General features: G+C 40.0%; 4 protein-coding genes across 5 annotated transcripts; 3 read left to right on the top strand and 1 right to left on the bottom strand.

Moving 5' to 3' along the window:
- Positions 1–1106: 1106 nt before the first annotated feature.
- On the top strand, positions 1107–14600 carry LOC122882403 (putative helicase mov-10-B.1). Its single transcript, XM_044209733.1, has 22 exons — positions 1107–1257; positions 4069–4280; positions 5248–5341; positions 5773–5920; positions 6581–6803; positions 7144–7230; positions 8575–8737; positions 8872–9023; positions 9741–9908; positions 10111–10217; positions 10313–10512; positions 10992–11095; positions 11872–11969; positions 12056–12154; positions 12426–12531; positions 12691–12808; positions 12886–13077; positions 13522–13590; positions 13688–13813; positions 14048–14136; positions 14247–14351; positions 14477–14600. The coding sequence occupies exons 2-22, from the start codon at positions 4120–4122 to the stop codon at positions 14484–14486; spliced, it is 2619 nt and encodes an 872-aa protein (XP_044065668.1). The 5' UTR covers positions 1107–1257; positions 4069–4119; the 3' UTR covers positions 14487–14600.
- A 1757-nt stretch (positions 14601–16357) lies between these two features.
- LOC122882400 (putative helicase mov-10-B.2) lies at positions 16358–27581 on the top strand. The gene is made up of 23 exons (XM_044209729.1): positions 16358–17397; positions 17508–17610; positions 18680–18849; positions 19400–19493; positions 19843–19984; positions 20092–20344; positions 20450–20563; positions 21182–21362; positions 21683–21825; positions 21935–22111; positions 22675–22787; positions 22882–23078; positions 23373–23470; positions 23694–23791; positions 23882–23980; positions 24134–24236; positions 24339–24456; positions 25393–25584; positions 25705–25776; positions 25860–25985; positions 26062–26150; positions 26271–26383; positions 26490–27581. The coding sequence occupies exons 1-23, from the start codon at positions 17264–17266 to the stop codon at positions 26549–26551; spliced, it is 2991 nt and encodes a 996-aa protein (XP_044065664.1). The 5' UTR covers positions 16358–17263; the 3' UTR covers positions 26552–27581.
- Positions 27582–27673: 92 nt separating this feature from the next.
- On the bottom strand, positions 27674–50465 carry LOC122882438 (rho-related GTP-binding protein RhoA-D). Of its 2 annotated transcripts, none has more exons than XM_044209794.1 (5): positions 50310–50465; positions 34248–34403; positions 31100–31220; positions 29929–30059; positions 27674–29818 (listed from the first exon to the last, which is right to left on the bottom strand). In XM_044209794.1, exons 2-5 carry the CDS (start codon positions 34401–34403, stop codon positions 29645–29647), a joined length of 582 nt encoding a protein of 193 aa, XP_044065729.1. In that variant the 5' UTR covers positions 50310–50465; the 3' UTR covers positions 27674–29644. The 2 variants fall into 2 exon arrangements, with proteins under 2 accessions (XP_044065729.1, XP_044065730.1); XM_044209795.1 differs by lacking the exon at positions 50310–50465 and adding an exon at positions 38734–38766.
- A 13094-nt stretch (positions 50466–63559) lies between these two features.
- On the top strand, positions 63560–137474 carry LOC122883445 (chemokine-like protein TAFA-2). Its single transcript, XM_044212158.1, has 5 exons — positions 63560–64076; positions 100414–100514; positions 129419–129568; positions 132697–132821; positions 136554–137474. The coding sequence occupies exons 2-5, from the start codon at positions 100415–100417 to the stop codon at positions 136563–136565; spliced, it is 387 nt and encodes a 128-aa protein (XP_044068093.1). The 5' UTR covers positions 63560–64076; position 100414; the 3' UTR covers positions 136566–137474.
- Positions 137475–144179: the final 6705 nt, after the last annotated feature.

Genomic DNA, 144179 nt, shown 5'->3' with positions numbered 1-144179 from the left:
TTACAGTTAGTCCAAAACTGCAGTTAGATTACTCACCAAGACCTCATATCGCTTTCACATCACCCCGGTTCTGATGTCACTACACTGGCTTCCGATTAAATTTAGGATTCAGTTCAAGATCTTCCTCCTCATTTATAAGGCTTTGAATAATCTTGCTCCAGAATATATCAGTGAGCTACTAATGCCTTATGCCCGTGCAATGACTCTCAGGTCCTCTGAAGGCCTGCTAGTTGTACCTCGTTCACGACTGAAAACACGAGGGGACTGTGCGTTCGCTGTCCTGGGTCCCAGGCTGTGGAACAGCCTCCCCCTGGGAGTCAGGTTAGCAAACTCCTTTGGATGTTTTAAGTCACAGCTGAAGACCCATCTCTGTGAGAAAGTGTTTTTGTGCTTGAGTCATGTACCTTATTCTGGTTTATGTGTTCTTTTAACTTTTTATCCTGTTGTAAAGCACATTGTAACCTAGGTTTTGAAAGGTGCTATATAAATAAAATTTCCAAAATATCCAGGTTCCCTTTCTTTAAAAGAGGTTTTACTAAACCAGTTTTAAAATCAGTGGGGAAGACACCAAGCTGTAGGGAGTGATTTACTATGGCAAGGTTGTCTTCAGATACAGAATTTAAAAAAGTTTTAAAAGGGAGGTAGGAATCAGTTCTGTTACTATTTTCCTGAGAGTTTCAGCATCAACCAGGTCAAAACGTTGCAACTTGACATCACTCTACACGTTATAGGTAAAAGTGCAGTGTGCTTGTTCTGCTGGCAGATACCAGATCTAATGTTGATTATTTTCTCTCTGAAGTAGCCAGTAACCTCTTCACATTTAGAACCTGGAAGCTTGACACTGTAGTTAGTTGACGTTGGTAAACTCTCCCACGCATGCGCGGGACAATTTGGCCACCCACTACGACAATTGGCACAAAACTCCAGTTGTTGTGTTGAAGAACGTTACCCTATCGATTTGTGTTTCTCCTCACCAAACTAATCTCAACCTTACCCCAACCAGTCGGCTCTGCGACTCCTAACCATAAACTAATTTCAATCCTAACCCCAAACCATAGACTGTATATGGAAATGCTACGGGGTATACTACGTGAAGAGAAGTACATTAAACATTAATCGTAGGACACGCGTCACTTTCTGTTGCTAGGATACACTTGACTGAGAATGTGTTTATCTTCAAATCAAACCTTAACGCCAACTTTAAATTCACTTTGTCAAGATAGTTTCGCATGCTGCTACATGTTGTCCGCCTATAAAGTAAGTTACGCTATATGTTTGCCAAATAGATGTATTTGCTGTGGTCGAGATCAAGGTTACCTAGGGCTGCTTCAGGGTTAACGTTAGTTAGCAAAGTTAACATGCTATCTATTTACAAATATTAACTATGTTAAATGTTACACTTAAACTGTTAAAAATAAAACACAGATTAATCTGGGCAGTTAGCGTTATACTTACCGATACACCCAATTAATTAAATTGACGCAAAATTTAACTGCTGCCTGATTTGTAACATGCTCAAATGCCGCTTTATAAACTAGCGCTAGCTTTCTTTCTGTTCTTTCACTGCCACATAGCGGATACATGTAGCAACAACTAGCGAGCTAGCTAAGTTAACTATAACGTTAAAGGGACACTTCACCCCAAAATCAAAAATACATATTTTTCCTTTTGCCTGTAGTGCTAATTATCCGTCTAGACTGTGTTGGTGTGAGTTGCCGAGTTCTGGAGATATCGGCAGTAGTGATGTCTGCATTTTTTGAATATAATGGGACTATATAGAACTCAGCTTGTGGTGCTCAAAGTGGCAAAAAAAAAAAAATTTGAAAAAATCAACAACAATGTCTTTTTCCAGAAATCATGACCCAGTTACTCAAGATAATCCACAGATTTGTTGTGAGCCGTTTCATGTGGGAACTTTTTTCTTTCTAATGATAGTTCCTACATGAAACTGCTTACAAGATCTGTGGATTGACTAACCTGGCTGCCAAGTTTTCAGTTTTGTTTGGAGTGAGATTTGGTATCAGTGAAGTCGGTGCATTTTATGAGTAGGCCTTTTGTGACATTACCCTCTGCAGGGGTCGCCATCACTCCTCAAGCCTCAGGAATTTTGTTAAAAAAGTTCAGCAGCCAACTTTAATAGCATATATAGATGAAAAGCTAAGTCAATAATCATGGTCACTGATGAATGAATATGGTTGATCAGCATTCTTTCCAACCTCCAGATATCATAGCCTAAATCAGGAGACCAAACCTAACCAGGGTATCTGGGGATCTTCCTCCAGAAAACTGTTAATTTCGAGTCATTTTGTTGCAGAAATTTGTAGTCTGGAGGACAGGGTTCCCTCCTGATTTAGGCTATGATATCTGGAGGTTGACACTTTGGAGAATCTGGAGGGTTGCATCTACATCTATAAACATTGCATATAAAGTAAATGAAGGAGAAAAACACATTGTTCAAAGTCAGTGGATCCAGAAAACAAACAAACTAGATGTTATCAAACTAGAAATAGAAGGGAAGGAAAGAGTTCTTAGCTGAACTGTTATGTTTGGATTTGTCATATTATTGTCAGAGGTGCTTTCACACATAACCTCTTCACAAACAGCTGTTTTCCCTCTCTGAACTCCTCCCTCTAGCCCCCTCCTCACATACTACTTCATGCATTACCATGCACCTACTGTATGGTTATATGTACTATGTTTCTGTGATCAGAATCAGAATCAGAAATACTTTATTGATCCCCGAATTGCTCCCCACACAGGAGTAATACACAGAATATTGCACAATTATTCAAGTATGGCAGAGATGTAATGATCAATGTCCAGTTTAGTGACCTAGGGTCATACAGACTAACCCTTAGAGGGAGGAGTTAAAGAGTTTGATGGCCACAGGCAGGAATGACTTCCTGTGGCGCTCTGTGGTGCTTTTTGGTGGGATGAGTCTTCCGCTGAAGGTACTCCTTTGCTTGACCAGCACGTCATGGAGTGGGTGGAAGACACTGTCCAAGATGGCATGTAGTTTGGCCAGCATTGTCCTCTCTGACACCACCGACAGAGAGTCCAGCTCCACCCCCCACAATGTCACTGGCCTTACGGATCAGTTTGTCGAGTCTGTTGGCTTCCGCTACCTTCAACCTGCTGCCCCAGCATGCAACTGCATACAGGATAGCACTGGCCACCACAGACTCAATGATGATATGTTGACTGTATTTGTGTATTGTGTCGTTATAATATGTATGATTGTCTGCTGTCCATTTATGTGCTGCAGAGTAGCCTATAACATACTGTTGGTCATGTTCCTAATAATCTATCTATCTATCTATCTATCTATCTATCTATCTATCTATCTATCTATCTATCTATCTATCTATCTATCTATCTATCTATCTATCTATCTATCTATCTATCTCCGACACCTTGGCAGTTAAATTAAGCTATTACCCAATGGTAAGAGCTAGGATAAGAGGTGAACTGTCCCTTTAAGCTACTTGACATTGATTGTTGATAGTGAAATATCTTATCACTGTATTTATGTCAGCCATGTCCATAATATTAATACAACAAGATATTATGTTTAGGCTTATTTATATGTACTATATATTATATACTATGTTACTGATACCACAACTTGCAATAATTCCATAACTCTTCTGGCATATATAGCTAATGCTAATGCTTTAACCTATTTCATTATATTATGTTCAGTAATGTTGTATTACCTGTTCATGGGATTAAGTGTAAGTTACTGATAGCAGGGTCAGAGAAACCTATGCAATAATTGGACAAAATGTATTTTTGGAAGGAGTTACTGCTTGTTGCTTGCAGTAGTTAATTAGTGAGCTCAGGCCTTATTTTTTGGGGTGCTCTAGGTTAGAAGTTCTAGGTGTTTAGATGGAAGGTTTGAAATCACATTAATCTATCCAAAACATCCATGAAAACCAAAACATAGGGGATCACATGACTGATGAAATGCTAATGCATAGGACTTAGGGATTTTGCTATAATCATAACTCATAGTATACTCATACTGTAGACAGTGGGTTTATGATCCTTTCTGGTTCTTTTGTTCAGTACCATCAGGACCAAATGAGCTTATTCCACCAGCAGTGACAGCAGCCACAGATGTTGTCTGCAGTACGGTCTGTCCAGAATACAGGACCAAGAAAATCTGGTTACCTGATTGGTCCACAAAATATATCAGATGTTGAAGCACAGATGGCTCAGCAGGCCCGCCAAAAGATTGAAGCCCGTCTGAAAATGGCAAAGTTATTTCAGAAATACAGGTAAGAAAACCTTCAATTCTAAAGCTCAGACAGATTCAAAAGTGAAATTACTCATATTCACAGGTACCGTACTATTCAAGTGTCATGACCTTTTAAAAATATTCTATGACTAAAGTTAAAAATAATTTAAAAAAATGTATTGAATGATCTTTTTTTCTAAATGTATTTCAAGTTCTCACAGGCAGAGCATCAAAATGCTGGAACCTGATTGGTGTGACATGAATTTTTAAAAATGTTCCTAACCCTATCCTAAACTTTTAAGCCCTAATGAAGGATAGTGTTGGTTACAAGAAAAATATCACTAATAGAAATAACACGATCTTTAGTTCTGCAGTATCAAGTAAAAATTACATCAAAAAGTTAAAAATCATCTAGACAAGTGGCCTGTTGGCCCATTTCAATCAGGAGAGAGTGAACAATATTTATTGACATGTGCACAGTAAAGATGAGAAATGTGAAGAGTCTGATGGAAATCGTGGCGAAATCTGTTGAGTAGCATAGTCTTCCTGATTGAACTCAGGCTAAGCTTTATTTTCCCCTTCTTTTCTTTATAACTTCTCCACTGTCTGAAAGCACCTTTATTGCTTGTTATAAAGCAGAGATGAGTTTTTTCCACATAAATTAGGAATTTTTAAAACATTATTTTGTTCAGATTCCAGTGTCCAGTAAAAACTTAGTAACTGCTCTAAGTAACTGCTCCCAAACTGGGATTTTTATAACAACCGTGACACACATAAAGCACAAATACTGCAAAGCCCTTAAACCTAACCGACCTTCCTCTGATGTGGTTATGGGCTGTGAAAACAGGTGCCGTCCTGAATTGTTGCCTTTTTCAACCTTCATTGTGCATCTGCTCATCTTCTATGCTTGCTGATTCTAAAGTACTGTACTGTGTTTGGCAGCCCACTTTATGTATGATATAACTTCAAACAAGCCTTCTTGTATTACTTGTCGTCTACCATAACAGGGCTCAGCTAATCTCCAATAAATATGATGTCACCATAACCTCAGACCCTGTGTCAAAGGAAGAGAAGATCTGCCTTACTGTGTATGAAAACAAGGTGAGACTGTGAGGACTAGTAAGCTGTGCTTTTTAATGACCAAGCTGAGGAAACTGTGAGATTATTAATTAATAATTCTAATAATGCCATCATTTTAAACATTTGCGTTAAACCTAAAATAGTGTAGATTAATAAAAAAATATCGCTCAACATTTAGGCCGTATCATTGCAAACACAAGAGCTTACTGACTTAATATCATTACATATTGTATTGTATGAGCTCATACACCTTTTATGGTCTTAATTCTTATCTAGGTAAATTTCTCAAAGCAGGGTCTTTTAATGACATCCAAGAAAATGCGTGCAATGGTGATTGTGGGTAGTAAGGGCACTTTTTGTGTGAGTTTTGTGTGTGTGTGTGGATATGCGTTTGCTTATGGCTACAGTGATAATACTGACAGTTTACATATAACATGTTTCCTACCCAACAGAAAGTTGTGCAGCTCACTGTGAAGAACTCTGGTGTCAAAACGGTTTATTTAACTTTTTGGGCTTCTGACCTCGTAAAGAACATTTTCACTGTGAGAGACTGTCATGGAAACATGATCAAGACTATCAAGCAACACGCTCTTCGACCAGGTATGAAGAAGACACACACAATCATTTGCGCCACCTGCAGAAGGGTCTATATGGTTTTCAGTGGTTGTTGGATATTGATATGCATAACAAATGAGAAATTTCCAGTAATAGCCCATATCACGTACACCATTCTTAATTGTGGATTCACAAGGAAAAGGAACACACGACACAAACAGTGCAGGTAGTGACTGTGCATAGTCTACCTTGACTTGAGGAATTAGTGAAACCAAAAAGGGAATTCAGCAACTGTTACAGAATGAGAGACAACAAACTTTGAGCTATAGTCATAACAAACAGGAAGCTTCACTGACTGGTCATAGTGAAGTACTTTTTGCCATTTTGAATATTTAATGCATGTGTCATTTTCTATCCACAAGTTACCGATAATACTTTTGGAAATTCTTCCAGACAGTCATGTGTTAGGTTGACTCAGCACAGGCAACTGTTACAACACATTAAGTGACTGATACTGAAAATACTGAATCCAACATGTTAGTCAGAAAAAGTGATGTTATTGTGATTCCATGTGGTGTATAATAAATGTATTATTTTTTAATAAATGAAATTTTTAGAATGTCTCCAACACGTTTCACAAAGTAACATTACTGCATATATGAATACCTCATTTCTTCACTTCTTTTTCTCCCATGCTGTTTCTAGGAGAGGCATATACAATCAAGGTCCATTTCTACTCTGTCCAGCCAGGCTTCTATGAACAGTTACTGGTCTTTAGGTTTGAAACGCACCAGCAGTCCTCAGATAAATTTGAGATTATGCGCCTCTTGGAAGTCATTCATCAGACATCTTTTAGTGAAGAGCTCCTCCCCACAGCCACAAACTCATTGTGGGAACGCCAAACTGTGAAGTCTACACCTACTGAAAGGTATAACAAGTTAATAACATGTAATTCATGTTATCTATGTTAGTGTGTTGATTATGCTGTACAGCATTACTCATGAAGTCATCCAATATAGTACTTTTTGTGATTTATTACAGATTTGAGAATCTGTTGGTTAATACCTTCTCTGATGCCATTTTTCAGACAGAAATTAAATTTACAGAAATTATTCTGAAAGGTTGAATGTGTTTCCAAATGACATTCTCCATTCACACAAAACACTGTGTTACCCATTGCAATTTACATACTGCAGATTGCAACATGTATTGGTCACTGGTATTATTAGTCATCTAAGTTATTACTGTCCTGTGTTTTTCCACTCCAGTGTTAAATTGATGTTGCTTAAGTCTGTAGTGCCTTTGAAGTATTATGCGATGCCCAACGGTATAGAAGACCTCAGGAAATCCAACACGTATGTATATTCACGTGCACACACACACATACAGAATGAGAAGGTGAACATAATTTGTATTTAATTTATTATATTAAGGTAAACCACTTCAAGTGTTTACCCAGCATCATGACATATATTGTAAATATTGAGCTTCATTAATAACCAAAAACATCAGGTCAATATATTACTTAAAAATGTGTTTATCTTTCAAATAAAGGAATCATTGAATAATGACTCATCTGTGAAATAGTCTCACTCCACCTTGAGCAGAGAGCTGTTAACATTACATAAGCAGTGGGTGAAAATACTTTGTCTCAAGCTAACTAGCATGGCACACTACTGCTGTGATTGGAAAAAGAAAATCAAGTTCTCTAAATGACTCACTGAAGTGATTCACTATATGAGCATTTTTATTCTACACAACTATTTTTATTGTGAGAGGTCAGTATCTTAAGGCATTCTTTCTCAACTACTGGGCCGGGGCCCATGAGGGGCCATAAGCGCCCTCTAGTGACTCATGTCATCAATTTGAGACGCTTAATTTGTTGACAGATAAGCTAACCTGTAGGCCATGGTGTGGCGAATTTCAGTACCTGATCCATACCGTCTGCCCGATCCGTTCTGCCCATGTGCCAAATAGTTCCTGGCAGTCAAAGAAGGTTTCTGCAAATGTGCCTGTTCAAAATTACTCGTGATGTGAATGACTGATCATAAAACAATCCTACTTACACTCAAGATAACGAAATGGTTTTAATCATTGGAAATGTAATTGTTCGGTCCGTGTATCATTGGATAATCTGTACTTCATTTGTAATTATAAACAAAAAAAAGGTAATTCAAATTTTAGTTTTGATTCTGTGTTCATTCAATACAATTCATTCAATATATAAAAAATACATGTTAGTATGTTATTATGAACGTTGTTTTAAAAGATTTAGTTTTAATATTTTGAACAGGCACATTTGCGGCAACCTTCTTTGACTGCCAGGACCTATATTTTATTTATTAGATTATTAGAATAGAATAGATTAGCCAAAATAATTTGTATTATTATTATTATTATTATCATTTATGTTTTAATGGCCCCTTGCCCATTACAAGTATGAATAGGTGGGCCTTTAAGTAGAAAAGGTTGAGAACCCCTGTCTTAAGGGTACTAGTTTGTAGCCTATGTGAAAGATTATAAACTGTATGGAAAAAGTTTCAGATTCAAGGTGCCTAGGCTGATCTGTAGTAAGTAAAATGCAAAAGAAAATGCCTCAAGGAGCCATATGCTTTTAGGGTAGGAAATACGGTGCCCTCATGTTCACACGTCTGCTATACCTGAAAAAGTGATCCAGTTTGTCACTGGGATCTCTTTAGGGACCTGCAGAAGAGACCTCTGGACTGGAAGAACTACTCCCGGAGGTTCCACTTGCTGCTTCATCTCGAGGAGCTCCATCTGACGAAAGAGACTGAAAAATACATCCAGAATGCTGTACCCATGTTCAGACACAAAAGCAACACAGACCTTGTCATTTTGCAGGTGATGTGCCTCACACACACAATAAGACATAAAGACTGACAGCTGCCGGTGCTTTGGCTAGAACTTTCACCTCAACAATTCAGAATGTTACACATAAGCTTTTTTTTGTTTAACACAAGATTTGGTGTCCTCAGATTGCAGGTGTCTCAAAGAACTCATTGAGACTGTCCAGTAACCAGGTGCTAGTGACTCCTTTAGACCATTCAAGAGTTCTTGAACATAAAATTTACAAAGGCTGGGTCCATCATGTGGATGCGGAGCAGGTCTACCTGCAATTCAGCGAAAAGTAAGAACAGCCAATTGTCTGAAAACAAGGAGGGGTCAAATGGGAATACAGTAAATTATGAATTCCCTAAAACTCTGAAACAGAGATTATTTTGTTGTTGGTGTATTTGTCCATTTCATTTAAATTTATATGCACACCTCTTCTTTGTATTGCTGCAGAATAAAAGCAACCAAATAAATGAGATAGATCTGTATAACAGTATGCTGCTCTAAGTGCTTAACTGGCCAAATGTATACAGTATGACATAATGTATTTTCAACACAGCCACAATAGAGTTTAATTTTCAACTATATAAAATATAGTACGATGATAAACTTCAGATTGTTTCCGTCCCAGGGGTTGCACCACTGTTCAATAATTAAGCAGGGAGAAATCCAGCATAAAAGAGGCTAACCTGAGACAAGTTTAAGGCTTGACTGAAATAAGTTCACCCCTTTTCTCTGGGTTTTTGACTCTGGGAGATGTAGGGAAAAGGAAGGTACGGATACCAACGACACCAATGATCACTACGTCTCTTCAAAGGCATCATAGGAAAGGGGGGGAAGTATTTGTCTTATTATTTCTAGCACTATAGGCAGGGCACTAAAAATGCTTCTTGGTTTCAGTGTTGTTTTAAGTTCTCTCTCTTTTCTTTTCTTACACAATGCTCACCAATTGAATTTGTTAAGTTGTTCAGTCCATCATACCACACACGACATCTTGTGAATTTGAATGCAGGTTCCTGAGTCATTTCAAGGAGGGCATGAGGTTCAGTGTTAACTTCACTATCAACCGTATTCCCCTGCGTATCCAGCATAGAGCAGCAGCGCTGGTGTACAAGCACAGACTGAAGGAGGTGCTGTTTCCCACTGGACAACTTTCTTCCCACCATTCACGTCTACACAGGTCAGACTACCTCAAGGTCAAGAATCCAGGAAAAACATTCAAAACATGTGATACAGACAAGGTCATACCTCAGTACTGTCTTACAGAGTGTGTGTGCCTTTTGTCCCATCTGTGCTTAGAATTCAGTTTCCCTGTGCATGTAAACACTGACTCCCTTAACTGTGACTCAGCTCTGATTTCATCCGTGTCTCTCTGTCATTAGGTTGTTAGAGCTTGAGAGCAACCCAGAGCAGCTTATGGCCATTCAACACATTGTAGCTGGCACTGCAAAACCTGCTCCTTACCTGGTATTTGGTCCACCTGGCACAGGTACTTTACATGTATGTGTGTGTGAATGTCCCCAGATGCTTAAGTATTCATTTTATTTACATTTAGAATAATGTATTTTTACATGTATTGGTCAGGCAAAACAGTGACTTTGGTGGAAGCCATCAAGCAGATAATGAAAACGCAGGCCTCATGCAACATCCTGGCTTGCGCTCCTTCCAATAGTGCGACTGATCTTCTCTGTGAGAAGATTCTGCAAGGAAAGATGAACAAGCGCAAGGTGTATCGCTTGTACGCCCTAAGCTGGCCTGTGAGAAATATTCCCAAAAATAGAAAGGTCTGGATTCTTTTTTCTTTCTTTTCTTGACTCAATTCCTCAAAAATAAACAAACCTAGACATTAGCACAAAGACAACACAAATATTTGGCAAGAAGTCACATGTACCACAGTTTCAAACAGTGATTGCTCATGAAGATCCACGAAGACATACCATAGATACTGTACATAATAGATTCATGAAGAGTTCTGCTGCTTCAACTCCATCAAATAACATCTTTCACTCTCTGATATCCTATTGTTTTAACTTTTTAAGTAAATCCTGACTATGTTATGTCCTGCCCCAACATCTATGTCTCAGCAGGGAATCAATCAAATTAGGGGAGCAAGATGTTTAATTGTGAATTTGATATTATTTAGTCTAATTTTAGTGCTATCAATCGTAATTCTGGCCTCTGCATATCTATGTGTACTACTGTAATACTGTATGTGTGTTTGTGTGTATATGTACATATGTATGTGCTCTGTGTGTTTCTATAGTTTTCCTGTAACCTGAACTGCGACACAAACACGCTTATGATTCCCCCTAAAGAGGAGCTGATGAAGTATAAGATCATGGTCACCAGCCTGCTAACTGCGGGAAGGTACAGTAGCTAATGCAATGAATTACTATTTGAATTTGAATTTCCATAATACTGTTCAATTTACAACTAAAATACTTTTTTACATTTGTTATAATTCTATTTAAATAGCCAATAAGGATTTTTCTATATTGACATGTCACAGCAGGAAAAGCACAGTAACTGTAACTGATAATTAATAATGAATTAATTAAATAATTAATGGCTACATTTCATTTAGGTGTGCCAGTTGTGGTCATGTGCATGCTGGCTTAATAGTGTGCCTTAGTGTTCCTTGTATCATCCTCCTGGCTAACACAAGGAGACACTGAGCTATAGCCAACATAATGGCAGAAAGGTTTAATTTTAGCATTGTGTTGAGTGTAATTTTTATACATTAAATGTTTTCTAAATTACATCTTCAGATCAACTTGAAGTAAAATGATTAAGTTAATGCAACTGTCTTTGAGTATGTGAAGTAAATGTTTACTGTGCAAACCTGTTTCATGTGAACATGTGATTCCCTATTTTACACTCAGTTATAAATACCAACGTCTGGGAGATTCACAGCAACATGGACACTCAAAATCTCCTCTAGTGCAATTACTTTACTAGTGCAAGTACTTTGGATTTTTTATGCTAACAGACACCCTTACATTACATTAATTCAATTTGTGACAATAAGTAAGTACAAGTTCCAACTGTCTTCAATGCAAGAAAGTTACTGAACCTTCATGTCAAAAAGCAATTGTTGTTGTCTAAATATTAAGCTCTCTGTCTCTCTCTCTCTCTCTCTTCAGGCTAGTAACAGGAGGGATTCCTCCTGATCATTACACTTACATCTTTGTGGATGAGGCAGGTCAGGCTGCAGAAACAGAGTGTCTCATCCCTATAGCAGGTGATAAACAAGTTTGCTTGTTTAACATACAGTATTTGATATTCTGTATAGTGTGTGGCCTTAATGTTTCTGTGTTTGCTCCACAGGTTTACTGAAACCGCAGAGATGCCAGGTAGTGCTGGCTGGAGACCCTAAACAGTTAGGCCCCATCATCACATCCACAATGGCAAAGAAACATGGCATGGGTGAGCACTTTGTATACCTTTTAAACATATAGGTAATCACTATTAGGATGTGTGAAGTTTCTAAACAATTAGTAACAGTTTCTAGTTTCAGTAATATGTTGAGTGTTTGATGTATCAAAAGTTTATTTAATGCAAAATCTGAAAATAGTGAAAGTTGAAGATCTGTTGAGCTACTAACTCAACAGATCTTCAACTTTCACTTAAGTTCTGTCTGAATGCTGTTTATGATTGCCTGTACCTAAGGAAGTTTGAAGACATTTACTCTGTGCAGGTGTGTCCCTGTTGGAGCGTCTGATGAGGGACATCAACCTTTACAAGTCACATGAGACATATGGGTTCAACAACCGCTTTGTCACCAAATTACTGAGGAACTACAGGTGTGGTAGTGGTGATGCTTACATTTGTTGCATTGTCTTCTCACAATGTTACTTTTAAACCACTCTTTGATATCTCCATCCACTTGGCCATGCTTTGTCTAAACTTGTCCCTGGTTCACATGTTTTCAATGGTCTTCTTTTCCTCTTTATTCTCATTAGGTCCCACCCTGCAATTCTTAAAATTCCCAATGAGCTCTTTTATAAAGGAGAACTTCAGCCATTTGCTCATAAAGAGAAATGCAGTTCATACTGCAAATGGGAATGCCTGCCCAAGAAAGTAATGTAGACACACACACACGCACATTCTCTCTCTTTCTCTCCACCCCTATTCTCATTTCTTTTTTGGTGTCTCAGGGTTTCCCTTTGATCTTCCATGGAGTGGCCGGTACTGATGAACGTGATGCCAACAGTCCCTCTATTTACAACATGGCAGAGGTGGAAGTGTTGAAGGAATACCTAAAATCCCTTGTTGACCATCTTCACAAAAAGGGTGTGACCAAAATTGAACCAAGAGAAATTGGCATCATTGCCCCATACAGAAAACAAGTGAGTATGTTATTATAGTAATCCATTCCATGGATATATTAATAGACCTGGATATGGCACTGCATATTAGTTTTGCTGCCATTTATTCCCAGAGGCCGAGCACCATAAAACAAAATAACAATACCCTGATGCCCCAAATACATTTTACCTATAGACGGCCATTATAAAAACACATTTGTAAAACCAGTGACAGGACATCTCAAATGGCAAACAAGATCAATTATTACTCTTTGTATTATAAAACATATAGTGTAATATTTGTAAGACTTTACCAGAGCCTAAAAAAACAGGAAGGGACCAGGGAAAGAGATGCTAATGAGACACTCATTTGATTGAATGGGTGTCATCTTGGAGCCCAGTATTCAGGTCACATAAAAAAATATCCATGCAATCTAAGGATAAGGGTAACCCTGTTAACATCGTCCTATTTTTGTATGACGACAGGTGGAGAAAATCCAGAATGCCCTTCAGATGGACAAAGATCTCAGGAAGGAAAACTTGAAAAACGTTTTGGTATGGAGATAGAACATGATTGTATGTTTGTTGCAAAACATGTTTGTGAGAGATTTGGGAGCTGCATTAACAGTCCTCGCATTTATATTTTTCATAGGTTGGATCAGTGGAGCAGTTTCAGGGTAAAGAGTTCAATGTGATTCTGGTGTCTACAGTGCGCAGCAATCCCAAACTGACTGCGCACAAGCAACAATTCACTCTAGGCTTTGTTGATAATGAGAAGGTGAGAAACATTATACAAATACACAATAACTTAAGAACAACATATAATATTTGTGCAAGATCGCCACAATAAATTACATGGTCCTTTTAGAATTTTGAGCACCTTGCAGCAAAAACATCTCCACATTAATGAGAAGAAATGGATTTCCATGAAACTACTAATAATGGTAACACTGGTAGACCAATTCACAGACAGTCATTAATAGATGCACACTAACTAAAACTATCTCCTCAGAGGTTCAACGTGGCAATGACTCGAGCACGAGCCTTACTGATTGTGGTTGGAGACCCGAGAGTTTTGAAAACTGACCACGTCTGGAACAAGTAAGGCGATAAGTCCTCATCAGTCTAATTCTCTTTCAGTGGAGAAGGATGTGTTGGACAAATACATATGTACCTACCTAAATGCCTCATACACTGACCTTTCTTTTTAGATTTATCCATTACTGCTCCAAAGAAGGGGGTTACCGTGGCATTACAGTCTCTGATGCAGAGGAAGAGGAAGATACACTGACTAATGGACACTCACCGAGCCTCTAGTAATATGCACATTCACACATACTGACACACACTTCGAACTGTATGTCTTTCCTTTGTCTGAAAATTGTCTTGACGACTAAGGGATGTTTGGGTTCTTTTTCCACCTTTGATTTACACCCCACAGTGGAGAGTGATCAGCAACAGCTGAACCCCTGTTGATGGAACCAACAGACCTCGCACACTCATCTTTGGCTCCAGTATTTAACATAAAAAAAGCAAGAATAAAGAACTGGATGAGAAACTGAGAACTAAGTGTGCAGTCAAAAACGTCTTTATCACTCAGGACAAAGTAGAACTGCCTGTCTAAAAGCATTTAATTTGTTATACAATTGTATTTTACTTAAATTCTATAAACATTTAGAATGGTACATAAATAGAATTAGAGTGATAAGTTTCCTATTAGACTGACTTTGTGAGTATCTCATATCTATCATTCGTGAGTTATTTTAAACTGGGCTGTAGAAGTCTTTAATTTTGTTCAGACTAACCTAAAGGGAACAAGATTCAACAAGAAATACAGACTCATTTTAAGCCTATTAACAGCCCATAGCCTGTTTTAGTCCTCTGAAAATCTTCCTCTGAAGATTTTTTCAGAAATTCAAATTAATAATGCATATCAGTCTGATTATCAGGTTTCCCGAGACAATTTCAAAGAGAAGAGCTATGTTTTTATGGAAACAAGCAGTGACACCTGCTGAAAACTGACAGAGTAAAACATTAACTCACTGTATGGTTTGCTAAGAAATGTCATGGAGCAAGAAATGAGAGGGGAAGAAGCTTCTAAATGCTGTAGGAATCCAAGTCAACTACTGTCTAATGGATAGTTTCATTTTCAGTTGCCATTTTACTCCCTGAAACAATGAGATGACTCTACAAACTGTAGTTGAGTCAATAGATATTTGTATAACAAATTCTCATCTTTTTATCAGCTCCATGCAGGGATATGGTATTTCCCACTTTTATCTGTTTTATACCCAAATAATTGCTGGAATAATCACGATGAGCAGTATGAGCTTAAGTCTGCTGATGACCCTGTAATTATGAGCCTACTAAGAAACGGGGGCTTGCCTGTCAGATAATAAATCTGCAAGTATTAGTCTTCTCTGTAACTCTCTTGGTGCAAACCCTAAGAATAAATCATTTTCCTGGGAAATGGGAGGACGAGTGATAGCCAGAGCCCAGTGCCCTGAGATTTGCGACACTACTGGCTGGCCTGCATTACCATCCAGTCAGAGCGCCTCATCAACCCCTGTGCTCAGTAGGACACAGCCATGAAAAGGGGAAATAGCAACAAACAACCCGACAACCAAGTGTACAACTTGAAAAGAGATTTGCACCGCTGCTGCTGGACCCTGGTCCTCCATCAGGTGACCTGGATAACCTCTCATCCTCACACAGCAGTGTAAGGACTGAGAAATGTTTTTACAGAAAAAAAGCTAATGACTGGGCCTTAAAACTCTGATTGTGGGTGATTTTGCTCTTAAAGATGTAAAAGCCATGAGCATTAAGAACACCAGAAATACAGATTTCCAAAGGATATGGTCTGTGACATGACAGAAAGAATCCCACATATTCGGTTTGTTAGTATGTCTGTGTCTTTCTCTCTTTCTCAAACAAGAGCAAACTTTTCAAATCCCCCCTAGTTTTTCTTTGTAGTAGGCTACTTTGTTTACAATATAAACAACACATCTGGTGTCCTTGGTTCAACTGGCTGAAGCCCTGAATATTTTTATTTTAAAATAGGCTATATCCACATGTTTTGTTTTTGGCCTGCAGCTGTTTTTAATAGATTCCTTAAATCGTTCATGGTAGCAATACTACTTTGCTTGCTTTCACCTACACAGTCTTTTTTTTTTTTACTCCAGCGCTCTTGAAAAAGAGGACTTGATTATCATAAATGGAATGCACCAAGCGCCGATTTTTCCACGGGCCTATATAGTAGTATAGTATATAGTATAGTAGCCAATCAGGACATGAACACACGTTGGTTTTTGTAGAGTGCAAAAACTTTTATTATTTATTTTAATTGATTTTGTTGTTGTTGAAATGTGCCCAGCATTGCAAGGCTGTGGGAATCAGTAACCAAGGACTTTTTTCAAATTTTTGTAGAGTGCAAAAACTTTGATATTAATTGGGCTATTTTAATTTAATTTCTTATGTTGTCGTTGAAAACACAGCATTCCAAGACTGCACATTGTCAGTTTTTTTGGAAGACTCTGCTATAGTTGTTGATTTTTAAAAATGTGTGTTGAATAAATGGCTTGGCTATTTAAACAACACATTACGTAGTCATATTTTCAAATCTCCAGTCAGCTTTTAGCACTGACTTAATGTAGGGCCCTATGCAATCTGAATTATAGCTTTATATATTTAAATTATCAATTCCGTGATTCTGTTCTCACAGAAACTATAGGGCCCTACCTTAACGCCTGGGCTCCGGGTCCCCCAGTTCCCATCAAAAGATACGTGTCTCCGAGGCTAACAACTTTGCTGGGGGAAACCCCGTAGGCCTACAGGCTGAAAAAACTAGAAGTTGTTATTGCTGATCTGTTCACTGACTGACTCATCCAAATGAAATATATTGATAGCTCTGTTTTATCTAATTTGTTTGCAGTTTCGTTTTGCTCTGTCGGCCACACGGTTCCAACTCGTTAAGTTTCGTTTCTGCGGACAGGCAGGCTGTGTGGGTGCACTTGCTTTAAATACCCGAGCTCGATCTACTCCTATTGCAGCTCCGTATCGTGAGAAACAGAGAGACGCCGCCCGTGTGGACTGTCCGGGAAGGGAAACGGAACCGCAGTCCCCGGGATTTCCTCTGAGCTACAAATATAACCCGTCTGTTGTTGATATATCCGTATTCGACCCGGACATTTTCTTGTTTGGATAAATTCGATCACATCAATCTTTGATCATGGTTAATATGAAGTTATCTTTACGATGCCAGATTGGACTCGAGTTCTTTGAGTTTCTGAAGGAGACTGATCGAGCATCCATCACAGACAGAATTGAATTAAGAGACATTTACAACACTGAGTTTAGGAGCAGGTGAGTTGTTCTTCATTATGGGGATATTATAGGAGATCTGTATGTATGCAGCCTATGTATGACAGTTTCATAAATGTTTCCGAAATTAAATGTTTTTGTGTTCATTTTAGAAATGCAGTTACCAAAGATCCTAACTTCGGTTCAGTCCTTTATGCCCTGAAAGTGTCCAACAAAATAACAAGACGAAGAGACAAAATTCGCTTCAACTCCACGGTATGCACTTCCATGTTATATTTTAGGCACCTAAGCCTAGTATTCAATTTTATGCAACAGTAACCGCATTTAGAGTATAGGCTAGCTTTTGAAAAGTGATAATGCAGAGTTAGTGTTTCATCAACTGTTTTATCGAGATCAGTGTCACCGTAATGGTACACTGTAGTTTCCCCTTGATGACATGTCTTTTTTCACAACAATTATGGCTAATAATAATTATGAATATTAGTTTTCTCCCTTTTATTTAAAGTCACTACTCCAGCAATACTAGTTTTCTAGCTAAGTGGATATTAAAAACTCATCTTTTTATTTTCTGGCTTTTTTGCTTGTTTGACATAACTTGGTTCTTTAGGGGTACAATCGTCAGATACAGCATATATGCAATATTTCAATGGGATTTAAAAAAAACTTAAGTACAAGTTAAATTACCTGTTGTGAATCAGAGGCAAACAATTACTGTAGGCCACCCCGACTATTTAAAACTGTCATTTACAAATTTAATCTTGGAGTCTATTTGCTCAGAATTATGGGTCAAAGTCTATTAAACATCTGACCACTATAAATAACTGGAAGGTGTGGTGAGGAGCCTGCTGGACTGGTAATCACAACAGTGATGTCACTTTGCACCACAGGATGCTACAATGTAAAGCACAAATCTATCTCTTTTTAAAAAAAAATCTGCGTTCCAAAACAACATTATTCTGGTGGATCGGTTATTTATTTAATAATTATTTAATGTTATGGAAAAATGTTAAAGATTTGGAGCCGAGTTTTCAGGGGCTTTAAACATTTTCAGAGATTTAATGTTTTAAACCGACAACCGCAATGTGTCAATTCAAAAGCAAAATCACTGTTTGGGTAAGGACAGGTTGGTGTCACTTTCTCAGAAACAAAACTTCCAGTCAGAGAAAAAGCCCTTTTGAATGTCTTAAGACAAAGCTTGCAGTTATATTTATATGCAGATTAGATACCTTTAAATAATACCATTATGTCCAGCTACTACTCAGCTACTTGATAGTGGAATTTTCCATCCCAAGACAAAATTGACATGAAGTGATCCTCTGCACAGGTAACAGCTCTTTTTCTGGACCAGTGGCATTCACACAGGAGCTGTCTCCAGAGTGGAGCGGCCAGTCCCGGGACAGCGCAGACCTTCACCTCCGGAGATGAAGCAGAGACGGGAGTTCGAGCCCGGAGGAAACTGGCCAGTCTTCTGATGAAGAGACTGAACACAGACAGGTGACAGAGTCCTTTTTTGATTATCATGCTCCCAAAATTCTTTTCTATGAGAATGTTTGTTTTTACCTCTGCTTGTCACTACATGAGTAGTGACGAGGGTCATCTTTGGAGTCCAGGGCCACATGGCTACATGAAACTGCTCACAACAAGGTCTGTTTATCTTGAGTAACCGGGTCATGATTTCTGGAAATGTACTCGTGTGGTGTGGCAAAAGGCAGACGAGACAGGAAATAGTGTGAGTAGGGTTGTAAGCATAAACTACAGAAGCTAGTATGGTTAGCGCAATAACAACAGCAGTTCACAAAGTTGTGAATTATACAGCTTCTCATCAAAAGCTCTACTGTCATTAACTTCTGTCACTGGCCTTGCATTCACTACAGCCCTCCTTCTCTTCTGCCCATATTATTTTTCCATGCAGCTACAAAACAAGAATATACATATTTGTACATTTGAAATCTGGCTCTGAGATTTAATAGTGATCTTAATAGTCACACACCACTTGGCTGCCTTTGATACAGTATCATAACCTTTGCTCTTTTTGCACCCACAGGGCTCAGTTCATCTCTGACAAACATGGTATCAGCATCACCTCCGACCGTCCGTTTGAGAACGGGAAACTTTGCTTGCGAGTGGAAGAGTGTGAGGTAATAATCTTATGAAACTGCAGCGTTCTCTGATGATCACCTGCTGAATTACATTAACCCATTGTTGGTTAGTTAGTTAGTTTAGTTTATTGTCATTCCTCTCCTTACAGCTTCTGCAAAAAGCAAGAACGAAATATATATTGCCATTTATATATAGGGCCATACTGCAATACATGAAAACAGGGAGAAAAAAAACAAAACAATAAAAACAATAATAGGACAAAAGGGTTAAGGGTTTAGACATAAAAACAATAAATTAAAACAAAGCAATAAAAACGTAAAGTATTGAACCATTGTTGGCTGTGGTACAAATGTGAAGCTATGTTTTTCCTTTTTCTTTTTGAAACAGTGCGTGGTAAATCTGAAAGTGGAAAACACCTCAACAGAGCCTGTGTATTTCACCTACTACACCCCACTGCACTGGCTCAGGTACTTCACTCTGATAGATGAGCACAAAGTGACCAAGACAAACCCTTTGTATCTACAACCAGGTAATGTAAATATCATCATCATATTTTGCTCACCTGACTGAGAATTTATTGACACACTAAACCACTAGGAATACAATAAAACATGATTACCTGTTATCTGTTCTCAGGTGACAGCTATGAAATCCAGGTTCACTTCTGCTGCAGTTTGGTTGGTTTCTATCCAGCTACACTGGCCTTTGAATTCAAACCAGACCTGGAGACCTCCTCCACTGCGTTCCACATTGTGCGCTTCATTGAGGCTCAGTGTATAACTGCCTTAGGACTGGAGCTGGCACCTATAGCGCCCTACAAACCTCGCTCCCTCCCTGCCTGGACCCCTGAAGTTGATTACACGATTGTGGATGGACAGCGACCTGAAGGGTATCACCATTCACTCAACACACTGTTAAATATACAGAAAATGTATATGTATGTATGTCTTCTAGTGATGTATCCAAACTTTTCCATTTTGTCTACTCTTACCAGGCTGTCAGTGCTGCAGCTAAAAAATGTGGTCGAGCTAAAACAGTATCGAATACCAGCATATATGAACCAGCTCATCAAGTCACTGAAGCAGTTTACTTTCTTCTCCGATACAAGGTAAAGTCAGTTCTGTTTTTGACGTAATTTCCAGCCATTGATCAGTAGTTAAAGGATAACACTGGTGTAATGACTATGGAAAGCCTAACCTCACCGATGTGTTTTGCATGTCACAGTGTAGCCAGTAGAAATTATGTTTATATACAACTAATTTGCAACAGCAAATACATTTTTAGGGAAATGTAATGCCGGCAGGATTACGTTTTCTATTAACATAATGAGGAAATAATGTTAACGTATCTGGCAAGTTACAAAAATGTTACTGAACGTATAAATAAAATGTTCATTGACGACATATTTGCTTTCTGCCAAAATATCTGATCTTGCAATACAATATCCGCTTGTAGTGACAACAGCTTTATTAAACATTTTGTGGTAAACAAATGTAGTGCTTCATTCACAAAAAAAAGTTGCCCCTCAACATAATCCAGGCAGTGATTACTTTTGACAGCACAACATAATTGGGAAAACAATTTAGCAATATATAAATTTAATTTCTTGGAGAAAGGGTTGATGTGAACACAGGCCAAAAATATTAATGATATAAAACAACCCAGCTTCTCTTATACAAAATATACACCGCCATACAATTAGTTTCTTTTCCTTTGGTCTGTTTAGAAGAGCCTTGCTGGAAAGTCCCCTGAGCTGGGAGAACTACTCCGAGAAGTTTCAGCTGCTGCTGTATCTGGAGGAGCAACAGATGGAGGTGGACATCAAGAGATACAACATCCCCAACAATGACAGAGAACAGGCCGTCATGCTCAGAGACAAAGTCAACAACAAACTTCTCGTTCTGGAGGTTAATACGTGCTCGTTCATTCACTCACAAAATCACTCATTCCTGCACTTCCCTCGCTCACTTAGATTTTTTTTGGAGTAATTTAGCTCTACTGGCTCGGGTCTCCTTTACGTAGTTTCAGGGATGTGCATCAGACATAAATCTGAAAAAAGATTATTTTTAGCATACCAGTACACTGGCTCAAGTGTAATCATGCATTCCGGACACCAGGTTGTGATGGAAAAATTATAGGAAAGCAAAAAGACAATGTCTAATATACATATATATGTATGTATATTTTAAGTTATTTTAATTAACACTGCAACATATTCACCTGCCAGGTACCTGGTGTGTCTGAGAATCGCCCGTCTGTGCTACGAGGGGATGCGCTGCTGGCGTACCCTGCAGGAGAAACAGGGGTGAAGTACCGCGGCTACGTCCACAGTGTGCAGCTGGACAGAGTCAAACTCGGCTTCGGCTCAGAGTAAGATCAAGACATATTAAGAAATAAAAATATTGATTTCTTTGACTCATATTTAACACGTTTGCTTGTTTGCTTGACTCACACAGTTTGTCTGTGAATTTGTTTGCAGATTGCTGGATCGCTTTGTAGATAACATGAAGTTCAATATTGAGTTCACTGTCAACCGCCTGACTATACGCGTTCAGCACAGAGCAGCAGAGCTGGCAGCCACATACAGACTGGGAGAGGTGTTGTTCCCTGCTGCACCCGCCTTCCCCTCTCAGCAAACTGAGCTTCCCAAACTCAGGTTAGACATACTAGTATGTAGACTATATATATCATTGTATAAAGTGCAATGTGTTAGCTGGCTATAGTGTCCCTCCCTTTACAAATGTATGAATTATATAAACGACTGAGCTGCACATATGATCACACTAGTCAACTAAGGCTGGAATTATGGTTCTCCGAAAATACATGTAAACGTCTTCTGCAGGTCTATGCAGAGAAGGTTGATCCAACTCATGTTGGGAGGCGGATTTGAAATGGGAAAGAAAAAATGCAGAAACGTCCCTCAAAATCCCAATATTGATAGCAGAAAATACTGTTCGCTTCCTAGTTATCTGGTTTATGTTCAATCAAAACTAAAGAATGCCATTAAATATCGTATTAATGGAGATGTTTTTTCATAGTCTCATTTCAAGATAAACCATGTTATTCTAACAGCGCTGGCCCAAAACCAGCGTGGGCTGGTGTTGTGTTACCTGACGAGAGTATGTGATTCGCTGTGCATGTAAACAGAACTGCTGACTCTCTCTACCTGTTACTCAGCTCTGACATCATGCTTCTGTTCCTTTATCTTCCTGTCGATAGGCTGTTGGACTCAAAGCTGGAGAAAAACCCAGAGCAATATCAGGCTGTACAACACATTGTAGCTGGCTCATCCAAACCTGCCCCCTACCTGGTGTTTGGCCCACCTGGAACAGGTACGGCAAGTACCAGCATATTACTTCGTCTTCGCTCACAAAACCAGAAATTCAACATACTTGACTTTATTCTGATGGTTCTTTGTCTGTTTAGGCAAAACTGTGACTCTGGTGGAGGCCATCAAGCAGATAGAGAAGACCCAGGCCTTCTGCCACATTTTGGCCTGCGCTCCATCCAACAGTGCTGCTGATCTGCTCTGCAGGAAGATTCTGGACCACGTGGATGAGCATAAAGTGTACCGCATGTACGCCAGCAGCCGGGACCCAAAATATGTCCCTGAACAATTAAAGGTCAGTGCCGGTGCTTTTGATGCATGATGTTTGTTTTAGATGTGAAGCTTTTCTTTGATGCAGAAAGTAACTGGCATTCATTCATACACTCATTCAGTTGGTCACAGTCAGATCATCTACCCCCTAGTGGACTTTATGATGCATAGCAATGTCTGTAGATGACACAATGAATCAGGACCATTCACTCGCTTTCTTACTGCAATACTGCTGCTTTACTTGTTTTATACTGTTGTATTCAGTGTTTTTCTAGCCTCACTGAGGTTTGTGTACATGGACAATGTGGAACCTTCACAGGCATGCTCTAACCTGGTAGGGGAGTGTTACGTTTTTCCAGCTAAAGAGAAGCTGATGGAGTATAGGATCATGGTCACCACCCTGTTAACCGCTGGAAGGTAGTGAATAACTCTTGACAGTACAGTTTGCTCACCTGCATGACACTATAAAAAAAGTTGCATTTCACTGTTGCATACCACATTATTCACATCCTGTTTATATTCTATATTCTGTGTATATATTCTATATCGAAAATATTCAACAGTCAAACAAACATTCACAGTCAACTCTACAGATGAACTTCTTCTTTGCTATCCTGTATGTACTCTCTGATCTCTGCAGGCTGGTCACAGGAAACATCCCTGCGGGTCATTTCACTCACGTGTTTGTGGACGAGGCAGGACACGCCGTGGAGACAGAATGTTTAGTCCCACTGGCAGGTAAAAGAAAACAAACAGCACTGTGTTTTCTGTAATTGTATTGAACTTGTTTTATGTGTTGGTTGATTTTTGTTATCCGTGGAAACAAAGGGCTGCTCCAGGCAGAGTCTGGTCAGGTTATTCTGGCTGGAGACCCCAAGCAGCTCGGACCCATTCTCAGATCCCCTTTTGCGCTGAAATACGGCATGGGTAAATACAGACATACTCACACATACACTGTTCGGATAAATGAGGATACATAGTTCTGCAATACACACAGACTTTAACTTGACAGCATAGTCTTGCTCTACTTGTGTGTGTATTTCTTGAGTGTCTGGAGTTAAAAGGCTCTGCTATCTGCAGGAGTGTCCCTCTTGGAGCGCATGATGAATGATTTCTCTCTGTACCAGAAGGACGAGGGCGTGTTCGACAATCGCTTTGTCACCAAACTGCTGCACAACTACAGGTGTGGTAGTAGAGATGGTTATAGGTCACTCCTTGACAGAAATGATGTGTTTGATTTCCCACATCTTGTAATCTATTTTTATTTTTGTTTGTCCCTTTTCAGGTCCCATCCCGCCATTCTGAAGATTCCCAACGAGCTCTTCTATGACGGAGAGCTGCAGGTTAGCGCGGATGAAATTTTACGCAACTCCTACTGCAGATGGGAATACCTCCCGAAGAAGGTAATGATTTTTCTTTAGAACACACATACTGTACAGTAAATGTGCAAACTGATCATTTAGAAGTCAAAGCATGAAAAGTTACAAATACGCCTGCACCTCAAGACTTAAACGTATATATCTTACATAAGTCCTATCTTTGTTATTCAAAATATAATGTAGTCATTTCATTCTCATTCTAGAGCTGAAACAATAAGTAGTCTATTAGTTGATTGACATGAAAATGAATTGCCAGCTATTTTGATAATCAATTAATCGTTTCAGTCATTTTTTAAGCAAATATGCCAAACATTTGCTGATTCCAGCATCTCCAAAGTGAGTTGTATGTCATTATAAATTGAATATCTTTGGGTTTTAGACTGTCAGTTGGAAAAAACAAGCAATTTGAAGACGACAACTTGTGTTCCGAGAAATTATGATGGGCATTTTTTCTACTATTTTTTGTCATGTCATAGACAAAACGATTAATGGTGAAAACAATTGGCAGACTAATTGATAAGGAAAATATTTATTCTAAATAATACTAACAAAACTCTTTCAGGTGCACTTTTCTCCTTTTCGATAGAGGATTTTCATCCTCTATCAATACGATACAATACATTTAACATCTTAATTAATTTAATGGATTTTACTAATGAATATCAAAATTAACATTTTCTAACTATGAAATACTGTGTTCATTGTGAATGACACAGAAACGTCTGATTGAGTTGCATTTCATCATTGAGGATGGCAAGTGACATGTCAAGTGTAATTTCTGCAAAACAGGAAATAATTTCATACTCACTTGCCGGCACTTCTACAAACATACAAAGAAGAAGAAAACAGCTCTATAACTGACTCTGTATCTATCCACGCTAATCAATACCCATGCAGCATTTTTTACATTTTCTTTAATATTTATATTATAAGATATAACATGTCTCACATATCTCTCAGGACTTCCCGGTGATCTTCCATGGCGTGACCGGTATTGACGACCGCGAGGCCAGCAGTCCTTCATTCTTCAACATAACAGAGGTGGAGGTGCTGATGGATTACGTGAAGAAACTGTTGCAAACACATGGCAAGAAGGGCCTGTCCACCATCTCACCCAGAGACATAGGCATCATCGCCCCCTACAGGAAACAGGTCTGAATAAATTAAATTCAACACACTCATAACACAACAGTGTAGCTTATTGTTGTTGCAGATTACTTTGGTCCAAGTACAATTACTTATGTTATGCTGTTTTTTCTGGGTGTCACACAGGTGCAGAAAATCCGTAAGGCCCTGAATACAGTTGAGAAAGACCTTAAATTTAAGGACATGAACGCCCTCAAGGTAACAAAATATTTCACATTTAAGGAATGTGAAACACACAGCAGAGGCAATGCCTTAAGTGTATATATACATCTGTGTATCAGGTTGGTTCGGTGGAGGAGTTCCAAGGTCAGGAGAGAAAAGTGATCATGGTGTCTACAGTTCGGAGCAGCCCCAGTTACGTAGAGATAGACAAACAGTTCAACCTCGGCTTTGTCAAGAATGAGAAGGTATGCAACACAAGCACGTGCGCGTACACTGCGTATGTACCCACAAAATCATTCTGACACACTCTTTTTCATCCAGAGGTTCAACGTGGCTGTGACTCGAGCTAAAGCCCTGCTGATTGTGGTGGGAAACCCCAGAGTGCTGAACACAGATCCTACCTGGGCCCGGTACGTGTCACATGGTTACTCCTGGTCTCTGCTGTCAGCATACACATATTAACATTTAAATTGAAGCGATCAGTTCGTGTTAACTTTGTTGTTATTCTCTCCCTCCTTGCTCGCCTGCAGGTTCATCCAGTACTGTCGAGATGAAGGAGGCTACACTGGTTTTGTCCAGGCAGAGGAAGACGAGGACGTGGTGATGAGACTCTCTGCCCTCTACATCAACATTGAGGCTCAAGGTGACAGACACGTATCTTTGTTTTCATTAGTATCCCCCTCAAAATGAACATTTTGAATTGATGTTAAAATTGTCCACCTTGCTTTCTGTGAATCTTGTCTTTCCAGTGGAAACCGCAGAGAGTGTCGTTCAGCAGCAACTGGACCCTGAGTGGAGGAACGACCTGTGAGGGGAACGGAGACGCCAATCGTCCATCCTGAGCACTTAAATTAATTTCAGTCAGTTACATCTCTTCACCAGATGCTTGAATCAACATGTTAATAACAAGGTTTCTTAATTTCTACTCAAATTCACCAAAAAGGGCTTAATGGCACCTTTTCACATTAAAGGTACGCCACACAGCCAGTATTCACAAGACAAAAACATTCCAAAATATCTCTGTAATGTCAGCTATATGAACTTGACCAAAGACCAAAGGACGGGGAGCAGAATTATGTTTAGAGCAGACTGACTGTCTTCGGCTACCTCAGTGGACTGCACTAACACCACTTTCAAACAGTTTCAATTGAAACAGCTGCAAACACTTATTTTACCCAGTAAAATTAAAAGCAAATGCTTTGGAGACTTGAATCTTGAATTTTAAATTAATTTATATTGTTCTTTTAAAATGAATTTTACCAACCAAAAATGTGAGTTTCAGGTTTCTTATTTAATTGACAGTTTTCTACTTTGCTCAATCATCACTGCTCTTTTAGAATCAAGTAGTTTTAGGACGATTTGTCAATTCATTGAACCAACTGTACGGCAGGGATTCGCCCATGTGTGAAGTGTCCAATCTATTTTTAAATCACTATTATTCATTACAGAAATTTTTATTGATATTAACCAAATTAAATATGTTTATGGTCTATTTTGAACTGTCTTAAAAAATGAAAGTGCACTGTCCAAACTTGTATTATATCATCCAAACCAAAGTTGGAAATAGTTTGGATAATTTGTTTGGTTTTATTTGATTTGTGGGCTTGGGATTTACTGTTGAATGGCAAAATAATAGTTAGTTTTTCATGCCATATGGAAATCTATGTAATATAATTGCTGACTCACTGGAAAAATATAAATCCAAGACACCATTGTATACTTTTAAAATGACAGTCATTGCATGTGATTTGTATAATTAATAGTCATTTTGCTAATGGGAAAGTTATACAAACCACAGAATGTAAATGCATTTATAAAAAAAATTAAAGGCATTTGCAAGACTTTGTGTTTTGGTTTTGCAAAAAAAGTCACTGTCAGTTTGGAAAAAAAAAAAAATTTAATGCAAGCAAAACCAAATCAGTTAAGTATTACATAGTATTTCAAAAATACTTTATTAACATGTCTCATCCAGACATTCAACACATCCCACTCCTGTTTGTAAAACGTCGTCACAATCAACATTTTCTCTTGAACTATGGCGTTTGATGTTACATACATAGAGGCACTGTCCAGGAATTAGCCCAAGCCCACAACATTCTGACGTCTATGGATCTGAATGTACCGGATAAAAGAAAGATCACCACAGTTGTAGCTTATAATGGTGGTAAGATCAATATAGGGACCATTAAATACACTTATTGTGTTCAGGGCTCTTCCATGACAGGACCTGTTATGTGATATTTACCGCATCTCTTTTCTCCAGCCATGATACAGAAACATACACTAACTGCATCAGAGGGCTGCATGCAAGAAGATGAGGTGGTTTGATGATTCTGTCACTTAGTGATGAGAATACACATCTAGAGAAAATTACTTAAGTTTGAATTGTGGTTGCGGCCACTGACAAAGTTGCTCTCTGGCTTTTCATCTCAATTCTGTTGCAATTTCTTGTTAAAATCTATGAAAAAGCACCTTTATGAAGCATTGGTGTGGAAAAAAAAAAGTCAAATTTACCATTTAAGTTTTGAGCCCAAACACACCACAATTGTTCCCAGACATACACATCCTCTGTTTATCAGTTGGCCCCATTTGAATGATCTTTAAGGGATACCTAGATAAACATTTTGACCGGACACTGGCTACCACTCCGATATCCTTGTTCTTCCAATCACATTTCAAGGAATGTCCCTTGTGTGTTATATAAAGGCCTATTACGCACCAACAAAGCACCAATTTCAAATAGTCAAGAGAGCTACTGGTGGTGAGCCAAACTGAGGCACATTTGTAATAAAGTCTGAGCTGTCAATCAAGTTGTCAGTTAGAAATTTTATTAAAAATGTATACACAGAATGGGTCTGTAATCTGTCTCAATATCAATACGGCTGTATGCATCCATTATCAAAATCAGTATGCACTTTTATCAAAATCAGTATACAGTGATGCATAATGACTGTACACTGGATCTGAATCAACAGTACAGAGTTCAGACAGGAGGCTTGTTTGGGGAAGGCGTTGGTGATGTCTTGGTACAGGCAGATCTTTCAGAGCCAGTGTGAGCGTGACTCAGAGTATTGTGTCCATGACAATAGACCACTGTCTCCAGTGCCAGTTTAAGCTATCGCCATGGGAGAGAGACACAGCAAGGTGCAGTCCAAAACCTCTCCACACAAATAGTCGCTGCTGCTTCAGTTTATGTAGGTTTCTGTGGATTAATGCCATGTGAACAAACTCTAAATTTAGTCCTTTATATCAGAATATAAATCTGGGGGAAACAGAGATCTGCTGACTCAGCAGTTGGTGAAACAGGACTTTAAGGGTGTAAAATTAATAGTGCTATGAGAAATAGGTAGATTGTGACTGAAGCTGATGTATAAAAAAGGAGACTGAGTGGTACATGCAGGTTCAAGAGAAGCAGGGGTTCCATACTAATTAAAGCAACTCTAAAACTGTCTGCAACTTGTAGCCGTGAGCTGAGAACAAGATAGTCAGTGAGCATGTGAGCTACAAGACCCTTCTCTGTAAACAATCTTAACACAGAGCCAGACGCATGATATATTTGTAAAGTATACGCACATATAAATACAAACATACATTCATATAGGAGGAAGGGACAGGTCCTTCACACAAACAGGCTGGTATTCTGGTGGAGGAAAACAAAACAGCAAACAAACAGAAAACAAAACAGTGTGTGAGTAGCAGAGGAAATAGAGTTAAAAGAAAAAGCTGATTTGTTTTGATTTAAACAGGTGTGTCAGTCTTTCATATTCTCCTGTGGCATTTCTGCATCTGTGAAGTAAGTATAGTCCACGGAAGCCATTGATTTAAGGTTTCTCTTAAGTTTGCTCTGCGTGTGTGTGTGGGGGGTCTTCCCTCAGGTGCTGATTGGCCAACAAACTCCGTCCCTTCACAGTAGCTGGCAGCCACCCCTCTTCTTGCGCTTGCGGACCTGCAGCGCTGCTCTGGTGGCCATCTCAAACACCTCCCGCACACCATCTTTGGTCTTGGCGGAGCACTCCAGGTAGCCAAAGGCACTGATGCGGTTGGCCATGTCTCTGCCCTCCTCAGGCTTAACCGGCTCCTGGAGGTTTAATGTACAGACAGTGGGTTAAAAGGAAGCTGCAGGTTTAGACATTAGACAGGGAGATGAGTTTTGGGATAAGTAACACAAATGCATACAGAAACACACACCTGTTTCATCTTGGCCAGCTCCCTGCGTGTGTGTTCATCATTCCTAAGGTCCTTCTTGTTACCCACGAGAATGATCGGGACGTTGGGACAAAAGTGTTTCACTTCAGGTGTCCATTTCTCGGGAATGTTCTCTGGGAATGGGGAAAAAAAAAAACAACTCAAGTCACTGTACAGTAAGTTCCAGACTTTTCTCCCTACAAGGACAGTTGGGAGAGGCGTTGTCATTTCCCTTGGGACTGTACAGACATAAACATTGAGAGGTCACTGACTCCTCCCTGATACATGGCTGTGTCTGCTAGCCAAAATCTGTGCTGTCTAGAAGGAGATGCCAAGCAGCGATAGAGTGGGCATGCCATCTGTGGCATTGCCCATATCAACACACTGTGGGAGAAAGCCCAAGGGCTGAAGTCTTTGTAAACAAGACATTTTCTTTATGTTTGATCTGGTTTTTGAGGGCCAAGAACACCCAGATCCTAGCCTGAAATACATGTGTCATATTCTGTGTATGCTTCCAGAGAATGCCATCATATTCTTGAGCCCCACATGACAATAGCAGCTAGGTTATAGTCTGGAAATGTGTTCATCTTGTTCTCATTTAATGTGGAAACAACTGTATTAAAACCCTTAAGAGTCTCTATTAAGGATACACTAATCAGAGTCAATCAAGTGTAGGTCAATCTTGGATACTCTAATGACTCTATTGTTCAATCAACTTCTAATTGAAAATTAAAATTTACTTTTTACTGTATTTAAGTTGTAACTTCCCAATTTAAATTGCTGTATGAAACAGTCATGTGTGGAATTTCTTAATTTACTGACTTGTGTTACTAAACCAGAACAGGAAAGCAGACTAACCTGTATTAATTTAATCATGCTCATGTCTAGCTTCTTCTCAATTGTTGAAAAACAAATTAAATTCTGCCCAAACTGAAGGAACATAACCAGTACCCTAACTACACAAGGTCAAAAATAAATAGTTTTTTATTTTTTAATCAATATTTTAAATCAGGTTTACACTCTTCTTTCTATGTCAAGTCTAATGAAACCCTGGTATGATGTCAAGAGTTTTGCTTTTTAATTCCAGAAAAATTACTTTACTGGGACACAACAATTTTCTAAAATGTTACTTACAGTTTTACTAAATGGGTAAGCAATTTGTATCCAGCCTTACCTAAACTGTCGGGGCTGTCTATGGAGAAGCACATGAGGATAACATCTGTGTCGGGGTAGGAGAGAGGCCTCAGTCTGTCATAGTCTTCTTGACCTGCTGTATCCCACAATGCTAACTCCACCTGAGAAAGAAAGAACAAAATAAGTTATGCAAGTGGTCGCTAGCACAGAGCACAATTTCATTTACATTATTAAAATAAGGTAGGATATTCCCACTTCATTGACAGCAGGATGAAGAGGGGGAAAGTGAACAGAGACAAGGAGAATATGGGCAACAAGAATAGAGACAGAAAAACTGGAAGGAGAAAGGAAAAAGAGGATTTAAAACAATTCATTCCTCCACTGTCAGGCCTAAAAAGCAACTCCCCAGAGGTGGAGATAGCTCCCACAGGCTTTTCTCAGGCTGTTAATCAAACTGTTAGCAGTCCCAGAGTGCCTGACCTGCTCTAGATAAAACAAATTCCCAGCAAATAATCATTTGTTTGAGCTCAAAAAGAGCTGTAGCACATGCACTGCAACCCCAAAGCACCATATAGGAGCGTCTTATACACAGTAGCCTAGAAGTGTCATACCATGCATACATCATGTAGCTTTTGACTGTAAAAGTCTCCTAAATGACTGTTTAGCTTTAACTGTAATCTTGACCTAGCCTATCCTGCATCCTGCTGTTTTAATTCTAAAGTAACCTCACCCGCATTACAATCACAGCTGGAAATCTTCGCCCACTACAGCTGAGAATTGGGTCAGTCGTAATTGTCCCCCGGAAAGCAACTACAGAATGTTAGCTGTTCATCTGGACTTTTCTGACGTCTCCCTACACTCATGTCTTGCCAAGTCTTTCTAGTTGGCTGACAAACTACTGACCTTGGCAGGACTGGCTAGCCACACTGCCTTCTGACTTATAGTCCAGCATAGACGGGGGCATTTTCCAGTATGAGAGACAGTGGACTGAGCTGTACCACATCTTCTGTCTGGGAAAGTGTGCAACACCACACCATGACAAAGCTGTGTCCATTTCTGCTGCTTTTAAATTCTTTTACCACTAGGTGTCTCTCAGGATCCTCATCTGTAGTTTATTTTACCACCATGCTGCCTGCCTGAACTCAGCCTTCTTTTTTCTTAGTTGTTGTAACCACAACTAATTATAATCAGAGAATGATAAGTAGGGACCAGCTGTGAGTTCAACAGTGACACATATTCACTACACCAAATACAGTTTAAAAAACCACACTTGAGAGGCTTGGAGTACAGTCAACTTTGTATTATACAGCACAGGAAACGCTGGCCAGGAAGGTGGGACGGATCCATTTCCTGTTTTTGGCTGGAGGTCTGCTGCTTTGTAACAATGCAAAGACCCAAGGACTTGCTTACAATACGCACTTATCCCCATCGGCCTTGATGGCACGTGGTTCTCAACCCCCAGGGCCAACAGGGTCACATTTTTAACACTACAGCAGTTTATGCAGTAGTAGTAGTAATAGCAGCAGTTTAATGTGTCACATAAACCTGCCTGATCTGAGGAATGTCTCTAATTATCAGTGGTGGGAAGATCTACTTGAGTAAAGGATGTGAGTATGAGAGTCAATAAAACAATGTAAAAGGTACTCCATTACAAGTAAAGGTCCTACATTCGAAATCCTATTTAAGAAGTACAGAAGTATTATCAGCAAAATTTCCTTACAGTATCAAAAGTAAAAGTATCCATAAAATGCCCCCTATGACTGATACATTATTATATATGACATTATTAGATTGTTAATAATGATGGAACAATGTGTAAGCAGCATTTTACTGTTGTAGCTGGCTGAGGTGCAGCTAGTTTTAACTACTTTATACTACAACAAGGTAGTTATATCCAGTGGTTTCTAGCCTAGGGGTCGCGCCCCTCCAAAGGGTCACAAGACAACTGAAATATTTTGTGAAATATTAGATAATATGACATTTTTTGGCCTTAAACAGTTATTTAAATGAAACATTTTGAGAAGTTTAGAGGGGAAATGTCTCTTCTGGAAGACAGACATCTAAAATGTGACAAGGAGTCCCAACCAGACTTTTTTTTTTTTTAAAGGGGTCACAAGCCAAATGGTTGGGAACCACTGGTTTAATCTTACCAATGTGTTATATTTTAATATATAAGCTTATCATATGTGTTTTAATCTTATTCTGTTAAGTAACTAGTAACTATAGCTATTAGATAAATGTAGTAGAGTAGAAGTATAAAGTAGCATAAAATGGATATACTCAAGTATACTCAAAATTATACTTAAGTACTGTACTTTAGTCGGGGTGTCACAATTCTCCAAATCCATGATTCGATTTGATTTTCGGTTGTACATTCACAATTCGATTTAAACATTTTTTTCCAGCACTGACGGCTTTGCCATTGTTAGACTATCAAGTCTTGAATTGTAACGATCTTCTTTAAAAAGATAGGCTACATAGCATCAAGTGTGATATAATTATTATTATTTTTTGGGGGGAATGTACCACACTAAAGGCCATATGGTCAAATTTATAATATAACAATATATATGCAAAATGTAATAATAACTTATTTCACCAGTCAGTTGGGAACAAACTGTTAAACACAAAAACAAACAGAAGAGTCACTAGATGGCAGAAGGGTACTTTACAACAACAGTTTGAGTTTCCTCACCTGCAAAAAGCCACCAAGACTGAAATTTCTAATCCTGTCAATGATGTCCTTTTCCCAGTCAAATCTATTTGTTTATGATTCCTAAGAAGATGTCCTGCCATATTTGTCGTGTTGCTTGAGGTGGCGTATGGTACCCACGTGTAACATTGTCTACAAACTGTAGTTTTTTTTAATCTGTCATCAGGAGGATTTTCCAGATCTGTTGTTTCTCTGACATCTCCGACTCGGCAGTGGCCATGGTATCTCGAAAAGTGCAGCTGCAGGCTACCGGTAAGCTACGCGGTGTCGTCTTTGAAGTGTTGCTTTCTTTTTCTTCGGACACGCGCCGGATGTGCGTGGGTGTGGAGAAAGAAAAACAAATTCTGAGAATCGCCGATCCTCATTTCGATTTAGAATCTAAATCGTGACACCCCAATACTTGAGTACTTGTACTTTCCACCACTGCTAATTATTCATAATCATCTAACCAAAAGGAATAAAAATGATATAGTACCTGTTTGCCATCAACTTCAATGTCAGCAATGTAGTTCTCAAACACAGTGGGGACATAGACCTCTGGGAACTGGTCCTTACTGAAGACGATGAGCAGACAGGTCTTCCCACACGCACCATCCCCAACTATCACCAACTTCTTCCTGATAGCAGCCATCTACAAACAGAATACACTTGGGTTAGTTTATATATTAAGGACTGAGATGCATAAGAATGACCAAACAATCAGTAAACTGATGAGAAGCAAGTCTCTTCAAAACAGAGGACGGAGGTGAAACAATCAAACCAGAAATAGTAAGAGTGAGAGCAAGGAAAAAAAAAAAAGAGATGATGAAGTCTGTTTTAGAGCCGCACCCTCTTCCCTTTCCTGGGCTGCGTCCTGTGTGTGAGGTGAAAAACAGTCGGGCTGAGGGCGCAGCACTGGTCTGGAAAATCAGTGGGAGGGAAGAGAACAGGAGGAGAGGCACAGTGTTGGGAATGCTGCAGCCTCAGTGCTCTACACACTGCTGCACATCGCTTCTGACACAATCACATTAAAAACGATCCTTAATGTGTCACTTCTACATCCCTATGGCCACATGATCTACAGCTCTTATTGGTTTTTGTTGACACCTCTGTATTGCGCACAAATTCTCTCCCATTCTCTTTGCTTGTATCCCTGAAAGGTGTGTATATGAGTGAATTGCCAGAGAAGGATTATGGCTGCGCACACACAAACACACAGATCAATAGCCATCTCCCACAAGCTGACAATAATGGAGAGAAGGCAGTAGGTGATGAGAAAACATACTGGTTGCCTGCCAGCAGCATCAGCTTTCAGCAATCTAAGACTACCGGGACCAAAACAAAGATCTACACCTCTGCCATCACACACACACAGCATCCAAATCCAAATGGTGGCAAAATACACCCTAATTATTTAAAGCAGCTATAATCAACAGTTTTATATTAACAGTGGATCACATGATTACTTGTATGTGAAAGTTGTCGCTTGCAGTGATGAACCCACAGACAATTATCACCTGACAGCAGTTCTCAGCTCTGGGGAGCTTTAGGGTCTTTCAGCTCATTATCTTATCTTTTTGGCCACAGCAGACAGCTGTTTTCAGTGAAAAACCTATAAAAACCCACTGTACACTACCTGCTCAGCACAAAGCATCAGACCGACAGAGTTAGTGACTAGCTGGTCAACATAGTGGAGCATTTAGCAGCTAAAGAGCCAGATATTTCCCTCAGGAGTTGGTAGAGACCAAAAACAGAGCTAAAAAAGTGAATATTGGACTCACATTGGAAACACGACCCCAAATTAATGATAATGTTGCACTGTATCTACTGGATGTGTAAATAGGCAACTGCTGGCTCACAAGATCGCCTATGTGTTGGGCTTGTCTGTGTTGTGTTCATAGCTCGTTTCACCTACCAAATGACCAAAAGTCAGTTATTGCAGTTTTTGTTTAACGAGCCATTAAGTAAAACAACTTTTCATGTAGAGTAAAACACAAGACGTGACCCAAGACAGCAAAAAAATCTAAGCACTTGTAAAAATACTTTTTTCAGTCCAGATCAACAAACCAACAGATATACTAGTAACTGTAATAACCCTAACAGTAACTTTGCAGCAAAACTGTGTTTACCGTCCCGTAGCACATTCATGCTTAACAGTTGGTTCCTCTGAAATGGTCTGTGGGTGGGCTGGAAAGGTCCTGTTGATACAAAATTTCCATAGAAACTAAAGCCAATTAAATTCTTACAGGTAGCATGGTGGCCCCTCTATACAGAGTGACCAAAACAATTTATTCTGTCATTTAAGAAAAACCCTGCAGGATACATTATATTTTCTTCAACTTTGTTAAAAAAGAAAATGATCCCTAAAGACAACCAAGAAGACCCAGGTGTTTGTGTATGTTCAAGAGTGAAATGGGCAAACTTCATTTGATCCCCTTAGGTTGTATTGGCCTCAATCATTTCTACCTTCACCAACTGTAACAACAGCAACCATTTTCACCATAAGACACATTAAATCAGGCCAGTGTGTCTCTGGAGAGAGCCACCTGTTCTCTGTAATAGCAGGCTGCTGCTGCTCCATACATCATACTGTCATTGCCAGAGGGAAGATGCAAACACAAACACAAACACACACACACACACACACGTCATTGACAGCTACCGTGCAGCCCCAGAACGCTTCAGAAAAGGGTCTAGTCCGACAGATCTTGTGCTGTGACAAAATAATGCAGCTTACTGACGACGATAGCCCTCGCAGCATGCTGCCTACTGTTACAGTGGCAGCACACGGCGCTTAGTGGGGGATAATGGCCCCTTCCCTTTGCATTAATGTGTGTGCACACTGTGCCAGTACAAGGACAGGGACTCCAAGGACTTCTTCCCTAAATAAGATCTGATTATAAAAAGGTGTGTTCTGCAGTGCTACCCTTCAAATGTGACATGAATCTACTCACTTTAACATTTATATGATATATGGTTATTTAATATTCACACAAAATATAACTAATGTCATCAGCATTTTTAGTGAATTTACTGTACAATATCAAAATCAAACCACTGCACTAGAAACATAAAACAAAAGTAACATTTTTTTCTGTTACAGTGACTATGCCTTGTTTACATCTTGACCAACGGTGCTCCTCAAATCTTTTAAAAAGCCAGCCAGATGAGATACGTAGTCACAGATGTTTAAGGAAGAAAGACAAATAGACCTGAAACATTAAGTCAATTAATCTATAAATTGATCAACAGAAGATTCATCTGTAACAATTCTGATAATCAATTAATCATTTTTCAAGTAAAAATGGCAAACAAGACCTAGTTCCAGCTTCTCAAATGTGAGGATTTGTTGATTTTCTTTGTCCTATGTGACTGTACATGGTATATCTTTAGGTTTTCGACTGTTGGTCTGACAAAACAAGACATTTGAAAATGAAACGAGTTAATCGAGAGGGACAAGGAAGTATGTTTTTTTTTTAAACTATTAAGATCTTAAATATGAGATTAGGAAAGCCACACTAACTAGCTAGCTATATTAATAATTCTTTTTAGTACTGAATTCAAACCCAAACATAAGAATAGTCCTACTCAAAAACATACACGTTGGGTACATTGAAGAAGTAGGTGGTGATGTAAGAATTTCGCAATATACATCTAATTGAAAATAAATCAAAGAGTAGAAAAAACTTGAACTCATTACATCAATTAATCATTAACCTTGTCGGACTTTAACCCACACTCAGTGACATTTAGGTTTAAGAAAAAATGTGCCAGACAACATAGATGTGAGTAGCCAGCTGTTAAGCTGTGGAGCATCAGAAATTATTTTCTTTAAGAGTGTGTTATGGTTTCATTGCATTTACTATTAACTCATGAACTATCCATATGTATGCTCTTAATGCAGAGTTAACACTTCCTGTTGGTGGCTCACAGTAAAAGCTTTTCAGCTAAGAGAACAGCGCAAGACTTTTCTTATACAAAGCTGCAGGAAGTCCTCAGTTCACCTCAGGGTCACCTAACAGAGAATTTGTTGGGTGCAGGTGCTTAATGTGTTTTGTGGATTTTCCCATGCCATTTCTGTCCACATTTGCCTTCCTCACTTCCTTACTTTGCTTCCTTTAAGTGACTTCCTGGTAAGACATAAACAGTAGTAAGGGAGGAGAGAAAATGAGTAACAGGAAAGACAACTGGAATTCACCCATTTTGTCATTTTCTCTCATTCTCCCTCCTTGAGTTTCTCCCCTCAGGTCACTTCAAATAAGCTTTATTAGCACAAGGAATCCAACACAACCAGTCCCTGCTCTTCTTTTCCCCCCAAGTCAGACAGCTCGGGCTCACTGTGGGATTTCCATGTTCCTTTTAACAAGAGTCTGCTGAAGGATAGTTACAGTGTGTGTGAGGATTTATGGAGAGCAGACACCCATATAACAGAGTGGAGGTTGTGCGATTTTATGCGAATATTATGGATATAAAAACAATACTACCTAAGAAACTTTTCATCCATGGCCTTCAAGTGAGTTTAACTGCATCTTAAAATTATACTTAAATGTTATTAATTATATTACAATGGCTACATTAACCTCATTAAAAGCAAGTGAAATGCACCTAAGAATATCATCTTACAGTGCCTGCAGCTATTCATTGTTTTGCCATTTACTTTTCTATTACGACACTCTAATTTGTGTTATATTCAACAATCAATAATTAAGTCTGCCCTGGATTTTATGTTGTGGTAAGTAGGACTCTGTCAGTGTTATGGGGGAAATCATTTTAAGAGAAAAAAACCCCAGTCCAATTACACATAAATAATTTAAATGAAGATCTGTGTGGTATTGAAATCACTCAAAAGCAGCAATGAATTGGAGACAGATCAAGCCAGTCACATACAGCTGCGTAAATCTCAGTGTTACAAAAGAATAATGGGAACCCAAAAATGCACTGAAACCATATTCTGAGTCATAGTGTAGAGAGACATACAGTACCTGCACGCACACACCAACCTTGAAGAGACAGGTCGTATAACTGTGCAGGAGACTGCGTGTTCACACGTGTATTAGAATGAATGATCCTGTCTTGCATAATGTTTGTCCCTGTGTGGAGTAGGAAAGGACAAAGTTCTCATTCCTAGCACATGCAGCGCAGACGCTTATTTCTCCCTAATTTGACTCACCCCTGCACTAGTAACACATTAGGCAGTTTTGTTTGTTAGAAGTGGTAGGGTGTAAAAATAGCATAAAAAAAAGCACTCAGTGAGCTCCAAGAGGGACAGTAAGATAGAAACTCTCTTCTTGAAGTATCAACCAGTTTCTAATCACATGGATCAGCAAACACAAAGTATTTACACCAACCCTGCACTGTATTTAATTATAAGCAATAAAACTCATATTATTAAATGTCATGTAGGCTTGTACCAGTCCAACTCAAGCAGCATCATTGTACAAAGTACATTGCTGAGAATTTGCGTGTTTTCCCGTCAGTAACTGGGCAAAACTTCCCAGCTGATAAAATGCCTTTAACATAAGATCCAAGAATATTAGACGTATGTAAATGCTTAAGGCAAGAGCTCAAAAGATCAAAACCAACAGGCACCCACATTGTTACTGTACATGTTTTACTCATTACACTGTGATTAAGTGTGGCAAAAACCACAACAAGGGATGTCCTGAGACAATCCACTGGATAAGAGCTGATCCAGGCATTTATTGATGGATCCATGCATATTATTTAAAAAGGTCCAATGGATTTCCATCTTTTCTTGGTTTGTTTTGGATATGCCAGCTGTTGAAAAATGTCCCGCTGTGCTTCGTTAAAAAAGTGGAACCGCACAGTGATGTAAGTAGATGATCTATGTGTGGAGAACAGCTGTTTCAATTAATGATATGTGCTGGAGCAAGCAATGCAATCAGAGCTGCTTTGGGTAAAAAAATAAAAAACAAATTAAAAAAGTGCCTCTGTTTCAATGGCATTTAAAATGCTGCTGATTGTTGACTGCTGCATTTAAACTTCAATATTTTTGTTCTTGTGTGGGAAGCTGTCCAACCTTCCTGCCACCAACAATAAGAGATACTTCTCTCTTCAAGGCCAGTCCCATTATACAAAAAACTACAGGACATTATACAAAATATTATAAATTGCTTTTTGACCTGAATGTGGTCATAACCACATAAGTGGAACCCTACTCAACTTTTGCTGCAACGCAATGTGCTGTCATCCAGCAAGGCGCTGCTGTGTGAATTAAATACATGCAAGCGCACATTCCTGGTGAATTACTTTGTAACATGAACAGCATATTTCTACTGTTTACCTCATGATCGTGGTGACAAAAGATAAACTAGTTGCCGCCGTGATAATTTTCGCTGTAAAATCCTGTCCCAGAGTACTATAAACCGCTGTGCAGTGTTTTGTCTGAGAAAACTTGGAACTCATGGATCTGTTAACTAGACTTCGTAGATCGTATTTCATGTCTCTCCAGTACCTGAAACAAATGGTACCTGAAATGGAGGGCTATTTTCGATCTGAAGGCATTGGCATGATACGTAGATGACTCTTTGCCACATGAACTTGACTTGAGTGGCCAAGTCAAGCTTGGACTTTAACTCAGATGGAAATCTACACAGACCTGAAGGTATCACTTCACCTTCCCATCCAGTTTGACAGAGCAGCAAGGAAAATATGGAGAAACTGCTCGAATCTTGGCGTGCAAAGAGTCAAAACTGCGATCACTGCAAGTGATGCTAGATAGGGTCTAGATACATACATGGGTAAAGGAGATTTCAGTTTCATAAATTCACCAAGTTAAGTCCTTTTCCCCTATTTGGCCAAATGCTAAGGGCAGTAGATACAACATCTCTGACCTTGACAAAACATGTTGCCAGAAGTTACTGAATAAGGACAGAAAAGGGTAAATATAGAATTTCAAGAAGAAAATAACAGGATTTCAGCTGCTCAGCAGACCTGCATCTGACCACAAATTAATAAATATGTCCTTCCCGTTTTTATTTTCCTTGGAAAGTCACACAAGCAGCTCTGCCAGGATCATCCCGTCAAACAGAAACTAGCTGCACACTTGCAGGTGACGTATGAGCAAAAATGTTAACTGTTAGCAGTTCAGGTATTGACACACTGATTGGTCAAAGCAGCAAAATGCATTCCACATGATGATTAATAACAGGCCACTGAATGCTCACACACAACCCTGTCTGACTGTGACGTAAGCTATAAGGAATGTCTCACCCACTTTCAACACCCCTCACCCTTTTTCTTCTAAACACACAACGTCCCTCCCCCCACCAGTATCTCTCGCTCTCTTTCTCCTGGTTGAAACGTTGAGGTCGGGGTTTATACATGACGCCCACTCTACCATGAAGATACAGTACACGTGTGTTCATATTTATGTTTAAGCTTATATACACCTTACTGTTCCCAAATGCCCAAAAGTTGTTGCTGTTCTGTTGATGGTGGTACATTACAAATAAGCCTAATTCTTGCTCTAGTTCACACAGTGCCGATTCAAAGGCTAGCAGGTTAAAATGTATTTTGGAGAGGTGAGTCCAAATTAAAAAACTGCAGCCAACTGCTGTTGGTTGAAAACTGCATTTCAGCTTCAGTGTTTTGGTCATGCATGAAGGCTTGAGGCTGTCTAAATCCTGTCCAAACCTTCCTGCCACGACGGATACACACAGACACTCCTCCCCAGACTTCATACAAAATACTATAGAAATATATTCAAAACATTAGCTGAAACGATTAATCGATCAACAGAATACTACTCTACAACTATTTTATTAATCGATTCATTGCAGGAAAGTAGGAATTCCACAAATTGCGCTGATTCCAGCTATTTTCTGATTTTATTTACACTGTCAAAGTCACAATGTGTTGTTTAAAAACAAACATTTATGCATCAGATATCATTTTTATTCCACAACTTCTTCTTCCTCATCATAACATTATACCCACAATGCAACTCTTACTGCAAACAGTGAGTCACATATTTGGGTCTGTTATACTTCACAAGGCTTGTAAATTCAGTGTGACATGAGAGAAGAAGCAATTCCCAAGAACTTGCTACAACCATAACACAACTGGTGTTATGAAATGTAACAGCGACCTCACTAATGGTTACAACTATAAACCAGCCCAAAACCACCATTTCTGTTTTAGTGGCGTTAAAGCGGTGTGTTCGCGGTAAGTTGCTAACTAGTTTGTGAAATACTTTGCTGGAAAGTTAATAAACAATGAACCCATCATTTTCCCTTTCAATATAACTGTAATATAACCCTGTCCCTGACAACCGTCACATCACTAATGCTTATCACAACTGTTTGCAGTGTTAGCGAGTTAGCTAGCCAGCTATAGTTTGTCAGTGAGTAGCAGATTGAAAGGTAAGCGTCAAAGCATCTCTTTATCATTCTGCAGCTCAGCAGACGACGGTGCGGTGGTGGTTTGAGTCTGTTGAGCGTTGACTTCACGCTACATTGTTACCTAGTTGGTGAGATGCAATGCTGGAAAGTAAATAAATAACATCCCAATATGGGAGTCACAGGAGCCTGCTTTTTCACCGGATACATTGAACATTTCCCCTCAACGTTTATAACCTGTTTACTTTATTTTTATTTATTCTTTATTTACTCAATGTGTACATGTATTTGTTTAAGAAAGCAACCTTCTCCTTCAACCTCCTTTGCATAGGCATATCAGTGCAAAATAGGTGCACAATCCACATAGAAAAGGTCTACTTTCATCCCAGCTCAAAAATTCAATATATCGGCTGCCGTATCTGTGAATGTTTCCCCTCTACAATCAGTATCAGTTTCAAAAATCCCATATTGGTCGGGCTCTACTAACAAGTGACCTCACTTGGCAATTATCAGACTGGAGCCATGAAAGGCTTTATACAACTTTTTTCACATATGCAGTAGTATTCCCCAAGACCTGTAAACAGACTTTGATGTGTAAAATCGGTGAAGATCCCCTTTAAAAAGGAAAACATTTAGGGAGACGCAGGCTGTACTCTCTTAACGCAGAGCTATTTAGTTGACAAGTACTGCTTTATTAATTTTCGTTTAGACCTACTTAAGGCTAAGTGTGCACTGTGGAGCTGCATTATGTAGGGAGAAACAAATTAAATATATCATTAAAATATATACATACTGGATCAAACTGATTGGAAACGGGGGCGCAAAAAAAACTTGATTAGGATGTAGATAGAAAATACTACTACTACTGTAGTACTACTGTTCGATCAGATTTTTTCTTTCTCTCCTTACAAAACATAACAACCTTTTGACTGAGGCTGGATTAGAGAAATAAATGTTTGTAGAGAAGTTGAAGCCAAGCTCAAATTTTCAAGGTTGAATCAAACTTGAGACCTGAAGTGGCTGCTCAGGATCCAGGCCAGGGAAGCAGCTAAAGTCAGAGAACCTAGTTGGAGCCCAAAATAGGACAGAGCCATTGAGATTCCACCAGCCCAGTTTATCACAGTGCACACAGCTCAGCTCAGAGCAGAGGACGAAAGAGGGAAATATCACACAGAATTATCCTTTCATCCGCCCCTGAGCCCCTGAGGTGTGGTGGTCAAAACTAGAACATGAGCGTGCTGTAGCACAAGCAACAGATACAGAGAAACTTAAAACATACCAATGTGTATTAGGTAAGCCTTTGATTAATATTCCATGAGTATGAAATATAATAAACGGATGAATTAGTCATGGAGTGGATTGGGAACTGAGCTAATCAGGATTTGGTTAGAAATCATGAATGTATTTCTGCTTTCCAAGACTTTCGCACAGGCTGCTGTTACAAGCTTATAAAGTGTGCATATTTACGGACACACGCCGTCTTAGCAGGACTTGATTGTACCCTGTTTCTTATTATTTGTTCCTTTCGCTCCCTCTCTTCTACCCATCCTCCTCCAGTCTCTTGTTCTCAATCTGTCCTTGTCTCATCCTTTCCCTCTCTCTCTCTCTCTCTCTCTCTCTCTCTCTCTCTGTGTTGCAGTGTGATGTCACCATCAAGGAGCTAATGTTGCGTATCCTTAGGGTGCTGCATTCCTCCTTTCCGGCTCACGCAGCACAAATGAAAGCTGAAATACATGTACGCAGCCTGGATATGGTCACCACCCCCAACACCTCGACAGTTTTTCTCATCTGTCCAGTCCATCTGTACCTTACAGCTATGTTAAGTGTCAGGGCGCTTAGGGATGGGGCTCAGTAGCATTTGATCAAATCGAAAATCAGAACAGTCGCCACTCTGTTGATCCCTCCTGAACTACAAAAATGCATAGTCCACTCACAGTCGTACAGTGGCGTTAACAGAGAGATGTGTCCTTTCACAAACAATCTTTGGCTGAATACAGACGGCAGAGAGCACATTAACCAGAGAACAGCCAAACTTTTCATTGTAGCCGTTACAGAATTAACTAATGATTAGCTACAGCCGATTTTATTTGCCGCAGGTGGTGTTTTAACCAGCGACAGTCAGCTAAAAATGAGAAGTCTGCTACCTATATGTTTTCCATTGCTCTTTGCTAATAAGAGATAAAAGGTTTGATAAGAGCTTTGTTAGTGTCTGAGCATAATAAATCTGGGTATTTTGCCAAACGGGAACTGGGTCCAAAATAGAAATCAGAACCCATCTACTAATGTAACTCAGAAGAAATGTTTAGCTTTCTGAATTGTCCTTTTAGGGACTTCCTGAAACTGCAAGCACCAAGATCCAAACAGGAAACTCTCCCAGAGACTAACCCCCCCCCCAAGAGGATTTTATCGTCAGCATGCTGTCTATGTGTGATACACACCTACAGTCTACAGACACAATTTTCCCTGCAGACATGTTTGTCACCCTCTGTCAGATAACTAGGAAATAGAAACAGTTAGAAAGCCTAAACTCAGCGTTTTCCTGTGTTCTCTGTGTAAAAGAAACTGAAGTCAAATTAGTTTTCATTGACACTGGCCTCTTTGGAAACCACCGTTGATGGAAAGTTGTCCAGACTAATCTAAGACAGGATACTGTGGAGCATTGTGTTTGAACACCTCAGCTGATAAGCACCTACAGATTAGCAACGCACATACCAGCAGCTTGCCATAGTATGAGTGTGAGCTGTAGGGATGGAAAAACTGCCATCTGAGCAATCCCCTTCTGTCCATACACTTCCTCCTAACTCTTTGCTTGGGAGAACTACTTTAAGCGTACTTCCTATGTTCACCATCTCTGGAGCTCGGGCTGGCACATACAATAGGCGATAAATAAAACACTTATAGCAGGTCAGCAGTAGAGAGCATGCCAAGGGGAACAAAATGAGGCGCAGCACCAGGGTGAAATGGCCTCTAGCGATCCTGGAATATATGGAGCTTTTGAGTTGGGCTGAAGGCTGTTGTACTGACCTACTGAACTATTCAGCTGTTTTTTGTGATGACCTCAATACGGCAAGAAGAAACGATTAAGAGCTCATATGCTAGAGATGGAAGATACACTATCACAATGTGAATTTAGTCAATAAGAGACAACATGTCTTCTTATTTTAATTAGAAAATTAGGATATTTGCGGGGATGTCCCAATCACGTTCTTTTTGGCCCAGATCCGAGTCCTTTAATACTGGGTATCAGCTGACACCAAGCCTGATACTTATATTTACCTAAATGTTGATTAAATATGTATCTGGCATGCTGAAATAACAGTTGGTAGCCTTCTAAATTCGGCCCACCTTATTTTTCACGAGCTATTCGATCCAAATACTGAGGGTCCCGATTCAAAACTATAAAGTTAATCAGCTTAAATTATTGACATAATATAGATTGTTCTTTTTCCCTAAAAGGATGATACCATGTTTAAGAAAAGTGTACTCATTTGGTGGCCCACCTCCAGTATAAAACACTGCAGAAAATCATGATGTTATGATGTTGCTATTTTATTAAACTACTAGTGAAATGACCTATGGTTTGGAGCTGAAACGATGAGTTGATTAATCAATCAACTGAAAACCAATTGGTAACTACTTTGTTAATTGATTTGATTGATTAACGTTTAAGTCATCTTTGAAGCTAAGACACCAATCACTCTCAGGTTCCAGCTTCTGCAATGTGAGGATTTCCTGCTTTTATTTGTTCCATATCATTGTAAACTGAATATATTTGGCTTTTGGACAGTTGTCACTATTTTCTGACATTATATAGACCAAACTATTAATCGAGGAAATAATTGTCAGATTTATCAACAATGATAGCCCTACTATGGTTGTTTTGACTTGGTTGGTCATCATATTTACATTACTACGTTTTTTCTGCATATTTTGTTGTGTAGTCCGGTGTAGCAGTAGTCCTACAATATTGTTCCATAACTGAGAAATATATTTAATTTGGGCTTTGTTTATACACTACGTGCTCAGAAAACCTTGCAAAACATTTAATTAGTCAATGTTTTGATCAGAGATATTCAACTTCATCATTTCTCTAATTAATTTCTCTAATTACATTTTTGCAAGGATTCCTCTGTGTGTGTGTGTGGTCTTTTTCTTTTCTGCATAGGAATATATCCCACCATCTACAGTATTTGTATGTGCTAGCCCACTTCACACAGAGGGGCTCTGGATTACATCACCTATTAGCAGCAGACATTATGACTTCGGCTTTTATGTTAATGTAGTCTAGACGGTGATGGTGTGCAAGATGGCACCACGGATGGCTGCCTCTGTGTTTTGGTGCCCATTGTTTTGTCTGCTTGTAAATTCACTTTTCTGCTGTGATACCCGGCGCTCTTTCACCAGAGAAGAGCTCATGAACATCACGGGAACTACACCAGCAGACTTATTTCTGCTTCCATCAGTGGAATTATTAGACATTCTGGTCAAAGGTGCTCTCACCCTTGCTCATGCAGTGAAACGATGAAGGAGAGGAGGCGTGCCGGTGCGCTTGTGCGCCCCAACTTAACAAACCCTTCTACTCCCCCTGTGAGTTTGTTTCATTCATTCTGGTCAGTGTTTACATTCCACCGCAGCACGCAGGACGCACAGCGCTCCACGTCATGGTCCTCCTGATTCCTGCATACAGGCAGGCAAAGCTCTGTAAACCTGTTGTGAGGACATCAAAGCAGTGGACCAGTGAAGCTACGGAGGACCTTCGGGCGTGCTTGGACTACTTGATTGGGATGTTTTCAGGACTGCTACCAACAGTCTGGATGAGTTCACGGAGGCTGTGACATCATACATCAGCTTCTGTGAGGACTGCTGTGTACCATCACGCACCAGGGTGAGTTACAACAACAACAAACCCTGGTTCACAGCTAAACTCAGACAGCTAAGGTTGGAAAAGGAAATGGGGGTGGAGCTGGACTCTCTGGCGGTGGTGTCAGAGAGGACGATGCTGGCCAAACTACATGCCATCTTGGACAGTGTCTCCAACCCACTCCATGACGTGCTGGTCAAGCAAAGGAGTACCTTCAGCGGAAGACTCATCCCCCCAAAAAGCACCACAGAGCGCCACAGGAAGTCATTCCTGCCTGTGGCCATCAAACTCTTTAACTCCTCCCTCTAAGTGTCAGTCTGTATGAAGTCATTAAACTGGACATTGATCATTACATCTCTGCAATACTTGACATAATTGTGCAATATTCTGTGTAATACTCCTGTGCAATATTTTAGTTTAAAAATTCCCTATTTATTGATATTGATATTGCTCATACCGCTATTAATGCTGTGCAATATCCTCCGTCTCATTATAACCTTAATAAGCTACACTTAACTTGACAGTTCATGCACTATTACCTTATACCGTATTATTATCATCAACCGGTAAACCCACTTGGTACTTCACACTTATTTTATTTTATACTTATACCCACTTGATACTTAATTTATTTTTTGACCTGTATTATAGTGTATTATATTTTTTGCTAGTACTTCTATTTCTGTGTGCACTGACGTAAAGGCGAGCTGCTGTAACAAAAGAGTTTCCCCTCAATAAAGTATTTCTGATTCTGAAAAGGCGTTCAGGAGTGGAGACAGGGACAGGTTTAAGGAGTGCTTAACCCACGACTGTGCTTCTGTCTGGAGGGGGCTCAGACAGAACAACAACTACATTCCTAAGCCCCTCCACTCCATTAACGACTTACGCCAGGCCAACCAACTGAATGAGTTCTACTGTCAATTTGAAAGACAATGGGACAGTCCTGACACCATCCCCCGCAACCCCATCCACCAGCTTCAGCCCACTACCTCCCCCAATTCAGCAGAGGTCTGGGCCTCTCCACAACTAACCACCCCAGAGGCCCACCCCCCTCCCCTACTGCAACAACGACTCTCTCCATCCTGGAGAGGGACATTAACAGACTGTTTAGGAGGCAGAACCCTGCAAAACAGCTGGACCAGTCTCTCCATCCACCCTGAAGCACAATGCCGATCAGCTGTCATGCCATGTGCCAGTCTGCTTCAAATCCTCCACGATCATCCCCGTTCCCAAAAAACCAAGGACCACAGAACTTACTGACTACAAACCCATCCCCCTGACCTCTGTAGTAATGAAGTCTTTTGAGTGCCTTGTGTTGTCCCACCTCAAGGCCATCACATACCCACTTCTGGGCCCCCTGCAGTCCGCCTACAGAGCCAACAGTCTGTAGACAATGCAGTAAACATGGCCCTCTACTTCATCATCCAGCACCTGGAGTCTTTAGGAACCTACACCAGAATTAGTGGATTCCAGCTCTGTTACAGGACAAGCTCTCCCAGCTGAATGTGCCTGACTCCATCTGCAGGTGGATAACAGACTTCCTGTCCGACAGGAAGCACAACTTGAGGCTGGGGAAACATGTCTCAGACTCCTGGACCATCAGCACCGGTTGCCCCCAAAGGCTGCGTTCTTTCCCCTCTGCTCTTCTCCCTGTACACCAACAGCTGCACCTCCAATCACCAGTCCGTCAAGCTCCTGAAGTTTGCGGACGACACCACCCTCACTGGGTCATCTCTGATGGGGATGAGTCCGCCTACAGGTGGGAGATTGACCACCTGGTGACCTGGTGCAGTCAGAACAACCTGGAGCTTAATGCCCTTAAGACAGTGGAGATGGTTGTGGATTTCAGAAACAGCCAAGCCCCACCATCCCCCCCCGTGTGACTCCCATGTTGACACTGTGGAGTCCGTGGCGCCCCCCGTTATACATTAATACTGCAAACTTTTGCACACACATGTAAATGCGTATAGTGTATTGCACACACTATAATTTAAATAACAGTCATATTGTACATATTCTTTATTATTATTTTCTCATAATATTTCTTTTAATATTCTTTAATATCATATTGTCACTTTTATAGTTATTTTTGACCTGCAGTACTTGCTTTATGTTTCTTCATACTTTATATATACTATGTATGTCAGGCACCAAAATACCAAAGCAAATTCCTCCTATGTGTAAACCTACTTGGCAATGAAGCTGATTCTGACTGGAGAGTTCCACAACATTTCCTGCCACTGCATTGTCACTGATTTGTGTTGTGTGTACCAGTGGGTAACACTTCCACTTCTGGCCACTACCTGCAAACAGCTTGGTCAGCAATCAGCTGTTCAGCTACAATGACATCATACTTTCTCCTTTAGTAGCCACACAAACACTTCAAGAATTCACACATACAGGCTATGAAGAAATATTTTATGTATTCTTCTCCTGGATATGTGTCTGCCCTTTAACATCCTGTGTGTGTGTGCGTGTGACAGTGCAGAAACACAAATGGGGGTAGTCCAGTTGATGCATGACAGGTTTCGCTTTGGTTCACGCCAAATACCGGTAGTGCATTTTTGCTATGGGGAACAACCCAAGACAAGGGAACAAGCCTGTGAGAGATATATGAAGGTCTGCGCTACAGGAGCAGAGCAGCACAACAAGGGTGTGGTGACTCGGAGAGAGGAATTTCCTCGGGGCAGACTAATGTTTTGACAGTTATTCAGAACAGGGGAAGAGGATAGACTTTTTGAGCACATAACCAAAAGAAAAAAGGTCACGCACTCGGTTAGCCTTAAAGTGTTTTGATATGTTTTGCTTTCCAAGAATCCCTGTCCAGAGGAAAAACATCCGATACCACCAGCTCCCGTTTACTGGCCAAACAGGTTTCCGAGGAGAAAGAGGCGATCAACTTTTTTACAGCGAGTAAAGATCGGCTCTGCCTGCCTACACAGCTTAAGTCCATATAATTAAATTACGCAATCAAGTATATTATGTGTAGAGAAAGGGCTGGGTTTGTGTGGTAAGAAGGCTGATATGATCCATATCTCCGTCAGGATGTGGCTGGATAGAACAAAACGGGAGTGTCCCCAGTTTATGATACTTTTCCTTTACGTTTCTATCACCCACACGTCGAAACACTTCTGCCATTCCGCCGGAAAACTTCTAAACAAGTAACAGGTTTCAACTCGCCGAGCTGCTGCTGGTATCTCGCCTCATTAACGTGTCTTCTGAGAGCGGTGGTCGTTAAACTAGCCTACTTTTCCTTCAAACCTCAAACTCGCTTTACTATCTCTTCGGCGCTTGTAAAATGAAATGAAAGTAACAAAAGGCCACTTTGTTCTCTTACCTTTCCCACAGTGTGCTTTTAAATGCCAAAGACCTCCGTGTTCCCCTCCTGCTGTCGCCCTTCCCTTGAAGCAGCAGTAATCAGGGTGAGCGGCCAAGGAAGCGACCAAACTGATACTCACAAGACCCTCCCATAATGTTGCATTCAAGGTCCCCCTCGGAAACTTACCATTTCCTCGGACGCTCAGTAGTAATAGGGCTGCAACTAACGATTATTTTCTCGATTAATTGATTACTTGCTTTGTATATATAATATAGGAAAAAGTGAAAAATGCCCATTATAATTTCCCAGAGCTCATCATAACCTATTCACATACCTTTTTTTTATCTGACCAACTGCCCAAACCCCATATATATTCAATTTGCTAATATTTATGATAATCCTCACATTTGAGAACAGGGAACCAGAAAATGTTTGATATTTTTGCTTGAGAAATGACTGAAACGATTAATCGATTGTCAAAATAGTTGCTGATTAATTTCCTGTTGGTTGATCAATCGATTACTCATTTCAGCTCCTGTAGTAACCATGATAGTACTAATTTCTTGAAGAAATAATGCAACATCTTTTCATCTTTGTGCTGCCTTGGCATTATTATAAAGAAAAAAGCCCATTTTAAGAATTTACAAGCCAAACAGTTTTGTGCAGTATCTTAATGTTGTCAACATTTTGGACATGGCTTGCATGCTCTCTGCCAGTTTCCCTCTCAAACACGTCATACTGAATATCACACCAGATGTCTATTGACAAATGACTAATATTTACATACAGTAAGTTTATGTACGTTGTGTTGTTTTTCTATGTTTTGCTCTCATAATTCTTAAATTTCCTTAAAATGTATGATAGGATTACTATATTTTCCAAAAAGGGATCCCTAGTATCAAACAAACCCATTCTACTTTGTGTCCCAATTCCATACTAAATGTCTACTTTGTAATACCATGAAGTATAATAAACAATAAACAATATGGATGTCAGTCAAATTGCTACTCTGGCACTGCCAATTTAAAATGTGAAAACATTAAACGTAGTACAACATTTTGAGGTCAAAATTGAACATTTTGACATCTCAGGTGATACTTCTGTACCTGCTGGACTCAGCACTGAGACAAAAAAAAAGTGTAAGTATGTGTGTGTTTAGCACAGTGAGAGAGTCTTTCTGAGAATTAATTAAGTTATTTCTTATTTTTGTGAGCTGTTACCAGACCCAGCACACCACCGTCAACACTTTTTGCACTTTTTTTCCCATCTGTGAAAGGCTCCTGCATTCCTGTTGTGTGTAGCACCCTGGGACAAAAATGGTCCATCAACATCACACTCATAAATTGAAGGACTTTCTATTTGTCATTTTACAAGTGCCATACCTATTGAAAAACACAGAATTGCTAAAGAGTATACTTTTGGGACAGAAGGACAGATGCATACCCAGTTCTTCCTTTAGAGCACTATATTTGTGAATTAGAAAATTCCCGACTGCAAATGAATGCACCACGGTGTCTTCGCCGTTTGAGATTCCGGCGCCTGCACGCTATTGGCTGAGAGGATTTAACCGTTACAAGGTCCCCTCCCCTTTACCGTTAGAGAATAATGACATCATTTATATACGACTGTGGTCTGTCGTTTAAATTGTCAGCATTAGTTGGTTTTACAAGCAATGTCTCAATGTTGTCTAGTGTTTTGTAAAATCTGAGATGAATACCTTCTTCTTCTTCTTCTTCTTCTTCTTCTTCTTCTTCTTCTTCTTCTTCTCATTATTATTATGTTATCATTATTATTATTTTTATTATTATTCCTTGATATGTAAGGAATCGGACTTTGACCCAAGTGTTTTTCTCCCACAGTGCAACAGGAAATCACACAACAGGGATTTGAGCTTTTTAACATGCTGTTCTCTCAGTAAGGTCATAAGTTCATTCAGCCTAAAGTGCACTGTAAAAATATCAGCAGCTCTCAGGTCAGAAGAACATTTCATGAACTACAGTAGGCATATTATTAATCCACAGTAGCCTATTATAAGTACTCGCAACACTTATTAAAACACAGTTCTTTTAAAGTCAAATCAGGAAATTTTATTGTACCCAAAGAAAAACACCAAGTGGCAAATTTCTAGTGCACTGGCTTTGCTTTGAGAGAAAAAGAGTCAAAACAAATACTTAGTTGTTGAGAGGCTGGAACCACAAGCTCCCACAACAAACTGAATGTATTCTACTTCTCTGTATCCTGGCTCTTTGACAGTAATTTGGACAGTTCCCTGCAGTTTCCATGGTAATACCCACATACTGTAGTTTCAGATGAAACGGTGCACAGTGGCACCTCCCAGTCCCATAGATTACTGATGCTATTTCTGTAAACTGTCTGGGAGGGGGAGCTGCTGGCTGATGTGTGTTGACTGGAGAGAGATGAGTGTTTGATGTGCAGCTACAGTTCAGAGAGAACACAACCCTGCATAAGGATTCGCAACACCCCTATACTCTCCATCATTCTCTGTTCCCTCTACAAACTGCTATTTCGACACTATGCTGCGTGGTGCATCAGCTGATTCTGTAAATGTAGATGGTTGGATTGTTTGGAGGTATCTACAGTGTTGGGAACTTAAAATATTTACTTAAATCTGTGCAAACAGTGTCAGTTTTAAGTCTAAATGAATCAAATTGTTGAGTTTCTCAGGTTTTTGAGTCTAGCGGCCTGGGTACACCAACATTATTTCAGACTGGCAACAATTCATTTCAGTGGAACTGCAGCAATCAGTGGATTTGCATGTGGAGGTGAAATAAATTTGTGCTTTTGTGTATGGTTAAACTTGAAAATTCATGTTGTTTACAAAGGGAAGTGCGGCGAGACCTTGTCCAATATAGAGAGAAAGCTATCATATTAGCTGTGTCGCACCATCCAATTTAAAATACCCTGCCCTGCCGGAGTGTAAACTGCTCTACAAAAGGGACATGGCATGGTATGAGACACGAGTGGATGGTACAAATACATTCCCTTGAATGAACTGTTAGCAAGAGACAGCCAAAGTAACCTACATCACCAAGCTTCCAGCACCACCTATTTCACAGGAGGGCATGGTTGAATTTCAGTGTGCTACTTTTTGAATCTAGAAAACACTACTGTGTTTTTTGTCATTAGAGTAGCAGAAATACAACGATTAGGATAATTAAAGTAATATTTTCACCAATATACAAAGCATGTTAACATTAACAACAAAACCTGCTTCAACAAACTCTGCTGGCAGTATCTGCAGGCTGTCATGAGACAAGTATTGAGTATGGGTGGCAGTACCTGAACTCAGTTACGAGACCTTCTCATGTGAGATGAAAAATTTCCAAATGTCTAAGTGTTATCAACGCAAATTCAAGAACTTAACTTTTTCACTTCTGTTTTAACCCAGTATCACTTTGAGAGGAATTCTTGTGCATCAAAAGTTACACATACAATGACCTAAGTCTTTCATTGATTTACCAAAGCTTATGTAATTCAGTATTGGGGTTGTACAGTGCCTTCACTCTCAGGACACAACATCAAAATATCAATAATATCTCTGTGCAACCCAGGCTTGGAATTTCTCATCTTTTTCCTACACTGGTCATTATGGATCAGTGAACACAGAAAACAAGAAGCTGCTGTGAACTACTGAGTCACCCATCATGTCCCCGGGGGAAGTTTACTCATGAGAGTAGAAGTGGACTAGATGTCCTCACTTCACCCTTACTTCACTAACTCAGCTCAAATGTGAGGACACAGTGACACTTAGTGGTGTTATATACATAGTACAACCTGCATGCATATCACTGTTTGCACAAGGTAATCTTGTAGGAATAGGGAGGAAAGCTGATGACAAGGAACAGAAGGAAATCCACCTCATCAATCTGTTTGATGTTGCTCTCACTCTTTTGTTTGGCTGTTAATTAAATCATTCATTAGACAACCATTTGACATGGTCTGGTTAAAAGAATGGAGATGGCATCTGGACTCGTTTTCACAAGAGATACTTTGAAAGAAAAGGCTGTGCAAACTGTTTGCACTGAAATTATTAGAGACGCAATGTTTTGGCCATGGACTTTCATCATGCATCAAATTCACAATGTGAACCAAAACATCTATATACTAAAGTCACAGGCTGTAACAACAAACACCTGACACCTGAATTAACCCACCGGTTGATTACAAAAACAGCTTTAAAATGAGACAAACAATATATGTCAAAATCTGTAGAATACAAATGAAAATAGGAAAAAAAAGAAAAAAGATTAGATGGACAGTGCAAAATAATTTATAATTATACTAATTTATCGAGATTGTCAATCTATAGACAATGAATTGGCAAATATTTTGATCATCGATGTATTGTTTGAACATTTTTCTAAAGACTCACTGTGAATGTGAATATTATCTGGTTTTCTTTGTCGTTTATGATAATAAACTGATATCTTTGGGTTTTGGACAGTTGATCAAAACCCAAAGACAAAACAAGGTATTTGAAAACATCACCATGGGCTTTGGGAACTTGGATGGGCATTTTTCACAGTTTGCTGACATTTTACAGACCAAACGATTAATCAGTTAATCAAAATATGAAATATGAATGTAAAGCATCGTTAGCTGCAGCCCTAATCAACAAGAAATCAGTCAATATTTCAAGTAAAAACTTTGAAGTAAATAGTCTAATCTACACAATATATGGCCAATATTTTAATGCACTAATGAAGAAGACATATGTAAAAAGTAGTGGAAATGTTTATTTCTGAAAATATTAAAGCAACTACAAGTTTTTAACTGGTTATGAAACAGTCTCAATTTATTACTGATGCCTCTATGTAACCTACATAAGCAAATGAAACCATCAGTGAGACAAGTGGCTATTTCTATATAGGTATTCTTTATGCCTGTCACTGGGTCCGATTCCCTGCAAAATCAGATGAAACGATTTACTGCCGACCACCACGCAGACCGGAAGAGACTATGTTTCCATTTTCCCAGGCAAAGTTTCGCAGTGGGATTTGAAAGGATTTTATAACTGATGGAAGAAAAATAGTATTAAAAATAAGTTGTGTCTTTCTTTCGCTCGCTTCCAAAACAAATGCACGCACTAGCCAGATTGAGATCTTTACGACACGAGGTGGTGGAAACACTACCGCTTTTGTCCACAGGGACCGCCAAAATCAACACAAAATGAAAATTCCTTGTAGTTGCATTAAATAAAGAGCCTAACAAAACAACATATGAAGCCAAGATTTTATCAGTAGGTACCAAACAAAAAAAAATCAATTATTGATATGTTAATTGTCTCAGGTGTTTGAGGGGAGATTTAGATTAAAAATGTGTTGTTTCACATTGTGAATGTGATGCCTGCCAAAGGACTTCGACCGAAAAACATGATTTTATTTGTTTACCAGATGTGCTTTAGATAACACTTATCATAACAAATACTTTAAAATGACCATACTATTTATCTGTGAGAATTTAAATTACCCAGCTTTTTAGGAGAGAAACCTTTTCATTACATGCAACCCTTGGTAAAAGTAAAAGTGCATGCAGACCTGACCACTGGAGGGCCCTAAAATCACACACATTTAACACCACTCTGTCAGCTTTTCTTTCTTTGATTGCATAATTCATTTTCTTTATATAAGGTGTTTAAAAGACTAAATTTACCAGAATTGACATCCCATGAACCGCTCCTGCCTACTGTTCATGCTCATTCACCCCTTCAGAAGATAAGTTTAGGATTTTCAAACTAGGCCAAAACCAAATAAAAAGAATCATATTTCTCCACAAGATGACATTTATAACCACCAATCTCGTCTGCCTCCTCCTACTCATGCTTGGAGCTGATTTTTCTTCAAAATAGCGCTATTAGTAGCAGGGAATGTGGGCTCACTGGTTTTCTCCTCTCCAAAGTGTCTTTTATCTTGGCTCCCTCTGGTGTCCTTTTCTTCAGTAAGCTGGAGTCAGTTGTGTAAAAGACACTACTGGGAACAGGGAAAGAGTTCCCCCTGCTGCCTCTCATATAAAATGCTCCCAAATAGCAGCCAATGGCCAACATGGATTATCATTAATCATGTGTAGGTGTTGTCATCAGGGGAAAATGAGGAGGTCGGAGGAAAAAAGTGGGGGAAAGGGGGAAGCAGGTGGGAAAGGGAAGGCTAGGGAGGGGTGAGACGGATGAATGAATGCAGTGTAGTCCCACTGGCAGCGTATACAAACAGACTGAATTGCTTTCAGTGGCCGTGCTTTGCACAGTGATGCCTCTATTGGGTTATACACACACACATCTGTATGGATGGGATGTTGTCTGACTTTCAGGCAATTTAAACCTGTATGAATGTTTGTTTAGCAGACCATGCTCACAAGGAAACAATTGCCTCCTTCTTGTAAGGCTTTACAGGGATGAGCAACCCACGCAAACATAAAAACCAGGAATTGAGGAGACAGTAAAAGTTTAATCCCATTTCACTTGGGTCAAATATCCAGCAGTACTGCACAAATATGTAACGCTAAAGGCGTGCATCTGTGCATGTGTTTGTGTCAGACACTCTAACCCATTTTATGTACACAGGGCCACACTGTGGCAGGGTGTTGGATGCAGGGATGGGTTAAGGGCACAATATCTGCTAATACTTTTCAATGCAAGAGGAAGAACAGTCTCTAAACCCTAAGAAACTACATGCTCTCTGCCTCTCTCTCTCTCTCTCTCTCTCTCTATGGGTCCCTGCTCTTTCTTTCTCCTAACTGTAGTACAGTATAAACATGACAAATGCATTTGCAGAAAACTTTTCTCTTCAGCTTCCAAATAGAGCTTTTTTTCTGTCTGATCCAATCCTGATAAGAACTAAAGCTGTTTACGAGATTTAGAGAAGATGAGAGAGAGAGAGAGAGAGAGAGAGAGAGAGAGAGAGAGAGAGAGAGAGAGAAAGGCTGTAAGAGAGAAAGGCAGAAAAACTGAGAGTGAGAGAGGATTAAAAAAAGAAAGACAGAAGGAGCAACAAATATTCCTGTCCCTGAACCGGTAGCGTGGAACAACATAATCCCGGATTTTTATGGCCGTTGTTTTTGCTGAAAAGCTTTTGGATTATGAGTGGCTGTTGCATTATAACGCCTGTATCTCATTGTGCTCAGGGGATTATAAACATGACCCTATGGCCCTGCTTCTCAGATGAGTGGAGCTGAGAGGTCAAGATGCAAGGCAAGGAGAGAGATCGGGAGACAGAATGAGAGGAGAGGGGAAAGTGACTTTTGAGTTTTTCTAAGGAAAAAAAAATCTCTGTATTTTTCTCCAACATTTTCCAACACTCTCTCTCTTTATTGGTCCCCAGTAACTGTAACAACCATTAAGAAATAAAGCATTTATTTGCACTGTCCAAGCCAGAATGCGTCATGAACCTGTGCCATCATTTTCAACACTTCACCATTGAATGTTTTAAAAAGCCATGGAAACACGTCTCATGCACCCTCTCTTGTTGCACTCAGAGAGCTTTCCAGCTGGTGTGCATATCCTCCTGACTGACTCCCATCACACATGGATATCTGATAAGTTAAAGGATCATCACTCTGGGTCCTCCACCTGTTCCAGAGAGACCCAGGTGTGAAAAAATAGGTGTCACTGCATTCCTAAACAACACATATGACATTCAACACATTCTATTCTACTTACCTCTGTGGTTAATGAATGTTTAATTTGGTCAAATGAGATTGCCATCATGGTTAAAGGAAACCACTGAGTTTATAATTGAAAAGAAGATTTGTGGAGTTGTTGCCACTTAGCCCTTTGACATCATTAGTGTGGATAATAGGGGAAGATAAGGAAAGTAGTTACATCATCATATGAATTGTAAAGTATTGGACTTTTATTGGACTAACTCGAGGGCCACAGCAGAGACATAAAGTAGTGATCCAGGGTGTGTTTAAAGCCGAAATGTATTATTATATTTTTATTGTAACAAATTGACTATTTGTGAGAGGGGTCACTCGTAGAAATATCACCCGAGCCTGCAACCTTATTGTTTTGGTTCACATTCACCACTGTCATCAACCTTGTTCCTAGCCACAGCAGGCACATGTTTTGAGTGAAAAAAGCTCTAAAAAAATCACTGTACACTAACTGCCCAGCACCAAATAACAGACAGACACAGTTAGAGACTACTAGACTAGCTGGTGAACATAGTGGAGCATTTAGCAGCTAAAGAGCTGGAGGCCAAAACAGAGCTAAAAGGAGAGTGAATATTCGACACAAGAAACAAGGTTCCTGAATGCTAATATTGCTCTGTACCTGCTGGATGTGTAAACACAAGTGTTTGCTAACCTGTTTGCCATAACCTTATATATTCATCATATGACAATGTTATGTTTACAGCTTGTTCCGCCATTCCCCAAGTGGCAAAAAATATATTAATGTTGCTTTAAAAGAAAGTTATTATACTAAAACTAATAAATGCAACTTCCCCTACATTCATTCATCCAACCATTTTCTAGCAGCATCTCCAGGTTAAGGGTGCAGTGGCAACAGGACAAGCACAGCACCATAGATGTTCTTTTCTGAAGCAGCGTCCTCCAGCACTCCCTGGAGGATCTTCACGTGCTGCCATACCAGCTGGGAAATGTTGTCAGTCACTCTGTCATGTTGCTCTTGAGTCTGAGGTTCAACAACTGCCTATGGTCACATGCAAGCATCTACTGGCTTTCCCAGGGGAAAGACTCAATCTGAAAAAGAAGCATGTTCTTGTGGTTTGACCAGTCACAAGGAAAGGTGGGGCTTGATACAAATGCCTGCATTTACAAAGTGTGGAAGAGAGCTAGAGGAGATAATAAAGTTTGATTACGTCATAGTTATTTCACACTAGTTACCATTTTTTGTTTTTAACACTACTTCATGATCAGAGCAGATTTCTATGAATAACAGTGGGGGTATCCTTCCTCTTTTAGCTCACTTCCACGTACTGTAAGTGACATTTAAAGTGAAGGAATTAGACTGAAAGGAGATCAGTATAAGGTGTGTCTAGTAATTTTAATGGAGCAAACTGTAGTGTAGTTAACGCTAATGAGAGTCTCATGCAACGCTCATCTAGCTTTCATGCTGCTATGCAAGGCCATCAATTAGCAATGAGGGCGGAGACTGGTCTTTCATGCTCATCATAGCTTTGAAGGAATTAGTCTGTTTGAACATTTACATCTTTGAGTGAGAGAGAGAGAGAAACAGACAAAAGAAGAGAGAGTTGAGTTAGTAGGTTGCACCCTGCTGCTATCTGAGATAAAGTATTCTTTGCCGAAGGCAGCTCTGTCTTTCAACTCAACTTACAGCCTATGATAAGTGATCTACTGTAGCTTTTTTTTTTTTTACACCATAACACGTATTATTCTGAGTTCTAAGAAGCACAGCTTGAGTAGAAAAAATGACTTTTATAAATGAATGCAGATATTTCTAGATTTGGGGAACTTTTTTGGAAATACTTTTACAATTTCCTGAAAGTTAGCATATGTTTAAATTTTGACCAAGAAAATGACACAAAATATGATAAACAATGCATGTTTACACCATTTTTGTCAGAGCTGTCTGTAATGAGTGTCCACTCTTCATACATACATGTACTGTATGTCCCTTATATCCCCTGAGGGATGTGATTAGTCATACATGGCATCTCATTGGAAAAAAAAAAGGAGCATGACTGACAGACAGAAGGAGACACAGAAAGACAGGAGGGAGTGCAACAGCGAACATTAGTAAGGCGAGGGTTAGCAAGAACAGAGGAGCTGCCATCCAAATGGATAACACAACAAGCAACAAGCAACAAGCAACAACAACAGTGACAGCTACACGTTCCAGCTGCTGTCTTTCATATGCTAATGCTGGTATTACTGCCTGCCAACGCAACACAGAAGACAATGTGGGTGTTTTTGTGCATACATGTGTGTTTGTGTGTGTTTATTCCAAATGAAGCGATACACTCAGCACTCTGTGCCACATGGTATTGGTAATAAGAGTCATATGGCAAGACTTTGAAACACAGCACGCATAATAACTGTGTAAAAAGCTTTCATCTTTACTTTGATGTTTTTACATGAAAATTAAATGTTACACAGCATTGTGCTGGGCAAGTTTTGTGATGCAAGTTAGAATATATTGTAACAGGTGGCGGCAAAGGGAAGTGACATTTTTCTTAACGGATAAGTCTGATGATATTCTGTATTTTTCTTGCTGTCAACAAATCCAAAAAGACCAAAACCAATAATAAACTGATCCTACTAACAAGTATTGCCTGTGGAGCCAAAGCCTGATATACTGTAGATTATTTCTTTGTATCTTAAACCTCCAAAAACTATTTAAAAAAAACTTAAATGAGCCACAACATTGCACTGGGTGACATGTTCCTTCATTTCAATTAACATGGGTACTATAGTTTATTTTGAGTCAATCCCACATACACCGTCCTGCTGTTGTAAATACCACCAAAATCAAAGAAGAAAATTGTCCCTCACAAATGCACTATTCACTCCTGTTTCAGTGACGTTTGCAAAATGTTACAGTGCCCAGCTGTTTTAGAAAACTGGTAGAAAGAAAATAGTTCCTACACGAAACTGCTCACAACAAATCTGTGGATTATCTTGAGTAACCGGGTCATGATTTTTGGAAAGACACATTGCTGTTGAGTTTTTCAAATGCATTTTTTCGCACTTTGAGCACCACAAGCTGAGTTCCATGTAGTCCCATTAAAAAATGCAGACATCTCTATGGCTGATATCTCCAAAACTTTGCAACTCACACCAAAACAGGAGGAAACATATGTATTTTTGATTTTTTGGGGTGAACTGTCCCTTTAATATGGCAACATTGTTATTGTTGTTAGCAAACACCAAATCCAGCAGTTATGGAGCAAAATTATCATTCATTAAGGTCTGCCTCTGACCGGGCAGATAGCTAATCATAGTTTAGGATAATGGGGTGGCCACGCCCTGGACACGCCCCTGCACCTGGCAAATGTAAGTCCAATATTCACTCTCTTTAAGCTCTGGTCTCTACCAACTCCTGAGTCTTTTTTGTTGCTAAATGCTCCACACAACAAACGCATTGCTGGTTTTGGTCTTTTCATGGGATTTGTGGACAAAAATATAGAATACTGGAAATCTCATCCTTCAAAAAAAAAAGTTTTTCTCTATTAGGTTTTGCATGTGACAGCTGCCCCATGGTACACTGTCCTCACTCATTAATAGCTCTGATTATTATGAGTATATACAGGGCCATGGGAAAAACTCCTCATTAGCTCATAGTCCAGAAGCATTTGTCTCCATTTCAGCTGTTTTGTTGAGCTGATTTACCATTCACTTCAGTGACTGAAGGAAATGTGTGACAAATGGATGCGATTAGACTATTTTGAGCTGCTCTATTATGTCCACGTGGCCAGGTTTGTGTGTGTGCTAGCATGTGCTACTCCATGTACACACAACATGCCTCTCCAAGGCTGTCATGTGGTCTGTAAAGCTTCTCTCTATGGGAATTGACTATCTCTTCTGTGACAGAAATGCACCAAGGTCTCTGATTGGCACATGTTAAATCCCCCTCTGTGTCACTGGGAGGCCACCAACTGGAGTGTGTGTGTGTATGTGTGTGTGGGTGAGGATGTATGTGTGCAAATGCCACAGTTCCCAAAGGAATTAGGTTGATTTTTGAGGGCTTCCAAGCAGCCCTGGGATCTTGCGCTAACTGTGTGTCTCTATTTGTTATCTTGCAGTCCACATGCTGAGTTTAACTGTGCTGCCAGAGAACGATGCAGAAGACAAATCCCATGGCTAGGTTATCCATGATTCACCCGTGTTACTTGAGAGAGAGAGAGAGAGAGAGAGAGAGAGAGAGAGAGAGAGAGCAATGGAGAGACAGAAAGAGGGAGAAGGAAAATGCTTTGGTATATTAAGAAGATAATATGGAGGGATCGAAAAAATAAGAAATGAAAACACAGAGGATGGCAGAAGGTGAAAAACGAGAAGAAATGTGTAAAAGAGGAGAGGAGCGTGTTGAAAGCTCGAGAAGGAGGATGGAAAGTAGAGGAGAGATCAGTAATCTGAACTCTCTGTCAGAGTAACAGATTAGCTCACTAGGTGAAATGATATATGACTGGCACTGGGCCTCCTCACATGTGCATGCGCACAATCACACCCCCACTATGGATCAATTACCCTGTCATCCATGTGTGCAACCATACATCATCACCTCGATTACATCTCTCACACACACACACAAACTCTGGCACTCGCATGCTGACTCCTATATATACTATATACACACTGCTCGAACTTCAGATGTACTTTGTTTCATGAGTAGGCTGTGTGTGTGTGTCTAGTGTTTTATAACCAAGTTTCTCTACTGCCTGACTTCTGTGGCCTTAATACCTATTACTGTCTATCTGTTTCTCTTGCAGCCAGAGGAAAAACTGCACATACACATGGATGCACACACACACACACACACACACACACACACACACACACACACACACACGCACACAGTAACACCCCAGAGCCTGTGGGGCTGCTTCCTCAAATGAACTGCACTGGTCAGAGTGACTGAGCCTGGACAAAGTCATTTGTTGTGAGTAAACTTCTTTGGGCAGCTCAGGTCATTTCAGGCAGTGGAAGAGACTGAGAACACACACACACACACGCAGGTCAGTTTGGTGTTGATCACCCCTCCGCTCCTGTTGGTGTAGTCTACTGGGAAATGCCCATAGCTCAGCTAAAGTGAGTTCAATTTAATTTGAACTTCACACAGCTGAGAGAGAGAGAGAGAGAGAGAGAGAGAGAGAGACAGAGACAGAGAGACAGAGAGAGAAAGAGAGACATGAGGAGGGAGGGAGTGTGAGAGCCAATATTGTTGTGTCCTTCTTGAAGTGCCACAAACATTTCAAACTTTCCCCGTGTTCAGCATCCAGCCCCCTGAGAGGCACTGCTGACGCATCTGGAGTTGCATGACTGTGTGGGCCTGTGTGTGTGTGTGTGTGTGTCTACTTGTGTGTTTGTGCAGATACATTAGTTCTTGCCTCTTTTTGTTGGTCTGTCAGTCCATGCTGACAAGAGACTACTAATATCATATATCCAACAGGACTTGGCACAGCCCATCTGGCCTTCTTCACATTACTGTACAGTATCATTTACGTTTATTGCATGCAACTCTCAGCTGTTCCCTCCTCAGGCCGCTAGAGAGCGCTGCTCCACTTCATAGCTGACATTCAGGCAGCGCTCTCCATCTTCCAGGCGGACAGAGAGGAGCGCAACAACAGTCTGCCTGACTCCCCGACCACATCGCACCTCTGTCCCGCCACACTGGGCTACTTTCTCATCGCTTCCTTTAAAGAGGATAAAGAGGGGATTATCGGTGCAACACAAAAGCCTGATTGGGGAGGTTTAAGTTGGATGTTTCCTCCATGTTGGTATGGCTTAATAACTAAGTTTCCTGTCTCATCCGCTGCGCACAAAGAGAGGAGCGGAACTTTCTGGGGACCTTTTCTTGCACCGGAGTAGCCGCGGGGGCAGCGCGCTGGTTTTAACCCAGGAGGTCACATCTGCCATCGGCTCCGTTTCTCTCTAGCCCGGCTGCGGAAGTGGATGGTATGGTATAACTTTTCCGCTCCAGTCGAACCTGAGCGGCCGGTGAGAGAGAGGAGCCGTTTTATGGTACTGGAGAGGGGATGCGAGCCTCTCCTCCGTCTCGGATAGCGGAGCGGCAAGAGGAGAGAGGTTCACCTGCTGGGCTAACAGAAAACGACCACACTGCACCAACAGGTATGGATCACTGGATAGCCTTCACACCTGCACAGAACTGCCTGCTGCATCCCATGGTTTTAATGCGCTTTTTGTCAACTGTCTGAAAAGTGTGCGTGATAAAAAGTAAATTAGTAGCACACCTGCCACGCAATGAAGGTGATTGTAACAGTCTACTGGTTATCTCGTTTTTGAAAACCTTTTACGCACAGAATTAATTACACTTCATCTGTTCCACTTTAGGGAATAGACAAGGATTTGATTTTATGAAGGCATGAGAGTTATGCAAAAAATATTGCTCACTGTAATAGCCCATCAGCCTGCTCTGGTATGGCATCAGTTTTATTATCACGGTTGTGATTTTATAGCGAAGACAAATGATTGCGGTTGTTTCAGGTGTTGCACAGCCTACATAGGCTTGCCTCTTTCTCTCTCTTCCTCTCGCTCTCTCAGACACACACACACACACCCACGCGCGCGCGTGTGCGCACACACACACACCGGGGCACGAAGGTCTTAGCTGTGCGTAGGCTATAAGGGCATATGGCGCCGAGTTCAGTGCGCTATTTTAGGCAGAGCTGGTGCTTAGTGGTGGCAAACAGCGGTCTTACTTATTGTTGATTGATTTCTATGAGCTGTGATATCTCCAGAGGTGCTAAATGATAAGTATGTTGTCGCCTTATTTCGCGGGGAGAAAGAATGGAAAGTAATCTTAACGTGTCCCTTTGCACTAGCCCACTATTTGTCATCCATTTAAAAATAGTCGCACTCAACAGTGGTTTGTATTGTTTTTACATGACAGGAACATAATGCGCACTGCTTTTACACATTAAAAATGTGAAGATGTGTGTGGAGCATGCAGGGAAACTCATCACCCTGAAACCAGTGGTGGGTATCTTCTGCCAGGGCCCCATGAATCACCTGATGTTACTGTAGATGTTGATTCATAAGATGACCTTTATTGGTGACAGTGGCAACTTAGTATATTTGTTTGGTAGCAGAGTAGAGGCTGTGAGGTTTTGATGGTGTTATAGTGGCTACTTCTCTGGATATGTTAACATACACTGTTAGAAGGTAACATTTGTGTCTCCTTATGTTATTTTATGGCTGTTTCTGGCCTTTTCATGTTGTTTATAAATCCTTGTGTGCGCACACAAGCTGGTTTGATTTAAACAAACATGGTCATCCCAACTGTGAATATATTTTTGACATGCTCCTGCTCCATCTGTCTCTGTCTCTTATACTCTCCCTATGTTTTCATGAGCCTCTGTGAAGAACATAGAGGAGACAAGGCAGAGAAGTGGAGTGAAGGAGTTACAAAAAAAAGGGAGGAAGAGAACTGACAGCGAGACATGATTGACAGGCGAGAAAGATGCAGAGAGATGGCGAGTAGAGCAGGGAGGAAGAGTGGATGTTCGGGTTTATGGGGAGATACAGGAATACATTAAACATGGTTCTCAAATGTATTTTTAATATGGCCACCGGCTGATGAATACCATCATGAAATGTGGAAATAACAATACCGGTTTATTCAATAAACACTTTTGGTTTTCTGCTCACATCACTAATCACAGATACATCGATGTGACAAAGAGAGGAGATGGAAGGTATACATGGAGAGGATGAAAGGAAAGACAATTGAGGACAGAGGAAGGAAGAATAGGAATCAAGTTCAAGTGAGCAGGAGATTACAGTGTATAGATTTTCCTTTTTTAATAAAGTTTAAAAATGTTGTATGCATCTATGTAAGTATATCATTACAAATCTACTTTTGTGCCATGTCATTTAGGAAACATTTAGTAATTGCAGCCTCCCTCCTGCGACAGGCTGCACACCCGCTCCAGTAAATAAAACACAACAGTATAGTACTTCTCCTCATGTGTTATTACTTAAATATGAGTTTCCATATTGGCTGAGTCACATTATATCTCCTCCAAAATGAGGCAAACAATTTAAGTGAAATAACATGAGGGATAGAGAGGATGACTTGGTAAAGAAGACAGATGTGTGTGTGTGTGTGTGTGTGTGTGTGTGTGTGTGTGTGTGTTTGTGAACTGGTACTTCCATGTTTGTGAGGTTTTAGACTTTTAAATAGAGGACATTTTTGGAGTTTGAGGGTTGGGTTTAGGTTTCAGATTGGATTTTGTCAAAGAGGGTATTCACAAGTGTAAAAGTACAAAGGTGTGTGTGTACTTGATTAATCATGTTGTAGGGACTCAACTCCCATCAGGGGACAAAAAGCTGGTCCCTACAAGGATAACTATTTATTTTATTATTATTTATTCATTTTAGGTGTGTGTATGTATGTATGTATGTGATGATAACTGTGTATCTTTGCTTTTAAAACTATTTTCTTTTGGCGTTTTATGCCTCTATTGCATAGGGATGAGTGGAAAGATGACAGAAAACGAGGGAAAAATGCAATAAAGTTCATGGTCGGCATCTTAATCCCTATGCCACAGGGACTCCCCAGCGTATGTTTGCTTTTGGAAAATTCATGGCTATACAGTATATGAAGAGCAATGTAGAGCATAACTGCTTTGCAAACCAGTAAAGTACTCAACCAAGAGTACTCAAATTATATTTTTACAATTTTAATACCATTTTTTTAAAATTACAATTCAAATTAATTGTTTTACAATTGTTATTACTTACATTGTGTCCATCAAAATTTGATTGTTGTTATCTCTCACTCACACACACACACACACACACACACACACACACAGTCTACAATAGCTATGCTCCTGTCTCAGGCATACTGGACAAGGTTGTAGGCCACAGGACTTGTTCAAACTGGACCATTTTACCCTGCCTCCCTATAGCAGCATGACCACACACACACACACACACACGCACACACACACAGAGTCACACTCAACAATACAGTAAGCCTTCATGTGTCCATATCCCACAACTTCTTTATGTCTCCTTGTGCACCTTTAACACACACACTCCCATTTCCTGCACTTCCTTCATCCTTCTCTTCTACCAACAAGCCCTCATGGCCATGGGAATAATGTCAAAGCTCCTGTCCAGAGAGACAGAGAGAGAGACAGAGAGAGAGACAGAAAAAAGATACAGGAGAGAGAAAGAGAGAGATAAAGACAAAGAGAGCAACCACGAAGAAATAAAAAGTACAGCATGTGTCCTATAAAAGGTGATCTCTTTTTCATTTGCCACCTCCTGTAGCTGTGCATGATGAGAAGAGGAGAGAATGAAAAAAGAAAGAATGAGAAGCAGGAACAAGAGAGACAGAGACCTAGACATAGAGTGAGAGAGAGAGAGAGAGAGAGAGAGAGAGAGAGAGGAAAGAAATTAAGAAAGCAAGCTACAGGGGATAAATAAAAATAAATAAAAAGCATGTGTCCTATAAAAGGTGTTCTGTATTTCACTGGCCATCTCCAGTAGCTTTGTGTGGTGTGCCGAAGCCCAGAGGGGATGAGTAGCCACTCTAAATGTGTGTAACCCACATAAAGAAATTGTTTCTGGGAGATCGGGCCCCGTAAATTCATTCCTAGCCGCCAGCCCTGTTCTTATCCCACCTCCCAAAGGTGAGCTATAACATCCAAACACATATATTTTTTAGATTCTTTCTCTCACACACACACACACACACACACACACACACACACACACACACACACACACACACACACACAGACCCAGACTTTTCCACCAAACATGCACACATCCTGTTACCTTTCCTCCCCCACTTTCAGTAGAACCTCACTTTATCTGTATACAATTTTTGCTCAGGATGCACACAAACATACACACACATTTTTTGTTATTTTTGCAGGAAATACACATTCACGCAAACACATACACACATTGCTTTGCTTCCCAAATGGCTTGTGTGGGACAGTAACGGTGACAGCTACAACAACATCAGTACCTGCTGTGGAACAGAACAGCGTCAGAGAGAAACAGCAGCAGATGCTGCGCTCACAGCTCCAGGATTACCTTAGCCTGAACAAACTCCATTACTGCCTCTATTACCCAGGTATACACAGCCTGGGAAAAAGCACTTTGCAGAACCACTGTTTACCCAGCACCTCTGTGCCCCACACACTGTGTCCCTTGACTACAGAGCAAGGAAGGGGTGAAGACCAGAGGGAGGAGAGAGAAGTTGGGGGGGGATGAAGCTTATCTTTCGGAAACTGTCTGTCACAGTCAGGGCAGTGCGTAGTGCTGATACAATTAGTCAGATGAGAGAAAAATGTATTATTACTCAATTAGTCATTCGATCATCAGAAAATTAATACCAACAATTTTGATAACAGAGTGATCATTTAGACTCAAGAAAAACAAAACAAGTGCAAAACATCAAGACATTTTGTAGACTAAATGATTAAACAATAATAAAAAATAATCTGTAGTTGCAGCCCTAAATATTTTTTTTATGTTACTCGTCAAGTAGAAATAACATACTTCTGCCGGTTACTGCCAAATTGTATTAATTTTAATGTGTATGGGATTTTTTGTTTTGACTGCTGGTCAGACAAAATAAGCAATTTTAAGACATCATGTTGAACTCTGTTACAGTAATTTCAACAATTTTGATAACCGAGTAATCGGTTAGGTCATTTATCAAGCAAAAATGCAAAAACAAATCTGGTTACAGCTTCTCAAATACGAGGATTTGCTGCTTTTACTGTTTTATATCATTATAAATTGAGTATCTTTGGGTTTTGGACAATCTGTAGGACAAAACAAGACATTTTATATACTAAATGATAAACGAATTCATCTAAAAATAAGGAAGGATGCTGCAATTACTAAAATAATCAAAAGATTAATCAACAATAAAATAGCCAGAAATTGCAGCCCTATATGAATTATTATTTATCAAGTAAACATACCAAACTTTTGCCAGTTACAGCCATATTGTATTCATTTGAACATGTTTGGGATTTTTTTTGACTGTTGGTCAGATAAAAATAAACAATTTTAAGACATCATGTTGAACTCTGTTATTCTGTGATTGCTATTTGTCATCATTTTGGACATTTTGTATGCAAAAAGATTAATCAATTTACTGAAAATAAGTAAGTGATGGATAATGATAATCTTTTGTGGCAAACAGACAGACAGAGAAGATAGGGGAATACTGTATGGCAGATCTCCTTCTTTGACTAATGAGGGTATGTGATAGGGCAACGTTAAGTGATGCTGTGTCTGTGTATACATGAGTGTTTTCCAAGGCTATATATGTGATTGCAGTACCAGGAATTCAATGCTGAATAGCATGTGCAAAACAGCGTAAGTGGATGTGCACAAGGTTAATAAGGGAGAGAATGAGAGAGAGCATGAGTGAGTGTGTGATTCTGGGTGTGAAAATGCACTGCAAGAACGTGTGTGTGTCTGTGTTTATGTCTGAGGTGAGTGATGAACTGCCATGTATTTGAGTTGAAAGCCATCCATCACCCTCATCAGTGACTCTGGGGTCCTGTCATTACATGTTTCCCTTCATTTACACTGTTAATGGCCATCTCTCTTGACCACACTCTCTGCTGTGCCGTCTCACTGTCGGTCTCTCACTCTCAAATTCAAACTTTCATTTTAAAATAAAGATGGACATTACAAATTAATTTGCTGATTTGATTCGTAGAGTTCAGTTCAAAGATTTTTGGCACCGACTTTGTAGTTTGCTCACTTTTCCCCCTAAGCTAAGCAAGCAAATGCACTTCAATATGTACATCAGTAAGTGAATGCATCACCGTTCGTAACGGTGTGATGTTCGTCACTGATTCTGACTGTCTTCATTTCAGTAGTACGTTTGGTCTGTTGCTAGTTAAAGCTGTTACATTCAATGCAGTACAAAACTAGGCCCACTCAAGCATTGTTTATAAGGTTAGTAGCTCAGCAGCCACTTATTTATTTTATGTGCTTTTGCATTCTTTTAATATGTTTTTAACTAGAAGGTAAGGTACTGAATTTCAGATTTGTTTGCACATGCACTGAACACCTCTGTAAGCAGTTGTTTGATTGATGTCAGTTTTTTGTTGCAGAACTGTAAAACCTGCAGGCTTATTGAGGTATAATTAACAATATTTCAGAAACATTAGATTGTGGTGGATGCTGCAGTACCATGGTAGCTAAATTCATGTTGTGCAGGTTAACTATGGTTAACAAACTATGTTTGCTATTGTAGCAGCCAACTTGCGGTGACACGATGCAACTTATTAAGAAAGCAGTTTGATTTGTTGATCTTGGCGTGGCTATAGCTTCTGCTAATGAGTCTGCAGTGACAGGACTGTCCACCAGTGTGTGGGCTGGGATGTGGTATCACTTTCAGCAGCGGTTATAAACGGACCAGCGAAGACACTGTAGCTTTGGCGGTGTCAGGGCTGACTCATTATGGCTGACGGCAAAGAAGAGCTGTTAGCCAGAAGTCCGAGCTACACCACATACAACCCTCCGGCTCCGGCAGCTTTCTTCATCAACAACCACTTGACAGCAATCACTGTGGTCATTAGGCCAGCATAATTAGGCTTGGCCTTGTGTGTCCTATCTCTGCTCTCCTGAGGCATGTTTGTGAGAGTCTTGTCTTGGTCATGCCTTTGGGGATGGTGAAGAGTAAGGAAAGGTAGGGAGCAATGACGTCCCAAAGGTTGTGACATGGGAACCACAGACACTCACTGTCACTGATGAACTGAGCCACTGTCGACAAAGTATAATGAGAGTAGTAAACTCACTCACTCTTGTCTTTCCTTTCCTTTATATACACACACACACGCTTCCTAATAATTTCTACTCTTTTTTGCATGTGTGTAGCTCTGGGCCTATCCTACTGGCTGCCTGTGTTTATCTGTGTATGCCCTTTTATCTTGTAGTCTTTGATTATGTTCTTCTAAGTGGAACCACTAGCTATTTTATGACTGCCTCATTAGGTTGTCAGGCAAGCCCACAGCACATGCTATTATATCTAATTATGCAATTATGAATTCAGTATTAAGCTTCATATACTGTAGACTGGTATGGAGCACATACACTAATTAGTGCAGTTGTGCGGGTGGTTGTGGTGTGTATGAGCACACGCTCAGTTACAGCAATTTCAATATGCAATAGTGCATATTTAAAGAAGTGGCAACAGTCTACAGCTTAGCCTACCATGCTATCATGCCATTGACAGCTTCTTTGGTGTTGCATTGCCCCCATCTGACTGGACCAGTGGAGCTGGAAACAGCTAATGTTGTGGTAATAGCTACATGTACTGTAGGTAGGTCCTATGGAAGCTACTGTACTACGGCTAGATGTAAACTGGAATTAGCTGAATAAAGTTGTAGCTCCAAGAACTGCAATGTGTCCCCCTGGTAATATTAGAAATAATGTATTCCATTAGTCTAAGAGTGTAATGCAGTGGCTAAAAGTCTCTACTTCTCTAACAATAAGCTACAATTATTGAATTACAAAACAGGGACAGCCTTCCTTGTGTGAGGTCTTGATTGGCTGAGTAGCCACTCACTCATGAATACCATTGTTTTAAAAAGGGCACTGTCCTCAGTGGCTTTTTTGGAATTTTTTATTTTTTTTTAAACGCCCATTTACTTTTATTAGATGGAGGCAGGATCAGGAAGATAGTGTTGAATTAGTGTGCATGACTGGGATGGCGTCCATTAAAAAAAAAAAAAAAAAAAAGGCAGAATAAGTCAGTTGCTGTTTGTAAACACGATTCAAAGTGTTGGCCCCCGCTCCCCAGCTCAGCACGCGCGCGAGAGAGAGCTAGAGAATGAATGATGAGAGGGAGTGGCATTAGCGAGCACAAAGCAGTGAATTAGAGAAATAAAACGCTATTTTCTGATTGCTTTGCGGTGGTTACATTCTAAAGCACAAATGAAATCGCCCACACAACACTGCGGGAAGGAACCAGATGAACAGGATGAAGCTGTTTGCTGCTCTCCGCATGTGTGTGTAGCTCAGACCAGACCCATCTCCGCACTGTGCCAGCATTACAGGAGATACATTGACAGCAATGTAACCAGCTCAGTACGTCCCAACCTCACAGCCTGCACGCTGTTATTAGCTGGGAACTACGCACCACTGCCCAAAGGTTGACACCCAGAAACACAGCAAACTAATAAGAAATTAAGAAAATACAGGCAGATGGCAGCGTCTCAACAGATACAGACAGTACCACACACTGTACGTCATAAGTGTGCTATGGTGAGTGTCAAACAGGGTAGCAGGAGAAACAAGGGATTGGACCCAAGCGCAGATTCTGAGATAGAGCAGGTACAGTTCAATTATTTAATGAAACAAAAAGGCTTACACAGTTTTCAGGCGGGCAGTGGGCAAAAATCAGGGAATTAGTTCAACAAAGGCAAACAAATCCAACAGGGAGCAAGGTCCAACGGAAACAGAAGATCATTCCAACAGAACACACAGCTAACCAAGGCTAGGACGCTTAACAAACGACAAAGAGGCAACGGAGGCACACAGACTAAATACACTCAGGTGAAGGGAGATAAGAGACACATGTGTAACTAATCATCAACAAACAATCAAAACTGGTGGGAAAAGCAAACAAAGACAGGAAGTAAAAGTACCAGACACATGAGGGGAAAAGAGCACTTCAAAATAAAAAAGGAAATACTACACATAAACCTGCAAACCATGACAAAGTGATGATTGAGATTGATCCTACTTATTCTGCCTTTAAGAAAGAGAATACAAAATAGACTAATCTTTGCAGTTAATTTCATACTGTATAACTTCACTTGTGTGAAGTGATGTCAAAATGCTTACACTGAATTAAACTTTGTGGTTGGCATGTGCACCCTCCACTGGCCGGCCGCCACTGCTATCAACACTGCATTTTCAAAAACATAATGTAAGTCATGCACTTTAGTCACTGAGAAGTTTGTCACTTTGGCTTCAATCATAAATGACACAGTATGCCCAGTAACAGGGAACACCTTGTTAAGAAGCTCAAGAGCGTAGGACTGGTTCTCCTAATCCGTACGCTTCAACCTTCCAACACAGCCGGAGCATTTCTCTTTTTCTACGAGACATGTTTCACACCAGCACTTCAGTAGATGAGATAAAAAAAACACAGTGGAAGAGGGGAATGAGCTACAGTAGGTGGTGCGCTTCAGTGTGTCATGTTTCTCTACAGATCCTATTGAGGAAAGCAGGCGAGGCTGCTAGGCTCCCAGTGTGTGTGCGAGACAGGGCTGACAGTAATACAAGCAGTATCTGGCACCCCCTCCCAGGGATCACATCCGCAAGATGGTTTCTATTACTAATCCCCTCCTAATATGACTAATATTATGACACTGCCATTAGCCACAGCACTCGGAGGGCACACACAGGGAGAAAACTATAGCCATGCACATGTGCATGCCCACAAACAGAGTAACAGTGGTGTTTGGGTAGGTTTTAGTATTAAACTGCTATGTTTTCATGCAAATACTGCAAACAGCTGTTTTAATGCTCTGTTTACGACTGAACACAACATCAATCTAGCTTCTAGATTTGTCATCATAAGCAGCCTGTGCTGGTGTGGTCATTTCTGGAGAAAACCATTTGGTAGACAGATAACGATGCCCTTTATATATCTGCCAGCAGCCACAGTTGTTTATTACACGAATGTGTTGCTTAGCTGGACTTAGTGATAGCCCCCAAGGCCGAGGAGACAAAGATATATGTCAGTGCCTACAGAAAACAAGGCATAATCAACAAATGGCTTGAGGAAAAAGCAACAGTGACTGCAAAAAGATGATATCTACTGTAGGAAATGTAAATATCAGCAGCGTCTATTTAGCACCAAACATTATGTTACAATAAGAAAAGAGGAATTCACTCGTAAGCACTTTAAGGTAATTAAGAATCATAGTATTTTTAAGTGTTTACGTTTTGGTTAAAGTAAAATAAAAAAATAAAAAGCCTCACATGTCTTTCTTGTCAGTAGATAACACAACATTCTCTCAGTTTGAGCCAGGATAAGACTCGGCCTGTGTGGGAGAGACAAAGAGAGGCTCTGAATGCAGAACAAGAATTCTAATTTTAAAGCCATGAATTACCAAAAGACTGCTTTCAATTTGATTGAATCCAACTTTATTAGCATTCCGCCTGCCTTTATGTGATGGGGCTGAACCGGGCTTGTGTCCTCTCCCAGGCTGCAGCTGTGGCAGAGAAGGGCACAAAGAGGAGCTTAATTTGTGATGCTGATGGTTTTAGGGCTTTCGGTCACAAGGAATTACATTGTCAATAGTTTTTTCAGTATATTTTCTACACATTTTTGCTCTTATCTCACATAGAAATTCTTTGGCTTTGACCCATTAAGCATGTCAATACTATTATGTGAAAATAAGACAGATGCAAAGCCATGGTTCTGTAGATGGCAAAATTGGTCTGTTGGTCCACCACTTTGGTCCAAACTGGAATATCTCAACAAGTATTAGATGGATTGCTACGACATTTTTGTACAGACATCCATGGTCCCCAGAGAATGAATCCTACTGACTTTGGTGATCCCCTGACTTTTCCTCTAGTACCACCAAGAGGTTAATATTTTTGGTTTTGAGTGTTGGACAGATTGCCATGAAATTTGGCACATACATTAATGTCCCTCTCAGGATGAATTGTAATAACTTGATTCCGACTTTTCATCTAGCGCCATCATCAGGTAAAAATGTTAATTTATCCAATACTTTAGTTTATGACTTATAAAACTAATGGCATTCCCATCAGTCAACTAATATGGTAAACATTATGCCTGGTAAACATCAGCATGTTAGCATTGTCATTGTTAGCATAATGGCGTTGACATTTAGCTGAAAGCATTACTGTGCCTAAGTACATCCTCACAGAGCTGCTAGCGTGGCTGCAGAGTTTTAGTCTTAAACAATCACCCTTTTCATGTTAAAGATCCCTGATTTGATTCTGAATATGCATGTTTTTTTGAACATGGCATGGAATGACTATACTTGTTATGTACTTTAATCCTGTTAGACAGACTGTCATTAATCTTGAATTTTCTTAGAAGTGGAAAGGTGGTAATGGAGGAGGTGATAGTTTCTTTAAAAGGTGAGACATCAGGTAAGATTTCACCATCCCTGTTGTACGCTGTAGGAATTAGTCTCAGACTGAACTGTGAGTATTCCTTATAGTGTCTGCTTAGAGGTGGAAATACTCTGTACAATCAGCATACTCCTGACTACATTAATGAGGCCCCTAAAAGCCCTCGGACCCCTTTTTGAGAATTGTTGTCCTGTGTCACCCAGACTGCACCTTATGCGGTAGGGAGCTATCTGTAGTGCTGACCAGTGCAGCAGGATTCAGCGAGGGAGCTGTCCATGGTGCTGCAGGAATGATGTGCAGCTAGGAACAAACACCAGGAAACAAAGATGTTTACAGTGGTCTTGATATGCATGACATGAATTTATCAGCTCAAAAATTTCTCACTGTGAATGTGTCACTCTACGAAATTCTGGCCACACACATGATGTTGACAGTGGTGCCCTCTGGTTGCCTGTCCAAGGCAAAGGTGGTGGGGTGGGGGGTGGTTGTGGTGGTGTGGGGGGAGACAGATTTGTTCACAGTTGAGACTTCCCAGCATGGAAAGATGGTGATCTTAAGAATATCCTTGACATAGCCTGGTCCTTCTCACCCCCAAAGGTGTTTGGAAAAGAGGAGATAATGCAATGAGGCATGGTGTAGAGAAAATCCGTCTGACGTGGAGTTGTTTGTTCATGGGTAGAAAGAGGAGAGGGGAGGGCAACGGGTCACTGCAAAGGAAGAACAGCTGCTGAAAAAACAAAAAAGAATGCTTGAAAGTGAGCACATAGAGGATAAACAAAAGATGGAGATTTGTGAAGGAAGCATTGTGTTCTTTCCCTTTGAGTTTCATGCAGTATAATTACCTGCAGAATGCATGAGATTTGAAAAAAATTTTTTAGGGGAACTCAGTGTCTCCTTATACCAGTCTAATTCAATTTCAACTTTAAAGCATCCTGTTTAAATATTAAATGACCCCTCTCCAACTCTCTCTCTCTGTGAATGTGTGTGCTTGCTCTTGCAAGTGAGTGCAAATGTGCATGTATGTGCATGCATGCGTGAACTTGCACCTCATTAATAGATGATAACCCCGGCTGGACAGAGCTGTGCTAATGCACTTGTTGTCCACCCCTCTTTTTCTTGTCTCTGCATGTCCATCTCTCTCTGAAGCACAACTGCTATGGACTTTGGATAACTGTGAAGACTGAAATGGGAGTAGGGGATAGGGTTGATATGAGGATCCTGCGTGTGTGCTTGTGTGTGCGTGCAGGGTAAGCCTAGGGGTAAGCTTTTAGAGGTCTGAGCAGAAGGGTGTGAGTGAGAAGGAGAGGACAGATTTGAGCAGTTATCTCTCCCAGCAGACCTCCTGTCCTGCCTGCCCACATATCCACAAACACACACACACATACCCACACACACACACACACACACACACACACACACACGCACAGACACGCACACACACGCTCACACACACACACACACACACACACACACACACACACACACACACCATTCCCATCTGTAATCACGTTTAGCATGGCTCTCTCGCGCACATACACAGTCCAGTCTGAATGGACTGTCACATCCAGCTCAAACAGAATGCCTATGCGGACTGCTCTGTATTTGTTGTGCAGCAACAGCAAAATCTCTCCACTGTACCTCCTATTGCTCACCAGAAACAAGCCCTGAGCTGCAAGCAGACAGAACATTGCCCGGTATTGTGGGGTTGATGCTATTTTTACAGCCAATGTGATGAGGGATGTGCTGAAAGAAAGCTCAGTTCTCTTTCCCTCCCAGATACTTTAATTAGAATGCTTGCAGTTCTTGTTGTCTCACCTGTCTCTTTGTTACCGCAAATGAATACATGTTAGGGAGATACAAGATACAGGTAAATGGATAAATGGATAGATAAATTGACTGAGAATACAATTTGCACTTGCATTGTTTCTTGCGAAGGCAGATTTGCAAAGAAAAGGCACTTCCAATGAGCCAACGACTGGGTATGCATGGGTGTACTGTACGTGTGTGTGCACACGTGCATGGCACAGAGCGTTGCAGTCAGAGTAGAAATCAATGCAGAATATAGTGGCAATTACTACAGCAGCCTGCAAGTGAACCTAGTGGAACAAACTAACTAATACATGAATAAATAAGCACAGTGAAATGGAGATGTGTATATGTGTGTGCAGACTGGTCTGTAGATCTTGGACAGTCCTTTGCTGTGCCAGCCAATTAACGAAGTGTGTAAACCGAGCTCATTAAAGAAACACAGCATTGGTCACACACTAACAAACACACACACACAGTCTCAGTATCAAGCCAGACTCTCTCCTATTTCAAACATACCATGCATCGGAAGTGAAAACCTTTTTTTTTCTTCTCACAACACAGGTCTACTACAAAGTGTCTGGTATTGTCTGCTTGTTTGTGGTTGCTACTGTGTGTATGTCCTTTTTCGGGTCCATGTGTATTTGTCTGTTTGACTCTGTTTGGACAAGCTGTAAAAGATTGATTTAGAGTTTGTTGCTTTGAACCAACTGCCAAGTGCTGCCTCACTAACCCTCCATGTTCAGAGAACAAAAGCTCTTCAAGGTCCCCACCTACTAACCATTCCTCTCTCTTTCTCTGTCTGTCTTCCTCTCTCCATGACTCTGCGCCTCTTGGCTTCTTTTCTTGTCTTACACTCATCTATTTCAGTCTGGGTTCTCCATTAATCTGACTCTGCCCTTCTTTTTTTCAAGTGGTAGATGAGTGCAGTGAATATATAAGCTCTTCATTTGCTTAACTGTGTTATAATGGTTGAGTCATGGAGATGCTGTTTTGTTGGTATCATGAGCGAGTACTTGGTGTCTGTGTCTCATAATTTTCTATGCTCAATGAGACTGTGAAAAATAAGCAGCCAGGAGACTTAGGTGAAACTATTTTCTCTTACTGCAATTAATGACAATGATTCATGGAACTATGTGGACTATTATTAGTCACCCAAATGAGGGAAACAGAATAGAGTGGGCAAACAGAAGTGTGACTGGATCAGACAGTGCGGTTTGTGTTAGTCCTTCAGGGTCTAGGTGCTAAAAAGACATGCCTCTCTCTCCTGTTTCTACACCACACGTGTCTTAATTTAGAGCAACTCAATTTAGTTTAACATTGAACCATAGACATTTTTGATAATCTTTTGAGTCAGTTGCAAAGTAAAAATAAAAAAATATTTGCCAGTTATGGCTTCTGAAAAGTGAATATTTACTTGCATTGTAAATTGAATACCTTTGGGGTATTGTTTGTTGGTAAGATTTTTTAAGAGCTCAGTTTTGGCTCTAGTAACTTGTAATACTTGCATTTGTCTTTATTTTTTAAAGTGTTTTACTGTGAAATAATATTTGATTAATCAAAAAAAGATTAATCAATAATGAAAATAGTAATTTAGTTGCAGCCCTAATTTAACTGCTTTTACCCTTTTGTGCATGTGTGTGTGTCAGTGTGTTGACAGTGGATGACCTGAGTTTAATTTGATTTCTCTTTGTTCTCGCAGCAACCCAAACAGAAATGTAAAGGGTTTACATACATACATGCATATACACAGGAACTGTAAGTTAATACAGAAGACAGATGCATCCTTTAGTTAAACCTCTTGCAAAGCGATGTGTGTGTGTGAGTGGGTGTTGGGGAATGGGGGCATAGTGTGGGTCTGTGTGCATATCTTTGTTTTTTTTGTGTGTGTACAAAGGCTGATAATGTGCTGAGCGAAGGATTTGGAGGATAGGGAAATGAAGCTGCTGTGTCCAAATTTTGTCACAGCTTCTGGTTGGTTATGCAATCCAGTGCAGCCAGTTATACCTTTGATACAAAATCTGATCCTCTTTATTATTCTACAAAACTAAGAAAAGCATTTCTTTTCATCAGCCTCCTTTTTGAGATAAGCCATACATGGTTGACCTCATTCTACATTCAGAGACATAAAACAATTCTGCAGCACACATTTACAACAAAGAAGTGGACAGCCAAGCCAAAATGCTAAGTCCTCATCCAACAGATGGGAGATTTAACTACAGGCCACATGCTATATTGCTGAAGGGGAATCTAAGAATTGTGTCATTTTGAAAAAGCCTGACTGCAAATTGGTAATCAAAGACCCAAGAGAAAATTCTCCCCTGAGGCAAACATTGATGTATTCACATACACTTATACAGCAGTATAGCCTGTGGGCCACCCATGGCTGTATACCGCACACAGCAGGACTGATCAGGGGAATACAGAAGATGATGTGTTCAAACTGTTTTCTTTAAGAGATGAAGGCTCAAAAATAGGCTGCATGCCCTACCTGCACTTATGTGCTCCATCCATCCATTTCCAGTTGAGTTCCTGTTGAACCCTCTGCAACATGGCAGTAGGGGTTGCCAGATTGGAGTCCTGCGGGGCTTGGTGCGATGCCAATAGAGCCAGGTGGTGGGAATCTGTTGAAGATTAAACTGCTTGGTGACCAGCTACCCGGCTCACCCTGGCCCTAACAGACGTGGCACCCCTGACTGATTGACCCGTTTGACAGGTGTCTTGGGTACGGGTGGCAGGTCAAAGCCTGCCCTTATCTTCTCCTGGCTGGGGAGAGCTGTGGATGTGGGAGGTTGTTTGGTGTTGCTGCCTGATGATTAATGCTTGTCATAATGCCATGCCACGTCAAAGCAACTTTCCCAGACTAAAGTCTCATTGCAATCCTATTTCTAGACAGGAAGAATTTGGACAATTTGGCATAATCCTGGATTACATTGAGTCAGTCAAGTTTTTGACACTCAATGTCAACTTTTTAAATTTTTAAAAATTTCCATGCAACCTCTGTTAACAAAATCTGCCATCACTAATTCACGTAATATCGAGCTTGTTTAATCTGTACAAAAACTGAAGTGTAAAAATGAGAAGTTGTGGTTTTACGGGGCGTTATGTGCTGGACTATTTCATGGCCAAATTTCACATTCAAAGGACATCTATGAGAGGCTTCTTCTGGTATCCATTGTCATCTCTCGGCAAGAAAGCAAATAAGCCATATTTCCCAAAATGTTGAACTATTCCTTTACTGTTGGCATTGGACATAATAACACTACAAAATAATGAGCACATTTGTTCATTGCTGTATATTACTTCAATGTTATTATTATTATTATTATTATTAATAGATGCTTCAATGTAGTAGGCCACTTTTTCTGAGTAGCTTGTAGTGTAGCTTTCAACCAAAGTGTAGTGTTTCTGTAGCTTAACTACTTCTTATGAAGAGTAGCTTGTAGCTTCACTAGCTACAGTTTCAAAGTACTGTAGCTTCACCAACACTGGACGTAAATCGCATGTGCTGCACTGCAGAATTTTCCAATATGAATATAATCCATAGGGATATTGGGCTGCTTATTTTTTACAATGATGTGTTGTGAATGTCTTTTAAATGGGGCCTAGAGTAAGGCAACCTATTCAGCCCATTGAGGACCCTATTCTGTGTTTATGAATGTAAATTCAAACCACAGATAAACAGAATAGTCTAGTGAATATGCTGATACTCAGAGTGTCATACCATTTCAAGCTTTTGCTAATATCATCTCATGGGCACAAAGCTCTATTGAGAAAAACAAGAATCTGAATGATTGATCTTGAAAAGAAAGAGGAAGGAACCTACTTTTCTTTGTAGCTAATAGGTTTTTATTCAAGTACTCTTCATTTGTCCCAGTGCTCTATCTCTTTCCTCTCTCTCTCTCTCTTGCGTTTGCTCTTGTGTGCAGTATCAAATCTATGCAAGTCACTGGGGAGCTGTAGACCTTTACCTGCTCTGGTCTGGCTGTGTTAAAGGTCAGATATGAGAGGATCCCATACACTGGTCTCAGATGTCAACACGGCCCGCCTCCCACAGCTTGGATTAAGAGGCAAGGAGACCATTGCTGCCAGGAAATCACTTGTCCTCCAGCCTGTCAGTAACAGTCTGTATCTCTGTCAGGGGTGGAGAGTATGTGTGTGTGTGTGTGTGAGAGAGAGAGAGAGAGAGAGAGAAAGAGAGAGAGAGAGCAGAGAGCAGGTGTATGCATGTGTCTTTGTAATATCAATATCCCACTGATCCTCTTCTCCCTGCTGTGTGTGTTTCTGCACATCTCTGATTGCCAGTTGTGTTTATAGAGTGTGTGTGTGTGTGTGTGTGTGTGTGTGTGTGTGTGTGTGTGTACTGATTTATGCTTGTGTAGGTGTGTGTGACTACCAGGTGTATGTCTGAGTCTCTTGCTCGCAGTGAGAGATCTCTGTGTTGACAGGACTGATGCTGTTTATTTTGGCAATATGCTGTCAGGGGCGATGGGACACTGGCTGTGTGTGTGTGTGTGTGTGTGTGTGTGTACAGAAGGGGTTGTGCTGCTGGTGGGATGGTGTGTGTGCTGAGCTTTACATCTGAATTGCTGTCACACCCAGAAGACAGCAGTCTGTAATCAGGCATAATCAAGTGGTGTGAATGTGCATGTGTGTTATTCTGGAAAAGCCCAACAAGAATCAGGTTTAATTATGAACCCACCCACATACACACACCCACACACTAATACAAGACCACACACTCTCTCCAAACTGTATCCAAACATTTTTTGTTAGCTGAAAACAGACTGCTCTTGTAATTCTTATCTCTCTGTGATCACTTAATTGTTTGTCTGCTGGTGTTTTTGATGTAGCCTTGTCTGTGAGATAGCACCCTACAGCTAACTACAGCTGCTAGATAGTAAAACCAGTGAGGGGGCAAATGGAACACTATCATTTATTGGCACCACAGGGAATTCCTTTAGGTGTCTGGTGTCTAACTTGGGTCCTTCGGCACAAACACAACACATATGGTGTTAAAAAAACAAACAAGATTTCTCTCTTTAAACTTTTAATAACCATCCCCTTTTGTGGAAGGGTCAGCCTAAATTAAAACAAATTTGCTATTTTTTATAGTCAGATCGTTGTAATAATAGTGGCAAAAAGTGAACTGACATATCTTTTCCACTGATACTTTTTAGAGCTCTGTATGTAAAGAGTCTGCACCGGTACCTACTGTACTTCCTTCTCAGTGAATATACACTGATGTGGCTGTGGCTTTCCCAACTGACTGTGTTCAGTGAGTGGAGGAGAGCAGCAGCACGTTCAGTTGACCAATCATCAGTCACACAGAAAACGTGAATGAGCTGTGAATGATGCCCATTGTTTGTCCGGGGGAACTCCTTGACTATTTAAGTTTTATTTTTTTCTCAAAATAGACAGAGTTCACAAAAGTGAGTTTATTCCAGTGCCTGGATCCTCTCTATTCATGACACTTCAGTTCCACAGTCTGCACGACAGCCTTCATAAAATGTTTTTGAAATTAGAGGTAGAATTAGATGCATATTGATGAGAGCATAGAATCTTGGAAAATAGCTGATGATAAACCTAGTTAGAGTCAGTTATACTTTTTTTGACTTTTGTATTTTGTATGTAATCTAGTGACATCTTGCAGCTTTTCAAGCAGGCTTTGGCTACTTTCCATTGAAAATAGTGGCAACACTGTCCAGGAAATAGCCACAGAGTCCAACATTGACAAAAGCTCTCATCTTCTTTTGCCTATTGGACTTTTATTATTAAAAGTATTATAATTTTGCCAGTGATTGAAATGGAAGTTTTACAACCTTAAACAGTGTTACAAACTCACTCGAGTACCAAGTGTTAGATTTTTATTTACTGAAAAAATAATACAATCAAGACAACTGCCACACTAAGTAATGTAAAACACTCCATGATTTCATACACAAATTATCATATCCATGTAGCCAACAACTTGGAAGGACAATGAAGCATACATTTCTTTACGTCATTCAATGCCTGCACATCCTGTTAGCGTGTCCTGCACTCTTGTAGCTGAAAAGTGAACAACGCCTAACACTTGAAAACCAAAAAAAACTTGTTTGATACATTTAGAGGTATGGACCCTTTAAATACAGAGGCAACATCACAATGAACTTTCTGGCAATACTTTGCATGATTTACGGACATAAAGTTTTCTAGGATTTATAACATTGTTGGACTGCTACACTGCTTTGAAGGTTGGTAGACACCATATTTTTAAAGGTGCTATTGATAACATTGATTCATTACTCTATCGTGAGTAATGAATTCATTTTGCAACATACATTAGCTAGAGATTTAGGTAAGATATGGCTAGCTAGCTTTAGGTAACCCTTTACCCCCATCATTTAATAATTATAGGTGCAATATTGCAACACTTACCTTAAAAATGACATTTCAATCATCCTTACACAATTAGGTAAATATTTTTATTTTAATCCAATCAAAGAGTACAGTACAGTACATTGTAGGAATGCTATTAAACCCACAATGCTCACCATTAGACAGACAGCTACAGTAAAAATTGACGTTAGCTAGCGCGTAATGTTGACCTAACATCCGTCGAAGTGTTTTCTTGCTGAAAACAAATCTCATAGCGGGTTATAAAAAACAGCTGAGCGCCACACAGCAACAATGGCTACAGGGAGAAAGGATGACTATATGATCATGTCAGTATTTTCAGATTTTGATATTAACGTGAGTACCGTAGATGTTGAGCTCAACGCAGCTGGCTACATGACTAGCTAGCCATAAGTACCTTAGCAAAGTGTCTCATAATAGGGCTAATGGACTGCTACTGCTAATTAGTTGACACCCTCAATAACAATCCTGTTTTGGGTCTAAACAGTATAATGAGCAGATTTACAGTAGTTCGGAACCTTCATTTTATTTGACATGCCACACTGGTAATATATTGGGATCCCATGTCCACTCCGTTCTTAAAGAAGATCGACTGTCTTTTCATAAGCGGACCAGTCTGCCACAATCAAGTTGCCCTGCATAAACTTGTACTGGCCCCGGGCCATCAGTTATGTCAAACCCTGGCCCACATCTAAATCTCCTCTGATACCGACGTCAGTGATGATGATCCATTCTCTCTTTCTATGTCCCTTTCTCTCTATTCTCTATTTCTGTAACATACGTCTGCATGCACAAGATAATTTTCAAAGGTTTTCAACCTGGCTTGAACAACGCCTCCGAGTAAAACAGCTTATATGATTGACTAAAAATGAACTGTTTGAAGTCTGCCTCAAAATGTAGGGCTGTTTGACACTGAGGCTCACAACTGTAAAGTCTTTAATGAAACATAACTGTGACCTTCAACAAAAGCTGAGAAATAACTAGTTGCTTCAATTACCACACATATCACACAATACAATGTTAAACCAGTGCAATGTTAACTGTATCTTTCAGTCCTCAAGAGAGATGAATCTTTTGCGATAGAGTAATGAATTAATTTTTTGGATCATGTAACTATACCTTAGCTATAGATTTAGGTAATCTTAGGATATGGCTAGCTAGCTTTAGGTAACCCTTTTCCCCCCATCATTTAATAATTATAGGGGCCCTACATTGCAACACTTACTGTAAAAATGTATCTTTCAGTCTTCAAACGGATTTCCGAGCTATCTATAGGCAAGAGACTCAATGCATTCAACATTCTGAAAATCAGCCCATGCAAATTTGATTAAAAGGATGTGAAAACAAATATTTGAATTAGAGGGGTTGTGTATCTCAAGCGTGAAGATGAATAACATGAATACATTACGGATCCGAGGATTAACGCATTTCAAATAGCCTGTGATGTTTGAGAATTATAGATTTATTTGTTCATCCAATTTGCAGATGCAGAGGTGACAGTGCAATCACTTACAAGAGGTGTCATACTGTCTTGTGCTAATGTATGTAAGACTACCTCAGATCACAGGTGTGTGTGTGTGTGTGCGTGTGAGAGAGAGAGCACAAAGTGTGTTTCATTACATTTGATTTGGCTTGTTTTGGGGAAAGGTGCTTTGTCATTTTGCGTATTATTTGCATACAAGTGTGTGTGTTTGGGTTGGGTATGTATGAGTGACACACGTCAAATGTCTAAACTCTGGAGAGGAGAAGCTGTCATGAGAATGCAGAAGGAAGGGGAGGAGGGACAGAGGGAAGTAGTGAAGGTAGAGTGAAAGAAACACATAGGGAGAGAAATCCCAAGAGAGTAAGACGCCTGTTCATTAGCGGCATAGGAATGTGTGTGTATGTTTGAGCGTGCATGCTGCCGTGTGCTTGTGTGTGTGTGTGTGTGTGTGTATACACTGAGCAGCAGGATGCTAACTAGGACACATTTCCCTGAATGAAGCAAAGCCAGATTTTGAACAAGATTCTTCTTATCGCAGTATTTTTTTGTCACTTTTTTACCTCTGCATGAACTACTCTGTGTGATGCAGCATCCTCAGCATATTAGCATGCAGATCTACCTCACTGCTACTGAAGTGCTGTGTTGCTTTAATGTAGCATGAGTACACAGCTTATGTACTTTGAGTTACTATACTATAACACTGGCTTGTTAATTAGACCATTTCCTGAGTGTTTCAATCTCAGGAAATAAACTGCAGTGGGAAAGATGCTAACTCAAGTACAGCCTGGCAGCCATTTGCTTTTTTTCACCCCCCTTCCCCTCACCAATCCTCAAAATGTCGACCTCTCTACCCACTGAATATTACATGTCTTCTTCTACCTGATACTTTATATTTACAGAGGCATTTTTTTCCTTTGTTTTCAATTTTTCTAAGCCAGCAATTGTTTTATCCGTTTTCAGGCTGAATGCCTCTGCTGGTTCTGAGCAGGACTTCCAAAGGAAAAACTCTTATATATTCATAAGACAGACACACTCACCTCAGATTGTTCCAAATTGCATTCATGTTCTTGGCTGCGCATGTTTCGGCAGCAGGTTATAAGTTGAAGATTGAATTAGACTCAAGAAAAGGAATCGCGAACAGAGAAACATAGGGATGACTGTGTGTCTGTGTGTGTGTGTGCATCCCTGATAGTGCGAGGGAGGGATGTGTTCCATTTGAGGAGACCAGTTTTCTGTGATCACAACTCTGATAAGAATTGTGGGAAACCACACTCACAACAAGCCACCCTGGAATACCAACTAGACACACACACTCTCTTTTTTTCTGACACAAACACATACAGATGCATATACACCCAGACACACACTCAAAGGCACACACACACACACACACACACACACACACACACACACACACACACACACACACACACACACGTGACAGGAATGTGTATCCATGTTTCCTCTTTCTCTAGATGCAGCTCTGATTTTGATTAGGTGCCTTGCCTTGGCAATGTAAATGTTTTCTTGTTGTGCATATAACGCATCCATGGAAACAGAGGCATGCATGCGGACGTGTGTGTGTGTTTTGCAGGCACATGGGTGCATGAGGCCAAGCAGTACAAATGTTTTACTCAATTTACAGTGACAGTGCAGGAAAATGTCTGCCCAGATTAACAGGATGTAGAAAACCAAATCACTCTCAAACCCAGATGCAGAAATAGTCGAACTCTCTCTATCCCATCTTATTTCTGCTTCTAATGGACAGATATTGGCAGAGAGCAGAGTTTAAAGCAGCTATAATTGATATTTTTATAATAACAATGTGTGTATGTGAAAACAATGTGTAAGGGGTTGCTTTACATTGAGTTTTTCACTGTTTAGCTGTCTGCTGGTTCACTCTCACTGCTCTGATAGTGTCAGCCGCAGCAGGCAGTTGCATTCAGTTAAAAGCTCTAAAAACCCACTGTACACTACCTGCTCAGCACCAAACAGGAGACACAGACACACAGACACAGTTAGCGACTGGCTGGTGAACATAATGGAGCATTTAGCAGCTAAAGAGCCAGATATTTCCCTCAGGAGTTGATAGATACCAAAAACAGAGCTAAAAGATGAGTGAATATTGGACTCACATTGGACACCAGGTGTCCATAAACAAGACTCCAATGGAATGATAATGTTGCTCTATAACTGCTGGCTGTGTAAATAGGCAACTGTTTGCTAACAAGTTTGCCATATCAACTTAAAAAGTGATGATATGTCAACGTTGTATTTCCACTGCCCCAAAGTGGCCCAAAAAAAAAATCAGTTATCGTAGGTTTATGAAAGGCCCTCTACAGATGGATAAAAGCCTTACATTAGTCTAAGACCTAAACTTTGACTTATGTAAATAAATTCTAATTTGACAATACTTGAGAGCTTCTAGTTTGACTGTTTTCTTTCTTTCTTCTCTTCATAAGTGAGACAAAAACAAAAACAGACATAATTTCACCCAGTAGGAAAACTAAACTCTCTGTTTGTCCGTCTGTCTGCCTCTGATTCTTGCCAACCCAGCTGCTGATCTGCCTGCCCCAGTGGCTTCAGGCTCTCCATTATCATGTCTGTTGGAGGGATGTGTGTAGAAGTCAATCGCTCACCCTGATCTGTTGGCAATAACTTGTGATGGGAGTTTTGGTGTGTGTGTGTGTGTGTGTGTGTGTGTGTGTGTGTATGATCGTGTGTGCCAAAACTCCACATCTGCCAGACTAACTGGCACTGCAAAGAGGGTCCTGCTGAGTCGAATTTGCTGTGACAGGATGTATTGTGGTTAAATGTTAGATATTAACCTGCCTGTACAGAAATGGTAAGATTGGAATGAAGACAAAAGCACCATGCGCCCCATTCACGCACAAAAACACACATGCAATTATAAATATTATAAGTGGATGTGCTACTTTTATTTATTTATTTTTACTTCAGACTATGATAAATGATACGTGAGACAGTGGTTTTGCATGTCTTTGTGTGGATTTGTATGTGTGTGTGTGTGTGTGTGTGTGTAACTGGAGCCCATCTGTTGTTGTGTATGCTGATATGGCAACTGCATCTGTGGGGAGCTGACTAGCACATTAGGAAAGAACACACACACACACACACACACACACACACACACACACACACACACACTGAACCTGCACATACTGGACAGCTAACAGTTCATTTGACACTGTAATTACAGCCAGTGATCATGGATCTATTCATCAGCCCTCTTCCTCAGGGCGTCAACTGACCTCCAACAATATCACCATGAGAAGATGGAGGCAGGGAGGGAGGGAGGAGAAGAGGAGGGAGGAAGGGTGGAGGGAAGAAAAAGTACAGGAGAAAAAATAATGGGCTGCAAGCAAATACGGGAGAAAGTGGATGGGGAGTGATAAAAAGATTGTCAGCGTACATGTTTATGTACCTGGAGGTGTGTTTTTTGGGGATTGATTCATTAATGAGTCTGTCCGTGTGTGTGATGTGTCCAGGCAGTTCACCTTCCACCAGTCTCTTGTGTTGACCTTACCTGCTGCTTCACTGTTGCGTCATTAGAATGAGTTATACACCATTACTGCTCTGCTTCTATCTATGGCTGCTGGTTGCAAACATAACACACACGTACACCCACACCCACACACACACAATGAACACACACGCAAGCACACACCAAATCATGGCAACCTTTATGAAAACAGCATGCTTAAGTTATGTGCACCAGGCTGTGAGGTGAAATAGGAAAGCAACGAGGAGTGATCTGGGGAGGAGAGACCAAGAAACCTCTCTGCTTTATTGTCTTTGTTGCTTTTTGTTATCAAGAAATGTAGTGAACATCTCTGTATGACTTAATTATAATCCATTAGTAAGCCTAAATAGATGCATATGCACACACAAACACCCACGCTAACAAGCATCTAACACCCTGAATTACTGATATTATTGCTTAGTTGTGAAGCTACATAGCGACAACTGTTGCATTGTTATCTTTTCATTTTGACACATAGTATGAAATTGAATAGTTTAAGAGTGCATAGTGTTGACAATAAAACAGACCTGCATTCACTGTGCTTTTTACTGCCCCAGAAGCAGTTTTGTATTGATATGTTTTCAATGTAATTTTCAGTTGTTATTAAATAAAATTTCTCTTACACCAAGAGTTATGTTACTATAGAGACATTGACCTCATGGTAACGGTGATTTTGTACAGATAAGTATTGACAGCTACTTTTTTGCTTTTCTCAGTAGTATTTCCAGCTTATTATTTGTCTGAAAGCTTCCAGTGAGATATTTATCTGTATGGCTCCAGTACCAGACTTGCACAGAACAAATCACACAGCAACCCATCTTTTTAGTCTCATGATTCATCGCCTCTGCAGTAATCAGCATCTGTTATCACATTTTATCTAACATTCTTTGAAAATATCCCACTGCTTCTTAATATTTCTTCAAAAACATTTAACAAAGTTGTACATATGGAAACATTAACATATGAAGTTGTATACATTTAAAAACATAGTTGTCATTTCCCGCAAAGATACTTCCTAGGTTCTACTGTACATATTTTTGGGGGGACTGTTAGCAAAACTATTTTTAAATTATTGTGTGTGTGGCTTCATGTGTGTGTGTCAGCCTCAGCATGGGCCTACTGGGACCACCCAAGCAGATGCTTCATTTACAAAATTATGCATTTAGGGCAGAGAAATAGGTCTGAACCAAGGGAGTTTAGGAGAGTTACAGAATGAGACCAGAGAGGACTGAAGCCATCAGTGAGACGCCCTGTTGTGATCGCTACCTTGTTCTTTAGAAACTTCTGCCCAGTGTGTTAATCTATCAGAGAAGGAGATACAAAGAAAGGAAAAAAGAATGGCAGGGAGAGAAGATGCAGAATTTCACAGGCTGTTTTTCTCTTCTTGAAGTATTCATTAATCTGAGGCAGAAATTTCTAAGGGCAGCTTGGACACTAATTGTTACCTCCTGCCTCTCATCTACTCACAAAACTGATCATCTCTTTCTTTCTCCCCCCTGCCCACACTTCTGCTCTAAAATGGAAAAAAAACAACAACAGGGAAAGTGGATTGTTCACTCCCCTAATATACTTTTACCCTGCTCCATCGCCTTCTCTCTCTCAACCACATTTCTTTCTACATAAACTATATAACCAGCAGCGTTGGCAGTCCACTGACACACATGGATGAATCCAGTTCTGGATGAAGTTTTTCACACTCAGATTGAACATTCTTGAGGTTCCCAACTGGCAGCAGCTTGTTTTTTACCCAACATGACTGATTTTAAACAGAATATTGTGTGTGAGTGTGCCGCACTGAGTGCTCACTATTGCTTTTAAGTGGGTGTGTGTTTTCCTCAGTGGCAGGTATTGGTTTCAGAGTGTCTGAGAGTGTTGTCATGTAGGGACGACCTCTTGGTGTGTGCGCGTGTGCGTTTGTGCACGTGTGTGTGCTCCTTACAGGCCACTTCAATTCGTAATTTCCAGTGAGTAACATGAGAGGTTTCAAGGTCATTTCATTCAGTTTACTTCAAAGATTTTTTTATCACTTATTATGCAGTTAGCTCACTTTTTTTCCTAAACTAAGCTGTCGCATCACTTGCAACAAATGCACTTCAGTATGTACGATACTAAGTGAACGCATCACCGTCCATACTGCCATGACTTTCATTGCCGATTCTGACGGTTCAGTAGTACGTTCAGTCTGTTGCTGGTCCAAGCTGTCACATTCAGTTCAGTACAAAACTAGCCTATACAAGCTCTGTACATAAGGTTAATAGCTAAGCAGCCTATTATTTACGACTGAGTTAGTAACATACTGTGTATCACAGTTCTCAAACACCAGTGATTACTGATTGATTCAGTAACAATGATGGTTCTGTGTAGTCAGTTCAGTTTAAAGATTTGTTCAAACATGTACTAAACACTTGTAATCACAATTTTCTAGAGCCCAAGGTAATGTCCAACCATGAGTTCAAAATCTAAAGATATTAAATGCAAAATGATATAAAACAGAGAAAAACAGCAAATCCTTATATCTGAGACATTGGAACCAGAGAATGCTTGGTGTTTTTGTGCTTAAAAAATGACTTATAAATATGAATTCTAAAAATTGTTGTCGATTAATTTTCTGTTTTTTTTCTAAAATCAATTCAGCGCCTAATAGTTCCAACTCTAATATAAACATACATGTTGGGGAAGTGACCAGAAAAGCATTCATGTCAGTGATAAAGAAATTAATCAGTGGAAGGGAAGCAGAAAAGAGAGAGACAGAAATGGAAGGGGAGGAGAGACACAATCTAAATATACCAGCTGAGGGCGGTGGAGAGGAGAAAAGTGCCGGTCCTCTGAAAACCACAGTGTGATGAAAAATTAAGTTGGGAGGCACAGGAGAGAGGAGAGCACAGAAAGAAAGCGAGAGGAGTGGGAAGGAGAGAGAGAAAGTGCTTTTACTGCTGGTCACTTTCATCTGTCTGTCTGGGAGATGGACGGATGAAATCAGACTCCTATTAAAGTGAGCTGGAAAAGTAGAACCTGCATTCTTCCTCTATCAGTGTGTCCAGAAAGAAGAAACAAGGGGATAGCCGCACCTTTTTTCAGCCTCCAGTCCCTTCACAGTCCAGGTAGTTATCCTTAAGAGGCCCAGTAGTTCCTTATTGTTTTATACTCTTTGATGAGACTCTTACTGAACTAATGTTGCTTGTTCAGCAACATCGTCAGTTCTTTTGAGTAAAACTGTGTTTTACTTTTAACTGTTTTTCTTACTCTGCAGTACAACCACTACATTTGTCAACAAAGGCTTATAGTATTGGATGGATTTCCACTTTGCTCGTCTTGCACTTGAATAATCCCAGCCAAGAGGCTACAAAAGTAAAAAAACAAAAAACAAAAACCTGGATTGAAATTGAATTAAAGAAGCCATTTCTTCCCCCCTGGATTATTTTTTCGTGCGTGCTCTCCCATGCCTTATACTATCCTCTCTCCCCGCATCAGGGACCACACAGTGGAGGCCATTTGCATTTTGCTTTAATATATTTCCTAAATTCCAGAGCTTCAAGAGATCCCTACTTTGCATTTGTTTATTTAGTTCAAAGTGTTTTTTTCTGTTATAGCCCAAGAACCTTGCAGAAAATTGAAGTGTAGTTAAAATGTGATAGATAAATATGAAAGTGGTGTGCTGTGTATTCTATGGAGAGAGGGACTTTGATGTTATTTTTGCAGTGTTAAGCCAGTTTATAGCTATGGTGTAGCTCGCGCCTGTAGGAGAAGGCTGGCAATTCCCTTATTCTTTTATTGTCTGATGCTGTTGGACTTGTGGGTGATAGAAAGGCTCAGACAACATAACTGCGTTTACCACCTGGATCTGCACTGTCAGCAGACACACTCTGCGGCGGTGTGTTGTTTCTGTATGTGTGTGTCCGTGTCTTTGTTTGTGTTTGACCTGGGGATGTTTTAGGGGTGGCTGTGTCGTGTGTGGACGATGGATTTGTAGTGACATCAGGATCGTACCTCGCGGTGCAACGAATTCTCCAGGTTAGCACAGCGAGTGGCAGACAAAGACAGAGCAAAAGAGAAAGTGAGGGGAGGGAGATGGATGAAGTGTGACACCCTTGGGTCGAATCAAGCTTTAGGGATGTGACACACATGTAACAGCAGCAGGCAAAAGCTGATTTGAAAGATGGGAATGTCAAGTCTGTGATGTGCACTCTGCTGAAGTCATAGAAAATAGTTAACTAGTGAAAGAGTGATATGAGGCTGAGGAATGGATGAGAAAAGGGCCAAAAGCTTCCTAATTTCCTCTGCCTTTTCGTTCCATCTTCCTCTCTATTTCCCCCTGACACACACACACACACACAGTGTTGAGTTTCTAAAATCCTTGTTAAATTGGAGACTTAATTTGAAGCCGCTGGCTTTCTCTACAGGTCACATGGAGTGAATTTATCCACAAAGGCCGAACTTTTTATTAATGAAACATACATGAAACACACACTCATCTACATACACATACACACCCACACATGCTCCTGGCAGGATCAGGCAGGCCTAATCAAGCTGAAATCTCCCGAGGTTGCAATTAGGTTTGGAGAGCCACAGTCCTAACTCTGGCTACAAAGCAAACCCTTCCATTAAGTCACAAGAATACACAGATTTCCTCATCATACTATTGTGTTCCATCCCTTCACATTCATCTTCTGCTGTGTGCTAACTTAGCCACTAAGAAATGAAGTACAGGTGACAGACACACACACACACACACACACACACTTGCAACTTTTCATGGCTTATTTTCTTCTAGTATAGCTATAGTTTCTTCTTATTCAAGTTACTCGAGGTTTTGACCTTAAAAACCTTTTGCTATTTGGCACAATTAGTCATGTATGTACTATGTGTGTCTGCAAGTGTTTGTCTCACCCAGTGTGAACTGATATAAGCTCTAGTCACCTGCAACCTTGGAAAGGATGCCATGATTGGTCAGCTGTACAGAGGTGAGAAAGATGCCAAGGTTTGAACTTCTCTCACAAGCTCTCTTTTTTCATTCTTGACACTATTTCTGAGTACAACACAATGAGTGCTTTCCAGGAGAGACTGTCTGAAGATGTGCACGTTATCGCCATATTTAAAGGATATCATGTCTCCCCCTTCTCTACGAAGGCCAGCTTTTTACTTTGCCTTCCAGTGTGGCCGTTTGTAACAGCTAAAAACACTTTTGATTCCTGACATGACAAGACAATACGTTATAAGAACTAGTTCTGTTCGAGCATAACCCGTCCCTTAGACACAGCGGTGCTTTGAGCTAAATGCTAATGTCAGCATGCTAACATGCTCACAATGAAAATGCTAACATGCTGATGTTTAGCAAGTATGATGTTTACCACGTTTACCATCTTAGTTTAGCGTGTCAGCATGCTAACATTTGCTAATAAGAACTAAACACAAAGCACAGCTGAGGCTGACAGGAAATGTTGTCAATGTTGCAAATAGTATATTAACCAAAGTATTTGACATTGTACCAAATTTAATGGCATGCCATCCAATATTTGTCTGGGCATTTCACTCAAAACTGCAACCTCATGGTGGCGCTAGAGGAAAATTCAGGGGGTGTCAGTAGGATACATCGTCTGGGAAACATCAATGTATTTTCATGGGAATCAAAATGGCATGAATGTCTTTTCAAATTTCATGGTAATCCATCCAATATATGTTGAGATATTTCAATCTGAATCAAAGTGGTGGACTGACTGACCATCTCTAGAGCCATGCCGCTATAGTGTAGCTAAAAACAAATCAGCATAAGTCAGTAGAGTATTTTTCCTTGGTTCAGACTAGCCAGCTGGTAGCCAGCTCTCCTACATTCACATAAAATAATTTATTAATTGATGAGGAAAAAGTAACAGTAACAAACTGTTTAGAGGGTAAGCAATTTTATCATTGAAAAAGTTTTGTGTTACTCCAAAAACTAATTTTACTGTCAAAATATTTAATACAATTACCAACCAATGTGCAGCAATTAATTCCTGTACTCATGATACCAACTGACATGTCATCCAAATACTCCCTTCATGGCCTTATTAGGAACCTTTGTTTCCTTCCCTCTACTTCATCTTTGTACCGTTCTCTTTTGTTCTTCACTTCCCTTCTATGCACTCGTCTCCATACCTTTCATCTTTCCTTTCATCATCATCTGTGTCCTTTCCGTTCCTCTTTGCTGCCTCTTGACAATATCAGACAATATCTTCCATTTTCTTTTGATACTGTGACTTTGAATAGCACAGCAAGCTACTGTGAGTATCCTGATGACCTTAGCCATGGTACCACTCCACAGGAGACTGAGATGGTCATCTCTCTGCTAAATTCTCAGGATGAATAGGATCCATATCTATTGTGCCAAATCCTAGTCATACAAATGCTACTTATTTGGGGGCAAATAAGGTAGACAAATAAGGTAACAGCTTGTAGGGATCACAGATTTCACCACTAATTGGTGTAGAAGTCTTTTCTCACATTTAATAGTTCTGTACATTTGGTCTAGACCGAAGGAGAAATAATACATTGTTGTCAAGTCAGTTTTATTTATACAGCCCAATATCACAAATCACAAATTTGCCTCAAGGAGCTTTACAATCTGTACAGCATATGACACCCTCAGCCCCTTGATTCGGATAAGGAAAAACGTCCCTAAAAACCCTCCTTTTAATGGGGGAAAAATAGAAGAAACCTCAGGAAGAGCAACAGAGGAGGGATCGCTCTCCCAGGACGGACAGACTTGCAATAGAAGTATTGAGTAAATAATAGAACAACATAGTAAACTTATCGTATGGACAATTAGGATGACAAAATTATAGATTGATTGTTGTCTTTTAGTTCTGGTCCAGTTCATGTTCACACTGACTTTTTACAAATGAACCAAGAGGAGTAAACATGAAGTTATACAGACTGACAGGTAACTCATTGATTGGGCAGTTTTGGCGACTGCCATCCTGCATCATCAGGAACTCTGCGGGAAATCTAATTCCGGTGACTGACAGCAAGTCACACTACACTTAAATGCTTTCAAAGTGTATATTATTGTTCTCTGGTTTCACGAAGAGTTCACAAAGAAATAACTGATTATGAGCATTATTAGCATTATTAGACTGCAAATCGGCTGCATGTTATGAATAATGACAAACAGGTAGAGACAAGATGAAAAAAAGGCAATGTGGGGGCATTATGTTGTCTGGTACTATGGAGCACTATGCTGTTTGATGTTTGTCTTTAACTGTAATGTCTTTTGTTGTTGTTGTATTTGTCTGACAATTGCCACAGACAGAAAAGAAGTTTCTGAAAGGAAGGATAATAAATGAAACTAACTAACTAAACTAACTAATATAACAGGGGGATATTACTGTGCGATCACTATGTCACACACTTTTTAATGGACTAGAAGTGCCAAAGTACATGGAGCAGGAGATACAAGCTCTACACACTGCTGTTTTACCTGTTTTGATTGATCAGGGGAAATCCCTGCACTTACTTGCTGGCACGCATGTTACCGTGGTTACCAACTGTATAAACAAATAGTATACTGTAGATCGCTTAAGATCGCTTACAGATCACAATCAGCAGATGTATTTAACAGCAGTTTAGCTTTTGAAGTCATGCTAAAATCACCTATCTACTTTAAAACAACTATGGTTGGTTGCTTTCAGACCACAGACGCAGAGCACCCTGAGTCCACTTTTCAAATGGCCTCGGGTCCAGTTGTTTGGTCCGCACCAGAGTTTGATTGACAGCTTTCACACAGGTCCAAACGAACTGCACTAAATGGGCAAATGCACTAGAGTTTGTTTTAACTGAACCAAACCAAGGTAAGGTGTGAAAGCACCCTAAAAGTGGTTTATACTGTAGTGGCGCATCCTGCTGCCTCAAAACAATTTACTCTCAGTCACACTTTATTTCACTGACACAGATTAAAACCATTTCTCAATGTCAAAAACCACCAATTCAGTTTTTCTGGACAAGAAATAATGTAGTGACACTATATACATTATGATAGCAAAATCACTTCATTTTAATTGCCGCAGTAACTGATGTAGAGAGTACAGGCATCCCATTTTCCAAATGGCGGATATCTCAGGGTATGGAAACTCCTTGAATATTAATGTATTTCCACTACATTTTTCTCCTCGACCGTTGGGAGCTCAACCAGAGCTCATATGCCTGTGAGATGTCTGTCCAGCTTTAGCTAAGATGCACACAAACACACACATAAATACAGACTGGAGATATAGAGGGGAAGCTGATCAGCCGCGTGGAGCGGGGAGGGGATTCCAATGGGACTAATTAAAGGGATGGAACAGACTGCAGAACTCATTGGAGACCACCACTCTTTCTCCTTTGCTCTTCCTTTCTCTTTTGCTTCTCTGTGTTTGGTTAATGAAAGCTAAATCATCCAGGGTTAGAGGATCCAGTGCTGCTTTCTTACCACTATTCATACCGACGTATATGATCAGAGGAGTTTAGGAATTTCTATCTGACGTCTACAGTATGTGAAGGGGCTGCTGGAAACATTTTCTCAACACATATGTATGGGAACAATATGCAAACAGATGTAAACAAGTGTAAACACAATTGCTTACAAAATTGTTTGTGAGTTCTGTGTGTATGCTTGTGTGTGTGCACGCATGAGTCACCATCGGCTGCTGAGTTTGATACTGATGGAGAGTCAAGCTGTTTAGATGCTATTGATCAGAACCCTGTGTTCCTGAGCAGCCAGACAGACACGCACACACACACACACACACACACACACACACACAAACAAAGCTTCCTCCTCCCCCTCCTCCTTTCTCTCATTCTCTCTCTCTTTTCCTGTTCCTTTCTGAATCCATTTCTATAACGCACACCCACTCATTCTGCGGCAGACAGACCAAACAACCAGCCAAAATGAAGTGGCACTGCATCATCACAAACACTGCTGTGTGTCTAAATGAGCTGGAGAGGAAGCAGGCAGCGTCTCTGCTTTGTTTCCTAATTATTTACTAGTAGCAAAGCATAGGTGTAGATAGGAGGAAGGGGATAAGAGGAGAAGGGACGGGCGACAGGATATAGGAAGACTAAAGGAGACCAGAAGAGATTAATGGGACAAAAGACAAAAAGTGACAATAAAGCGTATATGTGTATGATTCCCTCTGTGTGTGTGTGAGATGCCCTCTAACCAGAGAAAGCCTTGGCTCAGCCTGTGTGGCTTTGCAGCTTCTCCCAGCTCTAGAAATGCCTGGCTGCATAGCCAGATGACTCACACACCCAGCTCAGAACTCAAGCCAGGGTTTAACACACACACACACACACACACACACACACACACACACACACACACACACACACACACACACACACACGCACTTCCATATGGCAAAGTGCTCACACACATGCATGCTGCAGATATATGCCCAAATACATGTGCACAAATATACACATCAGCACACACTCAGACTCAACCAGGTGTGTGTATAATCTCATCTGCACTGAGCTAATCTGCACAGACTCTCACACAAACCTGGAAAGTTTGTTTTGTTTTACTTAGATCATCACATATCCGCTCAAAAGTATTTCACGAGAATCCTTAAATTTCTTCTTCACTACACATTTGCTGGCTTACCTAGAAAAGGAAATCAACCACTATGAAAAGTATTTAAAGAGTGACTTAACACTAAATTCACTTTTTGAGTTATATGATACGCACAGTCACCTTATTTTACTATCAGATGATTATGGTCCGAGTCTATTGTGTTCATTGCAATGACAGTTCTTTGTCTTTTTTCATAAATTTTTTTGTAATGCTGCACTTTAGATAAAATAAATACGCTCACAATACATGACTTCAAATACGAAGCACAAGGCAACATCATGTTCACTCCAATATGGGCAAAACCTCCCCTATCAAGAAATATAAAGACAAAATTCAACTCTTGGAGGTGTGGAGAGTTTGGCGTTGCAAAGAAATCAAGACTGTGCAAACAAGAGTAGTAGTAGCAGTTTAAGAAGCTGAAGTGTTCGGGGCAAATCTACCCACCCGCTTTGTTTATTTTTATGTCAACATGGCGTGTTCAAGCTAAAATGGGTTGTTAAGTTTCTCTTCATGTTGTATCTTAGTCTCATGCGTTTGCTTTTGCTTTCCTAGCCTCCTGCAGTTATTTATTCACACACTGACACACATGTATACAAGCTTACTTACAAAACACAAGTTTTTATCCTACTCAGTGCTCAGAATATGAAGTGCTTAATCATATGCATCCCTGCTAACCACTTCAATGTAAACACCTGGCAGCATTTGGACAGAGAGAGGGACACACGCAACAAGAGATTTGGTGTGTTTTTGAGTGTTTACTTATCATTGTTTGCATCCTATCCAAATTTGAATCCATCATTAAACTATATTGCTGACTAATAAAAAAAACATAATTCTTGGTTGCTTTTGCTTTCTATTAGACTGTTTTTACTTGATTTGTTTTGGGATTTTTTTATTAGAAAGTTTTCATTACTGTTTTTATTAGAAGATTCATTGCCTTGTTTGTAAGTTTTTGTGTGCATGCTGTCAACAGACATTTGTCAGACCTGAGTAGGCTGTAAAAGCTTTGGACTGCTTTGGTTTGGATTACAGTATTCTTCACTCAACAGATGCCATCTGTTGCAACTATTCAAATTTACAAACACATACACAGCAGTTTATCACTGGACAACAACGATGTAGACTGTATTAAAAAAACTTGGCTCATCTCTGTTTTTGACATTGTTTTCCTGTTGGCTGCCAAGATAGAGAATGAAACTGAGTTTTTACAAATCTGCAAATAATGATAGTCTCCAAACTTCTCATCCTTTTTATCCCTTTGTTGCTTTCTCCTTGTCTTTCTCTCCCTCTCTCTCTGTGTCACTCACCATCTCCCCTTCTATTTGGATGTATTTGCAGAAAACAATAATTTTCCTTGTGTAAATATTGTTTTCTTTGGCAAGGCAAAAAGGTACTGTAGGGTGTGAATGTCAGTTGTGTCTAAATGTATTTACATTTATCATCTTGGACAGTTGTCTAAGGCTTATGCATGTGTGCTTTAAAAAAAACGAGTCTACAGCCATGCTAGTCGCTCTGTGAGGCTCTGTTAGCTAAATGCTAACATGCTGATGTTAAACACGTATAATTACCATGTTAACAATCTTAGTTCAGCATGTTACCATGCTAACATTTGCTAATTAGAACTAAATACAAAGTATTTGGGAATGATGATGGGAATGTCGGGGTGCACGGTGGCAGAGCGGCTAAAGCTCCTGCCTCCCAATAAGGAGATCGTGGGTTCGTGGGTTCGATCAGGTTCGTGGACCAGACCAACATCACACAATCTCTCTGGGTGGAGTCTGCATGTCCTCCCCGTGTTACCGTGGGTTCTCTCCGGGTTCTCCGGCTTCCTCCCGTAGGTTAATTGATAACTCTAAATTGCCCGTATTGAATGAATGTGAGAGTGAATGGTTGTCTGTCCTTGTCTGTGTCTGTGTTAGCCCTGCGACGAGTTGGCCACTGTCCAGGGTGTACCCTGCCTAAGGCCCAAAGTCACTGGGATAGGCTCCAGTCACCCGCGACCCCTAACGGGACCAAGCGGTAGAAAATGGATGGATGGATGGATGGATGGGAATGTCATTCGTTTTTTTTATTTCAATTTTGACCTGATGATGGCGCTAGATGAAAAGTCAGGGGACCAAAAAAGTCACCAAACTTATTACAATTTAATTTGAAAAGAACAGGAATGTCCGAACCAAATTTCATGACAATCCATCCAATAGTTGTCGAGATATTTCACTTAAAGCCACAAATGTCAAACTTATAGTGGCGCTAAAGGAAAATTCAGTTGATCACCAAAGTCATTAGGATTTATCTTCTGGGGACCATGAGTATTTGTACAAAATTTCATGGCAATCTATCCAATAGTTGTCGAAACTGATAGACAGCCCAAAAAAAGGCAATGAGGAGGAATATCTATCTGCATTTACATACCACCAACAGTTGAAAAAAGTCATCTAATGTACAGTATATTCTAATCCTTTTTTATATGTGTATTCTCTAATGGAGTATGTGCGTTTCTTTTTGGCAGAATGCGGGAACGGGGTCCTTGCATTTGCGGAGTAGGTGTGTGGAGTCTACTGCTGTCCCTCTGTCTGGCCTCCCTCACACATACACACAGGAGCCACACAGGTAGGTAGATGTATGTGTTTATGTCCATTCGTGTGCGTGTGCGCGTGTATGTGTGTGTGCAGTACATATTCCTGTCACTTGGTCAGTGTGTGTGTACAGCATTTATCGTATTGGATCTATTGTGGATTACCACTGCAGGCAGCCTCTGCAGCCAATTTCTTTTCACATGTTGTAAAGTTGGAGTGAATAGGCCATGTACCACCCGAGGGAATGCAGAGGTCGGATTCACAATGAAATACGAGACCACAGAGGCTGGTTGCCAGGAAGAACACACAGAAAGTTCTTTAATAAAATGAAGGGGAATACGAGTAATCCAACAAGAAAGGTCTTCTCAGTTCAGGGGCTTTCACATATTTGCAGTCCCATCAGAGTGGGGCAACTCTTCAAAATGCCTCTAGGTTACAGCACAGACAGTTAGCAGTGAGCCTTATGGATTAGAAATCCCTGGTTGTGTGATACCCCTCCCATGTGGGCCAAGTGGCTCAGTCACTAGCATGATTAAGCCCAGAGGCCTTTCCAGTTCATTTCTCATGTGAAGGTTGGGTATCTTCGTCTGTCTGGTTCACAATGATCACCCCGTGTGTGACACTGAAAATGACCTACTTCTGGGGGAAAATAGCTTTAAAACACCTGTAAATGAAAAAGAGCTTTTTATGTGCCTGAGGTGAAAAGATGATGATGATTTCATTCATCTGTGGAATAAATGAATCATTCCATGATTTCATCCATGATCATGATTTAATTGGCTGTAGTTTTGTAATGAATTTCATTATAATGTGAGATGTTGTGAATCATTTTGTCGCTGTATGTGTACATAAATGTATGTGTATATAAATATATACACACTAAATTGCCAGTTTATTAGGTATACCAAAAACATCCAATGTTATCCAGTTAAACAAATCTAGAATAAATGCTACCTTCATGAAACTGACACCCAGTGTCCACTTTATTAGGTACACCTGTACCGTCTAATGCAATCCAATTTGTGACACTGTCATAGAGGTGTTAATTAAATTATATGTTTTAGCCTTGAGGTCATAGTGAGTGTTGGTGTTGGACTGGACTGCATTATATTTAAAGGTGCTTCTAATATTCTGTCCCCCTTTAACTACGACCTCAATAATAACATATAATGGAATTTACACATTTCCGACAATGTCAACAAAAAGTCGACATTATAAGCTTCGTAAAGATAGATGTTATAGCAGGGCTGTTGTATTAGATTGCATTAGATTGTACAGCTGTACCTAATAAAGTGGCCAGTGGGTGTATATTTTTCTGTTTTTTGAGACTGCTACAGAGGTGTTGATTTACCTTTATTGCCATTTTGATTGTTAATAGTGTTGCTGTATTGGATTACTTTTCAAAAACATTTATTTTTAATTGCTTTGCATTAGTTTTGTAGGTATTTGGTCATAAATGAAAGCATTAGACAAATTTGTGACCTGATAGTGTTAGATGGAAAGTTAAAGTATCACCAAAGTTATAACAATTCATCCTCTGGGGACCATGAATATCTGTTACAAAATTTCATGGCAATGCATCCCATAGTTGTTGAGATATTTTAGCCTGGACCAAAGTAGTGGACTGACCGACCAACATTGCCATCCATAGAGCCACACTGCTAGCATTGCTAAAAAACTAGAAAACTAAAATACAGTACCAGTGCAGGATAATGCAGGACATAAAATCAAACATTATAAGCTGTTACAAAAAACTGAGTTTTAAGAGACTTCTCGAATGTAGCGAGACTGGAACAGTTTTGGATGTCTTTCCAGAGGGAGGAGGCGGCCATGGAGAAAGCCCTGTCACCCTAAGTGCAGTGCATGGTCCTAGATGCTGAGAACAGGAAGTTCGCGTTTGAGGAATGGAGGCCGCGGGAAGGAGTGTGGTGGAGAAGAAGGTCGATGAGGTGGAAGAGGGCTTGGTTATGGAGAGCTTTGTAAATTAAGAGAAGGAGTTTGAATTGAATCTGTTGTGGGACAGGAAGCCAGCGATGTGATTACATAATACTAAAATCGATACATGTCAATAGGGGTGGATAAAATTAATCTGTCTGTCTACTGATTAATAAAAACAAAACTCCAAGTGTTGACTACATAGGCCCTAAATGTCACCAGTGGTTGTGAGATGTCAATCTACAAGTTTGAAAGGCTGATGTCTGTGTTACAGCCAGCAAATTTTATTTCAAGACTCCTTTGCTCCTCCAGACTTGTGGAGCAAAGAGAAGGATGGAAAAAAACAACCAAAATAAGTAACTGACAAAGACAAAATCACCTAAGGATAAACCAAGAAGTGATGATAGTGGATTTTGTCTTTGGTTTGACTACATGTGATAGGCAGTGATAGCTTAAAAATGTTAAGCTCTGCCTTTGGCTTTTATGTCGTGATAAAGTGGCGTGCACCAGCTGCCCTTCATCTGAACTGGTTGTCTTTGTTTGTCATTGTAGTTACTGTGTGTCTAACGTCACTGAGGCTAAACATATTTATACTGCAGTCAATGTATTGTATGTCTTAACATCTGCCTGTACAGATATTCCATTAGCAGATGACTGAAAGGGAAAATGATTGATGAGTCTGAGTCTTTTCTTTAATTCTTTAAAAATAATGCAGCATCTTAGACAGATAGTGCAATAGTCCTTTGGCCTTGTGTGTATAAATTGAAAATTTCTCATAATGTAATCACTTCTTTGAGACTACAAGGTTCCTTGTGCGAGTTTATGTGTGTGTGTGCAGTATGTGTGTTACCTTGCTGGAACGTGAGTACCAATAAGCATGACTTTTAGTGTGTGTGTGTTGTTTTTGTTTGTGTGTAAAATTGACTCTGCTCTCCTCTGGCTGCCAGCCATTCTTGACAAGGCAAGGGCAAACATTTTCATAAATGGAAGGATGGTGAAAAGACATGGAAAGAGGACGGAGATGCTTTCCTATTTTGGTGCATCAATAGGCTTTCAGTAAAGTGCTAAGGTCAGCACAAAGCAACAAAAACACTCTAAACACCAGGTGAGAGGGATGAATAGCAAAGTCACAAGATAAGAACAAGTTTAGTAGTAGTTGTGGCTTTATGTCGTTAAAGATTCTGTCATGGTTATTTTATCACACTATCGTCTGAAATAGTGGCAGTAATGGTGGTGTTGGTATTTTAGCTTGACACAGTCGTATATGTGTGTGTGTGTGTAGGCATATGTACAGTCTGTGTGCTTCTGTTAATGGGTGATTGATTGTAGAGTAAGTTGTAATCAGGGAATTACAGTGTTATCCAGTTGCAGGTTGTCTGAGTGGGAAAAAACAGACGAGTAATCAGATAATTACTGAATACAATCCCTTAGGTCACTTCAAGGTTGATGCTCTCACACATACATTACACACACAGTCTATTTCTCTTACACGCACACTTTCATAGGCACACACACATACTGTATATGCTGGCATGTAAAAATATCTGATTGTAAAATTATTGGGCTGAGGGAGTGACTGAAATCATTCAATTCAGCTCTCATGAAAATGATACCCCACTACATGATGGTTGCTGCAATTACATCCTCCTCTCCTCTCCTTCATACAACTTAAATCTATTTGTAGCCGAGGTTATACCAAAGATGGTGAGTAGGTGTTAGGGCTGGTTGATATATTGAATTCATTTGATTTGTTCAAAGTTTTGTTTTTGCACGATGTGTAAAATGTCTACATCTTGAAAATCGAGTTACTACAACATGCACAAAAACATTACATTTAGCCAAAAGGTAGTGGAGATGATAGCTGGCTGCATTAGCTGTCTTGAGTCACGACAGTCCCGTAAACTGTGAATAGTTACACTACACATTACATTATAGGTGTCTAGTTGGCTCTGGCAATCTTGTAGTGAATTTAATCGTCGATTGGTAATGACAGGGGTAGACTGAAAAAATACACTGATCTGAGCTTGGCTTGTGTTTGTTGACCAGGTGTTATCTTTTGTTACAAGAGGTGAAGCCATGGGAGTCGACAGAAAAGTGTGCAGATTCGACTTTAGCTAGCCAGCTGTCTTCAGATATCAGCCTGGTGTCTTGTCAAACAACACAAACAGCAGGAGAAAATGTATTAGTGTGCAGACTTTTATGCTCTGTCTGTGCTGAAACTGATAATTAAAGTGAATGTCAATGCTCATCTTAGTTTAAGCATCTGGACGTGACATTCAATAGCTGTACGACATAACCTATATTTTTTTAATATGCAAAACGGTCTTGCAGGTAGCGCAGGTCTTTTAATATTCATTCTCGACTGCCTTGTACATGAAGTCCTAAAAAAATATGTTTCAATTCTAACATTTTTGCAGGGGGAAAAAATATTAAAAATGAGAATCGCCCTAAAGCTTAAAAAAAAAAAAAATTTTTTTGGCTATATGGCCCAGCCTTAGATTGTGTATATATGTGAGTATGTGTGTATGCGTGTTCTTCCCATCAGCTCAAGAGGTATGTGCTGACAAGAAGGAGGAACGTGGAGGGGGCTGAGAAGTGTCAAAAGAAGTCTCAGCATGTGTGTGTGTGTGAGAGAGAGAATGTGTGCGTGCCTGCCTAGCTTCTGCTCACCTTTTATTCTCCAGATTTTTATCTCTCAGGCCAGAACAGAAGAAGATGCTTCTCCTTTGCCATAGGTGCATCTCCATCTGTTAAACTATCCATCTTCCTGTCTTTTTCTCTTATTCACAAGCTTTATTATACACATCACTACAGAACTGTGTGAAAATTACAGGCTTTAACAGACCACAGAGCTCCAACACTCTTAGTGGACTACAGATCTCCTGCAATTAAGAGATCTTATTTGTAGACAAAGTCTAGGCCTTGGTTAAATGTCTCAGTGGCTTTGCCAATAGTCTTGGAGAAACAGTTTGGATTTGGAAGTAAAGCGGAACAACGATTATGCTGATCACTTAACCACACACTGTCGAGTCATTGATTCTCAGTTTACAGGCTGCAATCGCCATACATCGCCACTGATTAGAGCCTAGTAATAATATAACTTGCTCTGAAGGGCATTCTGTCTGCCAAGAAGGGGAAATAGAGATGTAAGAACAAAGATATATAGGGATACTAAGATGCATGAGCTAAACCACTCTCATACAAGCTCAGAGGCACATGTGCATTCAGTCAGGCACGCAGGGCGCAAGAGGCTCTCTAATGTGATGTGCGGAGACAGGCTGTCTGCCCTCCTTAGAGGCCGCACCACAGTAAAGCAGCACTCCATGCTTGGTCTACAACACGGCTCCATATGGCTTGTGAAAAATTCAAGCTGAAAATTACAAATGTGAAATTTTTCATGCTGACAAACGTCCCAGCATTCCCTACCACTTTTGATTCACTGGTCAAGAGATGGAGAAAGTGTGTTTATGTTCATATATGTGTGAGAGAGAAAGGAAATTAATGAAATCAACTAATTATTAGGAGTGGGACAGATAATCAATTTATTGAGTAGAGATCTGGGTGGTTGAAGAAAGAGACAATTGACAAAACTTTGGCATTGGATATAAACCGAGGGTTTGCAGAACATCAATGTTCTTGTCTGGTGATAAGGATGTGATAAAGTGGCACCATAATGATGATATCATCTGTTGTGGTACTGAGGAAGAAGTGTTTCCTTCTTTTGTTACAGATATTTTGTTCTGCTTTTTGGCAGTTCAGCTTTTTGCCAGTTCATGGCTGTGACATGACACGCAGCTCCATGTTGTTGCATGTGTGTTGTAAAATGGCTCAGACTCATAAGGCAGTGAATACATATGGTATATCATTGATTCCTGTTTTTATTTTATTTTAAATGAGCTTTATGAAATTGAATATTTGTTGTCTTGTGACAATATAAAGATCAGCTGTGGCTATACACACAATAAAGCAGTTCAAACAGAAAAGAAATTGCCTTCACTGAGTGTCATAAAACTCCATACAATATGAAGAGCATGACAGGAAATAAGAATTACAGCTAGGGTGTTAAAGTCCCAGTAAAATGGCAGTTACAGCATTAGTCATGTGACATATTCTTAATAAAGTGGAATATGCGAGTGGGGTACAATTTAGAGAGGGATTCGATCACACCACACAGGGACATGATTTGATCACTCAAAAGTGGGTGTGACTTTGACATTCCCTTGGCCTGTCCTCAAGGAGCCCCATTGATCATTTACTGTGCACTTTTAATAGCGTTTTACCACGTTAAAAAACAAGGCGAGATTTAGCCTACATTAACTACATTTTTACATTTTCAAATTTCAAAGAAATAAATAAGAAAATTGCCATATTAATAACCCAGTTAAATAAACAAACCACGGCACACCCTTTGCCGTGCAGTAATAGGTTACAATAAAGTTGTATTGGTACTTTTACTTAAGTTAAGGATCTTAATACTTCTTTCACCACTGCCGCTGTGCTTTAAAGACATTTTGTTATAGCCCTGATATATTGAACACTTAAAGATTCGTATCGTATCACATCACGAGATTCTTGCCAATACACAGCCCTGTTAAAGATACATTTTCATAGTAATTTGCAACACTACAAAAAGCTGCACCAAGGTATGGGATGGGAAAAAAATATAACAGACACAATGAAGATTGAAGGTAGTTTCAATACGTTTTTTTGTCCAAGCAGTTTATTGCATGTTTAAAAATTACCATTTTGCTCATAGCAAAATTTTGCTCATCATCAAATTACAACTACATTACATTTTATCATACTGGTTTCCGCTGAAGAGGTATTGATCTTTGTCCCATTGCCTTAAGGCAACCAAGTTACCTATTAATTATGATCTGCCCATTTGTTCATCATTATGGGTGTTATATAGCCCCTGGCTCTCTCTCTCTCTTCATTCTCCTTGCTCCATTTCAATTGGTGTTGACAAATTCCAAGAAACTAAATTTGCATATGCTCACCTTCGCCAATCAGTGCGTCCTTGGGAATGCACGTGTTGTTTTAACCATGATGTATTCAGTTATTAAGGTGCCAGGAGTGTATTTGATAACTGGCTCCATCACTTTTGTAGTCTAACACAGGATAATCTTGTATGTTTATTCCTACTCAGACATGATTCCATCGAATATTCAAGGGATGTGGAGATGAGAAATACATTTTCTTATGTCTATCAAGCAGACTGCCTGTTTGCTGAAATATTGAACATGAGGATCACAAAGCAGCCAAAATGGCTTTTCTACCAGGGGGAAGTGTGTTTATAGCTGTTATTTTCCACCAAGTGCAGAAAATGAATATCTATGAAAGTAGAAAGGTGATGCCAGACAGCGAGATGCACTCTGCTAGGAGGCACTATGATTCATGGCCTATGCCTGAATCATACCAGGTTGACAAATAAACAAAAGCGGACTGTGAGGGTGTGACTGGGTTACTAAGGACTAGCCATGTGCTGTGAATATATCTATCTATGTGTGTCCTCTGCATTTGCCATGTGTGTGTGTGTTTCATTGTTTTAGGGCAGTGATTCTAGATGATACATGAAATCAAAATCTTGAAGTGTATTGTTGATATCTATATGTCTATATAAGTCCAAGAATCAAAGAATGTAATATATAATGTATTAGAAATGTGAAATTTCATATTATTTAAGAATCCATTATCACATAACAGATTTTTTCATTGATTAGTTTAGTGTGTTTTTATGCTAATTAGCACTAAACACAAAGTACAGCTGAGGCTGAAGAGTGAGTCATTAGTTTTGCAGGTTTTTGGTCATGAACCAAAGTATTGGGCAAATTAAAATTTTGAGCTGATGATGGTGCTGGAGGAAAAGTCAGGGGATCACCAAAGTGATTACAGTTCATCCTTAGGGGAAAATGAATGTCTGAAACAAACTTCATGGCAATCCATTCAATAGTTGTTGAGACATTTCACTCTAAACCACAAACATCAACATCACTATGTTAAAGGAAAAGTCAGGGGATCACCAAAGGTAGAAGGATTCATCATCTGGGAACCATGACTGTCATTTCATGGCAATCCATCTGTTGAGATATGTTGAGATACTGCACAGGATAAGTGAAAACTTTGACTTTCTTGTGGCGCTAGATGAAAAGTCAAGGGATCACCAAAGTTGAGATATTTCAGTCTGGATCACAGTGGTGGACTGACCATCACATCGTCAAACTAACATAGCCATCCCTAGAGTCACATCACTAGCATGGCTAAAAATGTGTTGTCAAATAAAATGCTCCTGTGGAAAACTGTAAAACATACTGTGATCCACGGTAACCTAAATATATCCATCTGCACTGTTGTATGAAAGTCCTGAGGGACAGGTATTTCTGTAAAGCTACCATTAGGTCAAACAATACAGAAAGAATCCCACTCAGAAGCTCATCACTACTACATTTTATTGACAAACACAACAACAGAGAATCTGAGACAGATCCTGAGATAGATGCAGAGAAAGAGATTCACACTATTCACCCACACAACAAGTTGAACCCTCAGAGTTAACAATAAAAACATTTACAGTATAGTATGTGTCTGGGTGCTATGGTGACTGTCTGACTATGTGTTTGCACTAATTGGTGTAAATGGAGAGTTTCCTCTGGCTGCACAGTGAGATTACCTCATTGGGGCCCTCTCATTGCATTCATTAGTGCTAATCGTTACCTGTTAGCTCACCAGCAACCCCACATAGACCTAGCCTGGTACATCTGTATGGTTTCTTAAGCAAAACTAAAGCCTCTATTGACTATCTGCCTTTGGTTAAGCCACTGTGTGGAACTAGGACGGTAACAACAGTAGTGTGGATTAAGATTTTGGCTAGAGAACTACAGCGAGACACATTTAAAACAGTAATGACTAATTAGCATTGATGGCAGTTTTTACAAGTCATAAAGAAATTCATTTTCCATTAAATCCATGTATCTTTTGGTCTTTGAGTTTCCAAGTCTCCCTCGCTCTCCTTCCTTGTTCCACTACCACTCCATTCCTCTCTTTTGCCCTCTGTTTCATATTCTCCCTTTCCTCCTCTTCCCAACTTTTACTTTATTTCACAGCTATTAAACCAGGAAATTTCAATCAGGTAGCACAGCGTGAATTTCTGCAGGGGCAGGAGAGAAAGAGTGAACTTTTATTTAATGCAGCCGTTCTTTCTTTTTTCCTCTCCACCTCCATCTCGTCTCTCTTTTCTTCTGCAGCTGAACTCAACCTTGGCTCTTTATAGTTTATGATTCAATTTCCAATTTGTCCTCCAGAGGTATTTGCCTGGTGGGTGGCGCAGCAGTTTTGTTCTTATGTGTTTGTACAATACTCACCTTTGGTATTCATAGGAACACTGTCTTACGGATACATGCATTTGAATTTCCAATTCTGTGTCTGCAATTCTTTTGGCTTTACTTTACACGAAAGTCACATTGAGATGGGAATCACCCTTTTAAGTAAGCTCTTGGCAAGCAAGGAGAGATGCTCTGAAATATGTATAACCAATACATACAATTTCCCTTTATTAGAGTCAAGAATGACCAGAGGAGCTTACTTTGGGACTTTAAAGTTATTGGTTCATCCACCCCTGCATACATTTTCCCCCTGTGTGTTTCTTTGACATTACTAGTATAATAAAAATAGTGAGAGGTCTTTTGTTTCATATTCACAATCTCAGACAGCTTGATATGAAAGTAATCAGTATTATCTAAGTAAACAAAAAATGTTTCACATTAAGAGTATATGTATTATCTATGTATCTGCCATATGTTAGATTGTGATCATTAGCTCTTTCTTGAGTTTTTGAATTATTTTTGCCTGCCTTCTTACAATACTCCCTATAACCTGACCGATACTGGATCTTTGAGGTCAATACTGTTCGGAGTATTAAATCTGATAAACAATCTGAAAACATAACATAAACAAACTATCTTGATACGGATCCCTGATGGACAAACTATATAATGGAGACACTGTTTCTAAATGACCTCAAACGTAGTTTTTGGCTGACATATACACCAGCGCCGATATATCTGCAATAAGCTAATATCGGCCGATATATCAGCCTGGCCGATTTATCAGTCTAGCTCTATTATCCCAATGTTTTTTTTGCCAGTATCGAAATAAATAACCTCCTTTGATGAAAAATGAATTTCATTATATCTGCCGTAATCCCTATATTATTTAAAATATGTGCGCTCTCTTTTGTTGAATGTGCAGACATGAGCAGGGCTGTAATACTGTAGATGCAGAAAAAGAAGAAAACAAAAGTCAGAAACAGATACATTATCTGTTGTTACCTGCTGATGCCATTAAGATGTCTTATCTTAAATCAATTCATTTTCTAACCTGCTTATCCTGTCAAGGATTGTGGGGGGCTGGAGCCTATCCCCTCTTGCTTTGGGCAAGTCAAGTCAAGTGAACTTTATTTATATAGTCCAATATCACAAATTACAAATTTGCCTTAAGGGACTTTACAATCTGTACAGGGCAGGAACCAGGGTACACCCTGGAGCGGCCAGTCTTACACAACTAACACATATGACACACTTTTATGCTCACATTCACACCTACAGGCAATTTTATATTCAGATCCACTGAATCTCCATGAATCTGGACTGTGAGAAGAAACCAGGGCACCAGAGAACAAAGAGAATTTGTAGAGGTATATATTTCAATGAGTGAGTTATTGTTTATCATTTGTATAGTGAAGATTCACAATTGAAAAACATGACTCCCTGAATGTTATTGTATAATTTGCAAACAGTCTGGTGCTAAGGACATCAAAGCGTTTTGCTCTGCCTCCTTGGGGTCCATTTGCCCCCGTTTCCCTCCCCCTTCATTCCCCATGTACACAGAGTTTCTGATTTACAGTCTCAGGAGATTCTGCAAATGACCAGATGTTTGGCAAGGAAACAAATGGCTGGATGTTACCTTTTGAACCATTTAGATATTTGAGACAGGCTTTCAGGAGAGGTAGGAAACCATCCAGAGCTTTTGTTTTCTCGGCCATGTGTATATTTGTACCCAAGAACGATTTGGATGGCTTAGTGCTATTACATTGTGTATCATAACCCAGCAACAACATTCTTTACCTATAGCTTCTTTAGTTACATGTTTATGGTTCCCAAGTGCTGCGTTTCTTCTGTTGGCTGGATTTAAAGTAGAATAGTCTCTTTCCAGAGTTTTCCCAGTAGAGCTGGCACGCTTAAAGCTATATACAATAATGAATAAAACATACTTATCCTATATAGGAGCTTCATATATGTGGTCAGGAAAAATGTAGCCAGATAAGTTCATACTTTCATTTTCCAAAACAATCATTCATTAAAAGCAGACCTTCATAAGTGTTTCCCTTAAGTTCATACAGAGATAATTGACCACCGCTGTTAGCAAATAGCCACCAATGCAGGAGAAATTTATAAAACAGAAAAGGTCAATCCTGGATAAACCAATAGTAGTTTGAATGTGTGATGTAAACACAAAGTAACCAAATGAGAACAATAGTAGAACCAAAACTTGGACCAGAAGAGGGACAAACACACAGCTCAATGCAAAACTGGCACCAGTCGCGATTGCCTCAATAAAAATATGATTGGGGAAAATTTGCTATTTGGTTTAGCACTGTGAACAATCCCAGTGTGTAGTCTCAAATGTAGTAGAATTGTAGTGGATTAGCAGCGCCTCTGTTCAGTTTAATGCTAATGTTGATATAGTAAACAGTATGCATATGATTGTGCTTTTGTGTGCTTGCACTGTGGAGAGCAGCTTTAGCATTCTTTACAGCAGCTCCAGAGCCATGCACTGATGGATGGGGTGCTCTTTACTTTACTGATGTACTGTGATCAATGCTGATGCAAGGAAAGAGAGTGTGGGAGAGAGAGAGACAGAGAGAGACGGAGAAAGAGAGGGAGAGAGAGGTAATGTGCTGCCTCTGCAAATCTCTCTCTCTCATTCGCTCTCTTTCACCATCTCCCTCTCTCTCTCTCAGTCTTTTCGCATTAATCCTCTCCTCTCTCTGTGAGTTTCCCACTCTGTTGATCCTGCCAGTATCTGCATATGCTGCACTCTCACCAACATCATTGCCTTAACAGATATGACACAGTGTTTGCATAGCATATGCTGCACAGGGCAACTTTCAGCAGATTACTAGATTATAGATTAAGTACAGAAAGTTAAGTGTGTGAGAATGTGTGTGTGTGTGTGTGTGTGTGTGTGTGTGTGTGTGTGCATGTTTATGCACATCCGTTCCAGCACAGGTCTTTAAAGAGGACACAAACATGTTTGTCTAACTGTTCGGCCTGGCCTCTCATGTTGCCTAAATGTGGTTAAGAGGCTTTTATTTTTAGTCTTTTGCTGTTGTGAGTTAAATAAAACAGCAGTAATGCAGCTTCACTAATCCTCTCACACAACTAATCCTAGCAGAACACCACTGTAAATACTCTGTGGGCTGCATTAAAGGACAAATCACTCAATCCCTCACTGAGTGTTTTATGCTTATTTTGGTTCAGATTAACAGAAATTCTTCTATTTTTCATCTATGAGAGAGATGTCCCGGAAATAACTGAGCTTCCTTTTGGACTTTTGATATTTTTGTGTGTGTGTGTGTGTGTGTGTGTGTGTGCGTGCATTTGTGTTGTGTGTGTTTGTGTATTTATCTACTGAAATGTGCTTTAGCCAGCACATACAGTACTCACTGTGAGAATCAATACAAGACTGCCTGCTTGAGACAGACAGTCATAGAAATGGATCTGAGATCACCTGTACAGTTACCTCTTTACACAGAGGTCAGGGTACTGTAGATGCCTTCATTACCTTCATTTGAGGATTGTGTGAGCTGGTTTACACTGCAAGGCAGGAATTATATCACTATGCCCCTTGCAAAATGAACTACCCACACGGCCAGTTTGGCATGCCGTTTTGAACTGGACATTGTGCCCTTAAAAAAGTTGTGGATTTCCTCATTTGAAACTACATGTGACGGAGCAAATAAACTCACGTTTCCCAGTGTCTCCGTCATCACGCTGGACATCAACAGTAGCGTGAGATTTCTCCCACTCCCGCAAATATAGCTGTGTTAACGTAAACATTAACAGCTAACCCGCTAGCTAACATTAGCTAACAATTAATTTTATGTGATAAGCAGCTAAACACTGTACAGTGTAAATATTAATAAACGTGTTTTGAAGTTTATCAGGATATTGCTGCATAGTGTTGGCTAACTAGGAACGTACAAAGAATTTATAACTTGTGAGATCTGACAGGTTGCTAACGTTACTTTTTCAGCGCGATGCCACGAAAGGAGCACACATATGGTATGTTTTCCCTGATAATGCTAATGTTACATTGTGAACAACAAATCTGTGTTGAAATTATAGCAATAAACAAAAGAAACCTTGCTGTCAAAAAACATTTTTCTTACCATTTGCGCATATATCTCTCCAGCACCAAATGGGAAGCAGCAAACCCGTCACACACACACATGATAGATGGTGAATTAACAGTGTTATGAGTTGGTGTTTAATTTGGCGTGTCTCTGATCCACCAACCAACACGTATTTTAGTGAGAAATCTTACAATGGTGTTCTACCACTAAAGTAGCGCAGCTAACCAGAATTTTGATCACCCGTAGCTCATTAATAGACTTTATTTTATCATTAAAATATAAGAAATTAATGAATTGTACACATTTTAAAAAATCAATCAGACAGCATTTTGTGGAAAAGTCAAAAAAATTCAGTGTATAGTTTAAATAAACTCTGTACTGTGTTTCAATACACTGACTCCTAATTATTGATTGTATACTGTTTTGTCTTCATACAATATACTTATCACTTATTTTTATTGCACCATTGGTTTTGGCCTTGGTGCCCTACATTTTGGCTGCAATGCCCCAATACATTTGTATTTATCAAAGTCCAAAGTGGCCTTGCCCTAAAAATTACATCATTCCAAGCCTGACACTGTGCGATGTGTCATCAAGGAAAATGGTCAGGAGTCACGTTTGCACTTCTCCCAAAGCAGTCATGACATTTAGTCTCAATTTGATCCTCACCTGATTTTAGCAATATCAACCATTCATACATTTTATTTAACTCAATTTGTTTTGTTTTGTGTTGCATTGTGATGAACCTTAATTAACTTTATCCTTTATATTTTTATTTATTTCCTCATGTTGTACAGTGGCCTCTCTCTCTACCAACAAGTGTTTTCCATCATTATCCTACTAGCCAAACAAATACTGCCCTGGAATACTAAAGCAGGGTGAAATTTGTCCTTGACTCAGCAACATTTGGGCTCAAGTTGGGTTGTGTGCCAACTGTATACAAAAATGTAATTACAAGGACACTTGAAGTGCAAGGTAACCTAACTAATCAGAAAATGCCTCCTTAATAATTAAGTTGCTTAAGTTGTTCTTTAATATTTTATTTCTTGTGGAATTTGAATTACAAATTATTAAAAATCACTTACTTTGGCAAAACCTGCCAGGGTTTGTTTTTGCTTTTCTTGCTCACAAATAACCAGATCCCACAAAACTGACCTTGTTGTATGTGTAAATAAGATGTGGCTAGTAAGGAAAAACATACAGTTGCTTGTGTAGACACAGATAAATATGTTGCCCACAGCTTTCCTTGGATCTCCTGAAGCAATGTTTCCAGATTGTACCTTACTGAAAAATAATACAAATGCTGTTGTTTAGAAAACTAAAGATACTGTGAAATGTGTATCAAATAAATATTTTTGTATTTTCTTTTCTCAAAATTAAACAGCCAATGAGTTCTTTAATATCTCGCCTGATGTGTCTGAAGTGAATTATACAAGCTGCCTGAAGCAAATACAGAATATTTGCTGTTCTGCAACAACTTGGTGTGTTTTCCTTTAACAAAAAAACTAAATGTTTCCATCCTCCAATATAAGACGGGGTAGTCCCTCATTGGTCCAGGAATGTTCCTTAATCCATCCTCCAGTGTTGTGAGGCTGTGAGAGCCAAGGGGATACACACAAAGGAAAACACAGGAAAACCATTTGGGCAACCTCCTGCCACTTTTAAAGGCTGTGCACACTCACACAGGTGTTTACAGTTAGTCTGCTGATTAGACCTCTGCATAGGTTGATGTTGGGTAGAGCTATGCTGGACTTACAAAGCTATCCCACCTTAAGGTGCAACAGAGAGGGAGATATCAGACAAGCATTATCTATACATGCCCACACAGTCCTGAGGAGAGATCTAATTAAGCAAAGGTAAGTGAAAAAAGTGTGCTCTGTGAAAAAGGTCTATAGGTGCAAGAAAACTAACTGGAGGATGAGGGAAATGTCAATCAAGCACAATGTGTACATGCCCGCAGAGTCCTAAAAAGAAGTCTAATTAGGCAACATAAGAGAAAACAACTGTGTATGTGGATTGTGGGTGTGAGGGGGTTTCAGGCCAATAAGAGAAAGAGGTGCTGCTTGATGGGCAGAGCAAGCCAGTAACCGAAATGCAAGGCACAGGCTTTTGGACAGTGTTTACAACATAACCAGTGATGGATAAAAAACATTATTAAGGTGAATTCAGACCAGATTTTGCTTGGTGAAATGTACTTAAGTCATGTGGCGAAAAGCAGACCGGACAAGAAAGCAAAGTTAGGGTTGTAAGCCTAGCATGCTAGAACCTGCAGTGTGTCGTGTGGAAAATCTGATTGAAATGAATGTGAAGCAAAATCCAGCAGGCCACACCTCGAGAAGAGGTCTATTTAAGCAAAATAAGAGAAAATACCCATGTGGGTGCTTTTAGACAGTATTTACAACATAACCACTAATGACAATTTAAACATGTGAACACTGAGAAAAGTAGGGCAAAATATTTACAGTTTTTACTTTGGTAAATGACAATGAACCCCTAAAAATATGTTGCTGAATATCAAAAAATGGGTTTCAGAGAAATAAAGATTTTTCAATCAAAAGATGAACATGCAATATGCAGAACACAGAGGCCCAACAGAACTGTACAAAATGGCACTGAGCATACAGTGGGTGCCTCTCTAGACTCATTGTTTTCAGTGTGATTTAGAAAGTTGCAACAGACAGACTTAGAGCTTAAATTTTATCCTGCTGCGTACTAATAGCCCAACTATGGTGGTTCTTCATTTTCCTTCCCACAGAGTCCTAACAGAGACTAATCATCCCTCTAACACAAACTCTCCTCCTCTCTCACACCATTTACAGTCAGAGCAGGCTGTGCTTTTCTCATTCCTTCTCTTTGCCTTCATCTCTCCTCCCTCTCTATTCTCAACTTTCCACCTCTGGCTCTGCTGCCAGCCAACCTCAGACACACCAGGTTTTCCCTTTCATTTGGTAGTGAGGGATGGGATGAGAGACAGAGAGAGGCAAGAGAGGAGAGGAATGGAAGGATGTAATGATCTGTCCTGATGAATGCTGTTAGAGAGAAAGTGCTGATGCAATGGAAGAGAGGCTTTAAGAAGAGATGGGCTTAATGCACCAATCACAGAGCTCATCAGATCACCTGTCAGTGTTCAATGGCCAATAAAAGTGTTTGAAATATGAACTAAGCATCTTTATCAAAGAAATTCATTGAGTAATTATGTTCCAACATAATTAAGGATGAGCATTCAGCTGTTTGTTGTGTTCTTTTGTTGCTACTGTCAGGTATATACATAAAAAGGTTTAAGAACTTATCTTTTGAGAAGGATAATACAATGACACCTAGGTATCTGCAAAGAGAGAGCTTGAATTAGTTTTATTAATGCCAGTGTCATCAAATGTGCTCAATCTATACCAGACTATGTAAACATTAGGAACAGAAATTGACAGGGAACTCACGATACAATACTACTGTTTATCGATTCTTAAGGTGCTGATTCAATATGTACCACAATGTATTTAATTCTGCAATTTTAACTCTAACCAGGAACAACATATTTTTAATTTTGAGGGAGAGAGGACATTTTCACAAATTTTCCCCCTGTAAGCAAGCAATAAAGGTGGATGTGCTTCTTTCAGTCACATATATATTAAAGCAGAATCAGTTGTGGGCATGTTCCAAACATGTGAAAATGGCCAAAATAACAAAATACACTGTATTAACTAGGTTGTTAATGAGTAATCATAATGATAACTTTATCACTGTCAAATATACGAAGTATATTAATTGATGACAAAGAGATGATGGCAAAGTTAGCACAACTGGGGGCGCTGCCACAGCTTAGGAGTTAAGACGACGACCATGAATCACAACGTCTCCTTTTCGAATCGGGCTGGGGGGGGGGATGCAGCAACAGTCGTAGCAGCTTCCTCTGAATAGGACTTTTCCAGTTAGCTCTATTCCCTCACAGGTCAGAACTATGAAGAAGATTTGCAGTTGGTCAACAGTGCAAATTTTCAATTCAAAGATGAACACAGATTGAACTCTGTAACAAAGCAGCATTGCTTTGACCTCAGCAAACAAATCCATTGATTGTAATGTGTAATTGTGTAGTAATTCAATTGAAATGAGTTTATGTTGATCCAAAATGTCACACACACACACAGCTGGTGACACGGAGGCCTTACAGAGATCAGACTGTGCAGACCATCATTTATTATTATTCATCTGTAGACCTACAAGAGTATGTGCCTGCATGTTGGTGGATTACCACAAAATGTGACTTTGCGGTGCCATTTTTCACTTTAGTCTTCAACTTATTAAAATCCTCACCAGTGTATCATCATCCTTCTTCTTGCGTGCCCATGCTTTTAAACAAAGGAAGTGAATCTATTGTTTCAGTGCCACACTTTATGCATTGTTTCACTCATTAACTACAGTATAAAACATGCCTCATTTTCAAAAAAGCTGTGAGAATCGCTAACATTAGACCTACAAGGTTTGCAGATGAGAGCAGCATTGCACGCTCTGAGTTGACTGGTGGTGTGTGGTGTAACATATTAGACTGTCCAGTCTTTCACAGAGAGTAAACAGGGTGATAGCAAGCCATTTATCTAGATCTGTGAAACGACACCTCTACAACAGAGTGACATAAACAACAACCATAACTCACACACACACACACACACACACACACACATGCACTCATCCACACAAACACACGGCAACCTGTTGTGAAATATGCAGAGTGTCCGTCCTTATTCCTTTGACAGGAAGAGAATTCAGACAGAATGAAATCATCATCAACTTGGCTGCTGTGCTATAGATCTCTCCTCTCTTTGCTGACTGAAAAGGAAAACTGGAGGAGGGGAGTATTTGGACCGAACACAACCATTGTGTTTCTGTCTCTATACCGGTTTGCCAGAATGACACAGAGAAGGAGAAAGAGAGACTGAGAGGCAGAGAAAGAAAGAGAGAGACACCACCTTCAGTCAGAGAAATTAAAGAGGCAGGCATGGCTCTGAGCTCTCCCACAACAATGCACATTAGAAACCGCTGTAGGAGGGGAAAAATGATGCAAATACTCCTGTGCACTGGATAGGTTACTAACTTCAGGGAGAGAGTGGGAGGGGACTGAGGAGGCGAAAAGAGGGAAAGACAGAAATACAGATGAGTAAGGAGACCTGGACATTCCCCAGTGGCTTGTGAAAAGTCACCTCCAGTCAGCACTTAACAATTAACACAGGGTTTAAAACATGAGGGCCTCATGCACGTGCACACACACACACACACACACACACACACACACACACACACACACATGCTGCCACAGGTTAATGGCTGAGTGGTAATGCTGTGTTAATACATCTGAGCATATTAACAATTTATACCCAATTCACCACCCTAATATCTCGCCTGAAGCACAAATTAGTACAAATCATCTGCTGTGGGCTGGTAGTGATGGTGGTGGCGGGGTTACTAATATGTCAGGACACGCCATGTGTCACCAGGCCTGCCCTGTCACATGAGCTAACATCTTGTATGATGTAGCAGGAGGACAGTGGTTGTGGTGTGGGGAGATAATTCCCTGGTCTGTGCTGCATTAAAACTGCATGGAGATCAGTGATCGAGAACCAGAGGCATGTTTTGGGGAGTAGGAGACAATCTGGCACAAGCTGTTCTCATATCGGTGAGGGTGATTAGTACAGGGGTGGGTAGGTGGTGGGGGGGAGCGTATTACAGATGGAGTGGTTCAGCAGGCAGCTCGTGACATCCTTAATGACACAATTGTTACTTTGTTAAGGTGAAAGAGAGCCAGTTGCATGACAGAAAGGCTGACAAGTCTATCTAAATGGGTCGGGTGATTTTTGGCAAGGCATATTTTCTGACAGGGATGATTCCCTCTGTGTGGACGTCCATAGTATTTTGTTTTTCCTTTCAAATCAAATTTCAATGAGCCAGATCCCAGTGTTTCTTCCTCTCTCTTTCACTCTTTATTTTTGTCACATCGTGAGGAGGAACTGCCGCTGTGATCAAACACTTTCAAATTGTGGTCACTCACTCGTTCACTCACCAAGGGACGCTGAGCTGTGCCGGTGTGATAGAACAGTGTGTGAGAATGCTGTGTGGAGCAGCCTTGGCCTGCAGTCTGCGCTTAACTTACTATTTTTCTAAGCAGAGGCAAGTTTTGTGCCTAATGTTTTAAAGGGACAGTTCACCCCAAAATCAAAAATACATATTTTTCCTTTTACCTGTAGTGCTAATTATCCATCTAGATTGTTTTGGTGTGAGTTTACCGAGTTTTGGAGATATCGGCTGTAGAGATGGCTGCCTTTTTTGAATATAATGGGACTATATAGAACTCAGCTTGTGGTGCTCAAGTGCCAAAAAAAATAAACATTTGAAAAATTCAACAGCAATGTATCTTTCCAGAAATCATGACCCGGTTACTCAAGATAATCCACAGATTTGTTGTGAGCAGTTTCATGTGGGAACTATTTTCTTTCTACCAACAGTTCCTGAATGAAACTGCTCACAACAAATCTGTGGATTATCGCACCAAAACAGTCTAGATGGATAAATAGCACTACAGGTAAAAGGAAAAATCTGTATTGTTGATTTTGGGGTTTAATTTTGATTGACTTCCATCAGTACACACTATTACTAGATATCACATTATTCAGTTAATCTAGCTTTCATTCACATATCTATGCAAAACCTCTTCCTGCTTTATTTGTGATAATTTTGTTGTAGATACTATTTTATCATACATTTAGTCATATATTTACTTTATGTTGAGACTGCTCTCCCAAGAAGAACAACAGCATCAGTCGTTTTAGCAAATGGCCAATAACAATTTATGTTTAAGTAACAAAGCCTTCTAGCGCCCGTACAAATTATGTCTCCCATCTTTTAGGGGTAAAGCAGGAAGTAATGCATAATAATGGGTCCACAAAGTGAGAAAGTTGGAGTGAATCAATGCTTCAACATAACGTTGTCCTTTGAGACTGGTTTCCTACTGACAGTCAATGTTGTTGGTTATTTTTAAGCATGACTACGTAACTTTGACCAAGGAGCTTTTATTTTAACCATGATCGATATTTTTATAATAACAATGTATCAAAGGACAATGTGAATTATCACCTGAATCTGCAGCTCCCCTCACCTTTACGGAGCTTTACATTGACTTTCAGCTCACTGTCTGGCCCACAACTATTACCCACTACTGTTTTGGTTCACTCTCACCGGTCTCATAGCATAATTCTCTTTCGCAGCAGGCAGCTGTTTTCAGTGAAAAAACTCTAAAAACCCATTGTACACTACCTGCTCAGCATTAAACATCAGACACAGTTAACGACTAGCTGGTGAACATAGTGGAGTATTTAGCATCTAAAGAGCCAGATATTTCCCTCAGGAGTTGGTAGAGACCAAATGACATTGAATATTGGACTTACATTTGCCAGGTGACCAGAAACATGACTCCAAATGAATGATAATGTTGCTCAATAACTGCTGGATGTGTAAATAAGCAACTGTTTGCTAAAAAGTTTGCCATATCAACTTAAAAGGTGATGATATGCCAATGTTATGTTCACAACTTGATCCCACTGTCCCCAAGTGGCCAAAAATTCAGTTATTGCAGGTTTAATGAAGGACTTACTTTAACACAAATCATGATGTTTCCCTAACCTTAAACAAGTTGTTTTGGTGCCTAAACTTAACCAAACCTTAACCATAGCAGTGTCAGATCAGAAATTTTTGCAACGTTGATTTGTTACAGCTTTGGAAGGCAGGCACTAATAATGATGTTGTCCTGCGAATAGAAAAGAACAGGCTTATATGGGTCGTTCTGGAGGGCAGTTACAAAGGATGTATTTGTCATTCTATTTAGAGGACTTGTTATTTATGTAATTTCTGAAAGGAAGCCAGTACAGTACTGCTGACCACCAAGACATTTAGTTAAAGTATGATCAGTTCACAATTTTTAAATTTCAACTAGCACATGTTGTGTCTTCATGTTTATTTCATTGGACAAAATATAGATAATCAGCCATGTGATGCAACATGCTGTGACTCTGCTGGTTGTGTCTTTGTGTGTGTGTGTGTAAGTGAGCGAGAGATTGAGAGAGAAAAAGGGGGAACTAGCTGTGTTCAGTTTATTGTTCTGTTGTCTGACACACCAGTCATGGTAGTAAATGTGATTGTGTTTTGTTGTGCTTTGGGAACGAGGGAACATTAGGACAAAGTGGAAAATAGACCTAAGTTAGTTTATCTCTAAATTTGCAGTTTAATTCTGTTTTGCCATAAAAAAAATTGTCCAATTAGAAGATCCTTTTATGAAGCCAAGAGAAAAAGCATAATGAGATGTATATCACCCAAAGCTTAAAAAGGTATTCATTTTTAGACATATTTCTTTAGATTTTTCCCCTGCTGGTCTCAAGGGTTATGATAACAGGGAGGGACATTAGTGTGTGAGAGGAGTCAAGCTCCACAGGGGATTGCCATTGATCAGTTTAGTCCTGCACACATCAACACACATAGAGACACAGCACAGGAAGTACAATGCTGATGTTAGTTCAATCCAAAAGGAATTCGTGGAGGAAAGAAAAAATCTTGAAGTTCTACTGCTTCCAGCTTGGGTACCTTTCCCTATTTCTCAAAAAAGAGAGAGAGAGAGAAATGTTTGTCTCCTGTACTTATGTACCCTTTTTTAACCTTCTAGTAATGACCATTACTTAGAAATGGCGTGGCAGTAGATGAGGAGAGGTTGGATGGTGTTGTAGACATGCAGAAAGCATTCAGACATAGGAGAGAATAGAAAACAGAGTTGAGGAAAGAGAAGACAGTAGTGGTCGAGTGTGCGTGCCTCCCTTTCTCTCAATGCTAATTTTCTTGGCAGGCTCTTAAACAGAATTTTAATTTGCTCTGTGTTTACGATTCATAACGAATGGTGCCATCTGAGAGGCCGATGTAATCTAATTATTAACACAAATGCATGGACGTACATGCACTGATGGGCACACACACATGCACTGAGAAACGTACATTGTAATCTAATTAACTTGGCAAGCATTTGGAACTCATCGTCCATTTCAAAATATGCTGTTTGTGAATAGAACACTGTGAGCCTTGGGGAAATACTTAAATATTTATACATACTAAATATGTGATTTATATAGTGCATCTATATGCACCATGGATACATTTAGTAATTTGAAGCATCCTTTTCATTGTGTCAGTAATTTGGGGCTAGGCTGGAGGTGGGCCAGAAAGTCAGGTCACTTTTTAAAAATTTTATATTTTCTATTTCCACTTGCCCAACAAGGCAAAAAAAAATAAATAAAAAAATTTAAATATACAACCTAAAAATGCCTGAACAACAAAAAATAACTTACTTAATGAATTTGAAATGTAGTCAAAAACATTTGTATTTCTCAACTTCAAACGTACGAATGGGGCTTTTCTTGTAATCAGAGCATTGTGTAGCCAGCGCATTCTAAAACAAACAAAAACCAGAGGGCACGTTTATCTCACTGGTAATCCTCTCCATTCATATATCATGCCAGTACTTTAATCAGACCTAATGAGGGATTGTAAGCTCCTGTAGCTGCTTTGCCAACATGCTCTCTTGGCGTTGAATGTGCATCTACAGAGATTGTTTGTGTTTTTAAAAAAGAGCCGAATTGAACTGCACTGCTTGGAAACTGTCAAGACATTGTGCAATCAGTACACAATTCATTCATCGTCTACAATTCAATGACACCGTCCCTTCCACATGCTTTTATTTCCATAGCAGTAATTTTAGGTACTGGCTGCTTTATACGCTCAACATAACAGGAATGTATCAAATAATGAAGAATCCAAACATGACAGCTTATTCATTCTAATGAAAGTTGCACACACAGCACATATGAAGGAAAAAGTTTCTCCACCTTCCTACAGTGTGACACACAGGAACTGTCAGTTTTTGGATTTCTTACTGTCTCTGAGCTAATGTCCCATCCAATTGGTGGGGGGAAAACACAATGGGGAAGGGACTGGACTGCTGGAAGAGCTGAGAGCCATAGATAGGCTTAGAACCTGGCCAGACCAGAAAGTGGTACAGCAAAATTCATGTGCACGTCCTCACAAAATAGGAGGCAGTGGAAGCTTGGTGACATAGTGACTACTTGCAGGTTGTCCAATGACTACCATTTTTTGCGGCTACTTTTATTTGTGGCAAATGGATACGTATAGCTTTATTGGTGTCTGTTCTCTTTTCGCAGAGGAGGGTTATATACTGTAAAAGTGGATGCCACTACAAAACTAATATTTTTCTTCTATTTTGGACTCTCTGGTTCCTTCTGCTTCCTCAAAAGACCGCACTGTAAAGATGGTTTGAAATTGGTCATTGCTCTGCATGGACTTTTGTGATTGTAGTAAAATTCAATGAAATTTTGGTTATAAATGTTGGTGCAATTGGGCCCTTGCAAATGGGGACAATTGAGAGAGAGAGAGAGAGAGAGAGAGGTCCCCAGTGGTAGGAATGACATTTGAAAGAAGTACCCCACTGGGACCAAGAGCGCTATCTCAGTGCTCCGGGTGTGTCAGCGAAACCACACACACACACACACACACACACACACACACAGCTCCTGGTTGTTCAGAGTCAGGGCAATCTGTCCATCTGTTAGTCTGTCAGTAGCACGTCATCCTTAGTAAATGGGGTTAACAGCCACTGCTGTGTTAAGAGAGGCAGGGATAACAAGTCCTCATGCCATGGAGAGAGATGGGAGGGGGCTTAGAGAGGGAGAGAGACATCAACAGGGAGAGAAAAAGACAGGGTGAGAGAGGGAGTACACATTATAGAAAGTGTAACAATTCTCAGATTTAGGGCCTGTGATTGAGGATAATGGTTTGCTACCCTGCTGAGTTTGCTGTGCAGGGCTAAGAGCAAGAGATAGCAGAGGAAAAATAGGGTGCTGGAGTGGCTAAGAGAGATTGAGAAAAGGAGGGGTCATTTATGAAATAGCAGTAGGACGAGGTGAGATAGATGATGAAGATGAGGAGGAGGAGGAGGAGGCAGAGGAGACGGAGAAGGGAGGAGAGCAGAAATGGATATATAGATATGTGAAAGAGAGTCAATGAAGGTAGGCGCCATTTATGAAACAGAAAGAGGGTATCATTCTCACCTAGTAAAACTGAACTGAATGCTTTTTTTAGTGTAGTTAGCGATACACACACACACACACACACACACACACACATTCACTCACACACACACACACACACACACACACACACACACACACACAGTCCATGGCAAGTTTTTATATCTCTGGAGACTGTAACATCAATAAGTGTTTACATCTGCTTTTTACTTTAGCAATGCGTACACAAAGATAAAATAACTTCTTTGTGAGTGCGTGTGTTCTACGTGTATTTGTGTGTGTGAATGTGTCCTTCTGTGTATGTCATGTGGTGAGTAATGCCTAATTTAGCTGAGTATTTATAGTTTATTGGAGTATGTGGCACACTGCCTGACTCACTGTATGGCAGATTAGTAATTACTAACATTAGCACTACAACACTAAGGAAAGCCATTTGCGCAAGTGACATCTTAGAGATTCCTTGTTTAGACTACATTAAAATGCGTGTTAACACGTAGAGTTTTGTAGCATTAACACAAAATATTTCTACATGTTAACACAACAAAAACTGACGCATTAACATGGCTTTTCTGGTTGTGGCCAATAAGGGTCCACCAAGCTAACCAGCAACAGCAGCAGCAACATGTGTAACAGGTTTATATTTGGATGTCAGTTTACAACAACATTGCCAACATCAGCAGCAGCCCTCTGCACTGCAAGAAGCTCAGACATACAGGGTATCACAACTTGATTATGGCATGATGCCGGTAAAAGCATGACCTTCCTCTTTTTCCACTTTTTCTGTAAGTGAGAAAGATGGAGGAGGCGAGTGATCGTCAACAAAAGAGTCAAGAGCAAGCACCAGGGTCCATGTTTTCTGTCTTTGTCCTGCTTACTTTTTAAATCCTTCCTGATGTTAAGTCCCACTCCTACATCCTGTTGTGGGAACATGCCAAACCAAGGAAGAAAATTACAGTTTAAAATTATGTGCCAAATTATGTGTCTCCATTATGTCTTCCATTATTTTACTGCAAAACAGAGAGGTTTGAAACAAATATCCCAAAATACTTTAAATGCTCCTTAAAAAAACTTTCAAACACATTCCGCATAAATCCACCAGAAACAGTATTGTTTTTTTAATTGAGATTAATGTTGAGGCAGAGTAAACCTACATGAGGATTTCACAGTATGAGCCTAAGAAGACTGAATATTGCCAGTTTCCATTTAATCAAATGTAAAATCAGTATTGTTAATAAAGCCCTTTTGACACATTGAGTACAGCATCATTCAAAAAACAGACCAATAAACAAGTTGTTCCCAAAATGTGTTTTAACAATCTCAATTTTTAAAGGTTGATATGGAGGATTAAAACCAGACCTCAGGCAGGATGACTACCACTGTCTGTATTTTGTAAAAATCCTGAATAACAGCAATCAAAACAATTATAATAATCAAACAATTTTGGTCAGTGGGGCTTCAGCGCTCAGTTTCCCATGTCTTCATTTTTGTTGTCTGAGCAAGTACATAGTGATTTTAAAACTGTTACTGCCTCCTGGCAGCAGTAATGGTTTAAAAGTTGCCAAATGAGTAATACCTTGAACAGGCAATGATTCAGCTGCAAATTAGAGTATGTGTAAAATAAAGGAGTCTGTTGCAGACATCTACATATCAAGCGAAAAGCCAAAATAATCCCTCAACCATCCTGTCAGACGACTCCAGCTCATATTTATTTTACCATGTGGTCCATATTGAAGAAATTTACTGCCATCTATTAACATTAATATGTGTAATCAAGCCTTTTACATTCCTCCAGTAAAATCCCCCCCCCCATGCTTAGCTCAGTGCACCGTCGCTCTTACTAATGCTAAGTCAATTACTACTGCAGGTGCTGAGACTAAAAATGGGCCAGTGTGTGTGTGTGTGTGTGTGTGTGTGTGTGTGTGTGTGTGTGTGTGTGTGTGCCTGTGGGGGGTTGGGTTAAGGTGTTTACTCTGTGTGTGTTGATATTCCTGAGAGGTGGTTGACAGGGTTGTCAAGCCTATAAGAAAAAAAAGAAAAAGCAAGTCAATTAGGGTGGTGCATAAAGAGAAAGGACAAAAGGCAAAATGTGAGATATTTGTATCAAACAAAACTAAAACACTAAAGCCCACTAGCAATCTCTAGATGATGCAATGTTCATTTCAGCCCAGGGTATGAAAGTGGTGGATGGAACTAATTCTATACTGTTTATTCGGATATTCTTCCAAGTTCCGGCCTTACCATAAAAGGAGATAAAAATGTCAAAGTGGTATACTCTAGACATTTTGGTTTAAGAGTGGCAAAAATTGAAGTAACAGTTCATGGCATTCTGGCCATTAATTGTCTTGTGTACAAACTTGATAATTTGACTCAAAGTTGGCGTTTGAGTAAAAGTCATGTAATAACCAAAATGGACAGAGGTCTTGTGGGAATCATAGAAGTGTGTCCTGTGTGTGGGAATAGAGAAAAGGTGGAGGGGTCACCAAGGTAAAAAAGGATGGTCTTCTGGGAAGCATTAATGTCCACAACTAATTTCACTAATTGCATTCCAGCCGGGAAATATAGTACTATGAATAATTCACCATTTGACCTGAGGCTGTGGTGTCAGAGGAAAGCTCTGATTACATGTATACAAATGGAACTCTCTGCCTGATGGTGATGATAAACCAAAGGTCAGGGGATCACCAAAATCACTCTGAATCATTCTCTGGAGGCCATAAATATATCGCCATCAAATTTTGTGGCAATCTGTCCTGTAGTTGATGAAACATCTTTCTGTGGACAAAAGTGTTGGATTGATGGACAGATCAATCAACCAACATCAACTATCCTTTGGCCCCATTGCTAGTGGAGCAAAAAGGGAAATCTGAGGACATGAAAAAATGATGAGAGACAAACACGCAGTGGGTGCGATATTAGAAAGTGCTTTTCACTGAGATATTAATTGGACTGGGCTTTGCAGGATTGCTGCTTTGTCTTTTTCTCATTAACGGAGCAAATTAAGAACTTTTCAAATCTCTGTTAACTGTTTAACATATTCATACTGGTTCTTTCAGTTCAGCTTGCCTCACTTTTAAATACTCTTTAGACAGAGCAGAGTCATTGTTTGCTGCTTTAGTTTTCATTGCCACGCAGTGTGCACCCTTTGTTGTATTGTGGGCGGACTCTTTTGTAATGGAAATAGCAGTAATTTCCAACAACTGTGTGAAAAGCCAAAACACACAGACTTTGACTTTCACAAGACTATACGTATATGCACATGTACGCTCACAAACACACACGACATGCACAGACAAGCATACCTGACAACATGAACAGTATACATTGTAGGTACAACATGTATATAGTCACAAATAGGTGTGTACCACACACACACACACACACACACTATATTCTTGCACACAGTGCTCCTGACAAGGCTTATTGTTTGTCCTTGACATTTTCATGTATTTGATGAAAGGCTGGTATGAAAGGACCATGTGTTGACATCACAAATCTTCAAATGGAGAGTGATTTCTTTGTTTCCTCTCACTTAGCTGACTCAAGGGACTTCTGTGCTCTGGGTGGACTTGTTGTTAATTAACCACATGGCTGTCTGATTGAAGTGTGTGTATATAAATGTGCACCCAAAGTGGTAGCTATATAAGAAGTGAAGGCGCTTCCCACATCTACCCTTTATTAGCATTGTAGCTAACACTCACTTGCTATATCATATGATCAATATTCTAATAAAAACATTGGTTGTTTTTCTCTCTTTAAATTACTGAGTTATCATTTTATTCCCTGTGTATTGCAGAAGGGCTACAAGAAACGTAACATGCATTGTCTATATAGATCCTCTTAGTGAAAGAGCAGTTGTGGCTCAGCAGCCATGCAGTAAAAACTGGGACTTCCAGATTTGCTATATTTGTGAGTCTCTATGTGTGAGCTTCTGTAAGCCCAATATGTATTTTTACATGTGTGCATGGCTTTGTTTGTGCACACATCAGTGCATAAATAAAGAATCAGAATTCATAAAATGCTTAATCTGATAGTTCTGATTATAAACTGCTCTTTTATGGCTTATGGCTATCTGATAAGAGTCTCAATCATCATTCATGTTGCCAGTTTTTGTTTGGCAAATGGGTGGTTATTTTGTCCTAGCGTTTTGACAGTGACTGACACATCTGTCATTTAAGTGTTATTATTATTATTATTTCTGTAGGTTCAATTACAACAACTTGTATAGCTGCATTGATCGACCTATGCTTGACGCCATTTTTCTGGCAATTTTTCAGTTGCTGTTTTTCTGGATGAGGCGGTTATTTTTTCAACAGTATAACACCAGACCAATTTGAAACGCTGAAAAAAATTTGAGACTCGGGCAGCGATTTATTGGTCTGGAACCATGCTAATGTGATAACAAAATGTCTTTCTCTCTGTCTGGTATACTGAACACTGTGTGTGTCTGGCCCCTCTCTTTCACAGTGCATGTGAAGGCAGGGACTTGTGAGGTGATCGCTGCCCATCGCTGCTGCAACAAGAACAAGATTGAGGAGAGATCTCAGACTGTCAAATGTTCCTGCTTCCCTGGACAGGTTGCTGGCACCACCCGGGCCATGCCCTCCTGTGTTGATGGTATGTACCATTGTTTGTGTGTTTGTGCACATTTTGTATGTATCTCCAAGCTCCTACTGTCAGAACCACACCTGGTTTTAGAAGTGTGTCAAAATGCCGTTTATGGTTTTCATGCTTATCATACTTTTTAATAATATAGTATGGAGTTAGTTCAGGCAGAGCACTAAAGTTGTGCTTGCATTAGCTGACTGGTGTCTACTAAGGGTCTAAAGATTAACCATTATGTATTGTAAAACCAGTACAAGAGTGAGTGATTTGGTTACATTGATACATAACCACAGATGCGACCCAAATTAAAAAAAAAAGGGTCAAAAAAATCTTTCCAAGTAACTCTCTCTTTCTCTGCGCTCTGTTCCTTAGTGCCTGTGTGAGTCGGTGACCTACCCCTCTCCTGTTGGCTTGGTACATTCTCCAATCACATACATACCTGCTCCAAGCTGTCTACAACATTAACACTTAAATAAATGTTGGACTGCAGTTAACAATGCTGCCTGACATTAACACTGCATTAGCAGTCTTCAAAATGTGCAGCGGTATCATAAAATATGCCGATGGTATCATACACCTCAACATTAATTTATGTAGACCATGTGTGCGCTGATAGTAAAGTTACTGAGAGGAGCAGACGACACTGGGACAAGACGAGTAGGGGGGTGCGCGATATTGTTGATATATGGGGATGACGCCACACATTTTCAGACAGTCTATCCTGGAAGACTTTAATAGTGTTGAACTCGGTTGCTTACATAAAAAGTGAAAGACATAGTTACATGAAGAACGAAAAAACGGAGATAGAGCGAGAGGTTCAAACCCTAGTTCCTTTCTCACTTCCACACAGCTGGCCAACCATGGCACAAAGTGTGGGTGTGAATGTCGGTTTCGGAAAGTTACATTCCCCCCCACCTCCAAGCTGACATGGGAAAGGTGTGGGGGACCATCCAACAAGCAGTTCTAATTGAGTAGATTGGCCCCTTAACTTCTCCCGGTTACTGAAGCCATACTGAGCTGTTATATTTACAGAGACCTGCGCTCACACAGTGTTGTTGAAATTACCAAATTCAGGAGGATGACACTGACATAGGAACTGAGGTCAACAATACCCAGTCAGCAGCATTTCAGGGAAAAATGGTCAATTTCCTCACATAAGTGTCTCTGACTGAAATGCAATTGATACTCTCTGGCTGGTCCTGACGCAGTAATCCTCAAAAATGTGGCACTCAGAAACTTAGCTAAGTGTTATTTGACCCAGAGTTCCTGTATGAAATGTATCATTACATTATACTGCATAAATCTGTCAATTTTAAAAGTGTGCTCTGGTGTGTGCTGCTCTTTTCTGAAAATGTATATAATAATTGATATATTAATATATATATTAATGAACTAAACTTTGATTTGACAGTAAAGACATAGATGTCAATACTCCCTTGGCAGTATTTTTGTGTACTGGTAGCCAAAATATTGTAGGCATCCTTGTAGCCACTGAATAGAAGTGTGTGGAACAGAATCAGACAAACCAAAGCCTTACTTCCACTGTCCCTGCTTTTCTCTCCTTCTTTTCTTGCTAGTAACTTCAGGAGCCTGATCAATTCAAAACACAGCCTCTGTCAATTATATTTTTGTGATGAATTCAGAGGAATTACAAAGATGATGGACAGCATTAGGTTACATTACAAACACAAGCAATTTAAAAATAATGAAATGCCTACTATTACCCAAATAAACGGGTGAAAGAAACAGAAATCTGAGCTATTCTGAACAGTAAAAGTAATATGTGCTTCACAACCAAGCAAATAATTCTATTGATACACATAAAAATTTAATATAACAAATTCTAATATAACATAATGGCTTCTTAACTGAGAGGCAGAACAGGGAAAAGATGAAGAAGAATTCAGGTGTTCCTGCTATTATATTGAGCACTTCAGTCAATGTTATGTGAACATAAAAGGACTCCCAACATGAATCCTTATAGCAAATATTATCATCTGCAGAAAGTGTTATCTTTCTGGAGCTTATTTGTTGACAATGAATGAAAGGTTTTATCTGGGCTTTTACACATAAATGAGCTTTGTTTCACAGTAGTGCTGACAATTCTAGGCTAGAAACTGTACCCATATACCCGGAAAATCCCCCTGGCTACTGTTCCTGTGTCGACAAAATCAGTATCCAGCACCCCCTGCAGCTATGAAGAATGGCACTTGATGAAATCACAGACTGGAGTCTCTGCGGCTCAGTTGTTTCTTGCTTTTGGAGTTCACATTAAAACCCTAAATCTGAGGTATATACAGTGAACAAATAAGGAAGTACAACTTTAACTACATAGATTTTTAGAATTCACATTTGCATTACTTAAACCATGACAAATGTAACTCACCAGGTGAACGAATACAGTAACAGTGTGTGTGAGCACCATTGGTTTTCTAAGATCAACAACAAATTTTACTCTTAGCTTTTGTTTTTGGTTTATTATGTTATTATTATATTTACCATGTATTATTATCATTAGTAGTAATAGGGAATCATTTCTGCAAAATAGCACTTATATAAACTGATACATTGCAAGTGCTCATGGCTCTGTCCACTTCGAAAGGGTATATTAACCTTAAAACTCTTAAATTGCTTGCAGGCATTGCATTAATATTGAGCTGACACAAATTATGACAGACCACATAATGGTGTCTAAGCTTTGTATACTGGGATTTCTCTGTTCAAAATGGCTACCATCTGCAACATCTGATTACAAAAAATTCCTTAGAAAATTTCTCATACATGTGCAAAGTTGGAGTGACAATTACTTAAATACTTACATGTATTTTTCAATTATCTGGTAATTGACTGTGGCAAATACCCAGTCTTCAGAGTGACAGATAAGGAAACATTTTTCATATATTTGCACATTCAGTCATTAAGCTTTTACTGTGGTGAGAGTTCTTTTGTTCTTTGTGATATTTAATAATCTTCTTGTTCTTCATGTGTTTCGTTTTTCTTAGCCTTTTTCTCTTTTGTGAGTTCTCTTGTTATCAATTCATTTTTATCTGATTTGATGTGTTGTGAACATATCTATTCTAAACCCTAAACAATCACAACATACTCATGCATATCTTGAGCACTCTTCTCTCTTCCTCCAGCCTCCATTGTAGCCCAGAAGTGGTGGTGTCAGATGCAGCCATGTATGGATGGTGAGGAGTGCAAGGTTCTCCCAGACCTCACAGGATGGAGCTGCAGCACAGGCAACAAAGTCAAGACCACAAAGGTTGGTGTGCACACATTCTTTCTCTCTTTAATATCTCTATTTCCTTCTCTCTCACACATACATGCATGCACACACATGGTCAGACCCACCACCAAGTGACCCACTTCCACCTCCATCGTGCTATATCTCTGTCCTCTCTCTTTCTCCTCTCTGTCTTATCTGTCTCTATCCCCTACTTCTTTCTCTTTTTCCCTCCAAATCATTCTTTTTCTCACCCAATTTCTCTCTCTTTACTTTCTCCTTCCGCCCGTCTTGGATCTAACATCAAACAGTCTCTGAAGAAAAACAAGGCCAACAGGAACAAGGCAAATAACACACACACACACACACACACACACACACACACACACACACACACACACAGGGAGAGAGAACATCCCAATTCCCTTCACTCCCACTTGCCCTGCTTCCCTGTGTCTGACTGGCATGCCATCTGACTCGATGCAAAAACAACTCACCACATCGGATACACTAGAGTGGTAATTGTCCTCAGATAGTTTTTTATGCTCCGATTCGCCCATAATACAGTATGTGCGCTTTGTGCATGTGTGGGTTATTTTCCTTATTTTTCCTCAATTTTCATGTACTGTCCATTTGTCTTTACGTGTGTGTGTGTAGGTGTGGATGTACATTATATATCTTTCTGCTCAGCCCCCATAGGCACCTGTTAGCTTCTCTTCAGTAGCTTGACCTGAGCAGACTCTTAGCTGTCTGTCATAGGCGGGAATTTGTGCGAGACTAACCTCTTGTCACTGTATGCTTCTGTTTCTAACCTCCATCCTTCTCTCTGCCTTCTCACCTTCCATTATTCATGGCTGGGTGCAGACCTTTGTTTTCTGCCTAAATAATTGATTGAAGGCGTGGTCAGAGGAGGGTGAGTGCATCTCCTTGGGTAAAAGAGAGGGATAAGAAAAGCTTAAGACCCATGTCTCTCTCTCTCTTTCCCTAAAACACTTGCAGACTGCCTCCTATATGCTGGGCTGATTAAGAATTCCTTCCCTACTTTTTCCTCTGCTCACCCCTCACCTAGCAAAGTGGATCTCGCACCCTCAAGTCACACTCTTTCATTTTTTCCTTCTTAACAGCCCCTCCTCTTATTCTCACGCCTGAAATAGTTTTCTGGTGTAACTGAACTTTCCAAATTCACTGCTCACATTACAGAGAGATAAAGAGACAAAGAGAGACAAATAGAAAATGACAGAGTGGTCTTGGAGTATGTAACGGCATAATTGAAGAGAGACACACATGAGGGTTGATCAGATATGAAGATGATGCAATTTCTGAATATGTGAGTGCCGTTCGGAAGTTGCTTCATATATCTGATCTCATGCATTTAGTTGTATCAACCCCAAAGTGTGCATTTGTAATTTCCTGAACAAGATCAAAGCAAACCAGTTTCAGCATTGCTGTATCATTGACTCTGTCGTAGTTTGAAAGAGCACAAATATTTGCTGTCTCTTGCATTCAGGTCTTTGATCAATGATCTGTGTGAGTGTGTGTGTGTGTGTGTGTGTGTGTGTGTGTGTGTGTGCATTATGTGAGCGTGTTAGTTGATGTGTTTGCCTGATGATGAAAAGAGTGGTTTTTTTTCTCCTCTGGTATGATACGCTGAGGTCAAGATGCACAGGCATCCAGATCAATAGCATCGAACGTTCTCTTATAGTCCCATTAAGACCCACTCGTAAATTGAAATTGACGATGGAGTGAGAGAGAAAGAGGATGAGAGAGAGAGAGAGAGAGAGAGAGAGAGAGAGAGAGAGAGAGAGAGACATCGAGAGTAGCAAAAAGGAAGAAAGAGATGGGGGGAGATGGATGAGAAAGAAAAAAATAAAGTGGAAAGTGGAGAGGAAAGGCTGAAGGCAGAGGTGATAGGTAGAAGAAGAAAAGAAAAGAATAAAGAAAACACTTGAAAACAAGAATATTGGAACTGGGTGGCTGAAAAGGAGCTTATGCTTGTGCCTTGGTACACAGAGCAGACAAGAACACAAAAGAGGGTTTGGCACTCTCCTTTCGTCCATCCATCCCTGGCTGGAAGCAGAGGAAAGGAGGAGAGGAGGAGGGCAGAGGGAGGAGAGAGGGAGGGGATCGGAGACAGCTCGATCAATGCCAAATAATATCATATGAATGAGCAGACAGACACGACCGGGCTGCCAAGCCACTGAGCTGTCATAGACTGCAAGGCAAGTGTGTGTGCATTTGCGTAGATGCACACGCAGTCATAAACACACATTAACAAAGAAATGACAAGGTGTCAGGAGCGCATTTATATGTTTCACTTCCTATATAGCTAGTTTACATCAACACTAAACAAATATAACAGTGTGCAAGCACCATCAACCTCTTTAGGCACGATATTCTGAAAGCACCTTTGTCTTTGATAGATACAATACAAACAGTGAATCAAGACCCATGTAATGTAATCTGATGCAGCTTTTAAATGATTAAAGAGTGAGAAAAAACAAATCGAGATCAAACAATTTAAATAATACCTTTCCATAATTTACTCTTGTGTGACTCATAGTGAGTCATAGAGAGTGTGTATAATTCAGGAGTGAAGGGGACATCTGCCTTGTGGCCATCTGAGCAGCCACTAGTGTAGACGGTTAAAGCTTGTGGAATAAGCAATAAAAAATATGGCACTCATGGACCTAAAAAGGCCCATAGAGATGACACTTGAGCACTGCTTGTTTTCTTTGTGAATTGAGATCTAACTATCTAAATCCGCTTTTTAATTGGGCACAGAAATTGCCACCTACAGGCATATTTTAACAGGCAAGGGGATGAACACCTAAAGGGACTTTGAAGCACCTTAAAGCATAGCAGGCACAGAGATGCAGCGGTGTGCATGTATAGTGAACTGGCGTGACAACAAACGCCTGCAGACTCTTTGATCAGGCACAGGAGTAGATGCCTGAAGGCAATGGAACGGGCCCAGGAAGGGTGGCCTGGAGCCATCAAGAGCAGATACAGTAGAGCAGTTTCAGCTGGCAGCTTGGAGGAAATGCTCCTCTGAGCTCTCTCAGTGATGGCTGGCCTTCACACTTTGTTAGCTGGCACCTGGGTCTGACAAAAGACAGACTCCCTCAAGAGGAAATACAGGAGGGACAGCATGTGTTGGGGCTGAGAGGGGACGCCACTGGGAAACACAATGAGAGAGAAAGGCATGCAGGAAAACAGAAGAATAGTCTTGGAGAGTCTGGTCTATTACATGCCCAAGCACTGGCAGTTCTACAACAATATGTGTCTCTTTGGTCGTTGGCTGGTTGAAATTGTCTCCTAATAGCTTGAAATAAATGAAAAAAAAAAAAAAGAGTGCATGAGCAAGAAAATGGAAAGATGGATAGACGAGATAGACGAAATAAAGGGACCATGTGATTAGAGCAGCCGTCTCGACAAACAGGAGAAATGACATGGCAGTGGGCCAGGCACTGAGAGTGAGGCATTGTGGGCTGACTGCCATGATTCAAGCTGTGTCTTGTTTAGTCTCTTGCCAGAAGAGACAGGGGCCGTGCTTGCCACGTTGTCGGTGCTCCACCAACAAGACTCACTTCCCATTATTTCCAAATAGCAGACTGTGCTGCATGGCACTGCATCATTTAAAACCTTCAGTTGACATGTTCTGCCACAACTGGCTTCCCACTCTGTTCTGTGACCTTTATCGTTTTAGGTAACATCCTTACTTACTTTTTAGGGACTATTTTCAGTGACCCACTTCTTTTCTCCCTGTTTCAGGTGACCCGATAGTCCTGCCCGTCTCAAGAGGACCAAAAGAAAATGGTGGTGGAGTTACTTACACAGCACAATGGACCTATCAGTGGTGAGGAAACGCACTCAGACGGACTTCTACGAGGAACTAGTAATGTTAAATTTTTATGAGGATATGGTGGCTGAAGAGACAGGACTGTGACACTGTCTTCCATCACCTTAAACACAATGGAGTGTCCTTGATCCTTTACTGCAGAGGACTGCATCACCCACAATCCGCTACAACAAACAACAACTTCAAAAAAGTGAACTATGACCTAAACAGCACTGGATTAGATGACAAAAAAACAACTTTCTTTCCAACAATCTGTATTCTTCATCTCTCTTCTATTGCTTAGTTGTGTTCTATATGCATACTGGGAATAAAGGGGATCTGGATTTTAGACAGCTATCCTGCATTACAAATGTCACTACAAAAAAAAAAGGGAGTGGATCCAGAATGGCTGTCTCATGTAGTCTGGATGACACATTTCAATTTAACTGTGCCACATCTGACACACATATGATGCTGTCAAAATGTTTCTCAGATCTGAAACCGAACCTTTTCTTTTTTCAGATTTCACCTCCATAAGAATATTTTACCTTGAAGAGTTTGTGGCTTACCACATGCCATTTTTAAAATGGGGAGACAGTTTGCCAGTCTTCTTTTTTCTTTGGTCTTTTGACAGAGGACAAGATCCTTTCAGGGGTGAGGTTAGACTAATACCAAGTAGATGTTATGGTATATTGAAACATGTAAACGTGTAAAAAATGGTCCATGGAATCAATGGGGCTAAAAATAAATTGACGCTCTAATGGTTTTAATATCTGTGTTTTTAAATGCCTGTTAACCGCTATGAGTACATGTGTCAGTATTATATGAAATGAATAAAACCTTTCAAAAGAAAAGATACATCTCTGCATTTTGTTTCAGCCCTACAAATTAATCTTTGTGAAGATTCAACCGAAATTAAGGGTCTTTAAGACATTTAAGCCAGGACTCAAACTGGGCTGATTGTTTATCATTTTGGTGAAGGATCTGAAATCTGAATGCATCAGATTTAGTGAAGGATGTTGTGGCTCTATTTTTGGAATTCTGTGAACCTTGATCAACAGGTGAGTTTTTTAACATTGATTGTGAATCTGCAGTGATACTGTGTTTATCACGACACACATTTTACTGTTATAGCTGAAGCTTTGGGCTGATGTATTAAGGTTAAACAGCTGTTGGCATCGCTAAGATAACATGTCCCTCTTCGTGCTTCTGCCTCAAATACACACAGTGAAATGCAGATCTTGGTTTACCTTTTATGGCGTTGTTATCTTGAAAAGATTTGGTACATGATACACATAAGCTGGTCTAATGTCTGAGGTGTACTGATACTCTGTCAGCACAAACAAACTTTCTGTTTAGACACGTGTTAGTTCGACATGGCAAGGCTGTTCTGCTGTAAATCCTGTATTTCTTGTTCTGTGGTGGCCTGACTTTAGGTGGCACATAAACATCCTGGTAAGGGTGTTTCTGTTGTTGTTTTCTTCTAGAAAAGTCTAAATAATGGTGTTTTTTAAAACAATTATCTTATGTTTTAGTTTAGAGGCTTTCCACAATACACTTATATCACTTGTATACTCAAGCCTGACTGGTACATCTACATGGCCGATATTATCAACTGATTCAAGCCTATCTCAGATATGTCATATTGATACATCAGGCAGATATAATATTTTGAGGTAATTTAAAGTGTTGGCATCAAATATCTGTTTCCCCTATGAAACGGATTGTGCTGAGGTGGTAAGCCTAATTATATTTCATAAAAATGTATAATAAAAATTAATAGTTTCTTCTTGCGTTGGCAATTTTTATTTCAGGCAAAGCAGGGCGCTTTCACTATAAACCACTGTGGGAAACCCTGCATAGTTTATCCACCAAAGAGCACTGACAAGTTTATTTGTCAAACTTAAAATGTCCCTCTCAGTGCATATCTTGGTCATAATCCCTTGAATTTTAGGGATCAAAAGTGTTTGTGTTATTTGTTAATGTTTTGAAAAAATATATCTTCTATATATTTTAAGCGATTTTTAAAAACTTTTAAAAATTGATATTGTATCGGCCTAAAAAATCCAGCATTGCTGGGTTTCTGCATGCATACCCACTGTATATATAGATCGAGAGAAAAAAGACCAAGTTTCTTGTATCTGTACGACGGGGAATAAGACTCCCACATGAGTTATTCAACTTGAAGTACACTATGTACTGTACTGTATGTATCTGCTCTCCAATCAGGTTATGTGTATGGTTATATCCTGCCCATTCTTTTCAATTTCCCATTCCTACTATCTGTGTCAGCCATCAAGTTTGACAATTAATTGAGAAATTCTTCTCTGTCACAACCCATGAGAGCCAAGTACTGTCATATTAAGTATTACAGTAAGATGAGGTTGATGTAGGTTTAAATATAGACGGTACAGTCTGCTGTGGAAAAATTGAATCAAAACAAGCAAGATGTATTGTACTGTACTGTAAGCATGCAACTGCCAGTGATAGATGTTGATGCTGAGTGGCAGGATGCATCTGTTGTAAACAAGAGGGCTCAGACTGAGAAAGCTGCAAACAAAATGTTGGGTTTGAAGCTGTGGACATCTATCTCTTCTCTCCATGACATGCACACACAAACACACACTATCTGGGTTGTGTTGCATTAAAGCTGCCTTTCTCTAAAACGCTTTTCTGATTTGGCTAATCTCCCAGTGGATCCTCTCAGGGGCTGCGGCCTTCCGCTGAGCCTCAGTCATAATGTGTCTGTGTGTTTGTGTGTGTGTGTTTCATGGCCTGGGCTCTTTCTGGGCCTCAACGCGTCATTAGTGCATGTCATTAAAAGATTACAGAGAATAAACCCACATACAGATTCTCACACATACACACACAAGAGGCGAGAAAGACGAACTGAGCATGAAACAGACTGCTATAATTAGAGAGAGAAAAATGTGTAAAAGGGTTTTGACATCAGAATATGAATATTTTTACGTATTCTTGTTAACTGCTCGCAAGGTGTTTCTCAAGCTGCGTGTGAATCCAATCATGAGTCAACCATGTGAGACTTGTTGAAATTCTTCCACAGCACCTCTAATACCAACCCACTCTCACTCTTGCGTAGTTACACAAAACATTTAACACTGGTGCTGATGCAAGGTATCAGCTGTAGCACTAACAGCTTTCTCCTGTCTGTCTGACAGTTCTGATCAACACAGCTGCAAAAATCTCGTCATTTGTGACTATACTCTGAATATCCAGACGATGCTGAGATTAGTAAGTATGCTCTCTGGTTAGCGGTGGCGATGAAGTGGTCGCTGCTAACAACAGATGCCAGAGCAGATGCTACAGTCGGCCGAATGATGAAATAGGCTATCCTAGAAGCTGATATGTGATTAGAGGAACACATCGAGAGTTGAATGCACAAACCTGCTTAACCATGCCTGTATGTTTCATAAAGAGCGAAGTGAAACCAGAACTTCCAGGATATGTTCCAGAAGTTAGAAAACCTCATTCAACGTTCATCGTCCTTTTTGGAAAAACTATAATATCATTGTTTATTTAATATTTCTGTTTTTAGTGGTCTTTAAAGAATACTATTTCCCATAAGCCCTACACCTTTGGGGGCTAAACGTCATGGCTCGACAAAAGAGGTGAGTCCATGAGCGAGTCGAGGGGTAGCGGTTAGTTCAGACATGTCTGTAATAACAGCAGGACAGAAAGGAGCGAACACTGTAAAAACCTTTAGACAGCAGAGATTACAGCTAAAAATTTGGGGAAAAATTTACTTTAGAAGAGAGCGTTAGTATATTTTGTAGAAATGGAAGAAAACAAGTTATGATGACATAAGTACCTGCGCTGCCAGGCTTTCATTTTCATGGGAGCTGTAGTCTTTTCTGTGCTCATAAAGTAATCGTTTAATTTTGTTACAATCACAAGGTTTCAATCTCTAATCGCAAGTACTGTAGTGGATGCCAATTTGTGTTAGAATATGGAAAGAAAACTCCAGGAACCTGCCAGAATTCACCAGTTAAAGCAAAAACGGACTGAACAATATACATAGCTTTTTTTTTTTAGTTCTTGTAAACCAAAAGTTTCTAATGTTTCTAATTTCTAATGTTAAAAATTCGGATATGACCATAGTTTTCTCAGCTCAGCCTTGGTTCAGTCTTAACTAGGTTTATGTTAACTAGTTGTTAGTTTAACTCATTTGCTTAGTGGGCACAGCATCCAGCATTTAGGGTCTTCTCACCATTAGAAGATTCTCTATTATGGCTATTATTTGCACATCCTACTAACGTCATTTCTTCTTTTAGTCTCGAGATAAGGTGGATCCCATCCACCCTATCGTATTCATGTAATTGTGATGAACCTGAAGCCCAACTAGGTCCTGGTATTTTACCTGGTATGACATGAGAAAGGAACATTTTTTACAGATAGCTCCTTTTGTACCTCATTGCCATGAGAGGAGCTTGAGGACTTTGCAAAGAGTTTTGGGGACTTTTATTTGTTTTCTAAGAGGCTGGTTTAGGAACTGTTGCTGGTGTGGACCTGTTAAGCTAACTGACAAATAAACTTGGCAAATTATGTTGTAATTAACAATAACTATGTTATTATTTAATACTTAGTGATAATATATTATAGTTATACTAATTAGAATTACTATAATTACTCTGCATCATTTGGAGACAATTAAAAGGACAGGCATGTCATTTAGTAAATAAAAATGTTGATAACTTGACATGGTTGACAAGCATGAATATTAAGCCCAATGATTTATTTCAAGCGTGATGCATCATGTGCCAACAGTGTTGCCGTTCACAGAACAGCACAGTGCCAGTTGACTCAAATCAGAAAATGAACAGCTGTATGTCTTAATTGTTCCCTTGTGCAACATGAATCAAGCAGTCTTTCTCAAACTGTAAGGATGCTCCTCTCTGCTTTTCCATTATATCTGAGACAACTTTGAAAGAAATAATGCACGTAAGTATTGGAGTTGATAATGAGCCATTGCTTGCTTAGCTCAGTGCTAACTATCATAGCTGACCTTGGCAACATAGTCTTGGCAGAAATGGTATAAAAATAAGTATAAATAGTTACTCTACAAATAAGTTTGAATTGTCAGTGACAGTGGTTAGGTTTACATGCACAGAGTCCCAGTCACTCAAGTAATCCAGACTTTTTTGAAAACTGGGACACAATTACCTGGGTAAGTTGATACCTCAATTAGAGCATAGTTAACATGCCGACTGCAAATGCAATTTCATAAATAGCTTTGTTAAATGCTGGTTTTCACTTCTAAATTGGCCACAGAGTGCCTCTGTTATTTTTAAGTAAGCGCATGAGCAGTCAAGATGCCTGGGTGATTTTGTTAATTTCCAGTAAAATGCCTATAAAAGATATTATTTCATGGTTACTACTGACAAATATGTGGCTAACCAAAGTTTAAAAACGCAATGCTGTCCAATAATAAATTAAATGTTTTCAGAGAGCATAGGTGTTGTTTTTGATTGCTGGATAGAGGCTGATACCAGATTTGTTTGTGTTACGGTATTATGGTTACAGTTTGGCCACAGTGTACCAAGAGCTGTCAGTGCAAATGGAACTAAATGGCATTGCATTTATATGGCACTTTTAGCCAAAGTGCTTAACACTTTGCCTCTCATTCACCCATGGATAGCAGTGAGCTACCATGCAAGGCGTTGGCCTGACCATTGGGATCTATTTGATTCAATGTCTTGCCCAAGGACATTTCGACATGTGAACAGGAGGAGCTGGAGATCGAACCGCCAACCCAGCGATCCTCCTGGGCCACAGCCGCCCCGCCCTATGTACCTGCTAAGGGTGTAAAGCAAACCTGTTACCTTGAAATTATAAAGTTGCTGAGAAAATAATAAAACCTATGGAGAACTCACTGAGAAACCAAAGAGAAGTGTGGCGGGACAACAAGTCTCTATGCTATGCTTGTCAAAGACAGAAATGGTGACTAGCAGCTGCACATTTTTTCCTTTACATACACATCTCTGTTTGGGGGTGGGACACCACCACTGAATTGGAAAAATCTTATATCTGTTTTTTTAGAGCAACAGCCATTTTAAATAATGTATATAGTCTATGTACACAACTGAACCCCATTAAGGCCTGAATCTTAGCTGAACCAGAAAATGAAGAGGTGTCCCACAAGCTTATATGACTTGTATCCTTAAAACAAATATGTCATTCCTGAATTAAATGCACCATCCACTTTGTGTGGTGTGCAGGCATACAGCCATAACCCTTCTCTTGTCTGATTCCTCTGATTCTGACACATAGATAAAGACATGAGAGGATGGCGAGGAAAGAGAGAGGGAAGTGGAAAGACAGAAATAATGGAAGGGGAGTCCTGTGATGCTAGTACAAAGTGATGGCCTAAAAGTAATATGGCTTCTGTCGTGAGACTTGGAGAACAGAGCGGATCTGAGCAGGTTACAAATGAACTCAACAGATCTCCGTGACATATAATTCAGCTGAGTGTGGGTATGTGTGTCTTTGTGTGCACAAGGTTAGCATGCGAGAAAGGAGTGTGTGTGGGACAGATAAGCAGCACAGGCCCAAAGGGTTCTTTACATGGCGGTCTCAACCTGTCAGTTTCCTCAAACACACTTCCTGATATCCACACACACACACACAAAGGCAGATAACCCCAACCCTGACTGTGTCATTCATGTCAAGGGAAGCATGAAAGGAGTTGTGTGCTTCCTTTTCTATTCTCTATTAGTTGCTCGCTGAATGAGCGCTAAATATGAAACACATTGTTTGTTCTGATGAATCACATAGATAAGATGACCTCTCTATACTTGCTGCATAATGTGTATGTTTGCTAGTCTGTATGTGTGGTCTTGTGGTATTAATTTCCATGACATCTAGTCTCACTAGCTGGCTGCTGACACATTCTGTCCACAGAGACACAAACATAGCCTCACAAAGCCAACCCCCGCATTTTGTTTATTGTGGTCAGGCAAGGCTCACGAAGCACTTCTGATGGACAAGCAACTGTCACCTGTGCTGTATAATAGAGACATCAATATGAACCCTACCTAAACCTGCAGAATGCATCTCTGACTGGGATGTCATTAGTTAGCATGGTGACTGTTTCTGAAATTTCTCCCAAATCATCCACCAAAATTATTTTTTAATAATTTTGAGATGCGAAGTAGGCCATGCAGCTGGTGAATCAGCTGCTCACACAGTTAAATACACTAGCTGCTCACAAAATCCACTGCGTGACATTCAGATTGATTTGCTTCCAGCTGCAGAGTTCAAGCGATTCTCACTGAACACATTCTAAACAAATATCTTGTATCAAAATCTAAACTCATGAGATTCAGACAGTGAACTAATTGTTCTATACTATACAACCTGCATTTACCCATCGCCTCTGTGCAGCCTTGGTATTAATCATCTATTCTTTAAGGTAGGCATGTCTAAACCTTTCCTACCTTGGGATCAGATGTGAAATGCAGTCCTGGATCCTCCTTAATGAGTGAGCAATGTATGCTTGATACTAATAAAGGTATTATGAATTTCACTCATCAGTTAATAGC

This window comes from Siniperca chuatsi, linkage group LG10 (genome assembly GCF_020085105.1).
Source record: "Siniperca chuatsi isolate FFG_IHB_CAS linkage group LG10, ASM2008510v1, whole genome shotgun sequence".
Taxonomy (NCBI): domain Eukaryota; kingdom Metazoa; phylum Chordata; class Actinopteri; order Centrarchiformes; family Sinipercidae; genus Siniperca; species Siniperca chuatsi.
This window is presented reverse-complemented; position numbering and strand designations above follow the sequence as displayed.

Bases quoted from the DNA above. Each gene is read 5' to 3' on its own strand.
- LOC122882438 (XM_044209794.1), bottom strand. From the start codon at position 34,403: ATGGCTGCTATCAGGAAGAAGTTGGTGATAGTTGGGGATGGTGCGTGT. The intron at 31,221-34,247 runs GTACTATATCAT...TTTCTTTCTCAG, and splicing joins TTGAAGTTGATGGCAAACAG to GTGGAGTTAGCATTGTGGGA. The intron at 29,819-29,928 runs GTGTGTGTTTCT...TTAAACCTCCAG, and splicing joins AGCTGGCCAAGATGAAACAG to GAGCCGGTTAAGCCTGAGGA.
- LOC122882403 (XM_044209733.1), top strand. From the start codon at position 4,120: ATGTTGTCTGCAGTACGGTCTGTCCAGAATACAGGACCAAGAAAATCT. The intron at 4,281-5,247 runs GTAAGAAAACCT...CTACCATAACAG, and splicing joins AAGTTATTTCAGAAATACAG to GGCTCAGCTAATCTCCAATA. The intron at 12,155-12,425 runs GTGAGCACTTTG...TACTCTGTGCAG, and splicing joins GGCAAAGAAACATGGCATGG to GTGTGTCCCTGTTGGAGCGT.
- LOC122882400 (XM_044209729.1), top strand. From the start codon at position 17,264: ATGGTTAATATGAAGTTATCTTTACGATGCCAGATTGGACTCGAGTTC. The intron at 17,611-18,679 runs GTATGCACTTCC...TCCTCTGCACAG, and splicing joins AAATTCGCTTCAACTCCACG to GTAACAGCTCTTTTTCTGGA. The intron at 20,345-20,449 runs GTATCACCATTC...TACTCTTACCAG, and splicing joins GATGGACAGCGACCTGAAGG to GCTGTCAGTGCTGCAGCTAA.
- LOC122883445 (XM_044212158.1), top strand. From the start codon at position 100,415: ATGCGGGAACGGGGTCCTTGCATTTGCGGAGTAGGTGTGTGGAGTCTA. The intron at 100,515-129,418 runs GTAGGTAGATGT...TCTCTTTCACAG, and splicing joins TACACACAGGAGCCACACAG to TGCATGTGAAGGCAGGGACT. The intron at 129,569-132,696 runs GTATGTACCATT...CTCTTCCTCCAG, and splicing joins CATGCCCTCCTGTGTTGATG to CCTCCATTGTAGCCCAGAAG.